The sequence below is a fragment of the Lissotriton helveticus genome, chromosome 2_1, assembly GCF_964261635.1.
Source record: "Lissotriton helveticus chromosome 2_1, aLisHel1.1, whole genome shotgun sequence".
In the NCBI taxonomy this organism is placed as follows: domain Eukaryota; kingdom Metazoa; phylum Chordata; class Amphibia; order Caudata; family Salamandridae; genus Lissotriton; species Lissotriton helveticus.
In genome coordinates, this window is record NC_136059.1 from 531,432,939 (window position 1) to 531,577,117 (window position 144,179).

General features: G+C 45.7%; 1 protein-coding gene across 5 annotated transcripts; it reads left to right on the forward strand.

Moving 5' to 3' along the window:
- Nucleotides 1–5,458: 5,458 nt before the first annotated feature.
- PIK3R1 (phosphoinositide-3-kinase regulatory subunit 1) lies at nt 5,459–117,636 on the forward strand. Of its 5 annotated transcripts, none has more exons than XM_078675187.1 (15): nt 5,459–6,022; nt 80,392–80,484; nt 84,225–84,299; nt 87,808–87,939; nt 88,642–88,843; nt 88,965–89,044; nt 104,891–104,993; nt 106,461–106,559; nt 106,665–106,845; nt 107,330–107,455; nt 109,393–109,535; nt 110,342–110,518; nt 110,623–110,691; nt 111,448–111,618; nt 112,960–117,636. In XM_078675187.1, exons 1-15 carry the CDS (start codon nt 5,677–5,679, stop codon nt 113,147–113,149), a joined length of 2,187 nt encoding a protein of 728 aa, XP_078531313.1. In that variant the 5' UTR covers nt 5,459–5,676; the 3' UTR covers nt 113,150–117,636. The 5 variants fall into 5 exon arrangements, with proteins under 5 accessions (XP_078531313.1, XP_078531314.1, XP_078531315.1 ...); XM_078675188.1 differs by lacking the exon at nt 5,459–6,022 and adding an exon at nt 76,880–77,041; XM_078675189.1 differs by lacking the exons at nt 5,459–6,022; nt 80,392–80,484; nt 84,225–84,299; nt 87,808–87,939 and adding an exon at nt 88,518–88,535.
- Nucleotides 117,637–144,179: the final 26,543 nt, after the last annotated feature.

A 144,179-nucleotide genomic window follows, 5' to 3' on the forward strand; every position in this document is an offset into this window, starting at 1 on the left:
CTAGCTCCACCCATTACTCCCTCTCTCCTCCCCTGACCCCCCTATACTCCAATTGGCTGCACTCTCAAGAATCACAGGTCGGCCCTCTTCCCTCCCCCTCCCCTGTGACCTCCTCTCCTATTCCTCCCCCCTCACAGTATGCCCCCTCCCACTTCACTTCAGCCTCACCGCTAGCCAATGCGATCCTCGTCCAATCTGCATCATCCCGGTACTCCAATCTCTTCTCCTCCCCCATTTTCCTTCCAGTCACCCCCCTTTTTAGACCACCTCTCCTCCAACCTTCTCCCCCAGTGAACTTTCCCTACGCTCCCCTTATCCCTTCTTCCATACCTCCTGTCCACCTCCCCCCCTCGTTATTCACCCTGATTTCTCCACAATCTCACTGCATCTCTCTCCTCCCTCCCACTCCTCCAGCAATGCTATGCTACTCCCTTTCCCCCCCTGGTAACGCTGTCCATTTCCCTCCCTCTGGTCCAACAGTACCACTTCCTTTCCCTAACTTCCCTTTCTCTCAACCCCCCCCACTCTGCCAGATGCCCGTTCCCTCACAGCCACCTCTCCTACCTGACTTGCCCTCCACAACCACCTCACCTCTGTTCCTCCCAAACCTCCTTCATTCCCATGACTCAACACAGTCCTCCCCTCTCCTTCTTCCCTACCGCTGTGTTCCGCACCCTTCTCCCCCTAAAGTTATCCCTAATTCCTCTCCTTCTTGCAACACCAACAAAGGCAACTCTCCCTTAACCTCCGATTCATTAACTCCCGCTCTCAACCTCCACCTTTCCCCACTTTTGAACCCGACACCCCAACTCACCTCCTGTCCCCCCACCTCTCCCTGCCTTCCACCACCAATTCTACCCCCCCCCCCTGTTTCCATCGATCCACCCAACCTTCCGTGCTCTGCATTACTCTTGCTGGAAAATAAGCTAGGTTCTCTTATCACCTCCATCTCCCAGCTTACAGCTGCAATTTCACTTCTAAGCTCTAAGATTTCCACCTTTCCTTGCACCCCCACTCCTTCCCAACTTCCCATGAGATGCACCTCGCTCCCTCACCTCAATTTAGCCAAGCTCAATCAGTCGTCTGCAAACTTTGTTAACTCGCACAAACCTTTGAACGCCGCCCTTCCTCAACCTGCATACCCTAGCAACCCTACTATCTACACTATTCCAACCATCTCCTCTGTCAGAACCAAGCATCCACCTAAACCCTCCCAAGCACCCCCACATAAGCACAACATCCTGATCACTCTTCATAGCCCAAGTGCCCCCGTCACCAAAACAGTCCTGACAGAGCTGCGCTGTCTGCTCCACAACTGCAGATCTGCAGTAAAACACAAACTTGAAATCTCAGATACCATCACCCACCACAATATTGACATGCTCTTCCTCACAGAGACCTGGTTCAAAGATACCTCGCATTCTATGTTTGATCTCCTATTACCTTCAGGCTATTCTATACTTAGGAATGACAGAACTGACAGCAAGGGGGGAGGTGTTGCAGTCATCTTTAGAAATTCCCTTCAACTTAAGGCCTCTCCTATCAGCTCCTCCCACACCTTTGAATGCCTTTCTCTTGAGTTACAATTGCACCACCGTTCACCCCTTAGATTCCATGTCATTTACCGCCCGCCTCGTAGTGGCCCTTCGTTTTTGGAGGAACTCACTGACTTCATCAGTGACCAATACTCGCAAAGTGACATCAAGACCTTTGTGCGTGACTTCAATCTCCACTGGGGCTCACCGCAAGACTCTTCCGCAAACTCCCTGGCCACCTTCCTCTCTGCAAACTATCTCATCCAACACTGCACAGAATCAACACACTCTAAGGGAACAATCTTGGACCTTGTTATTTCTAAAGCAGGCATGCTTTCCATCACTACCCCTATTCATGTAGACTGGTCTGACCACCTCCTCATCCCATTCTCTATTCAACTATCACACTCTATAACACTTGGCCAACCCAAGAGGGCTATCTCCTGGTTCCGTGATGTTAAAATTATTGATGTCGGTCCCCTCTGTGAATCAGCTTTGTTATCACTTCCAAGGCTAGACCCGAACCTTGATGTTGATGAACTCACCTCCCAATGCCTCACAGTTCTAGCAGATGAAATCAATAGCGTCGCTCCACTCAAAAGCAAAAGATTAAGGCCCACCCCCTCAGCACCCTGGTTCAATAAATCCCTCTATGAAGAAAGGAAGCAGCTAAGATTCCTGGAGAAACAATGGAGGCAAGTGCCCTCCACCGATAACTTGTCCACGCTTCGCTCCGCAAGATCTAAGTACCAGAAGCACATCTTCCTTGGGAAAGCGGCACACTTCAAAACCCTCCTTGACTCAGCCAAAAATAGACCCAAAAAACTATTCGATCTCATCAAGATTCCTGACTGCTCTCCCCCATCCTCCAAGTTGCAGGATTCTGCAAAGAGAGCAGCGGATTTCGCTATATTCTTCGACGAAAAAGTGAAATCACTTGTAGATCAGGTCGCTCATCCTACCCCTCCAGAGGAGTGCAAATCCTTAGCCAGTTAGCAAAACTTTGACCCCATATCTGAAGATGCCCTTCTCAAGTGCATCCGCGAAACAAAGCCCTCCAACCATCATCTGGACCCCATCCCCAGTGCCATTGCCATTGACTTTTATACCCTTTCCCTCTCCTACTGGACCACTCTGGTCAACCTCTCCCTCTATCAAGGCTCCCTTCCCGTCTCCTTCAAAACTGGGCAGGTCACCCCGCTTCTTAAAAAACCAACTGCTGATGCGTCTGACCTCAACAACTTCCGCCCCTTAACTAACTTACCCTTTCTTGCGAAGATTACAGAAAGATGTGTAGCGAAACAACTCACTCGTCATATCAAGGACAATGATCTTCTTGACAATTTCCAGTCTGGCTTCATTCAAAACTGCAGCACTGAAACAGCCCTACTGCAAGTGGTTGATGATGCACTGAGGATCCTCGACTCAGGGGGGTCCTGTCTTCTAATTCTCCTTGACCTTTCTGCAGCCTTTGACACTGTCAATCACAACACCCTCCTCAACATTCTTAAACAGAGAATGGGCATGGAGGGCACTGTGCTTAAATGGTTTGCCTCCTTCCTTTCTGATAGATCCCAAATGATCAAAATAGCGAACAGTCTTTCTTCTCCTGTGGCGGTAGGTCAAGGTGTTCCTCAAGGCTCTATACTCGCACCCACATTGTTCAATCTCTATTTAGAACCACTAGATAATCTCCTAAGTAAATCCGGGATCCACTATCATCTCTATGCTGACGACACTCAAATCTACCTCAAGGTTGCCTCCACTCACGATCTCTCTATCCTAAGCTCTACTCTCAACTCCATTCATAACTGGATGTTTACTCATCAACTGATTCTGAATCCCTACAAAACCGAATTCCTCCTCTTCTCCTCTTCAATCTCTCCTCCCCCGGTGCAATCATGGATGGATCAGTTGAATCTACTTAACACTAAACCCATCATTGCCGACAGCGCAAAATCCCTGGGTGTCATTCTGGACAAAAAACTCAATCTAATCCCCCACATCAATTCCATTGCAAAGTCTGCTCGATACCATCTGCGCCTTCTTTGGGGAATCCATTGCTTCTTCCCGGAGCAGGACCTTATAACCCTGGTGCAATCGCTGGTCCTCTCCAGACTTGACTACTGCAATTCTCTTCTTACTGGCCTCCCCAAATCCAACTTGTCCCCCCATAAATCGGTTTTCCATTCAGCAGCTCATTTCATTTATGGGGCCAAAAGAAGCGACCACATCACACCGATGCTATCCACCCTCCGCTGGCTTCCAATCGTGGCTAGAGCTATCTACAAGACTGCTTGTATCACCCACAAAGCCTTGCACTCCTCCTCTCCTCGCTACCTGGCGAATAAACTGAAACTCTCTGGAGGCTCTAGACCATCACGTAATGCGGAAAATCTTCTGCTTGAACCTCCCACTTTCAAGAAGGAAAGAACGATGGCACAATCCTTTTCAGGCAACGCGGTGAGAATCTGGAACTCCCTTCCGCCGCAGCTCCGGACCACCACCTCCTCCCAGGCCTTCAAAACTGACCTCTAAGTTCTCCTCCTTCAAAGACACTTCAAAATGTAATCCATGCCCTCTCTATTATCTGAAGGAAGCCCTTCCATTATAGAAAAATCTACTTTACATGACTATGGAAGTGTCTTCCCAGTGTGTTCTTGTGGTTTGAGAGTCTGCCATTTATTGCAGTATTATCTTTCTACCTGTTTGGTACTCGTGTGTAACACGCACCCGTCACTTTCTCTAGTAACACACTGTTTTCTACCTCTTACATTTGTTTCTTTTCGATACCTGCACAAGTGCCACCATTGCCTACGTAACGTTTGTTCTTGTGCTTGAGTGTCCTCCATATATTGCAGTATTATACCTCTATGTTTACTTTGTACGCTTTTGTAACCTTCACACGTCACTTTTTCCTCCTGTAATGCACCGTTTGCTACCTCTTCTATTTTGTTGGTTCACGATTGTCACTTTTGTAATTCACCGTTTGCTACCTCTTGTATTTTGTTGGTTCACGATTGTCACTTTTGTAATGCACCGTTTGCTACCTCTTGTATTTTGTTGGCTCACGATTGTCATTTTTGCTTCATTTAATGTAACGTTTGCTTTTGTATTTTGTGCACTTGTAATGTTCTCATGTATCAGTTCAGTTCCTATTGTGAAGCGCTCTGACACCTTCGGGTGAAGTCCGCGCTATATAAAAACGCATAAATAAATAAATAAATATACTCTCTGTAGTTCACGTTATTTCCTTCTCTTCCAGCAGCCCTCCTAGCTCCTACTTCTCCGTTGCTTGGTCTCAGGACTCTGCGTGCGCCCCTCCCCCAACCCTCAGCCGCCACTTAGGCGCCGAAGCTGGTCAGTGAACTTTGCGCGCAGTCGCAGAAGCGATCTCCGTGCTCGAACAAGGACAAGTTCGCCTTTGCCACCCTGGACGGAGCCTCTCGGGCATGGAAATAGAAGAAAGACACCCATGGCAAGTAATCTTCCGACCTCTGCCCCTACACGATTTCCATCGTGAACTTAACTCTTACCTAAACTATTAGGTACTAATTAAGAAGGACGTAGGTAGATCGTGACCTTAGTCGTGCCGAACGAAAAAAACGATTTTCATCATGTTGGTTTGTGCCATATAAACGAAAACAATCGATAAACTTTAATTACATTCTGTAAATAAGGGTTTGGTCTAACGAAACAGTACTAAAGAGATACAGCCATGAAAACCTAAAATGCCTATGCAAGTTGAAAACGAAAATAGTGATCAGTAGATTGGAGTGCAAGGCATGCAGTGCATTGAAGCAGTGCACGATATCCGCCCAATATACTTCGGGTAACGCACACACCCCGCGAGTTTCTTGCCGTAATATTTGATGAACATATACACTCCGCTTGCGTCACGCTCTGAGTGCTGGAGTAGACCGGTCTGAAATGCCAGCTGTGTTGCCACGGCGCCTGCGGTGACGAGGCGGGAGGCTGTCCAGTCCTCTCTCTATGTTCACGGTGGCTGCGTGCCTGGCTGCCGAGGGAGCGTGCAGCTCGGGCTCAGCGAGAGGCAGCGGGGCGGAGCCGGCGCACTTCCCTGCAGCAGTGGACTGAGCGGCGGCTGGAACCGAGCGGCGGCCACGGCACCACCACCACCATGAGCGCCGAAGGCTACCAGTACCGGGCGCTCTACGAGTACCGGAAGGAGCGCGAGGAGGACATGGACCTGCGAGCCGGCGACGTGCTGACGGTGACGCGGGGGGCGCTGCTGGCCCTGGGCTCCGAGGGCTGCGAGGCGCGGCCCGAGGACATCGGGTGGATCAGCGGCTACAACGAGACCACCGGCCAGCGGGGGGAGTTCCCGGGGACGTACGTGGAGTACATCGGCCGCAAAAGGATTGCACCGCCCACTCCTAAGCCTCGGCCACCCAGGCCCCCGCCCCAGGCCCCGACGGGAGCGGCTGCCGGCGGCAAGGGGGACGGGGAGGGCTGCGAGCCTCCAGGTGAGACCAGAGCCCGGGGCTGCAGACCGGACAGCAGTGCGTGGAGGGGAGGAGGGGAGGGTGGCGGGGAGCGTGCAGGCAGTGGGAAGTCGGACACTGGCGCAGCAACGGTGAGCTTTGGTGAAAGAAGGGGGGGAGGGGGGTATGTTGCCAAAACATTTTAAAAGTGCAGCGCAGCTTCCGTCGAGTTCAGTAGTAGTTTCATAATCTAGCATTGCACCGACGTGCGGTTGACGGTTATTGCAAACGGCACACAGGAAGATAACTTTAAGCCCCGTTCTTCCAAGGGCCTGCTGGCTGCAGTTGTGTCATATGACAGACACCCTTGTATCCCTGAGGTCAGCTGGACTCAGGTGGCATCTGCTTCCTGGACCCCCCTTACCCTCCGGGGTCACGCTGGGGCTGTCCAGTGCTGATCCCTGCAGGTGGCTGCGGTCCCCCCGGCCGCTGCTGTCAGATGGACACAAAGGAGCTCTGTCTGCTAGCAGCGTGCAGCACAGCGCCCCGAGCAGTGCTCAGGCGTGCATGCTTCAAGAAGAGCGCCTCAGCCATGTGAATTAGTGGCGAGCGTTGCGGGAACAGGTGTCCAGGGATCGTAAATGTATTCTAACTACATATGTTTGGTTGGTCTAGCCTGTGTTCGTTCTTAACGCCATCGGTTGGGTTTTGAGTGTTCCTGCCATCGGTTCCTGCATGGGGTGTCATTTTTTTTGCTTTACGACAGTAGCTCTCCCTGCTCAGGCAAGGCTTTCCAGTCACTGTAAATCTACATTAACGGGAAGCTGAGCTGTGCGAGAACGCATGTTTCTCATGGTGCCAGCCTGTTCTAGCAGAGCGTGCGATCTTGTTGGTGTATGTCACGAAGGGTAACCTCTCACCAACGGCAAGGCAGTTTCGAATTAAATTATGCATGGCACCAAGCATCAGGGGCCCCGCTACTCCGCAGCGTGACAGCTTCTGAACGTTCCCTGTAACGCAGCCTTAGGTTTGCAGACACGCATTTTAAGTTTTATGGACTCTTCCTTGGAGATGTCTGAAAATCAATAATTTCGTTGCAAATGATTGTTGTAAAATTCGCATTTTTAATGTGAATTTAACGGTTTATTATAACCCATGTGCTTCTTAATGTCATTATGTACGTTTCGTGACAGCCTTAGGAGGTTAGCACTAAACGTTTTTTTTTAAATTATACTGCAATGTTGTCTCGTACATAAGCAGTGTTCTCGAAATGTGGATATTTTTTTCGTTTTGCTGACTTTTAAATTCCGGCCAACATTATGAAACGAATTAATTAATCTTATGGAATTTTATGTGCATGGACATGTGGTTTGGATATGAATTCTAAGTGCCACCTAGTGGAGAATTATTGCACATCTTAATATCCCATAACGTGCCGTTAAAAAGCTCTCTTGCTGATCTTCGTTTTTCAAATACTACCTTCTTTTAAAACCAAAGTCCCATTTACCAAGATGTGCATTCAACCTGAAGGTTGGTATTACATCTTCCAAAGTATTACGAGACGGCTGACTAAATGACATGGCACTCCCCAAAATAATAATTCCCCTGATCTTCGCGTTTGGTGTTGCACCCTGTTTGAGAAAATTGAAGACCTGTCAGTTGAACTGAGCCAATATTTTATCATGTTTGGTAGTTAGTCGACACTGGTGCTTTTCTTTTTTTGTTAGTTAATGCTGTCATCCATGTTTGGCTCTTTTGTCTTGTACATTTATGTAACTTTCCACTTTTGCCCTTTACATCATCTGCTCCCTTTTATCAAAATCCAGCAAATAGTTAACTCCCTCAATATTTGCTAACTCTATTTTTTAATCGGAGAGTCGCTAAGAAGGAACATTCCAGACAGAGCTGACAGTACAGGTGGTTAGGGGCTTATATTTGTTTAAGAGTTATTCAAAATGGTCACCGGTTTGAGTCCCGACTGGTCAACTCATCATTTTTCCTAGGTTGATATTGAGTACCATAAACCTGTTTTATTCAGCTCCAGGATCCAGAAAGAGGTGAACATGCATTATCCCAAATGTACGTCAAGTATGCCAGTATTGCCTCATTTGGTTTTTGGTTGCATATCAGTGATGTGATGAATATATATATATATATATATATATATATATATATATATGTATGTATATATATATATATATATATATACATACATATATATATATACATTTTTTTCGGTGTAGTCAACGTAAACAGCCTGGTGTGGCCAGAAGATACCCTGTTCTTTTAAATTGTGACACAAGATAGAAACACCCAGTAAACCCATGAAGATTAAGCGTATGTCTTGCAATGTTGCAATCTCTGTTCGTATACATTTTTGTTTTCATTTCAATAGCAAAACTAAACAGATTCTATGTTCAGCAGTTTTTTTTCTTTACCCACAATGGTACCAGATAGTGAAATTGGTAACGGAGAGTATGTGAGCGAATCATAGCTTGATTTGGGATGATACGTGTTGGTACAGTGTACAGGATCTTGTGAGCATCCATAATACTTTAGATTGGGCTTGAGGCACAGCTGTGCACCATGTTTTCGAGCATATCCTTTTTTTGGATTAGTCTTCGTCCTGCTATAGCCCTTGCTACTTCATTATTTGTAAAACTGTATTGGGTGAGTTTTTATGGAGGCAAGGCAACGGGGGGAACGTAGATTTTACTGTTCTACGGAAACAAGGCAGTAAGTAAAATTGTTAAATATCATATGGTTACTACAATTACTTGTGTAAAAGATCTTAGAGATTTGTGTTGTCACACTATTAAACTTCTGCAGTTCATCAATACCTTATGGCCTACTATTGATTATTGTGCAAGCCTATGTGTGTAAACTGACTTTCTAGCTGGCTGGATAATGACAACTGGGGCCGATTCAAAAAGATTTTACTGTCACTTATTTTTAGAGGTACTCTGTTTTATTGTTGAGTAAGCCAAGTGTACTCTTTGCTTGCCCTTGCAATACAGGAGTAAGTTAAGAGAACTTGCTACAAGAGCATGTCACACCCACTAAGCAAAATATTTATGGATCAGGTTCATTTAGTAGCTGAACACTCAACTGAAAAAGAGGTCTGGCCTTGTGTGTTGTGTTCCTGTTCTGATATTGTCATTGAGTTATGTTGGCTCGTTCATAGTTGCCAGTCCTCAATACTTTCCAGTGTTTCATAGGTGCTGGGATTGTGTATGTTACAAATCAGTACCTAATTTAATGAAGTTGTATCTCCATTGCATAAAAGCAGTGACCAAGCTTGAAATGGAATCTTTCCAATTGAACATTGGGAAGATCAGTAACCGTTGGAATTCTGCACCGCCCTGCACTTTGGCCAAGCTCAGTCTTTTTATAGCTGATGTTCCCACTCTCATAACTTATTTATTAACGCTATGAAAATACTTTCCATAATGGTTGCAGATTTAATGTGTGCAGTTAGACGTACAAGACTGCTAACCAGGGACCGTTAAAAACATTTTGGATTTAGGAATGTAAGCAAAACTCTTTGAATGCTTTACACATGCTTGTCATTCAGGTGGTCGAGTATGAATCCTTGATATAGGAGATCAGTTAAAACATCATGAAGATAGGACTTTCTAAAACATAAGAGCTCGACCTGCTAAAACTGCTGATTGTGGTGCACAGGATCAACACCCAGGCAATTCTCAAGTGTTTTCTTCTAGCTAAGCCTCAAACTTAAAGGTTTCTCTAGTCAAGTCATTCTTTTGGATAAAAGCTGATCTGTGAATTTCTGGTATCGACTACCTCGACTGCCACATTAGTATTCAAAGAAAATCACATACAACCCTTTGACAAAATAACTTCACTTGAGTTTAGCTTGCATCCAGTTGCTAGCATATTTAACAAATGCTTAAGGTGCTTGATAGCTCCTCATTTGTTGTTCTATGGGAAATCAATTTTCAGTGGGAGATTGTATTGCCTTATAATTCAAGGGTGACTGTTTTGTTTGGCCTTGTATCCAACAGTAATGTGTCCATAGGTCGAAATTTTGATGCAGGCTTTTAGCACATATTCATTGTTTACGTGTCCCCTGTCAGTTCGTCCGGAGGTAGCCCAGCAGGGGCTTCCATTCCCGAGTCTTACACATTGTCAAGCTGTGGTGAGCACTTAACACCTTAACCGCGGCCGTTATTGTGCGGCGGTTCCGCGGAGTGGGCGGGGCCGTGTCGGCCGTTCGCAGCACCAGCGAGGTAGTGCTCGCGAGGGCCAACGGCAGCAGGGAAGGGGTTAAGTACCACTCAACAACATTTGTAGCACTTATTTAAGGTTATTTCTGTATGTAGTGTGAGAGGAGTGTCAAGCAGCCTGTTACTTCCTCCTACCTAAGCACACTGGCTGAGAGCCGTAAAGTAGATGGAAAATACTTTTAGGTCGATCCTACTAGACAACTTATGCACTAGCTGTTGCGAGGCATATTGTGGCTTACCAATAATATAGAAGGTCTTGGAGCCTACCCATTGCTTACCATTGGTTGGCTTTCCAGTCACTCATTTGCCTGCTTCTGATACGTGTTCCAGAGTGCCAGTCTCATGTTTGACCCCCCTGTTGTGCATTCCTGCTTTACCTTCTATTTTATTGCCTGTCATCCCTGCTTTCACTGCTTCTATTTCAACCACTATTTTTTTCTTCTTTTAAGTACCGTATTTTCTGGCGTATAAGACGACTTTTTAACCCTTGAAAATCTTTTCAAAAGTCTGGGGTCGTCTTATACGCCAGGGTCATTTTATGAACAAGCTAATATAGCCCAAACCCTATTTTTTAAAGGAAAAGTAGGGGGTCGTATTATACGCCCAGTCGCCTTATACGCCAGAAAATACGGTACTTTGAGTGTTTTTAACAGTTCCCATTGTGTAATTCTCTCCCAATGCACTCTGTGTTGCAAGAAAGCTTCTCATTGCCCCCTCTGTGTTTTCGCCCCACCTGCGTCCCCATTTTCTCCCCCCCCCTTCTTGTTTGACTTTTTCCACCCACACCCTCGTATTGCTGTTCCCCAATTCCTGTGTTGCTTTTGTACCTCTCGCCCTCCCCTGTTGCTTTAGTGTCACCCCGACCCCCTTTTGAGGTGTTTTGGCGTCCCACACTCCATCGTATTGCTTTGGCACTCACTTTTGTTGCTTCCACGTTTCCCTTCCTCCTCTGTGTTGCTTCTGCACCCCCATCTGTTTCTCTTAATCCCACCAATGCTTGCTTAAGAAAATGTTTTTGTTTATTTTACTTTAGTTACATATCTAACTCGGATCGGTAACAAAAAAGAAAGTGCCCATGTTTATATTTTCTTTTAACTTTAGTCACAATGCCTAGATACCATTGGCTTAGCCAATAAAAAAGTCACAGAGGCGAGACCTTTTGGTTTTGTCAATTTTTGCTTTAAGCACGACCTCCTGCTCTATTGCTCTTCAGCCCTATAGTTTGTGCAGTTTTCGGTTCACTCTGCAAATTCCATCACCCAAATGCAGAACTGGTCTTTCCTTGTACTTCCCTGATGCTGAGAAGGTCTCGAATCACGTATACTGCTTTGTCAGTTGGAAATATGGTATGGGTGGCTGTACAAGTACTACTTTTATTATTAAACCGAATGACTTTTGCAGCCATCTTGTTTTGTTGAATACGTATTGCAAGCTTTTCCCTGTCAACCGGGAAAATTTACATATCAATCAGTACACGGGTAACATCCCCAGAAATCTGGCCACACCTTGAGAAAATCTCATCGTGGCAGAATAAGTATAAACGTTTGGGCGATAAATCCCCGTAATGTACAAGCTAGATTATCTACATCTGTAGCAGTTTTTGCCGCGAAATAATCCGCCTATGCAGTGCTGATCTACCATGCCAACATGTCTTCCTTGTGAATATGCTTGGGTATGGTTAGGAGGGCGCTGACATGTTATTACATTTGCTTTGGGAAGGTGAATTTCGGGCGTGGCTTCAGTTATTTGTTCTCGTTGTGCATTTGCTAACAACTTTATTGGTGTGTGCAATATACATTTGTGCTACGGTATGAGGCACAGCGCAGCAAAATAGATCCTTTTTTCTGGAGGCATGGGGCAACTATGAGGTGGGCAAATTGATCATTGTTTGCTAAAGACCGCTGGAGTATAATAATTTGGTCTCCGTAAAATAGCTTTTACAAGTTAAAAAGGGATGTATGATCCCTGTTTTTCAAGTTTCTGAATATGGGTGCAGTCCCATATCTCTAGTTTCCAGTTTATTTGCGGAAGGGTTAATCGAGTGGGTATCTACCTATGCTGTAGTGGTGTCTATCCTTCATTACCTTTCCTCCCAAGTAGTCCGAGGACCTACCTTCTACCTTGCAATCTACAGCACTGACGACCCAGTCTCGACTCTAACCAGACCTGTACCGCTCCTAGATTGGAGAGTTGGTGGCAAACATAATAAATGCTTATTTTGCTGTCCTGTTTTCGGCTCACCTCTTATTTAGTCACGTAAGCTACCTTTTCATATAAAAGAACTATCTTGTCTTCGAGTAATTCTCGAATGTCCCATTCTACTTTCCTTATCTTAGGTTTTGCAGCTGGAGCATCTTCTTTTTATTTAGTTCTTCACAGTTGCTTCCATAAGAACTGTAAAGCTTCCCTTCGCCTATTTCATTGCAAAATACTGGGACCGGTCGAAATGCAAATATGCTGCTATGTGTGAAATGCATTTGATAACACAGCATTGTCCACTTGAATACATCATTTGTGTTTTACTTCAAAGTGTTTTTTTTTTTGGTGCAAAATTCTTAAAACTCTATTTGTATCTGCTGTTTAAATATATCTTGCCCAGTAACTGGATGTAGCATAAGCAGTTGTCCTGTTCTAAAGTCGTAGCATCACATATTTGCAGTCTCTAGGAGTCTACACATCAACAAGGTAGTTTGGCTATATTATTTGACCGTCTTCCAGGCTCAAGGCACGGGAAGCTGGCGCTTGTGCTGTTAACTTCTTTCACTGAAGAGTTGGACAGCGTTCTAGTTCTTTGTAGTTAAACAGATATTATTTATTAAAGTGATGGCGAGCTGAACAAAATAAGGTACAGACTGGTTGGCTTCCACATCCTGACCAATACAATGAGGTCTCAGAAAGCACAAGTTGCAGTAAGAATCCATGATACTTTGTGTGCTGGGTGTACTCCTTGTGGTAAGAGCAGTATGGCATTATTCACAGTAAAGTTATGCATTTGCTGAATTCGTCTGACTGCCACATCCTGTAGTGGGAGGCATTACGGTGTGGATAACACAATAACAGCACAAAAGTTGAAGAGGGCTAGCTGTAAGTCCCTAAAATTAATTTACATTACGCTATTGAGAAGGTCTTCGCTAATGCCAAACCCAAAAAAACATTGCCCCCCTCCTCCCCACACAAGCAAAAAAAATCCTTCTGTGACATCTACAGGCTTCAACATCTGTTTCAGTGAAGTTCCTGGTAGTACTCTTTATTTTCAACATATACTCGGTAAACACCATAGCTATTGATTTCCTTATTTAAAATCCTGTTCATTATTAAGGAAGTAAAACTATTTGATCACATATTAAGCACATGTAAAATAGGCATGTATGGTTTCTAAAAGCCATCTTTCAGCTACATTAGGGATCAAACAGCGGATACATTATTTGGAAAGGATAACTTTTATCTTCTATTTCATAAGAAATTTCACAATTGCATTGTGTTAGTAATAGGTACTTTTGTACAAAGTTCAGGATTATTTTGGGAATGGGGCAATGATTATGATGTTTAAGGAATGATCTCTACTTGGTTGATCGTTTTTTTTGTCTCAATCACAGAATTTGTTTCTGATGCACGCTGAAATCATGATGTTATTTCTTTCACCTTCATTGCGTTTGCTTATGCAATGTGGATCCTAATTATTGAACGGTTTTGTACTTTTAATTAACAGAAATTAACATTGCTAGCTGGCTTGTTGCTGCCCTCTAACGAGCCTTTGGTTTTGACAACACAAATTGCCTTTCTGTAGAAGAATTTGTGATATGTAGTGGTCCTGTTGATCCAGTTGGGTTTGAGCTGTTGGCCAAGCTTGTGCCTGTAGTTTAGACCTTTTTTTCTACCTTTTACAATACAATTTTTAATAGCAGTAATGTGTTTATTGTGTATGTTGTATTGTGCCCTGATTGTTTTCCATTTCCACCCTGCGCTTGATATTTCTATTCCGAGAAGGAGATTATAGAGTTCTATGCACGCGTCTTCTAGTAAGGTACAGGCGCTACATTGTCAGCAGTTATTGTGAGGGGCGAATCATTGGAGTTGTAATACATACTTCTCCTTTCTGTATAAGCCCTCTTTTCACATAGTTAATACATGTCAGCGTTTTGTCCTTTTACCATTTCAGATACATTGGCATCAGTCTGTGTGCCCCCAGGAGCGGACTTGGCATGGTTACCGCTTTTTACCTGCCTCTGAATGGGCGTTTTTTTTGTCCAAGTGTAGCTCACTTATATGGAAGTCATTACTATGTAAATCACCACCCAGTGTAATGCTGATCTTCTAAAAATCAAACTCTAACAAAAAGCGCCTCCAGTTCTGCAGATAAATTTAATTAATTGATCATTTATTTACACTAAAAATAGCGATTCTTCTCGGCAATTTTTTTTTAACCCTTCTCAGTTACTTAACACTTGTGTCCTTTCAGAACGGTAGTGTGGCGGATACCTCTAGCCAGAACAGTTTCACTGATGTTTTGTTTCAAATATATTGCCTTATATTAACTGTGCGGTTTATAAATAATTCATAAGCACAGTTTTCTCCATTTGAAAATGTTTAATTTAATTTTGCTTGGGCATTTCGTATAAGAATCCACTAATTTTACCACTAGCAAAGCATGTAATGTCTCACACATTGTATCAGTAACGTGAAATGCCTCCTCATCCAGGGAGACCCTCCTAAATTAGGAAAGACATCAATTGCAACAAGCCTGCAATATGCGGACGATATTGTGCTACTCTCCCAAACTCCACTTGGCTTGCAACGCCTGATTTCACAACTAACACTATACATCTCGAATGAACAACTGATAATTAATCTAAAAAAATCTAATGTCTTATATTTTTCCAGTACTCATAAAAAACGCCCCAAATTCATCTAGAGGATAAATTCAGGCATCTTATTGCAGGTGGATGTATATAAACACCTGGGGGGTGTTCTAGATCGCCATTTAAGTTACAAACATCATCTAGAACATGCTCAAACAAAAATCAAACCATTATTATTTGCTTTCTAAACTTTACAGAGAAGTCTAAGTGGCAGTTCAACAAACCACCTCCTACAGGTGATGGCTGTAAAATGTTTGCCAGCAATAACATATGGCTCAGAAATGCTGAACACCAAGGATTCTCAAACGCTAAATCTAGCCCAGTCCAGATTATTAAAAAAAAGTATTTAATCCCGCGTCATATCTCTCGGGTGCAGATACATCTGGAATATGGAGTAACTAACCAGATACAGGCCAGGCATGGAGTCCTGATCAAATATTACTGGCGAATGAGGGCAGCCGAAGACAACACACTAGCTCACCACTGTTGGGAGGAGGTTGGAAAACAATCCAGGCACAATAACACTATATGCCACATTTTAAAACAAGCACTTCTATTGCTAAATCTGGAGGATGCCTGGCAAACACCTATGTCATACCCTGTTTGGAAAAAAATCACAAATAAATCAACAAAAAAATTATTGTTACAACCTGATAAAGCCTTTCTGGCTGGTAAAAGTCATGCATGGTCGGTGATGCCAACTTACAAGCAAATGAAACCACAACCCTACTTGTAAGAATGCTTCAGAGACCACTACAAGCGGAAATTGTCTTTACTTAGATTGGGGTCTTTTGCGAGTAAGGATCTTACTCCAAAATGGCTACAGACGTGGCCATCCCTGTACTGCCGCCTCTGTGGTAACGGAGCAGAGTCACTATTACATCTATTATGCATCTGCCCAGTATTAATTAATTTAAGGACGTCACTCTTAAGGCAAATCTTAAGAGAAACTAAAATCAGGACCTGCAGAGCAGCCGTCATAAAATACCTCAGTGGTTCCTCAGTCCAACAGTCTTGTAAGACTATCAAATTCTTGTCACAAGCAGCACAAGAACTAAAAAAGAAAAACAGCACAAGAACATGAAAAGAAAGAAACAGCTTAATAGGAATTTGGAAAGAAGGGCACAAAGCAGCCGGCCCGAGTCCTTTTTAGATCTTTCCCTCCCCTTCTTGCAAAGCTCTCTTCTATGACAAGCCTTACTTTTTAAACAGGAGGCATAGACGGGCTCATACCAGTACACGTTCAGGGATAGAAAGCCTTAGTGACTTAAGAACCTGGAAAGAAGGTAATTCGCAGCCGGGCAAAACTCCCTCATATCGTTTTGCACTTTTCTCCTTTCCCCCTCTTCCGTTTGCATTAGCACTTTACTTGTAATAGAAGGCATGGACATGTTTACATCGCGGCTTATAATAAACTGTTGCACCTCGGTACCATACCACGTCAGGTCACGACTGCAAAAAAAAGTCTTGCAATTTTTATTCTGTATTTGAGTTATGATGTTTATATTATGGTTTATGATTTTAATAAATCAAGTAAAAGTGTTATTATTCCTCCAATAAGCAGATCGGATCCTCTCTCTGTGCAATCTCTCTCAGCTGTACTTCAAATAATATTGGTATAACCTCGCCATGCAATATTTATTAGAACGGTTGTTGACCGTTTATTAGGGCGGTCCAGGCAGGAGTTTATTCTGGAATATTCTGCACTAGTCTGAGAAACCAATATTCTTCGTTTATTCCGAACAGTAATAGTTTTTCCCCTTAATAGCAAGCCAGGCACTGTCTGTATTCCAGTTTTCTTCTAGTGTTGTACAGTTTGACAACATTCAGAGAATTGAATAAGATATCCACATTTTGACTCCAGTGCCCACTGCGCTTCCCCGAAGTACCATGTGTGCCCACCTTTTCCCTGTATAGTATTGCATAGTATCTAAGGCCTCTCTGGTCTGAAAGTTTGAAGGCCATTGAGTGGAAGATTTCCATATAATGATAGTGTAGCATCACAAACGCCACCCCAAGTGACCTCTGTTCACCAGCGCTGCGGATAACCTGTCCCTCGGGTTCCTAGCCCAACTCTCCCCGTTGGTAGTCCGCTCACACTATGCATCTGAGCTATGGGTCACCTGTGTGGTGGTTTGCCATGCTGAATGAAAGTGGACCTTACTAATGATGCTCTTTTGGTTTATTCTGGCCTGTTCTGGGATTGCTCTCCTTTTGCCCCTGCCATAATAAAATTATTTGCATAGGTTAGTAGTTTCCTCTGTGCTCTAAATGTACAGTTCTTATACAAATACTCTTGTCTTGGTTTTACTTTTTCATAGTGGGCAATGATCATCTCGTATATTGTCTTTGCAGGCCGTTTCGTCTTTTTTTATTGAACGCATGATTTTGCACTGCAGCTGTCAGCTGATTCTTTTACAGCTGCCTGCGCCTATTGTACACACTACGTGCAGAACAGTGTCGTTTGTGTTGCCTTTTGATTAGCTAGCCGTCAAGCCCCGAGGTTCATCATGGCTTATGCAACTCATAGTTGCATTGTGCCTGGGGTGAGCAAGCATTACTCCGTATTTTCTTTCTTTCTTTTGTGGACATATCATTCCTCACATAATTTTGTGTCAGACTTCTGGAGGTGAGGCCGCCTCCGTGATTGTATTCAGTAGTTTGAAACGTCAAACTCTCTCTTTTGGCTTAGGTCAGTATCTGGGTGAGAAACATCGACCTAAACACGTTTATTTAATGGTAGAAGATCGTTAGTGGTGTCTAATTCCAGTCTTTGCAATGATGTTTACATTCACCTCTATGTTTCGAAACGCGAGTTATGTCGCCAGGATTGATATGCATGCCCACTTCAGAGCAAGTTAACGAGATGCGTTAACTGAACTCAGGAGTGTAAAATCGCATTGAGCGAGAGATGTTATGGTTTTCCTTGGTTTGAAGGTTTGAGGTGCAAAGCGAAACTTACAAATCCGTTTTGGTTTTAAGGTTGATTTTTGGTACACGCAATCATGCACCAAGTGTTTCCATCTATGTTTGGGGAGATGGGACTCTGAGGTTAATTGTAATTGAATAAAAATGCAAAGAATCTGGTCTTATTCAGCAGCCATTTCATCTTTGACTTCTGCCTTTGCTATAGTCTGTTATGTTTGTTTTTTGCTGTTTCAATGTGAACTATGTTGGTAAATTTTGTAGCTTTTCTCTAATGATTTCCTGATTTGTGACATTGGGTCACAGTTTATTGCCTTTTTTTAAAGGTAACGTGTGCTTGTGTGAATAAGTATCTGATCATGTTGTCCAGCTTCCAAGAGGACGCCAGTTCTGGCTTTAAATTAAGTTCCAGTGCAACACTCTTAAAGTGCTGTGCTAATATATTGGCCTTCCAGTTGTGCAAGTCGTTTAATACTTTGAAAGTGAGGGTCTTTGCACAATTTACCTGCACAGTTGGTTCCAGTTGACCTCCAAAAATACTAAACTGAGGGAATCCACCTCAAAATGTACAGTAGAATATTCTCCTATAAAGTTGTCTAACATGTTGAGTAATTTACAAACGCTTTACAATGTTCTCATTAAGCTTCCCCATGGTCAGTTGACTTCTAACCAAAATATATTGAATACCTTCTTTTGGTAGAATGTAATCCTTGCCCTTGTGTGAGGTCCAATCCAAAGGAGCCAACCCCAAGATATGTTCTCTTCACGAGTCATCTGACTGTATGCCAGCTAAGCTATGCTGTCCTGCAGGACGAGGTTCACACAGCAGTATCGTGCACCACAGGCAGACAATAGAAAATTGTAACCTTTTACTGGCCTATGGTGGTCTTAGTTTGATATTCTGCTGCATGTTACCTTAATTGGTGCACTCGTACAGCTCTGCATTGTGCTGGTTTATCATGTAGTCTGTGCTTGTTTGAGGCGTTTATGAAGATGTTAGTAGTTGCAAACTCAATGGATCATGAGTTGGAGAAGCCTGATTCATCAGTGGTCACATGCAGCTAAGATTAAGTACAGATAAAATAACATGCCTACACAAGACTATTTTTTTTAAAGAACATTTTATTGAAATGAAGAAAGCAGAGTCCGCAATTCAATAGCATAGCGACACATAGCAGAATCAATACGAAAGGCATTGTACAATAAGAACATAGTATATCAGCGCCTACACAAGACTATTAATCACAAAACCACCTATAGCTGTCCATTCTCCTCAAAATCAAGAATACCTAGTACACCTTCTTGATTATCTGCTGGGATGGTCTTTCAAAAGTCATAAAATAGCTGTAACTTGCATACCACATCGCTATTCTGCCAGTAAACATTATTAAGAACAAAATTAAACTTATTTGAATACACACTGACCTATGAGTTCCTGGATTATCCAAGAAAGGTTCCCAAATTTGCTAAAATGGGCCAAATTAGATTACTGCTGAAAAAGCCAAACAATCATAAAAACCCACTACGCTCTTTAGACTGGTCTAGTACCTCAGTAAAGCAGCACCAATCTGCTAAAATCCTGTCATGACAAGGATATGGTCTTGGGCGACATTAAGTATGTCTCATCAGATAGGGCATTGAAACTTTCCCTCCCAAAATTCTGCATCACATTCATGGCTCCATGTCACTCTTGACATTACTATTGGTTTGCATTTGACAAAACCTATTAATCTTTTGGAAGTGATTTGACTGTTTTTTTCCCTTCATTCATCTCTCACCTATTTATTTATTTTGAAGCTTATAAAGCGCACGGCTACCCCCAACGGGGGTGTCCCGGCGCTACGGACAACAGTCAACCATAAGGGGCACAGCGAAATCTAGACATTAGAAAATAACCAGGTTTTAAGTTACTCCGGAATAGTGACTCTGATGTCATAAACCTCAGGTCCAAAGGAAGATGATTCCAGAGTTTTGCAGTGACCACAGCAAAAGCCCGACCTCCCGTTCTAGAAAGACGGAAACGGGGGGCATGTAGTAGGCGAAGATGATTAGATCTGAGAACATGCACCAACTGGACAGGTTTCAGCCTGTGTCTCAAATAGGCAGGGCCCAGACCATTAAGTTCCCTAAACGCAATGACCAGTGCTTTGAAATGGATACGATAGGACACAGGCAGCCAATGAAGTTTAGCCAAATATGGAGTAATGGAGTGGCAATACGGGATGTTACAGATCAGCCTGGCCGCGGCGTTCTGTACGGTCTGCAGTCGCTTAATCAGATAGGCCAGTGCTCCCACATACAGACTGTTCGCATAATCCAGATGGGACGTGATTAATGCATGGACCACAGTTCTCCGTGAGTCAAGCGGAAGAAAAGGAAAGATTTTTTTAATCATGCGCAGTTTACCAAAGCATGCTACTGAAACTTTATTAACTTGGGTCTTAGAGGACAAGACATTATCAAATTGAAAGCCCAAATTTCGTGCGGATAAGACAGGAACTGGAGCAGGGTCCAATTTGGCAGGCCACCATGCTCTAGCCGGTAGAGGCGATTTTTGATTAAAAAAATAAGACCTCAGTCTTATCCGCATTAAGTTTCAGATTGTTGGTAGTCATCCAGGAGGAGATGTTGACCAGGCATTGTCGAAAATTGGACAAGCTGCCTTCAGAGTGATCTCTAAATGAAAACACAAGCTGAGTGTCGTCAGCATAAGAGATCACTCTGACTCCCCAGGATTCAACCACATCCGCCAACGGTGAAAGGTAGACGTTAAAAAACAGGGGGCTAAGTGCCGAGCCCTGCGGAACGCCACATAACAGAGGTTTCGCTGCAGAAGCATAGGGCCGGAGGAAGACCTGCTGAGGTCCCCCCCCCCCACCCCCATGCCAATATCTCGGAGACTATCTAACAGGATGTCGTGTGAGACAGTATCGAAGGCCGCGGATAGGTCGAGGAGGACCAACATGGCCTCCTCGCCCACATCCACGCACTCTCGAATAGCCTCCGACACCTACAGAAGTGCAGACTCAGTGCTAAAGCCGGGCCTAAAGCCCGACTGGGAATCATGAAGAAGGTGATTTGATTCCAGATGATCCGCAAGCTGCTCCTGCACCACTTTTTCTAAGATTTTCGCAGGCTTGGGGAGGAGTGAGATAGGTCGATAATTACTAAAGAGAGTTGGGTCGGCATCAGCCTTTTTCAGAATCGGAATCAACATGGCCTGTTTCCAAAGGGAGGGGAATAGGCCGGAGGCTAATGAGAGATTCCAGATCTCAAGGAGTGGATTAAGCAGCAGGGGAGCCAAATTGCTTAGTACTTGTGCAGGGGCAGGGTCAAGAGGAGAACCTGATTTACATCGATGCAACAGAGTCTGTGCATATTCCGCTGTTAGGGGTTTAAAAGAAACAAAAGTGTCGTTATGAGTAATTTTGGGAACGGATGGTAAGGAAATCCCAGTCTGATAAAATGTGTCCGTAATCTTGATAATTTTATCATGGAAAAATTCTGAAAGACCAACACAAAGGGTCTGACTAGCAACAATCGGACAGGCCACGGCAGGGGGATTAGAGAATTCTTTAATGATGTTAAAAAGGGTCTTGGATGAATTCTCCGGTCCCCGGAAGCTTGTTTCCTTCCCAGTATAAGAATTGGCTTGGTAGTTTGGTTTGCCCTGTTCCCATCATGCACTGGGACAGGAACAGACTAATTTGCATATAGCCAAGTTCTGAGCTGGGATGGTGCAGTGAGCTAAAAAACGGTGATGGATCAAGCCCTGATCTTTGGACTGGATAAGAGTGGTCTGCTTAATTCAGGCACTCTGTTCATCACCACCCCCTTTTCTGAATCATTTTGTCCACCATATGCGTGGAAGGGTATACTCAGATGTGAGTCCCTTGCTCATTGCACCATCAGGGTTCAAGCAAGCCGGGCCGACGACGCCTGAAATGGCAGAAACCGGTCCCCGGAAGCTTGTTTCCTTCCCAGTATAAGAATTGGCTTGGTAGTTTGGTTTCCCTGTTCCCATCATGCACTGGGACAGGAACAGACTAATTTGCATATAGCCAAGTTCTGAGCTGGGATGGTGCAGTGAGCTAAAAAACGGTGATGGATCAAGCCCTGATCTTTGGACTGGGTAAGAGTGGTCTGCTTAATTCAGGCACTCTGTTCATCACCACCCCCTTTTCTGAATCATTGGATGAATTCTCAGCAGCCTTGATTTTCTCTACAAAATGGTCCTTCATGATAGAACGTTTGAGTCTATGAAAATGCTTAAGGGCAGTTCTATAAGTAGTTTTAGCGACCGGATCATATGACCGTCGCCAAATACGTTCCAATTTCTTGCACCTACTTCTTTCCTCTCGCAGTCCCGGTGAGAACCACTGGGCCGAAGGCTTAGATCTTAAAGAAGCAAGAGGTACCAACGGGCCAATAAGATCAATCGCTGATGAAAGACCAGAATTAAATTTGGATACCTTGATGTTTAGATCATTAGTGAGCTGCCCTATCCGAGTAGAAAAGATCGGCTCAAGTGCCTCACAAGTGATCTTGTTCCATTTTCTCCCAAGGCAGGGGTGGGGAATTCCTATCTCCCGACGCCCGAGACATCTAGATTTCTTAGGAGGGCAAGAGGTTTTAATTTGCATTTTGTCCAAAGGACAAGTAGACAGATTTATGGTAAAACGATACACAGCTGTTCAACCCTGTAGGTCACAGCCAGTAAATAAGTTGCTCTGAGCAGTTTATTGGCAGCGAAAGGGTCAATGTAAAAGCTGGGGCCTGCACTTTAATTTCCCCAGAGCAGAACAACAAAAGCTTGTTTGACTTCCAGGCCCTCCCCTGGTCCTTTTATTTTCATCAAGCACGAGACGCACATCAAGCTTTTGCAGCTCCAGTACACTCCAGCAATGGCATGTAAGAGGCTGCTTTTTTTCTGCCTCTTGGCCCCTTGCTCTGACTTGAACTGTATGACCCCTCCCTGTCTTGTATTCTCTGCTCCACTCCTGGGCCTCATAGGGCTCCAATATCCCTGCTCATCTTCAAATCACTTTGCTTTCCCTTCTCATGCACCCCTCCTTGGCACTTTGCATTTCCTTTACACCTTATGTTACACCTGGTGCCAAAACCTGCTAACCCCACCACCCTCCGCCGCCCTCTCTGACATCCCTGACCCACTCGCCTTGGCCTCTCATTTCTTACGTCATCGAGGGCTTACATTAAAGCTCATTAGTTTCCACATGGGCTTTCATGCAGGCCTAAGGCCACCCCTAATTCTGTCCTTGCACTAGGCCTCTCATCTCACTTTGTGCCTGCACCAGGGGCATTGTGAACACACCGCTGTAGCAACTGCAGCAGCTGTAGAGTTTTTGATGGGCCTCTTCAATCTGCAGGTCCGCAGACAAATGCCCATAATGGACTTGAAAGGGAGGGTGGGAGAGTGAGTGAAAGGGTGGATGAATAGATGCATGGATGAATAGTGAAAGAGTGGATGGATAGATGCATGTATGAATAAGTGAAAGGGTGGAAGTACAGATGCATGGAGGAATACGTGCAAGAGTGGATGGTAGATGCATGCATACATTAATGAGTGAAAGGGTGAATGGATAGATGCATGGATGAATGAGTGAAAGGCTGGATGTATAGTTAGATGAATGAGTGGAGTGAAAGGGTGGATGTTTAGATGCATAAATGAATGAGTGAAAGGGTGGATGGATAGGTGCATGTATGAATGAGTAGATGGATAGATGCATGTATGAATAAGTGAATGGGTGGATGTATAAATGCATGGATGAATACGTGCAAGAATGGATGATAGATGCATAAATTAATGAGTGAAAGGCTGGATGTATAGTTGGATGAATGAGAGGAGTGAAAGGGTTGATGTTTAGATGCATGCATGAATGAATAAGTGAAAGGGTGGTTCGATAGGTGCATGGATAAATGAGTGGATGGATAGATGCATGTATGAATAAGTGAAAGGGTGGATGTATAGAATGCATGGATGAATACGTGCAAGAGTGGATGATAGATGCATACATTAATGAGTGAAAGGGTGAATGGATAGATGCATGGATGAATGAGTGAAAGGCTGGATGGATAGATGGATGAATGAGTGGAGTGAAAGGGTAGATGCATGGATGAATGAGTGGATGGATGTAAGGATGGATGTGTGAAAGAATGGTAGGATAAGGGTGAATGAAGGGATGGGTGAGTGGATGGATAGGTTGAAAGTGGATTGATGAGTGAAAGGATGGATGGTGTATTGAACGGGTGGATTCATGGGCGAGAGAGTAGATGAATAGATGGCTGAGTGGGTGGGGATGTATGGATGGGTTGGTGGCTGGGTGGAAGGGTTGATGGATGGATGGGTGGACAGTTGAGTGTAAAGGTGGATGGAGGGATTATTGAAAGGGTGGATGGATATATGATGGAAACGGAAGCTGGACGGGTGAAAGGGTGGATGGACGAGCGAAAGCATAAATAGAGGAAGTGAAAGGGTAGGTGGATAGGTGAGTGAAAAGGAGGATGGATGGGGTGGGTAGATGGATGAGTGGAAGGATGAATGGAAGGATGAGTGAAAGGGTGGATGAATAGGAGTGAAAAGGAGGATGTGTGGAGTGAAAGGATGGATGAGTAAAAGGAAGGCGGGATGGATCAGTTAGATCGATAGGTTTGGAGATGGCAGGATAGGTTTGAACAGGGGCTTCCTGAACGCCCCCTTTAGTAGCTACAGTAGAGGTGGAGCTCTTGATGGGCCTCTTCTGTCTGCAGCTCGGCAGACAAAGATTTGTAATTAATGTGAAAAGATGAATGGATGTTTGGGTGAAAGGATGAGTGAGTGGAAGTGTGGCTGGCTAGACGGATGGATGGATGATTGAGTGACCGGGATGGTTGAGTGACGGGGTTGGTGGATGGACAAAGGATGTTATAATGAAGGAAAGGGTGAATGAGTGGATGGGTTACAGGGTGTAAGGATTAGAGAGCAAAAGGATGGATGAGTGTAAAGGATAAATGGATGGATGAGTGGAAGGATGGATTGATGGATGGGTCGAAGGGAGGGTGGAAGGATGAGTGAAAGGGAGGGTGGATAGATGAGTGAAAGGGAGGGTTTATGGATGAGCAAAAGGATGGCAGGATGGTTGAAATGGATAGGTTTGGAGATGGATGGGTAGGTTTGGATATGGATAAGCAGATGGACTGACAGATTAACAGATGGACGAACAGATTGGTGAAAGGATAATGGATACAAGAATGAATGGGTGCCACTGTAAAGGTGAAATGCTAGATATCAGTGGGTGAAAGGATGAATGGGATAGATGCTTAGATGGAAGAGACAAGAGAGCTATGTTGGCGAGGATTCCAATTACTTTTTTCGCTTGCTTGGTGTCATAAGAACTTTGGATCAACGTGGGGGGTATTTTAATTTTCTGGTTACTCACTTGGCCTACACTATTCTCCTTTCTCTACTGTGGGATTATCAGGTAGGCGTGGTGCTGTATGCCAGCGCGTTCATACTAGACTGCTAGTATTTGGTCTCATAAAGGCCACATTGCCATAGAAATTCCTGGCACTGAACAAAACTACTTTGTAAAAGAGCAGAATGCTGTTACACACAAGGAAGCCAGCTCACAGATAGGCAGAGATAGCATTTTAATAAAAACAAAAGGTCTTGGTTAACTCAGATTTAATTAGGGGCTCAATGTGAAAGTCACAAAAGTGCACCCATGATATATGTCCTTGTATTAATGCAGATTTACGTTTTTCATGTATTCACATGAATTTCCTCAAGTAGGCCAGGAACCCGTAGTCCTAGAAAATATTTGTGAATTGCATCTTAGCATGAGCAAATATGAATATGCCCCAGCGGAAATCTGTTGAGTGTTTATAAGTTCACTTTTTCTCCAACCACATTTTTCCCAGCCCTGGAAGAAACTTTACTTCTGCCATTGCAAGGGGTAAATTGCCAACCTTTCTCAGTATGGGAAAAGATTAGAGAAGAGCTGGTGAAAAACTCAAAAATTCAAATCCTTCTATAGTATTTGCCTGACATAACCAGAGAGGCTTTTATCAGAGCTCTTCTATAAATAGATTGCAGCCATTATTTGACGGCGCACTACATGGCACCAAAGGGACAAGTGGATTTTGTTACAGGACATGTAGATTTATGAAGCTACTTGTCCCATGGACAAGTACATATTTTATTAAATTCCACACCCCTGCAAGGTCTCTGATTTTAGAAGAGCCCATCGGAGGTCGTGGCACAGCCAACTCAAAAGGAATTAAATAATGATCAGACCAGGTTGAGGGGCAATGAAGGTAGGGTAGTAAGACCAGGGAGATTAGAGAAAACGAGATCAAGAGTATGGCCAGCAGAGTGTGTGGATCCGCTATCGTTGCCAGAAGAGTGGCGAGTGGAGATGTCACAGCCCCAGAAGGATTATAAACCAAAATACCTGAAGCGATGGCAGAAGTGGCATTCAAAATGGAAAAATACATCGCTTCAATAGGGTCTATATTGGCAATTTTCCTTGAGGTAATGTTAAAATGAGAACGTAAAATAACAGCGATTCCTCCACCCGTTTTTGAGCTTCACGGTTTATACCCACTAGGCGATAGCCAGGGGGGGATGGCCAAGTGGATATCAGGATTGGAGGAATCCTTGATCCAAGTCTCTGTGAGAAATAACAGATCCCATGTATTAGTGGATAGCAGTAGCCAAATATCACTTGAATGGCAAGGAAGGGAACGGCAATTGAGCAAACCTGCAGTAATGGTCCCAGCGTTACTAAGCATAGGAAGGGAATTAGCCTGTGCATAATTACGCTTTTTTGGAGCTGTTAGAGTAAATGCGCAGCACTTACATTTGTAGAAAGGCAGTTCTGGTTCCACAAGGTTACAGCGTTCCCGTGGTATACACGCTCCGGTGTTAGAGGTCAGCAATTGCGACCTGGACCAGTGGCGCTGGGGGTCGGATAGAAAACCGGCAGCATGGCTGGCACTAGGCGCGGGACTGGCACAGACGGGGTTGCCTTAGGCGCGCCCGCTGCGCGTCGTGAATTTCAGTTGTTCAGATCAGGATATTCATTTCAGCAAAAGTGTTGCCAGCATATGGTGTTTATGAGGCTTAATCACAGCATCTACTCTTGAATCTTAAGCCTTTGAGCACGTTTGTAGAAGTTTCTATTGCAGTGCAGCAATACAGACTTCCTTACAAATGGCTTGCTGAAACTTCGATTCAAATGGACAAACCTCCAAACGTGCAAGTCAAACAACCTCCAATCCCTACTTCCACTAGCAACTGAATTCTTACTCATTAAACAGAGGTACAGAATAACTTCGCTCATTGAAAGTTCTTGACTTCTCACCCATTATATGTTCCCTTCCCTTAACACTAGACTCCACCCTGGCTTTAATCACTATTATAATAATGTAACCAGGTCGGCTTGTTACTACCTATTCTGAAGAAGATTGAACCTCTTTGTTCCCTGAAGCTTGTGCCAATGAGGCTCGGAGCACGGAAGAAAACCATGAAATAAATAAAATGCACCAACTGAATTTGAATACAGTCAGCTGATAATCATGCAGACACCCAGGGTCACTTAAAGTAATTAGGCAAATGTGGTCGAATAGGCGGATTTTATATGGTTATCTAGAATTAAAGTGAGTGGTAAATGGCAATCTGCGGCTTCATGCAGGAAAACAAATGATTAAAGATGTGTTAGATTATCGTAGTTTAAATAAAATTAGAGTTTTCTGAAACACGAACGAATGGAAATGTGAACTATTGTGTTTCAGAACGTATATGGAAGGAACTTTGGTCAGGAAAGGTATTTTAGTTATTAAGCGGAGACCTTAATCGAAACCAACTGAAAAATGTGCTTGTACTACTACATTTTCTGACAAATGTGACCGGCAGAGAGTCCATATGCACAAATTAAGTTGAGAATAATTGAAGTCTGATAATATCTACGTCTTAGAGAGTCACCAGCTAGGAGACAATTATATAGATAAAAGACAGACCGCGTGCAGTAATATTTGTAGCCGGTTTAAATCCACACATTGAATCCTGTAGGAATGCTGTTCTGGCTCTCAGGTCTATACGCTGTGTGACCCTAATACAGTAGTTACAAAAGACCACTTGTGCTTGATTGTTACGTACCTGTGGGCGATTATGTGTTAACCCCTTGTGTTTCAGTGATAACTTTTACAATGATTAATGTGTGGGTTTTAACCACACGTAATCTTGTTCTTCTAGACTTTGGCAAACTACTCCAGGGTTACCCACGGGGCTAGGGTATAATTGTTCGAGCATCTGTTAAGTCATTGGGATAGTTCCATGCACAGTTGTCTTCTCCAGTGAATTGGTTTATCTATTGACAATTTGTATATAAAACTTTTTTTAAAAGGGGGTTGAAACACACAGACCCAAGATAAATCATTGGATGTGTAGATAGATTATTTATCAATATTGGCCAGGATGTACTTCATGTGCCCCTAAAGATAAATAGACTTTTGTGATGTAGCTCAGTGGTGTGCCATGTGATAATTTTTCAAGGAGTATTTTTAAGGACACAGTGACGCCACAAAACTGTGGATTGTCCTTAAATGTATGAGCGGGGCATACATGACATGTACATTTAATAACTTAGTGTTGCGTTTATTCCCTTTCATTTAGGTTTTTGGTTCAATACAGAGTAGAGCAGCTTTCTGAAGATGATGATGATTGTATTTATGTATTTCTTTTAATTCTTATGAATTAGCGTTAGGATCCACACATGTTCCCCCACAATATCAAGCATCAAAACCGACCCCTCTTTTCAAATGTCTGGCTAAAAAGGGTCTCCGTTGATTCTGCCCATTTTCTCGAGGGAGATGGAGCTGGCTGTTGAATTCTTTTTGCTTTGCCATGAGTTTAATTTATTGCCTTTGGTTGGCGGAGTAAGCGTTTTTTCTTCTGCTCTTGTACAGGTCTGATGCTTCATTTTGCTTGGGGCCTTAGTCGCTGACAAGCCCTTCAGTGTAGGGGTCTCTGGAACTAGCTACCTTTCCCTGAACCTGTACCCTGCCTGATGTATGTTTTTAAGATTACTCTTTTCATCAGTTGTTTAATGTGATCCATTTGCTAACTTGTGTGTTTAGAAGTGCCATATTTCTGTGCTCGTTCATTTAATCTTCAAACAGCTGACTGTGGGTTTCCGTTGAAGGGACCGTTCCCGCGCATTTTTAAAGCTGGGATTCGTTTCCTGAACTGCTGGCCTCGTTGGCTCATGGGGTCGGGACGGTACCTTCTGTTGTCTGGAGTTCAGCTAATTTCTTTACCATGAAAAGTAATTTCTTTTGTGCATGTGTGTGCATACACGTTTTCCTGTCGTGCATCGTTGCTGGTTTATACTGGTTGCATGTTAAGTTGTAGGCTTTTGTAACGGCGCACAGTGTGCCAGTAGTATGGCATTGTGGTGCTTTTGGTGCTACAGTAGTGATTTTTCAGTTCATTCTCTGCTACCATAGAATGAAACCCGATTTGGCTTGTGAAAATAAGCTTTATGGACTCTTTTAATCTATTTGTCGCTTTTGTCTACCTTGACAGCAGAGTTGTCAGATACCTATTGTTTGCCAAATCTTTTTAATATACGTGGAATGTGCTTTGGCTGCGCCCATAAGCGTATTTCTCTTGCTTCATGCTATTGGCAGTTTGGTCTATCATTCTGAATTATTGCACACACAATTCTTCAGCTTCTGTGCTTTGTATAAAGTAATAATAGTTTTATTAATTTAGTTTTTTCACTGCAAACATTTTTTTAAATATATTTTATTCAAGACTTTAAATGCAAGCCAGACCTATTGTGTTTGTCAGTTGTTGTTTCTCACAGATACTGGCATTCGGTTATTTGAAGTTTATTATTATTATTATTATTATTATACAAGACTAGGTTCACCGAGCTCTCGATTTATTGACCCACCTGCAGACTGATTCCTGCTTTCCGTTTTGCTCCTGTAGTTTCCTTACCCAAATGTTGCTTGGCACAGGTACATTTCACAAGTGCTCGCCTTTCTTCATATTTTCTCGCCAGTACTCGAATGCCTCATCACACGAGTAACTCGTGAGCATTTCGCTTAGGTGGCAACCTTAACATTTCCACCCAATTGAAGCAATACAAAATCAAAACAGTTGGTTTGCCATAAACCACTCTGTGATCACCGTATTTCTGCTAGAACGCCAGTGGTACTCGCAATGCATTGTACTTTAGTGTTCACTGTTTTATATTAGATTTATAGGTTTGCCCCACTGTCGCATGGCCTCCTTGTTAACGATGATACCATTTACTAAGTAGTAAATTTCGAAGAGAAAAGCAGGATTGGTAGTTCGGTCATCACCTCTCTAATCTCAATCGGGGCACATCATCTTTTTCACTCTCTGACAGCCTTGCTCCGTCGTTATTTTATGTATAATATGTATACGTTTTAAGACCAAACTTCCCGAACCCCCTGCCTTCTCCTATTAAATATCGATGTTGCCTTTCATTTAATGAGGTTTGTAATCTCGGTTTTTTGTTTTTTTTAGTCTTTTTTTCTGCTCTTTGCCACATTGCAGTACTTTTTTTTATACTTCTGAAATATATAAAAGGGAGGTAAAAGTAAATCTGCCCATCTCAAAAATCATCCCTGAAATCGCTTCTTTGCAGCATCTGGTAAGTTGGTGTTATCTTTGCTGAACTTTCACACGCCCAGCATCGTTTGATGAATTCCTAGGACATTATGTCCAGCTTGTCCATGGTCCACTCAAAGAAGTCTTTGTTAAACATTGGCTAGATGTCCAGCGCGCTCTTAGATGAATGTAACCCAAGAACCAAAGCTCTAGCGCGAAATGCAGCTGCAGTCTGAAACCCTGCCTGATAGTGGTGTCTGTTGATACAGGCCAGGCGGATGGATGGGTGGCGGGGGACAATTTAAACCAAAAATGCGATGACCATTGTACAGCTCTACTTGAGTTGAGATTGCTAGAAATGTGAGCATTGTATTTGTAGGAAAAAATTCAAAGAAGGCAGCAAGCCCTTGAAAGTTTTTTTTGTCCTGAAAAAGGTCCTCATGCAGTTGCTTCACCAGACTTTGGCCGTTCATTGTCATGTCAATACGTTTAGCCATTAAAAAGCCAGTAGGCTTTCGAGGTGTTACTTTTTTGATCTGTAACTTTTTTTGAAGTGCTTATTTTTTTTGTTATATTCTTTTAGATCATTTTCTTGCTAACAAATCTAGTGTGTTTTTGGACCATGGGTACATCTCGCTGGTAATGGTTTTAGGCCAAGCCCTTACTTAACCTTGACATCAGTTGGTACATTTTTGTTTCTTGGCTGAAAAACCCCCCACTTTGCTCCAAGTGTGGCGTTTTATTTATTTTTTAGCTTCTTTAAGTGTAGCCCGTAATTAACTCCCTCTTGATTTACGACCCCTAATAAATGTTTAGCCTTAATCCTCTGGTGCTCCATAATGTAGTGTCTAATCGAGGGCTGGAACTCTACACTGTCATCTTATATTAAGTTACCTTTTAATGTTGTTTTGAAGACCTATCTTTTTAAAGAACACTACATCAAACTAGTAACAGTCCATTAACTCACTGGCTGACTATATGCTTGCCTTTGACCCTGTATCGCACGCTATTGGGATTTTTACTAGGTTTTCATTATACAAGTACCACATACACACATTTCAATGCATTTCATGCTTTAATGTATTATTGTTTTCATTATGGACTGTAAAATAGCGCCTTGAAGCTGTATATTTGTTGACAGTGTTTGTGGGTAACATAAATACAAAAACACCTTTCTGGAGTCTCTGCGGATCTGTGACGTTTTTTGTTCCCAGAAAGCAGTTTGCCTGACTGGGATTTCAATAAGTAATAAGATTATGCCTGGAGTTTCCTTTAGTTTAACTGCCTGTCCAGCTATAAATCACTCTGTGGATAATTAGACCTACTTCCCAGGAATTTATAAGTGTTCACTTTATGGAAAGCGGTTTATTTCAAAACTAATTTCAGCAAAAATGTAAGTCATCAGATGGATTTATTTAAGAGTCTGATGGCATGCTTCTCACCAAATCGCCCTCATTTGCCTGACCTTTGTGGTGTTAACACTATTAGAGTGGCGATCAAGGGAATTTATTTACCTGCCACCTCCTACTGTGCTAGTAAGTTGGGGCACTTCTAGGCTTAGGGTTTAGACATAGCAGCCTGAAAGATTCTCTTGTCAATAACTTTGAATTCGGATTGTTTACCTTTCCAGCACTTACATTAATTAATTGGGTGTAAACGCACGTTTCTACTAGGTATTTACATAAACTGTCACTGGTATTTTCTAACCCTGGGTATTGCATAGACGTTTCACCTCCTCTTAAGCAGCCTACTTCATTTGGACCATACGAATCGCCCTGTAATCATTTTACCCTCCTCCCAATTCTAAAAGCTTTAGCTAGGCTTCCATGGGTTCTCTAGCCTTCACACCAAACTATTTATCCAACCATTGTTCCTTTCTATTGTCGCCAGATACAATCGTTGAGTGAGAAATATGCTCTCTTAGCGCAAAGTTCCTAAAACAGCAGCTTGGTGTTGAACCATAGAAAAACTTTGCTGCATAGAAGTTCTTTCCAGTGCACCGTTCTCCATCATCCGTGAAAATGCTAGCTTTTTTTTTTCTCATTGGTTGTGTGTCAATTGACTCACTTGCCGCTACTTGGTGCATCACTTTACAAATATTTCTTGTTAGAATATGTACTATATATAAAATTATAGATGGGTAACTGTGAATTACAGAGACGTTTTTCACTGAGGGTTCTGAGCAATTCGCTTTTTACCCATCTTAAATTTTATGTATGGCCCCCAAAATCATCTGCCCCAGCTTTCAACTGCTATGCAGTGGCAGAGTAGTAATGGGGGAGATATGCCCTCTGACTGTATCCTTGTCCCAAAGGTTAAAACAAATCTTACCTGCCATCTTTGATAAACCCCCACCCCCCTCCTTATGCCAAGCCCCTCTCCCCCCTACCCTTCAGCAGTTATGTTTTCTGCTTTCAGTCAAAGCAGACTAGCAGAGCTAGCAGACTAGCTCTCAGTGAGACCTGTCAGCCTGGCTCTGGACGGACTTTGACATCACAACAGTGGTTTACCCACTTTGTTATCAACTGTTGCTATGTTGTTTCGGTGGCTTATGATATTCACACCCTAAAATAATTAATAGAGGCTCTCTACGAGAACCATACATAACAAGAAGACTTATAACCTGTATCTTCATAAATACATTGTTAGTATCATGTTAAAACTGTTCAAGTCTGAACGATGCAGGCAGTACTGGAAAAATATGAATGCGGATGGGGCATGAATATAGTTTATGCCAACAGGAGGGAAACAGTAGGAATAGACCACGAGCAAGATTCTGTGCTTGGTAGTGTGTTGTGGGAGCATAGCAGCTGGACCCTAACCATGTTTTTGTGAACATCCTAGCACCAAGCCAATCTTTTGTAAACTCCTAATGTGCATATTAAGTGTCTTAGGTGTCTAATTCATCTAATTGGTATTAACACATGACAACAGTTCAAAAGAAATGTTGAAATTCCCATCAAGAAAGAAGTGCATCGTCTATCTCTCAAAGCAGCTACACTATACAGTCAAGTGCATCACATACAAGACAGTAGGCACAAATAAACCTGACTTGCTAGGCACAAGTGGTAACACGCTCTAGCGGCTTACGCCCCGATCTGAGGCAACCGAAAAGATCTGAAGGCTCACCTTCTCTTCTTCTTAGTTTGGAGCACAGAACCTATCCATTTCAAAATAGTCTTCAGCCACACATAACGAACAAGAATGGTCCACACTATGGAGCTCGGTCTCATGTAATAAGATCTCCCTGGTCCTCTCACAAACAAAATATTGGCTACTACACAAGGCGTTTTGGACCCCTGCCCGATTATTCTCATTAGGCCTACGGAATGACGCGTTACGTTGGAACTGTAACAAGGAAACGGGGGATTTAGCACATCTTATCTTTCAATGCCCACTACTCAGACCATTCTGGGAGAAAATCTTTGACTTTATAAATGGTTTGTTTGTACGCTAATAAAAGAATTTTGCACCCTGCCCATGGCATTTATGAGCACAGAAGTGAGAACTGAATCCAATAAAGATCTACTCGACCTGCTACTGACAGCAGCAGTGAAAATGGTCCTTGCCAACAAGAAAGACACAAATAAGACATCTTAGAAAGGCTGGATCAACTGGATCACCCATCTCAGAGGAGCGGACAACATGGCACTACAGAACTCCCTGGAAACCGGCATCCAGAATGCTGTGGAACTCTCTCGACACGTACCTAGACTCTTACGAACCTCCATGAAAATAAGATAAACAGGTGCTACACAACCTGGTACCCCCTACGGACGCACCACCGAGACAATTGTACTTAACTGATTTAACCACTGTTGCCTACTCTAGGCCTGCCGCAAGGGGAGGCCCACCAACACCGGTCTGCCTGTGTGCCAACATCTCCATAGAATGCCAGAAGTAATTGATAAGAATTGTAATTCTCTCTGCCCTTCCCTTACCTCCTCTTTCCCCCTTTCTCCCCCTCTCTCTACCTTTTTCTGTCTGACTTTCTTTTTCTCTTATTATCGATATGGGGGGTTAGCTACACAAATGTGACACACTGTCTTAGGACACCGATGTATAAACTTCACCTGGGACAACCTATGCTAACCCTGTAACAGAATTGCTACAGTGTTCTTGTATAAAATAAATAAAACATGTTGAAATTGAAAAGAAAATGTCTTGCCCGTAGCACATCCTCACTCATGTAGTTCATAGCCTTTCGCTTCTCCTCCTCGAGTACACACTCCAGTTTTTCTGCTATGCTTTTGTATTACTGCACACAACCTGCTGTATGCCACACGTTGCTACTTTCTTCCACAAAAAGTGCTGCTCCTGTTTATGCTGTGTGCCTCTGCTCGTGTACCCGAGTCCCTAGAACGCTCTGGAGCCGGGCCCATGCCGTATATATCACTGCTTTCTTAGTCGTAGTACTGTGTGGGAAATAGGTTTCACAAGTCGGAGGCTAGCTTATACAAGAAATTAATGGAGACTATGTCGGCTTATTTGTTTCTTGCCTTCACTACATTGTCCCTGAAGTGTTCAATTTATGCTTTTTGTAGCCGATAGCTGCCTCTATTGGTTTTTGGTTGCATAAGGTGTCTTTTGCCAGTCTACTGATGGCTATTAGGTTTTATATGTCTACCACACTTCAGAGCAACCATGTAGGTGTTGTTGCACATGCATAGTAAAGCAGCTGTTGTAACAGGGTAGGCGGAGTGAGTGTGCTGCAAAATTTTTACACTATTGGATAATTTGATATGTACAAGTTATAATCTAATGATTGAGTTCCTGTGCATTGAATTCTAATTATTGCATTCCTTGTTCATTTACAAGTCCCCATACTTTGATTGCTTCAGTGCACTCACTATTTCTTGCAGCACGTTGGTTGGTTCACGTAGTGAGGCAGTGCTCAACACCCAGAGCATCCCATTGGCATACTTGGACTCGGTGCCCCATGCTGCTAAAGATCTACAGAAGCTTTCACCCAATGGAAAAACTCTTGGACTGCGGAAGCTGTCCTTTCTCGTGCCTATGGAAAATCGTAGCCTTTATTTAAGTATACTGCTATGCCTTTAACTTAATATTTATAAATACTCACTTACTATTGTCCAAGTTTTGATTCTCTGTTGTTCACCCTTCCAAGGTTGGTAGTTTGAGTCTTCCTTGCCGGAATTCAAACTGATGACCTCCATGTCATCCCATGTGCCAGCTGTGAAAGTTCAGCTCACTGAGTCATCCTGTTTTTATTTGTATAAACTGTGTGAGACCTCACTGCTAAGTACTCCCACCTTACAGTTAGTTCCATTTAATAGGTTTAATGATATGTATTTTTTATTTAGCATAATTTAAAAAAGTCTTTATTACCAATATAGTTTATTTCCTAGCATTGCTATGGACTGTGGTACTTTTTATAATTGTGATAGGAATTAACTCCCATTCTCCAGTTAGAAGATGTGTCCTTCAGTTACATTTGGTGCCTTTTTCCCCTGGTGCCCGTATTGTTTGGTACCTCTGCCTCTTGTGCCCAGCACCCTGGTGAAATTAATCAGTTGAAACTGCCTGGGGGCCTACTAGGTATCAGTACCAGAGGAAAGCTGCTTTGGGTTCACGGGAGTTGGTGAACCTACTGACGCATGCTTTTCATCACGAGTCGTTTAGGGTGGGCCCACTGGCTATAGGGGAAATACCTCTTTCTTAAAGGAACTCCCTCTGAATGTTATCCAGTGAAATGCTTCATTATCAAGTTCTTCCTGACCCCTACTGCGACTTATTTACTTATAAGGTAGCACTTTTTAAGTATAAGGGGTGTTTCCATTTTGCCTCCCTTCTGATTTTTTTTTTTTTTACATGCTCTTGATTACATCAAGTATTAAAGTGTTTCCATATACTGTCTTACTTTGCTTACATCATCGGACAGTGGACTCCCTATTTGAATCCTCTTGCCCCCAGATTTGGTATATTTTTGCAGTGGTATTGCCAGTTCCCAACCATCTAGAATGCACTCAGCCCATGCTATCTGGGCACACATTATCTCCCCCCTGTTGTCACGACTGGGTCCACGGACTGTACGCGGTACCAGGCCTCGGAAAATCATGCTCTGGCCAAAATGATCTGCTCGTCAGTGCCAATAAGGTTGAGTTCACGTTCGAATTACAACGCCCTAATATAATTTCAAACCCAATGTAGTATGTTTGTAATGTTAAACTAGGATCTTGTCAATTTTTAAACGTACCCACTATTGTTATAAGGATTTCTAGACGTAATGGTAAAAAATATTTTTGGGGCCCTAGTTTGGAACAACTTGACACTTTAGTACCCTTTTTCTGCAAATTCGAGAGCCATGATGGCGGACTAAATAGAATCATATGTTGAAGTTTGAGATGAACAAAAGGATAAAAGTTAACGTTCCCAGGAGCTCCTTGGGCAGTTGCCCACGCCTTAGCACGTCTCTGAACGTCCGTATTTATCGCAAATTGTACACATGCACACAGAAGGTAGTGGGTTTATATCGTTTGCTGCATTTAGTGTTGACGTGTCCACGTTACCTTTATTTTCTGTTACCTCGTTAACAGCTTCCATAGAAGGGTTAACATGTCACAGGTTCTTTAACTGCCTCCTTCCCATTTATGCAATAAAGCGAATTGTTCCTACCGCCTATACTAATATATGTATCAGTGGAACTGGTCTTCCCCTCCCAGAGATTGAACTTGTTGCTTCTATAAATATCCGTAACCTTGTCGAGCATCCATCCATCCGTGTGTAGCACATTCTTCCTGTCGGCGCTTGGCTGTTGAAGGAAGTGACTCTGCAGTGTGGTAGGGGGCACGTTTTGATTGTAAAGCAGATGTGGAAATCCCCGCAAGCCAGCTTTGGGCACGGTAGTGACATTCTGCATGCCTGCAACCCGAGGCCGCAGCCGGGTGGGAGATTTCAGCCCGGTTGCTGTCTCAGTGTGTTTTACATTTTGTAAACCGTGCATAATCATGGGGGCGGGTCTGCCTGGTGATTTGAGCTGGCTGTTGCACCAGGATTCCTTCCGTCTCGCTCTCTGGTAATGTGTTTTTAGCTTTGGCGAGAAAGAAGTTTGTAGGGAAGCTGTTCTTTTTACATTTTGCCTAGTTTTTTCTTAATATTCAGGTTACTTTTTGGCATTTTGTGTTAGTTGTGTTCCTTGATCATCCATGGTACTCTTAATTTTTGGCCTGGGGTTTTGCTTTATGCGCGCAGTCTTTTTTTCAGCCTGTGCTTTGCAGTGGTACGTGCTGTTCCCAAAACCGAAATCAAAGATGAACTTGTGTTCCTCCAGGCCACTTTCTGCTGGTTGCGCAACCTTTATCCTTGTCGTTGAGGAAATCGTAGCTGCTACTTAATAGTTATCTGCTGCGATAAAACGTGTGCTTATTATAGTCATGCACTTCAGCGGCTCGGGTCTATTCGTTTTCTCTAGCTCCATTGAGAGAGCAAGAGCTCCACCTAGCGACAGAAGTGGCAAACGGTCTCATATCGACAGTAAGTAGACCAAGGAAGTACATACAAATGGGCATTTGCTGAGAATTGGAGGAACTGCCTTTTTTTTTTCATTTGACTCCCAGTGATACATCAACAGAACCTAATTCTGTATGTTCACGTTCTTTAGAAGCGCATCATATTTTAGATGGGAATTTTCGGTTTTGCGCCGCCTGCATGTTCTAAAGTTATTAAAATATCCTTTTTTGTTTGTTTATTGCTTTCAATCTGCCTGCTACCGCCTCCCTCCGCAATGGCTGAGGAATACGCTATACTATGTACCTGGACTGCTGTCCCAAATTCATACGTCAAGACGTATTTTGAAAAGAAATTAACAGGCATAATGTTGGGCAATTTATACCAACTTTTTCGCACTATCAAAAGGAACCTGTTTTACTGCACTTGTTTAACGATTTAATCTTTTGAGCAACATTTGCTCCTCTAGAAAAATTGTGCATATCTGTAATTTTTATGTTAATCGATGTGAAGAGGGCACTGTTAACTATATGGGTGTCCTAGCGCTAGGAAACTGCATTAAAAGACTGGCAAATACGCCAGATTATAGTGTAAAAAGCGAGGTTTTGAGAGCCTTTCTGAAAGCCAACAAATCGTGTGCAGCTCGGTGGGGGGCGGGGAAGTCTGAGAGGTGTCGTATTCCATACACTGACTGCCTTTACTGATAAGATTATGACCCCTAGGCTCATGCTCCTGTACTTCGGAATGATGACTAGGATCCCTCCCGAAGAGCTTAACAATCAGACAGTGGCATAGTGCAGGAACTTTTGTTGCAAGGAAAGAGGTCCCGTTTCTAAAAGGCTTTGTGCACAATACAGAGGGATTTAAACATGAACCTCCTCTACTGGCAACGAGTGCATAGCATCCAAAGTGGCAGAAAGAGGCGAGAGCCATTGTAATACCAGTCTGGCTACTGTATTTCGACTCTGTTGTAACATATTCAAAATTAATTCAGGCCTCGAAAAATCTACTCGCCCGTCAGGTCGAGGTACTCGCCTGTTCTGGCTAGTTGACAAAGTACACCTGTTCTGTTCAGTCAGAAAATGAGGGAGCAGTAAAGTTGCCTTTAAATCTTGTTTTTATCTTGTCACATTTGTTCTGTGCTCCGAGACAGGTCAGAAGACAGTTTACAGCTACTTTTTCTTCTCTGACTGCAGAGTTCCAGGATTTTGTAAAGTGAACTGTTTGACCTGCTGTCCAAAGTGTGACATGAAGGGCTGTAGGGTATCCGGTTTTTCCTAACACACATTTAAATAGCTAATAAGTCAACTATACAAACATTTCAAAATATATTTCAATAGTTGTGAAAGCCCATTTTCTGTACATTTGTCTAATGAAACCCCTATTTTAATAGGGCCCAAAACAAATCCGAACACTGTCCTTGGTGATGTGCAAATGATAAATGTTTTTCAGAAACCCACTAAAACCTAATTTTTACAATTTGTTGTTAATATACTATACAGTTTTATCAGTATAGCTGCATGGTGGTGGGAATATTTTTTGCCATTTCTTGGAAATGTCCTGTTTTAAATAACAGTGCGCCACCACATCATGCTTTAATAATTTATTCATTAAAAATTAGTGTTTAAATATGAACTGATAAATACTCCTGCCCTGAGAGCAATGCTGCACGTCTGGGATAATGTGTACCCTGTATGTGGGCTAGATTATTACACATGGACTAAAAGTTTAGTCTATTTATTCAAACAAGACTTTTGTTAATCAGAAATGCTGAGCTCAAATATTTGAAGGTGCACTTGTATGTATGTGAGAATAAAGAAAAAGGTGACTCTATAAAATATTTGCTAATGATTACACAATGTAATACCAGTTTACTGGTCAAGGACATTAGTTAGGTCGAGTAGATTATTCAAGTTACTCGCCCTGCAGTTCATTTTTACGATTTCCCGAGGCCTAAAAATATATTCAGGGCCCTAAGAATAGAGAGTTGCAATAATCCATTCAACTTAGAACGGTCGGCTCAACAACTACTGTCAACGCAAGTCAGGCAGGAAAGGCAAGATCTTCCACAAGACATGCAGCAAGGCAAAACAGATAGCTTATTAGCATGCCTGATAGACTGTTTCTCTTCCAAGTGGAAGCCTAGATTTTGAACTGACTCACTTGGCAGAAGTCCAAGGATAAAGCTCGTGCAATGCCCTTGTCCATGCCTCACAGTGCTTCCGTTTGGCCTGCATTAAATTTCAAAGAATAAAGCATGAGGCAACTGGGAACATTTCTCATGCATTGGTGGAACACGCCAAAAAGGGTGAGGTACAGAGTATTCAGTTGAAATAATCATTTGCCCATCATCTGCATCGTTCATAAAATTCACTCCATGTGATCTTACGAACTGAAACAAATTGACAAATTAAAGAGGGTGCGATGTAAGACAGAACCTTGTTTTACGCCCCCGTTTCAATGCCTTAAACTATAATATGGAGTGTACACCACCTGATGTATGTCCTCCAAATAAGATCTACACTCTTGCAAGACAGACCCTCCAATGTCTGCCATAGCCATTCGAGAGAGTATGATGGTGTGGGCCACCGAATGGAATGCGGCAGAAATGTTGAGTAATAAAGGAGCAACAAAGTGACTCTTGTCAGCCAGCATTCTCAAATTGAGTAGTATAGAAATTAGTTTGGTCTGTCTCATGGACTGGGAGAAATCCAGACTGGAATGGATCCATAAGGGAGTGACATTCTATAAAGTAAGTAAGCTGCCTGTTGACATGTTTGTCAAAGATTTTCATAGGAAATACCCAAACCTGAGAGATTGTAGTCACATTAATCTTCCCCCCCTCCTCTACCCCCTCCCCCCTCCCTCCTGCCCGATTGGTTACCAAAGTCCAGCATGTGCCCGTCTTTAAGTGCAGTCCCAGCAACCTCCTACGTAAGATTCAGTGCTTGAAGAGTGCTGGTCAAGTGTGTTTTTATCCACGTTTGCCCAGATGTTAGTCACCCAATAGCAAGAAGACTGCATGTGATAGTAAAAAAGGCTTAATGGAATCAGCCGATGAGTTCATGAAATCGGGGGAGGAGCCTGGAAGACTTGCACAGAAATTGTAACAGCAGCTGTGAACATGTCAACAGAATACAACTGTCATTATTTTTATGTATTCTGTATTGTCTTAGAGGCAATCGGGAACATTTACAATGCTTTTGGAGTTATCGTCATCAGTTGTCTGCCCTTTTGGGGTAACGCTATCTTCAACCCCTTGCTATTTCTCTGCGATACCAGCCTTTTGGCAGGAGGCGTTCTATTGGCTTTCATGGCTGCTTTCTTATCTAATTTACAGAGGACGACGTTACTCCATGTTGGTTTTAATTTCTTCAAGCTTTGTACCCAGAACAATTCTATTTTGAGATGTTGTTGCTAATTTAGGCTTCAGATTTGCTTGCACACTCCAGAGCGTCTTTTTATACAATTTTAATATAACGTGCTGCTGTCTAAGACAGTTTTGGATATATAAGGGTAAGAACGTGAGGTAATCCTGAGGAATTTCACCACAGCCACGGTCTCTTTATTTCCTTCTCTCTGTCGATCTTTCTCCCTCATCGCAAACCTGGTTGTTTCACATTCTGTTGTGTTGACTGTGACTCGACCTTTGGAACAGATAGTCCTATCTCACATTTTGCCGAATGTTTGCAGGTGGGAGCACACATTACTGTTTGTACAACGCTAGACCTGCATGTGGATTCTGGATGATATCATAAGACCATTTATTGGAGCATATTTTTATGTGCATTGAGTTTTTAAGTGCAGTGACCCCTTAATTCCTCCTTGTGCACAGTTTACAGGTAGTCGTTTGGATTGAAACCTGGGGAATTTGGTATTTTATACTGTAACTGTGTTTTTGCTGTTAATCATTTGTTATTGTTATTGTGAACTTGCTGTATATCGTTAGCTGCTTGCTGTTTTATGTACTTTAGCTGCTTTTTTAAAAACGCCCCTACACCCATTGGATATGGTTCGCAACATAGAAAAGCCCTAATAAATAAACAGTGCTTGCGACCTGAAGCGCGGCAATACCGTTGGTTTCTCCTACAATGTAGTGACCAATCTCTTTGAAAAAGTGTAATTGCAAAATTGTATGGCCAGATACATGCCCCGCAAAATCTTTCACCAAATGAGAAATATACACTAACTACGGCCTGCAATATAAATATTTCCAACTTTATTTTACTGCAAGGAAACATGAGGTTTTTCACATTTTTGTAGTTTAAGAGAAACTCGCAGCCGAAGTGTTATGAAAAAAAGAATTTCTAGCAGCATTCTCTCGATGTTTTTTAACTTTCCCGCGACTGACTTCTGTGCATTCAGACAGGTTTTGCACACTGGACACCTTTTCCTCCGACGGACAAAATGGCAGATAGTTCCCGGAGTTTAATCTAGTTGTGTGGGTGTTGTGCAATGCATTACATAGAAATGTAGACGTGCTGGTACTCTCTAGATGGAGAACCTGTTTGCTCGCAACAAGTGCCAGTACTCTCCCATTAAATGTATTGAAACAGTGCTGCGATTTACAGGTACTCAGTACTGGACAGTACCTGCCCACTTAAAGCACTTTTTCGTGACAGTTAAGTTACTTCCCTCCAAATGATGTTTTGTAATTATATACGCAGTATCAACAGGGTATATCCCAAGTGTGTATCGTGGTGCAGTCAGATGGAGTTCTACATTTCCATAGATTCTTATAAAGCGTTGTGGAAAAGACCACAAGTTTAACCAAACTGGTCAAATTTCCTACCTTTTGCAGGACCTCAAAGTCCCATTTAGTCTAGAGCTTCAATCTGATCTTAAAACATATGTTGCCCTTTGGGAATGATAGACTGCATCAGTGGTTCCCAAATGTTTAAGAACTGCAATGCACTTTTTAGAACGATAAACTTTCACAACCCGCCTACCTTTAATGGACAGGAGGAGGGGTGATTTATTTTAATGTAAAGCATCGTGTAGTAGCGCACTGTCATTTGCAGGCAGCAGATTTTCTATTGAAATGTCCACTAACTTTGCAAAGACATAGATTTTTATTGATAACATACAACACTCAAATGATAATGCATGGAAATGGGGTTTCTGTGAATATTTATAACTTGCTCATCACCAATTAAGTGGCTTTATTTTTTTTTATCCTAATAAAATCTGTTTCCTGGACTTTTAAGAATTACAATAAAAGTGTACTTCATTTTTGCTTTCTTAACTGCTAAATACATGCATTTAATATACAGGTAATTAATTTAGTTGTTACAAAAAATGCATCCTAAGATAATCACACAATTCACTTTAAAAACTCCTCATAAGAAAGAAAAGTAAATGCTAACCTCATGTCAAAAGAATAAGCGACTTCTTTTTTGAAGCATAGCACGTGACAAGACAAACACAGAATTTAAAGGCTTTTTTTCTGTTATGCTTGGACATTCATGGCCCACCAAAAATAGTCTTGCGACCCAAAGTTTGGGAAACGCTGGTCTATGTGTTTTTTTTTTTTTTTTGCTACCACCACTTTTCTGTTTACATACTTTAAATGTAAGATCATGCTTTAGTCCATCAGTTTTTAGCAAGGTAATTCACACGTGGCTCTCATTGTGTCTCCTAAATTTCAATTACAGACCAGCCCTTGCCAGAATTGTGCTCTGTCCCCTATTTCTGGGTAGGTGTCTTAACTAAGGGGGTATTTTTTTAGGTTTGTTGAAGTCTTCTTGGTAAATAATGTTAGACATCATCTCTTGCCTCTCCTTGCACATCTTCCCCAAAAGGCCCTTTTTTATGCTGTAGAAGGGTTCTGTTTCTGGACAGGATAAAACGAAAACTTCTTTGTGTTTTCTAGGTGGTTGTATTTCTCACTTTTCAATGTTCCGAAGCAATAGCTCCCAGCTATGTTCAAATTAAGGGTTGTTTCTTTACCAGGCAAACTATGGTGGCATTTGTTCTCTTTTACAGTGCCTTGCCACTAACCAAGTCGCTTCCTCTAGTTCACTCATCTCTCCCCCAAACTCTCTTCAGTCTCCTACCCTCACTATGCAGTTCACTTAACAGGAAATGGTCTTATCGCTTTAATCCATTCTTTTATCTGCCCCACAATACTAGCACTGCAGTACCTCGTTCTAAAGGTGTTACCAGGCAGGTTTTTTTTTGTTTCTCTAGGCTGAATCTTTCTTGCATTCCTGTTTGCTTTCTATATTGTCTGCACAGGGTAGAGTTTGTACTGAAAGAAGAGCTGCACTTGTATCTTGCCCACTTTTAATACAAGTCTCACTGCTGCTGAAGCTTCGGTGGCTCGCAATGGGCTGAAATGCTAGGTATTGCCAAGACGGGAGAGAACACTAGAATTCAGCGTTGGGGTGTAAAATGACCAGCCTTACCAAGTAAGCGCTCTAATGGTGGTTTCTAGTATGCTTTTAGTGTGGGATGTGAATATCGGCATTTACCAAGGAGGGACAGCAGTTTTGGGTCTATGCTGGTAGACTTCTGATGCGACCCGTAGTTTTGAACTGAAGGGCTCCCAAGAAGGAATATTACAACTTAATTGCACTTTCTCACCTTCTGATTTGATCCCACTGTGTAGACGTCTAACTGAATTGCGTGCCATCACACACAATCTGTCCTGTAATTTTAATAACCATTCTCTGAGGTGAGCCTGTGTGTGTATCTCAAGATGCCGACTAACTGCTTCTGTTTGGGTTCAAATTTGATCATTGCCCTCAACATTTAAACTTGTATTGCTATGACCAGAAATGATCAGAATTGAACTAGTATTTATCAAGAAATGATACTTTTTTTGTGTATGCACACTCTTGGGGGTGGGGAAAAAACACACATAAGGTTTCATTGCTGCCCCATAGGAGGCGTGCCAAAGAAGCAGCAATGCCTGAGTGGTTAGGGCTAGAGAGGCCCGGACCCAAAGAGCGAGAGGTCCAGACCATATTCAAAGCTTTCAGTCTGGATATTTCATTGGGAGCATGGCGCCAATTGGACTTTTGTAGACCTTCATCCTATTCTGCCAAGTGGAAGACACACACTCATTTTTTCAGCACCATTTGGTTTTCTAATCAACTTTTCCAAAATTCTTGTTTTGATGGATTAAAAAAATATTAAAACCTGGAGTGTCTGCTCCTATTATATTTTGTCAGTTCCACATTCTTTTATGTATTTTGTCCTGTTTACTGAATAATGTGGTACCTCTAGTTATAGGTTTAAAAAGTCTTGGATCTGATAATGTGTTGAACTGTAAGGACTGTCTGTACAAAAACTTCAATTTCGCAGAAGCATATCTGGGTTATAAGTACATATTTTAACTTTCTTTTTGGCTCTTTGCCTTGTTCTCATGATGATGTGCTGTCATATGCTTAATTGTGCAAGAGCAACATGGTTATTTATTCTTTCATATTAAAATATATTTGAAGTTGGTTGTTTTTGGGTCATATGGAGAGATTTCATTCAACCTCACCTGTAAACTGAAACCGTTTTCTATTTTCTATGTCATGTATCCATGAAGATGCAGAAATGTGCCCAGTTGCAGAAAGCTTTGCTGGACCTCAATGTGCTTTTATTAGGTCGTTGTGCTAACGTTTACTTTTCCTGTTGTTTTTTCCATAGCTTCGTTATAATAAATGTACGGCCCTACAGCAGCTGAACCCCCAGTACCCTTTTTAGAAAAGACGTGCACCAGAACTTGTTTGTCCTTGATTTTACATTGATCAACATTGCACAGCCTCGGACATGATTTTTTACATTCAAAGAAGGAAAATCTTAGAAATAGTAGTTTCTCTCCTTCTCTTTAGATGTCTTGAATACAGTGCGAGTCTCATCTTGCTTATGGAGCAATAGATTACCCCATTTCATGATAAAAAAAAACAACTTTTTACCTGGGTGTATTGTGACCGACAAACTCAAGCCCACCACCAAATATAGGAGCTGATCTATAAACCTGTCGATGAATGAACTACGGTTTGACATGTCACATAGGTTGAGGTGCAGAACTGAGGGGGGATAGGCATGCAACCTGGATATAAAAGGTGTACACCCATTCTTTGCAGGGATTGGCCAAAGACCTCCTTTACCAGCCTTTGTTCTTGAAGTCTGCTGTGTTTTCTCTCATTTAACCCGGTTTTTGTTAATTGGTACATTTTTAGGTCTCGCGTGGCGTACTGCGCACATGCGCAGTCGACCTCGCGAGATAACTTCACTAGCGAGGGTTAAGCCCCGCCCCTCTTCTCCACTGGCTGGCCTCCTAAACGGTGGTCAGCCATTGGAGAAGAGGTCCTTGTGATGTTCTCCTTTCCCGCTAAGCCCCGTCCTTTTCAGGTTGACTTCCCCGACTTCCTGCTGGCGTAAAAGCTTTCTTCTCTTCTTTATGGGGCCAACAGATGGCCCCATAAAGAAGATAAGAAAGCTTTTACGCCAGCAGGAAGTCGGGCGCTTTTTTTTTTTTCTTGCGGAGGGAGGCCTTCTCTCCGATGAGACGGCACATCTTTTCGTGCGCCATATTTCTGTCTGCCGAGGATCACACCGAGTGCCCCACTTTGCACAGATCCTCTAGCCCCCGTTGTCTGTCTGTCTGCCGAGGATCACACCGAGTGCCCCACTCCGCACAGATCCTTCAACCCCCCTTTTCCGTCTGTCTGCCGAGGCTCCCCTCGCCCTCCGGCAGCCGCACTCAGGTTAGCCGGGGTCGCTCGCAGGCGCAGTGATCTCCCCAGGGCTTCTGCCGTCCTTCAGTGCTGCCAGGGCCAAGCTTCCCGTTCCCGCCCCGGCGCCCCCCTTCAGCAGCAGGCACCAGCAGTCACCCCGGGAGGGTTCCAGGCTGAGGCCTCACTCCTCATCAGTCCCCTCGGGAGGGGCCGTGCCATCACTCACTTGTCGTCCTGCAGACCCAAGCCTCCAGGTCAGTTGTATTGTTCTTGTCTTCTACACCCCAGCCCTTCCACCGATCATTACTCGAGTAGTTGGGGCTCCGGGGGAGGGAGGGGGAGGGGAGTTGGCTCGGGACCGGGGTGGAGGTGGCTAGGGTGGGGCGCTACATTTTCTTAAATAGACCGCACTGCCGTCATTTTTAAAAAACATTTTCTATTCCCTTTTCATGTTTGCCAATACAGAGGGAGAGAGAGGAGGTCTCTTATGTTAGCCCAGAGGAACTGTGACTCATGACTGCCTAGGGGCCCCTGTCATGTCTGCCAAGGGGCCCCTGTCATGTCTGCCGAGGGGCCCCTGTCATGTCTGCCGAGGGGCCCCTGTCATGTCTGCTGAGGGGCCCCTGTCACGTCTGCTGAGGGGCCCCTGTCACGTCTGCCGAGGGGCCCCTGTCACGTCTGCCGAGGGGCTCCCTGTCACGTCTGCCGAGGGGCTCCCTGTCACGTCTGCCGAGGGGCTCCCTGTCACGTCTGCCGAGGGCTCCCTGTCACGTCTGCCGAGGGGGCCCCTGTCACGTCTGCCGAGGGGGCCCCTGTCACGTCTGCCGAGGGGGCCCCTGTCACGTCTGCCGAGGGGCCCCTGTCACGTCTGCCGAGGGGCCCCTGTCACGTCTGCCGAGGGGCCCCTGTCACGTCTGCCGAGGGGCCCCTGTCACGTCTGCCGAGGGGCCCCTGTCACGTCTGCCGAGGGGCCCCTGTCACGTCTGCCGAGGGGCCCCTGTCACGTCTGCCGAGGGGCCCCTGTCACGTCTGCCGAGGGGCCCCTGTCACGTCTGCCGAGGGGCCCCTGTCACGTCTGCCGAGGGGCCCCTGTCACGTCTGCCGAGGGGCCCCTGTCACGTCTGCCGAGGGGCCCCTGTCACGTCTGCCGAGGGGCCCCTGTCACGTCTGCCGAGGGGCCCCTGTCACGTCTGCCGAGGGGCCCCTGTCACGTCTGCCGAGGGGCCCCTGTCACGTCTGCCGAGGGGCCCCTGTCACGTCTGCCGAGGGGCCCCTGTCACGTCTGCCGAGGGGCCCCTGTCACGTCTGCCGAGGGGCCCCTGTCACGTCTGCCGAGGGGCCCCTGTCACGTCTGCCGAGGGCTCCCCTGTCACGTCTGCCGAGGGGCCCCTGTCACGTCTGCCGAGGGCTCCCCGCCTGTCACGTCTGCCGAGGGCTCCCCGCCTGTCACGTCTGCCGAGGGCTCCCCGCCTGTCACGTCTGCCGAGGGCTCCCCGCCTGTCACGTCTGCCGAGGGCTCCCCGCCTGTCACGTCTGCCGAGGGGGCCCCTGTCACGTCTGCCGAGGGGGCCCCTGTCACGTCTGCCGAGGGGGCCCCTGTCACGTCTGCCGAGGGGGCCCCTGTCACGTCTGCCGAGGGGGCCCCTGTCACGTCTGCCGAGGGGCCCCTGTCACGTCTGCCGAGGGGCCCCTGTCACGCCTGCCGAGGGCCCCCCGCCTGTCACGTCTGCCGAGGGCCCCCCGCCTGTCACGTCTGCCGAGGGCCCCCCGCCTGTCATGTCTGCCGAGTGCCCCCCGCCTGTCACGTCTGCCGAGTGCCCCCCGCCTGTCACGTCGGCCGAGGGGGCCCCTGTCACGTCGGCCGAGGGCTCCCCGCCTGTCACGTCTGCCGAGGGCTCCCCGCCTGTCACGTCTGCCGAGGGCTCCCCGCCTGTCACGTCTGCCGAGGGCTCCCCGCCTGTCACGTCTGCCGAGGGCTCCCCGCCTGTCACGTCTGCCGAGGGGGCCCCTGTCACGTCTGCCGAGGGGGCCCCTGTCACGTCTGCCGAGGGGGCCCCTGTCACGTCTGCCGAGGGGGCCCCTGTCACGTCTGCCGAGGGCCCCCCGCCTGTCACGTCTGCCGAGGGCCCCCCGCCTGTCACGTCTGCCGAGGGCCCCCCGCCGGTCACGTCTGCCGAGTGCCCCCCGCCTGTCACGTCTGCCGAGTGCCCCCCGCCTGTCACGTCTGCCGAGTGCCCCCCGCCTGTCACGTCTGCCGAGTGCCCCCCGCCTGTCACGTCTGCCGAGTGCCCCCCGCCTGTCACGTCGGCCGAGGGCTCCCCGCCTGTCACGTCGGCCGAGGGCTCCCCGCCTGTCACGTCTGCCGAGGGCTCCCCGCCTGTCACGTCTGCCGAGGGCTCCCCGCCTGTCACGTCTGCCGAGGGCTCCCCGCCTGTCACGTCTGCCGAGGGCTCCCCGCCTGTCACGTCTGCCGAGGGCTCCCCGCCTGTCACGTCTGCCGAGGGCTCCCCGCCTGTCACGTCTGCCGAGGGCTCCCCGCCTGTCGAGTCTGCCGAGGGCTCCCCGCCTGTCGAGTCTGCCGAGGGCTCCCCGCCTGTCACGTCTGCCGAGGGCTCCCCGCCTGTCACGTCTGCCGAGGGCTCCCCGCCTGTCACGTCTGCCGAGGGCTCCCCGCCTGTCACGTCTGCCGAGGGCTCCCCGCCTGTCACGTCTGCCGAGGGCTCCCCGCCTGTCACGTCTGCCGAGGGCTCCCCGCCTGTCACGTCTGCCGAGGGCTCCCCGCCTGTCACGTCTGCCGAGGGCTCCCCGCCTGTCACGTCTGCCGAGGGCTCCCCGCCTGTCACGTCTGCCGAGGGCTCCCCGCCTGTCACGTCTGCCGAGGGCTCCCCGCCTGTCACGTCTGCCGAGGGCTCCCCGCCTGTCACGTCTGCCGAGGGCTCCCCGCCTGTCACGTCTGCCGAGGGCTCCCCGCCTGTCACGTCTGCCGAGGGCTCCCCGCCTGTCACGTCTGCCGAGGGCTCCCCGCCTGTCACGTCTGCCGAGGGCTCCCCGCCTGTCACGTCTGCCGAGGGCTCCCCGCCTGTCACGTCTGCCGAGGGCTCCCCGCCTGTCACGTCTGCCGAGGGCTCCCCGCCTGTCACGTCTGCCGAGGGGGCCCCTCGCCTGTCACGTCTGCCGAGGGCCCCCCGCCTGTCACGCCTGCCGAGGGCCCCTGTCACGTCTGCCGAGGGGGCCCCTGTCACGTCTGCCGAGGGGGCCCCTGTCACGTCTGCCGAGGGGGCCCCTGTCACGTCTGCCGAGGGGGCCCCTGTCACGTCTGCCGAGGGGCCCCTGTCACGTCTGCCGAGGGCCCCCCGCCTGTCACGCCTGCCGAGGGCCCCCCGCCTGTCACGCCTGCCGAGTGCCCCCCGCCTGTCACGTCTGCCGAGGGCTCCCCGCCTGTCACGTCTGCCGAGGGGGCCCCTGTCACGTCTGCCGAGGGGGCCCCTGTCACGTCTGCCGAGGGGGCCCCTGTCACGTCTGCCGAGGGGGCCCCTCGCCTGTCACGTCTGCCGAGGGCCCCCCGCCTGTCACGCCTGCCGAGGGCCCCCCGCCTGTCACGTCTGCCGAGGGCCCCCCGCCTGTCACGTCTGCCGAGGGGGCCCCTGTCACGTCTGCCGAGGGGGCCCCTGTCACGTCTGCCGAGGGGGCCCCTGTCACGTCTGCCGAGGGGGCCCCTGTCACGTCTGCCGAGGGGGCCCCTGTCACGTCTGCCGAGGGGGCCCCTGTCACGTCTGCCGAGGGGCCCCTCGCCTGTCACGTCTGCCGAGGGCCCCCCGCCTGTCACGCCTGCCGAGTGCCCCCCGCCTGTCACGTCTGCCGAGGGCTCCCCGCCTGTCACGTCTGCCGAGGGCTCCCCGCCTGTCACGTCTGCCGAGGGCTCCCCGCCTGTCACGTCTGCCGAGGGCTCCCCGCCTGTCACGTCTGCCGAGGGCTCCCCGCCTGTCACGTCTGCCGAGGGCTCCCCGCCTGTCACGTCTGCCGAGGGCTCCCCGCCTGTCACGTCTGCCGAGGGCTCCCCGCCTGTCACGTCTGCCGAGGGCTCCCCGCCTGTCACGTCTGCCGAGGGCTCCCCGCCTGTCACGTCTGCCGAGGGCTCCCCGCCTGTCACGTCTGCCGAGGGCTCCCCGCCTGTCACGTCTGCCGAGGGCTCCCCGCCTGTCACGTCTGCCGAGGGCTCCCCGCCTGTCACGTCTGCCGAGGGCTCCCCGCCTGTCACGTCTGCCGAGGGCTCCCTCGCCTGTCACGTCTGCCGAGGGCTCCCTCGCCTGTCACGTCTGCCGAGGGCTCCCTCGCCTGTCACGTCTGCCGAGGGCTCCCTCGCCTGTCACGTCTGCCGAGGGCTCCCTCGCCTGTCACGTCTGCCGAGGGCTCCCTCGCCTGTCACGTCTGCCGAGGGCCCCCCGCCTGTCACGTCTGCCGAGGGCTCCCCGCCTGTCACGTCTGCCGAGGGCTCCCCGCCTGTCACGTCTGCCGAGGGCTCCCCGCCTGTCACGTCTGCCGAGGGCTCCCCGCCTGTCACGTCTGCCGAGGGCTCCCCGCCTGTCACGTCTGCCGAGGGCTCCCCGCCTGTCACGTCTGCCGAGGGCTCCCCGCCTGTCACGTCTGCCGAGGGCTCCCCGCCTGTCACGTCTGCCGAGGGCTCCCCGCCTGTCACGTCTGCCGAGGGCTCCCCGCCTGTCACGTCTGCCGAGGGCTCCCCGCCTGTCACGTCTGCCGAGGGCTCCCCGCCTGTCACGTCTGCCGAGGGCTCCCCGCCTGTCACGTCTGCCGAGGGCTCCCCGCCTGTCACGTCTGCCGAGGGCTCCCCGCCTGTCACGTCTGCCGAGGGCTCCCCGCCTGTCACGTCTGCCGAGGGCTCCCCCCCTGTCACGTCTGCCGAGGGGGCCCCTGTCACGTCTGCCGAGGGGGCCCCTGTCACGTCTGCCGAGGGGGCCCCTGTCACGTCTGCCGAGGGGGCCCCTGTCACGTCTGCCGAGGGGGCCCCTGTCACGTCTGCCGAGGGCCCCCCGCCTGTCACGCCTGCCGAGTGCCCCCCGCCTGTCACGCCTGCCGAGTGCCCCCCGCCTGTCATGCCTATCAAGTGGTGTGGCCCCTGTCATGACTGCCCGCTAGGCCAGTCCTGCTGCTTGAGACAATACTTGTGATGTTAAAAGCAAAACTACAAGCCCCAAAATGCACTTTTCCGGTGGCTTAAAAGCCTGGTCTCGATGAAAGTGGCAGACATGACACTTGAAGGGTCTGCTCACCCCAAGAGTTTTAAATGGGGAGGGGGTGGCCATTCCGCAACCTCAACGGACCAGGAGGTCTGCCAGCGGGGAGAGGGCGGGGCAGGAGGGGTCTGCTAACACGTTACTTTTGTGCAGTTGACCTTGTGGGGTTTGCTTTGCATTCTGGTACTTTTAGTTTTACCTTCCACCAGCAGTGGCGCTCTACAGTTGTAAGATGTGCAGCCCCCAAGTGGCTACTAACGGAGTGCACGAGGGCGGAAAGCGTTAGAGAGGGATGTTGTGAGAGAGAGAGGCTGCCAGTCACAAGGCCCCGAGGGAGGTGACGTCAACTTAAGCCCCAGCGACAGCACTCCCTGAGGGGGCAAAAGCACCGCTTTAATCCATCCGCAAGGTTGGTTTTCAATAAAGCGGCAAAAACTTTGCTACTAAGGAGCTTGAAAAATAAAAGTAAACAAAACCCTACACCCTTCAACTGGGGTCTTTAAGGGAAGCCTTTTTCTTGGATATTGGAGCAGTCATAGGTTTACTGGGCTTTTTCTCCAGGATAAGGTGACCTGCCCCTTCTGTCCCAGGGACACACACACCGGTGCACTCCCTCTGAAATGGCGAGGCGCTCTCTCGTAGCACTTGCCCCACTCAGGGCAGCGGTACAAAAGGGGGTGGTGATGGAAGGAGCATCTGAACGAATCAAACACTCACACCCAGTCAACAGATCTGGGTTTAATCCATCACCGTTCTTTAGCCCACTCTGCCACCCCAGTTCAGACATGGCCATATGCAAATCAGTCTAACCCTGTGCCTCATGGGAACAGTCCAGCCCGAACTGCCAAGCCATGCCTTCCCTGGACCGGAAGACCACAGGGCAGCAGCACGGGGTCTGCGCTCCCCCCAGGAGATGTGGGAAACTCTCGATAAGTCATTGAACGAGAAAAGAGAAACTGCCTGTACCGCAGCCAATTATAGTTACATACTTCACCGTATGCGTTTTACACCCCCTCCCCGCCGCCCATGTTTATCAGGAATAGTACGGGTTTTTGTCAAACATTTTGGCCATCGTAAGAAGTTGTAAACACCTTCATCTTCCCCCCGCCACCCAATGCGATTTTCAGTCCCAGCATTTTCAGTTTTGTTACTTGGATTTTTATAGGTGTTAAGATACATTAAAATAGTAGTCACAAACAATATAGGTAGTTAGAATGTGTGTGTGGCTCTGTGTGTGTGTGTGGCTCTGTGTGTGTGTGTGGCTCTCTGTGTGTGTGTGGCTCTCTGTGTGTGTGTGGCTCTGTGTGTGTGTGTGGCTCTGTGTGTGTGTGTGGCTCTCTGTGTGTGTGTGGCTCTCTGTGTGTGTGGCTCTGTGTGTGTGTGGCTCTGTGTGTGTGTGTGTGGCTCTGTGTGTGTGTGTGTGTGGCTCTGTGTGTGTGTGTGGCTCTGTGTGTGTGTGTGTGGCTCTGTGTGTGTGTGTGTGTGGCTCTGTGTGTGTGTGTGTGTGGCTCTGTGTGTGTGGCTCTGTGTGTGTGGCTCTGTGTGTGTGTGTGGCTCTGTGTGGCTATGTGTGTGTGTGGCTGTGTGTGGCTCTGTGTGTGTGTGTGTGTGTGTGTGGCTCTGTGTGTGTGTGTGTGTGGCTCTGTGTGTGTGTGTGTGTGGCTCTGTGTGTGTGTGTGTGTGGCTCTGTGTGTGTGTGGCTCTGTGTGTGTGTGGCTCTGTGTGTGTGTGGCTCTGTGTGTGTGTGGCTCTGTGTGTGTGTGGCTCTGTGTGTGTGTGGCTCTGTGTGTGTGTGGCTCTGTGTGTGTGTGGCTCTGTGTGTGTGTGTGGCTCTGTGTGTGTGTGTGGCTCTGTGTGTGTGTGTGTGGCTCTGTGTGTGTGTGTGGCTCTGTGTGTGGCTCTGTGTGTGTGTGTGTGGCTCTGTGTGTGGCTCTGTGTGTGTGTGTGGCTCTGTGTGTGTGTGGCTCTGTGTGTGTGTGGCTCTGTGTGTGTGTGGCTCTGTGTGTGTGTGGCTCTGTGTGTGTGTGGCTCTGTGTGTGTGTGGCTCTGTGTGTGTGTGGCTCTGTGTGTGTGTGGCTCTGTGTGTGTGTGTGGCTCTGTGTGTGTGTGTGGCTCTGTGTGTGTGTGTGGCTCTGTGTGTGTGTGTGGCTCTGTGTGTGTGTGTGGCTCTGTGTGTGTGTGTGGCTCTGTGTGTGTGTGTGTGGCTCTGTGTGTGTGGCTCTGTGTGTGTGTGTGTGGCTCTGTGTGTGTGGCTGTGTGTGTGTGTGGCTCTGTGTGTGTGTGTGTGGCTCTGTGTGTGTGGCTCTGTGTGTGTGTGTGTGTGGCTCTGTGTGTGGCTCTGTGTGTGTGTGTGTGTGTGTGTGGCTCTGTGTGTGGCTCTGTGTGTGTGTGGCTCTGTGTGTGTGTGTGTGTGGCTCTGTGTGTGGCTCTGTGTGTGGCTCTGTGTGTGTGTGTGTGTGTGGCTCTGTGTGTGTGTGTGTGTGGCTCTGTGTGTGTGTGGCTCTGTGTGTGTGCAAATGCAATAGGTCTCGCATTTGCGAGAGATTAAGCTATTGGCATTGTAAATGACAATGCCATTTATTTATCTGTTTTCAAAACCAACACATAAATAAAAATGTTGTCATTTACAATGCCAATAGCTCTAACTTTTGCAAAGGCGAGACCGTTGCATTGTAAATGCTTGTTTCTTTGTCTGAACTGGTTGCTTGATCAGGAAATGTCTAGAGGACTTTGTCAGCTGAGTAAGGTTACTGGTTGGATGAATGATGAAGCTGGTTAATATGACCTAAGAGTGTCGCCAGTATATAGCAGTTGTTCAGGAGACCGGATTTAACGAATTTTTTTGTTGTTGTATATTGTACTATTGATTTTTTTTCCCAGCAGGAAACTTTGTGCCTATTCTCCAGTACTCCGGCAAAGCTCTTTCAGCAAGTGCCACCAGACAGCAGGGCTGCTTAATTGTGTACTGGTAGCGTAGGAGAACCTGCTCCAGCACCTTCTGATTGTGTTAATTGGACGCCTTAGAGTTAGGTTTGTTAGGACGCCTGGTCCCAGTTCACAGAGTTTCCTTTCATTTTCTCCCAGAGGATCGTCCTAAAAGTATTCCATTGAGACTAAAGATTTTGTGAGGTTTGCTCTAAGACTAATGGGTCTGTAGAAAGCTCACCACTGTCCTCTTGTAAGGAAGGGCAAGGGAACCTAGAGCAAAAACATCACATTGTTGAAACGTTTTTTGTCCTCCGCTGTGGGAATTGCATGTCCTACGCTTGTTCCTCATTAGGAGTCCATGCACTTGATAACAAGATGTTCTTGTTCATCTTCCCCTCGTTGGTTCATTATGTGCAGTGTGGTCCAGATCGCTCTCATGAAAGGGCTTTTGATTCTAGGACATCATTCTTTTTCCTTTGAGGGCGCTCTCCTGATCCAAGGTAGTGATCTCTTTGATACTTCATCACACTTGGGGGGCTTGGCAAGAGAAAAGGGACATCAGTGTAGTTAGCAGTACCAGGTGTCTATACCAATGTGCTGTTTATTTTTCATTTAGTGTAAGGATATACTGGTGCAGTCTTCCCCTGATAATTTTAAGGGGTATTTTATGTTTCCTTCCTCAAATGAATCAATCACATTTTCTTACCTCTCATGTTCCTTTTCAATCGTGAAACCGGCCCTTTGTTCAAGTAGACTGTTGAGGCAAGTGATCTAATAAAAAGCTGAAGCTGCCCATGCTCGCACATAGACCTTTACAGTCAGATTCATTTCCAGTGGCGAGTTATGTTGGAGTGGACAAGCCAGTTTTTGTCTGCGCACCTGAAATGATGCATGTGCCAGATTCCATCAGTGAAGTCAGGCTATTTATTGCTTTAATCAGGCATGGCTTTGCTAGTTATCGAAGTATTTGTGGTGCCACATCAGTTGATGCGGTCATGCCTACTAGTGCATTGGTGACCTGGTGGCTTGGTCACTCCTTAAGCCTTGCTGTTTTTGGCATTTTCAAAGTGCTCGCCTGGCACGAATTATCATCTAGTTGAATGACGTAGACACTTGAATTGCCTTTTGAGAATTGCACTTTGAATGGTGGAGGGGGAAAGCAGTAGTGCCCTTTTTGATGGCTCCCTCATACCGCAAGTTACCCTTTTGTGAAAGCTAGAAGCAAATAGAATCCTGTCCTTAACGCACAGTTTTACGGTTGTGACTGTTTGAGATTTCCAGACACCGGAAGACGAAAGTGCAGCCTAATGTTGATCATCAGTATCCGAGCGGAGATAAGGAGCATGTGAAATATGAACAAAGGCCAGTTGTTTCCCTCGGTCTTGTGACTGGTGTCAAATGAGAGAAGTTTGGCTTTTGCAGGAAACCTTATCTTGCTCATAACCTGCTTACTTCAATGTTGGGTAACATACGCCCTTATGATCTGTGGCGCAAGTATCTAATAGAATTATTAAATACTACTGTGTATACACATTTTAGATACGTTGGGCAATGATGCAGATTCTTAACAGAGAAGTGTGTCAGTTCATTGCATGTGGTATGCGCAAGGTTTCTATTGCACAGAGCATTTCCCCTCCGTATGGTACTATACTCTTTAGTGAACAGTACCTGCTATTTGGAATACATTAAGCATATTATTAGTCCTAGGCAGAAAAATGGTGGGATATTGTCAATGGGGCTTTGTACTTCTCCACACACTTACCTGTGGCATGTATTGCATAACACACGCTTTCTGATTCTGACTGCACCCCAGTAACAAGGTGATCTTGAACACTGTCCTAGAGCCAGAGTGTTGCCGCCAGCAATAGTTGTTGCACCGTTCTCACATGGTCATATTGTGGCAGGTGACTAACAAAACGTTTCGATCCTGTATATAGCAGATTGTCTCCCCACAGACACTTTAAGGGAAAGCAGCATTAGATAAAACCATCTTTTATTACCCATCCATAATGTTTTTTCTAAAATTTATGATTTTAAATATTGCTTATTCATGTATATTTAAAAACTTATTTTTGGTGATCGTGTTTTGAATAGTAGCTATACCATGAGCGTGATGAAGTAAACTCTTATAAGCGATGACCCAGCACGGTTTTATTTGGTCTTCTGTGAAGCCAAACTTGGTTTGCAAGCTACAGCTTCAGGTCTCTCGAGCCAGTCTGTCCAGGAGAGCCAAATTATTCCAGTTGTTTTCAGGAAATCCTCTCCACGTAAATAAGCGCTGTTTTTATATTCTTTTAATGTAAACTTATTTAGAGTTGGAAATAAGTAATCATCGCTCCAGACCCTCTGGAAATGTAGTGGATACCCAGCACTTTCAATTAATAAATATTTGCTGAGGTGGATGAATGCTTTATAACTCCATATACATGCTCACAAAAGTAGAATGGATTAGGTCTTTTGTCACCCGTATTGGTGCGGAACCACGGAGTCCTGTTCAGACACTTAATATAAAGTGATGTTTGTGTATTATAGCTGTGACGTAGTTCCGAAGGCTTGTTTGACCAAATCTCGCGCCAGCTCTGCAGTCATCAGCCTGCACTTCTGTCAGAGCAAGCACAGTTGTGAAGCGTGCAAGCAAGGTGTGCGCAAGAGATGACATTACTGTATCTAGACAAGAAAATAACAATCCTGCTCCTTCTGAAACCTGCAGAGGTGGTCTGCAACCTTCTCTATTTATTGAACGAGCATTGAATACTTGCTAAATGAATAGTCCTGCTTTTAATGTAGGTCTTTGAATGTTTTTACAGTTTACGTTTCCTGTTCAGGTCGAGGCATATAATACTGTCTTGTATTGAGATAAATTCAGTGGCTGCTGGGCATTTACTACTTTTCTTTTCTTTTTTTTTCACAACTGCGTTTATTGACCGTTTAGGCATAGCATAGGCACAGTTCTCCACAATCAGGAGGACACTGTCAAATGGCAAACATATAGCAGGATGTATACATAGCCTAAACGCTTAAATCGCCCCCCTCCCACACCCCTTCACCCCTCCAGCCACCCAACGCCCCTGCTACCCACCCCTTATCCCACCCTAACCCAATGCACGTGATCACCTTCAACCGCCGCACAAGAATGGAGTACAGTAGGTATCGAGCGCCCCCCTAGGCCCCGAGGTCCCCATCTGCAGGCAGTCCATCATCTAAGTCGATTGGGGGCTCCAAGGTTAACCCTCTATAATCCACCCACCGCTTCCAGATCTTGTAATTTTTCCCGGGGCATCCCCTGGCTTCAAACACTGGCAATTCTAACCCCATGAGATAATCCAGGCCCGCTTTCCAGGCGCTTAGTGGAGGAGCACAGTCACTCTTCCATGCCCTCGCCAGATCCCGCTTGGCCACTACTAGGCCCAACATCAGGAGGTGACGCTTGTAGATGTTCCCACCAACATTCTCCAGAACATGCAGAAGACCCAGCCTGGGCGTACGGGGAAGGTCCCACCCCAGCACCTCCGACAAACAATTCCACACCCCAGTCCAGAATCGGGTCAGACCCACACAGGACCACACAGTATGTAGCAGTGTGCCTCTCTCAGTCCCACAGCGCAGACACTCCGGAGTCGCAATGAGGCCAGCCTTCCACAGTCTCTCTCTGGTGTAATAGGCCCTATGTAGGTATTTGAACTGTATGAACCGGAGTCGCACGGCTATGGCAGCCCCACGGGGGGACTCCAGGGCCTCCCTCCAGTCATCTTCATCTAAAGGACCAATGTCTGTCTCCCAGGAGTCTTTCAGCAGCAGTAGGGAAGAGGAGCAATGGGTGACCAGTGTTTGGTATATTTTGGAGACTTTCTTATCCCCAGATCTCCCATGAAGAGCTTGGCTTCCACTGGGCTAAATTCGGGAAGCTGGTCCAACCCAACCAGACTAGGTGCAAGCGCATGGCGGAGTTGTAGGTATTTAAAGAATTGGGTCCTGGGCATACTAACATTTACTACTTTTCTATCTTAAAAACCAAAATAGTTCACGACATGCAAAGAAAAATGTGAAACTGTCAGTATTTTGTTCAAAGAAATGCATCTGCAAGTTTCCGTGCAAGTATTAACATGTGTTTCATTATTTGATCGCCTTGGGGGGGAGACTCCTTTTTAAGTTGGCAAATCTTCTTATTAAAAGCAAAGCTGGTCTGCTGGCAGGATTACAGCATGCCAGAAAAAATGGGCCTGTGCTGAAGGAGGAACACTATACTGCGTGTGCCTACATGTGCAGGAAAAGGGAATCAAATGTGGTTTCAATTTGATGTACTGGGCCGAGGGTGATAACATTTCTAAAGTGAAGTGTCTTCAGTATTACGGGTGACTAATGGAAAAATATAGCTTTTGCAGTTCGTTCTGCGTAGTTCATTAGTAGCTGGAACGTATTTCGTTTTGGGATTTCGTGAAATGTTATCCGTTTCAGTATTTTTGAGCATAGCACTCAATTTGGATTAGCATTTTTCAGTTGTATAAACAGTCTGTATATCTGCGTCTTGCCTGCAAGCACATTAATTTCTTGATATAGATTTGAATAGAGGTGTGTGATCCACTGTAAGCTAGAGCCAGATCCCTGGCTCAACTCGAGGTCCTCTTGGAACCTCAAGCCCAAAATGAGCCGAACTTTCACAGGAGATTAAGTGACCTAGTGGATAGAGGGGTCGTCCGTGTAACATGGGGAGCCAGGCCTGAATACTGGCCTCGCCCCAACATCCTGCGAATCCCAGCAAATGCCCCTTTGCCGAAAAGACGTGTAACTTAGTCTCTGTTTAGTTCGAAGCACTCTTATGTCCGTGGGCAGGTTAAATGCTGTGTCAAACTGCCAACAATAAAATGTGGACTCCGCTTGCCACCCACGCTCTAACCTCATCCTAAAAAAATTAAAAGACAAAGCATTATGCTTTTGTCATGAATAGAAAACCCATCTAGTGGCTGAATTGCATATTGTGAAACTAGAAAATCTGGGATCAATCCTGGCTTGAATCAAATTGTGTGATATAAGGCTAATAATTAATTTCTCCTGGCTCTTTTTGTTCATTACCACATAAGAAAACCACTTCTAATATGTGAGTTCAAATGCGCTGCCCAAAACCCCAGTTTGTTTTAATAGCCATCTATAATAAGAATCAAGGTAACATATAGGGTACATGTGACAGTTGACTTGCCTCTTAGTTAACTAATAGCACTGTCATAAGAGCAGGGGCAATAGACTTGCTCAGTGAATGTTTAAAATCTCACATTTAATAAATACTTTTCAGTGCAGAGAATGTGATATACTAAGATGAATACTTCCATGTGTTAAAAGTAATAACACTTTTTGGAATTTTGAAGACACCATATCATTCTCCAACATGTATGTTGCATGATTTAAATACCAAGTGTATTCGGGGCTCGGCTCATGGAGCCAGAGCTGATCCTTTGCTAGGCCCTTCCTGTTCTTTGTCTTCTCACCCACCTCTAGATTTGATGAGCACATGCACGTGCACACTCTTGTCTGCTGGTTGGGTTGCCACACTAATTGTCCTGGGCCCTCCCACCAGATTAGCCGCACCTATTTAACTTGTTTGTCTTATCGCATCCAGTCCGGGCGTCAAGGTTAATGTCAAATCTGTGGCTATCTCTTCTGTTTGGGTTGGGAAATGGCCGAGGCCCAGAAACCACGTCCTCTCGCCTTCATTTTATAGCGCTACATAATGTAGTGCTCTGCTTGTCACAGACCAGTGTATGCCCTGTGCTACACTATCAGCTGCCTCACTTTCATGAAACGTAACTTCCTAAAATGTCACATTATGTAAAGCAATCAACTATCTGACTTCAGCATTTTACCGGAGTCACCTTTGTAATACTATGTCTTTTTAACCTGGAAAGCTAATGCTTTCCAGCTCCACGCGAGTATGCTTTTCTTGTTATTGTAATTCTAATAGTTGTTTTACTACTGTGTATGATTTCACACTTTGATGTTTGAACTTTGATCGGATTGCGATGCACCTTGCAGCTATTCGGTTTGCTATTTATATGTGTAACTTGTTGAACTGCTATTTGAAACCAGAGATGGCATTTGATTGATCAGCACTTAGCAAACTGTGGCAGTTTTGTCCTCGGGTGCACTATCCAAAAAGAACGTTTTCTGTCCGTTCTTAAAACGGAATGTTAGCATGTCCATTGGTTGTGGTGGGTCGCAGCAGCTACGTTTTGTAGTTGAACATTTCACGGATAATTTCAGTGACCTGGTGATGCCCGTTGACTTTACAATGCATGTTATCCGACTGGAGGGCCTGGCCTGACCTGTAGGAGTTTCGTCTAGCCAGCAGACTATATTTAGGTTCTGTACCCTGACCGTCTGGACACCTTTACCGCTCCTCCTCCCGCTGCTCGGCCTTGGTTCCTTCGCATGTGGGTTTCTTGTTGCAGCCTTGGCATCTTGGAAGGCAGCCCCTCCTGTCAGTAACCGAGGAGGCGCTGCCTGTGAACACACAAGGCCCCTAGAGATCGTCCCAAACCCTTTAGTACCTGGCGAACTGAAGAATGAACATTGTGTCAACGAATGAGCCCACGGAAGTTTCAGAATGTATGAACCATTAAATGGGGTTATTGCCTCTTGCTGCTTCAAATAAAATTAAATGGATTTCTCAATTTCCCTTTGCATTTTGTGGTTTCTTCTATTTCATTGAAGTAATTTGCAAAATAAGACGTTCAACATAGTAAGCCAGGCAGAAAGGAGCTTCGACGCTAAAGTGACAATTTCCGGGTCCGCACGGGCCTTTGCCACCAGGGACAGACTGTGGGACATTGGGGTAGAATATTGTGTGTAGAAGGTTGGTGAGGGATACTTTTGTATGTGGAGGATTGAAGGTTGTGAAGTGACAGTTGCAACAATTAGGAGTGCTGGCTGGCATCGCTCTCTATGTAGAAGTATTTTGTTTTCGCATTTTTCGAATAAACCCCGTTTGTTACAATTGATTTGACCAGCCCTTATCAGACTCCACTGGATCCTTAGTATAGGCATTGCACAGCTTTTATAACACATGAGGACATGCTCTGTTTCGTGTGGCAAGTGCATCTGCTTTGCTCCAATTGGAGATGTCGAGGGTTACTATTGGACATAGGTGCAAAGGTGTATCAGGACGACATCTTGATATTTGGGAAGGCTCAAGATAAGGGAGGTTTTACATCCTGTAATGAAGAACGGTCTAACAGTCAAAGGAGAAAAGTGTGATTTTGGAAAAAAGCACGTGGAATACCTGGGGCATGTTATATCCAGGGAAGACATACGTCCTAAAATCAGTCATGTGGACGCCATTGTGAATGCTCCAGAGCCCAAGAGTAAAGATCAACTCATGCCTTTTTTGGGGCTGACTAAGTTTTATTATCGTTTTGTGAAGAATTAGGCATCAAAGGTGGGGAACTTACGGGCCTTGCTTAAAAAAAAAAAGTTCCATTTTGTTGGGGCTGGTGCACATGAGGAGTTTGCAGTGATCAAGAAACATGTTGTCAATGCACAATGTTTAAAATTATTTGTAATGAGAGTGGATCGTATACTATCTGTGGATAGCAGTGGTTACGGGCTTGGAGCGCTATTATCTAAGAAGGCTGGTAATGAGTGGTAATAGCATATGCGTCTTGTACTCTGACACAAGCGGACAGGGATTATTCTGTAAGAGGAGGAATTACTTGCTGGGACATGGGCTCTGGTACAGTTCAGATTGCATATTTAGGGAAGAAAATCTGAAGTCTGTACCTATCATAAACCTTGGGTAAATATTTTAAAACCAGGAGGTGGGAACAATCTTACACCACAGTTATCACGTTTAGCTTCAAAGTAGCACATGTATCATCATGATATTGTACATATTCCTGGCATGAATAATTGTGTTGCTGTTGGCTTACCACAGTTACCACTGGACTTGTGTAACACACATGAAAAGTATGAGAGTGGGTGTGAGGTGGAGTACACGTTTTAGGATGTGACATGCGGTAGGCGAAGTGATGTGGAGAATAGGTTGCAGTTGTCGGAGGTGAAATGGGAAATGATGTAGTTCTTTTGGGTGTTAAGGCAATTTATTGTAAATGGATGGCCATCGGAACGGCAATTACAAGGGGAGTACAGCACATTTTGGGAAGGTATGCCGTAGTATTGCCCTGAGCAGACATAGGATTGTACCTCCCATCGGAATGCGTGGATGTAGTGTTAAGCTGGGTAATGAAGGCCATGGGGGGGTTAGGGGGGGGGGGGGGGTTTGCAGTTCCAGGAGGAACATTAAAGAACATTTTTGGTAGCCAGGGCTGGATGATATGGTGGATTGTTGGGTGAGGGAGTGTAATGCAGGTCAAATGAGTGACGGGGTGATTAAACCTGTGGTGGTTCCTTTACGAACTATAGATTTACCTGAGGCTGATTAATGCAATTGATTTTATGGGGCCATTCATACATTGGTCTGATCACTATGCGATACACTTTATGCTACCACCTGGTCTTTTTTCGGCCAGTGTTCATGTGGAGGAAACTAAATCGTCCTACCGATGGGACAGGCTCGACATGGTTGCTTTTAATCAGCGTTTGACTGAGTCAATTCCGGCTTCTATCAAGACAGAGCAGGACCTGAACATTCCCATTTCGTGTTGGCTGACAGACGCAGTGACTGCTCTTACCCCTCGCTCTAGTAGCAAATATAGATCCCTGCGCCCCCCTGCACCTTGGTTCTCTGACGAGTTGAAAATCCAACGTGCTAAATGCAAAGCCCTGGAGAGGAAGTGGAGGATTTCATATTCCGCTCCTTGCAAGGTGACTTACAAAGACGAGCTGAAAGTCTACCATGCAAATTGCAAACGTGCCAAGGCCACATACATTGCTTCTACCATTATCCAAGCGCAAAATTGTCCTCGGACTCTTTTCGCCACTGTAAAGAAACTCACAGGAGCAGATACCATCCCCTCCTTGCCGGCTTTGAATGGCACACAATGTAATGCCATTGCGGACTTCTTTATATCCAAGGTTGAGGGTATCTATCAATCTTTGGCCTCCCTTTCACTGCCAATTGATTCCCCTCAACCTGGCTCCTCTTGCAGTGTTTTTTTCTCTCCCACTGTATTCATCCATAACTGGTTACCATTTGATGACTCCTTCCTGTCTTGTCTAAATAGTATCAGGTCAGGTTCCCCTCGGGACCCAGTTCCTATGAAGATACTAAAACAACTAGACCTTGAACCACGGAGATTCTTAATGAGGCTACTAAACATCTCTCTTATCGAATCTCTGGTGGCACAGGATTGGAAACATGCCATGGTTGTCCCTTTGCTCAAAAAATCTGGTGCGGACATTACAAACCTTGCCAACTTTAGGCCTATATCCCTGCTGCCAGCCTGCTCCAAAATACTGGAACGCCATGTTAACACCCAGCTCAATGAGTTTGTTGAAAACGTGGGATATCTCCATCCATCCCAATCAGGCTTTCGCGCTAATTACTCCACCGAATCCGCACTCCTTGGGGTGACTGAGCGACTCCGACACGGTATCGATAGCGGTGAGACCTTTGCGCTTATTCTTCTTGATTTAAGCGCTGCATTCAATACCGTGTCTCATTCCACTCTTTTGGAGTCCCTCCGCTCCCTTGGTGTTGATGGATCTGCGCTTGCCTGGGTGGCCTCATTTCTTAATGAGCGCACCTTTCAGGTTTTCTCAAACAAGGCTGAATCTGCGATTCATTCTTCAGCTTACGGCGTCCCTCAAGGATCTATATTAAGCCCATTGTTGTTTAATATTTACATCAGACCTCTTGCCTCCATCGTAGAGGACGCCGGTCTGTCTATATATTCATATGCAGACGACACGCAGATTGTTTTCTCTCTCTAGCAGCAGGGTTCAGGAAGTCTCTGCCCTTAAAGTTGGCCTATCTCGCGTTGCAGCTTGGATGCAAGATCATCTGCTGAAGCTCAACGGAGAGAAGACGGAGGTTATTATATTAGGCAAGCATAAAGATCTGTGGGGCTCTAGACACTGGCCATGTGACATGGGTCCTCTGCCTACCCCTGTGCCTGTTGTTCGTAACCTCGGATTCCTGATCGACGACACACTTTCGATGAGGCAGCAGGTGACCAAGGTTGCTGCAGTCTGTTTTAACACCTTACGATGGCTACAGAAGATCTTATGGATGCTGCCTGAGTCCACCCGAAGAACTGTCGTCCAGGCCCTTATGATGTCTCGCATTGACTATGGCAATGTGCTTTATCTGGGAGCGGAAAAAGCAACAATTAATAAACTCCAAGTGGTACAGAATTCAGCTGCTCGCCTCTTGCGTAATGTTCCACGGAGAACGTCCGCAATGCAAGCCTTGCGTGATCTGCACTGGCTGAGAATTTCAGATCGTGTGACTTTCAAAACACTGTGTTTTCTGTTTAAGATCCGTCAGGGTTCTGCCCCTACCTACCTGCATAACCTTGCCCAGCCTTATCTACCCGGCCGTTCTTTAAGGTCATCTAATAATGGCAATTTTTTGACTCCAAGAATCCGACTGGCAAAAATGGGAGGCCGTTCATTCGCATATCTTGGACCAAAGATGTGGAATGCTCTCCCGCTGGCGTTAAAAACTGAAACTAATCTTCTGGCTTTTCGTAAAAAGTTGAAGACTTTTCTGTTTTGATTTCCTCCTTTTTGTGATCTCTTTCTGCACCTGCTTGATCTCCTTCTTCAGTCTGTCCTTGGCGCCGGGAAACCCATTGCGGGTAGCTGTGCGCAATACAAATTCAATAAAATAAATAAATAAATTTGCCATGTTACCATCTGAGGAGCTATTGTTCTCATTATTATTCGAAGTGTCCGGAAGTACATATGGTTAGTAGTGTGACCACCTAGGTGGTTATTGATTTTATGGAGGCTGTTTATTCAAGGGAACAGTACCAGAAACATTAGTATCTGATAACGGTGTGCAGCTCACATCTGATAAAATGAAATAGTTTCTAGAACGGTGTGGGATCAAGCATGTGAGGGCGTCATTGTATCATCCCAAAAGTAATGGCCAGGTTGAGCAGGTCAAAGAGGCAATACAATTGGCACCTACGCATGGGTTGTCATGGAAGAAAGCTCTACAAAGTATGTTGTTATCATACAGGAATATAGGCAAATAGATAGAGTATTTTGGTAGGTCAGTATGTGTGAGTGAGGAAACCAGGCCTGGTGTAAAAGGGAGCATCTCGTTGCCGGATCCGTTGGGATTGTAAGTGTGTTGGAAGGCGCAGTAAGACTTGTGGATGGAAGTGTGCAGAATTGGAGTCTGGGCCAGGGAAGGTGAAGCCGGCCCGACCCGATGGGGGCCCGGGACAAACATCACCCAGAGGTGGAAAGCTGCCCTCCCCCCCCCCCCCCCTCCCCTCCGGTGGCGCAAGCCCGTGAACATGGGGCGACCACGATTGGTCGCTATAGGGCAGGCTCGGCCCCCCACTCAGGGGGCGAGCTTCCAAGCCGCGATGGAGGTCAAGAAGGGGGCGACTGGTCCCACAAGGCACATACTCCCCCCCCCCCATCGCTCAAGGAGAGTAGCAGTCGGTAGCAAGTTGAAGCCTATCACTGTGGAAGCAGTAGCACAGGTATTTTGGGCCCCTCCCCAGATATTGGTCTGCATGAGAGCAGATAGTAAACAAGAACGGACTAAGGAGCTATAATTGCAAGGACAATAAATGTTTAAGCGGATTGTTCTGCATGACCATGAAGATTGCAATATGTATAACCTATGTTTTTAATAAACTGTGACCTTTTAAGGCACCAAACAGGTTGTCACTGGTGTGTTTGAAGGCTACGAGGGACATATTTGGTAATGCCTATGGGAGGGGGAGGGGACTCGCTTCTTGGGAGGGGTTTACGCCATGTGAGTTTGTGTAAGGGGGCTAGAGCCCATGGTGGTTAGGAGTGGAATTTTCAGGCGGATGTGAGTGAATACTTGATCGGCCAGGGAATTAACCCAATGTGAGGGTGAATGGGAGGTGTGGGAGTCATGTGATGGCAGGTGGTGGAACTTCAGTGTTCCTGAAGTGTTGGTACATCGGAGTGTGAGGGAGGGGAAATTGCCAGGGCTCCTTAAGAGTTCATGACTGAACAGAGAAAATTGAAATGGCTAGTGATTCTATTAACTTGTGTTAATGATATACAGGGGCTTTGTTCAACCATTGTAATGAACCTATGTGTGTGTGATTGTATATTTATGTATCTATATTTCTATATCTGTATCTATATATTTATCTGTATATATCTATACCTACATCTATATCCCTTTTCTTTCCATTTTAATTGTTATGTGTTGGGGGAAAGGTGTGTGGGACATTGGGGTAGATTGTTGGGGGTACGAGGTTGGTGAGGGATACGTTTGTATGTGGGAGGCGAACGTTGGGAGGTGACAGTTGCCAGAAGCAGCAGTTGGGAGTGCTGGCTGACATCGCAACTAGAGACACATTTCGGGGGGAGGGATGGGGGGCAAGGGGGGTGCTGCTATCTAAATGTCGGGGTGGGATGCTAATTCTTTCAGTGATAGTCAGAGTGGAGATGCAGGGGCTTCTAAGAAGGGGTGAAAAAAAAACAAAGCCAAGTTAGTAAGTAAATGGTCTTTTAAAGACCTGTGAAGTACGGAAGCTGTCTCAGCCCGGGCTGCCACACACGACGCCTGTACAGTAGAAGTAGTTTGTTTTCGTATTTCATGAATAAACCTTGGAAGGACGTTCCTGCCTCCGTCTTGCTGGGGTCCTTCTTAACACAGGCCCTTCGTTAGTAGCAGCAGAAGTCCCCGAGCGCCTTGGTGGAGGTGAGAGCGAGCTTTCTGTCACATGGCTTTCGTGTGCCTTACTGTTTGGCAGTGTTGTCGCAGCCGCTTTAGCAGGAAAGACTCGCTCTTTTTTCATCCACTAACAGATGAACTCAATCAGTTATCCCAGATCTTTTCCCCAGCTCTGCCAATACTGCACTCTGAGACTGCCGGAATGTGCCCTCTGCTTTTCTGAACGCTCAGTTAACGAGCAGCGTTGCTTACTTTTAATCAAGTCTGAAGTAAAAGTAGGAAACGTTAAAAAAAGAAAATGAATTCTGTTAATTGTTAGGTTTCCTTGAAACGCAGCATTCTTTCTGCTTTTACTTACGGGTCTTCAGCTAGAAGCTGTTAAAAGTCGGCTCTTTTAGAAACAGAGCTATGTTGTATCCTGCCTGGTCAGGATGCACAGATCACCATCAGTACAGTGTTTAAATGGCACTGCTCCAGCCATACATCCCTGGCAGAGGTTGCTCAGTCCTTGAGGGCTTATTTTTGGCCCAGGTCCTGCCTGTTCCCAGGAACTGCCCATGGCCTGTAGGGGGAGGCATACCATAATCTCGCTGCTGTCTACCGCAGATTGCTTTTTAAAGATTATATGGGCTCTGATTGGAGCCAGCGGAAGCCATCTGTTGCCTTATTTATAGCTCCTGTTTCTAAGAAGTATATTCCTTGGCAGAGCGAAAAGTGTGTCTGACAGCTCATAATTCATAAAGTTACTGTGCACAAAACTCAGCTCCGCTATGATTCTTGAAGGGCTGCGCTGAAGACCGAATGGTCTTTCCAGGCACCTGAAATCAGTGCAGTAAGGTACAGTGAGTGCTCTTCTTGGCAATGGTGCGTGTGCAGGGCAGTATCACGATGGTGGCTTATCACTGTTCGGAATGTCCATTTTGCTAAATCCTAGTTCTCAGGTTTTAGGTTTGACTTCCCTTTTATTGCCTGATTGCTCATACGCGCCTTAAACCACAGCCCAGTAGGCGCTTCCGGCATAAGTTGCTTCCTTGCTTTTGAATAGAAGAAGGCAAAACAGACAACTGATTAAAATGCTTTTTGATAGTATTCATTACTTTCAAAGTTAATAGACAAACGCCTTGTTTACATCTGTATTATCAATTTGTGATCACAGAGAAGGACAAAATAGATTTTTAAATTTTTTTTGGGCAACCGTAGCATTTTTGGCTTGTATAGTTCAATCTTCCTAGCTTTCTTCTACGGAAAGATTTCAGTATGCATGTCATAGTGTGGCCTTCAACATGAACGGAAAAAAATTAACATACACATGTGGAAGTGTTCCAGTTGGGGATATACTAAAATATGATAGTGTGGAAAATTTTAGTCTCTGTAAGTCTTTTAATGCTGTTGTAATGAAAAATATAATAAAAATGTAAGCCTCCTCTCCGTAGCATCTTCGCCCAAGATCTTCTAATGTCTGTGAAACATACACACGCATAATGACGAACTGGCAACGGTGAAGTGTGCCTGTAAAAGTGAGACTGGATTTTATTCAATGTGACCAGCAACCTCACATGGCTATAACCTTGGTGGCTGAACTGTCTGTAGTAGACTTGTATAAAGATGTACATTGTGGGTTAGAGCTAACCCCGTGTTCTGAAAAGTAGGATCAGCGTTGAAAGGAGTGCTTTGTACCGGAGTAGAATCCAGCACAGACCATTCTGCATGGGAGAGAGACTTGTGCCTTATTGTATGTAATCTGGTGAGACATTTTAACTCTCATGGTTTCAGGTTGGCTGAGACATTTGGCTAAACTGCTTTGGAAAAGGCCAGGAACATCACGTGGTAAAAATATACATTGTATATAAGCAGTAAGCAAACTCCGGTTGCTGCTAGTCAGCTGTGATATCCAGAATAGTCATACGCGAGGTTCACTTCTGTATTTCGTCTGATATTAGCAGAAAATACATGGTCCTGTGCAGCAGGCCCTTCCAGGGGTACAGAAAACCTTTAAGTTTCCTTATCCAGGATCCCAGAGGTAATTCTTTTGGGACTTCCAGCATGGAAAGTCTTCCCGCAATGTTCAGGGAGAAGTAAGGCTAATGGTGCCAGCTTGTTTCCCGCAGCTGTACTCAGAAGTTGGACTCTGAAACATTCAAGCTTCTCTGGCCTGTTGTCTGTCTACTAGTATATAGTCTGTGAAGATTAGATCTAGCTGAATCGCTTCAGTGCAGTTATTGACCGGTGGGCATAACCCCTACTGTGGAAAAAAATGTGTGGTATTCTTAGTTCAACCCTTTCGAATTTTTGTACTGGTGTGTTTGTGCAGATAAAACCTTTGACATTACTCTGTAATCCACTGGTCTAGTTTTGCCTTTTCTAACTTTATCCGATGCCAGCCTTCATGTGCTACAGGCGAAATACTTGTTAAGTTCTGCACTGCAAGTACTGATATCTATATTTTAAAGAACCTTTGCACAGCTCTATTAAACCCAGTCAACTGAAAAGGTTTTGAATTCTTTACCTGTGTCAACTTTGTACCTCTGAAATCATCGGAATCTTTCCCTGTGGGTTGCTGCTAGGAAGTATTATTTTGGACATTACACAGAAGACTAATAGAACTGTTCATTTAATGAGGTTTACAGCTTTCTGCTTCTATTTTGAGTTTTCCTCCTAAGGTCCTCGCCTCTGATCTTTGATATTATACAAGCGAAAGAAAATGGCTGTCAAAAATACAGTTTGCATTTAACGAAAACTCGATTTAGTGATACATTTTGGAAAGGTGGCGCGCCACGTTTCCCGCAAGGTGACAATGGGACAGCCTCTTGGCTTTTTTCCATCAGCCAGTGAAAGCAAAGTTTGTCTTTTGGGGCCACCACAGAGCAAATGCTTCCCCTCGGAAGAAGCACAAGTCACACCTGGATGCTTCCACGGGATTTGCAGTCTGGGCTGTTTGAGAGGGCTCATAGCTGCAGCGCAAACTCTTTCCTCCCGCTTGGCCACCCATATACCGTCCCAACTTTGAGAGCAAGAAGTTATTACTTAATAATTCAGTTTTTCAGTGTCGCAAGTAGAGATCCAGGGCTTACCTAACGTAAGAACTATAGTATGCTACAAAAAATGGAGTATTACCTAACGTAAGAAGTACAGTATGCTGCAAAAAATGGAGCAGGGGCCGCAAACTTGATAGCCTTGGGCCATAGAGGACCCTGAGAGGAAAGGTAGGCAGCCCATTTATCCTTTTAAGGACAGTTGGTACCCTGACTAATGGGGGTCAGCTTTTAATCTCTCCTGGTCTCAGGGCCGCACAAAAGAAGATTTGCAAGGGGGCTGCAGCCCCTCTTAAGAACAACGAGCACCGGATGTCGGTGTACTACGGAAAGTATTGCATAGGCTCTCTGGCTTGGTATTCGATGCAGTGTCAGCGGTTAGATTTTGACACGGCTCTGAATACTTAAAAGGCGGGTAAACGAATCGTAACTGAGTTGCCAGTAAGTTTAATAACCATGCGACTCTTTCGCTTAACCAAGAACTGTGTGATTTATTTTTATGTTGCATGTAGAATCATCAATGATTGGGTTGTAATAACCAAGGCTTGGTTTAGAAATACAAGGAGTTGATAGCAGAGGTGGCAGGATGACATTTTTGAGGTCTCGGCCTGACGTTAGCAGCGCATGCGCTGCTCTCGTCATACGAGCCTTCTTGAAATCGATACAGTTCCAGAAGCCTTGTCCCAGGTCTGTCTTCAGCTTTCATTCGTGCTCGACGTTTGGCGTCACACATTATGCCAAAGGCAGTGCAATGATTGCACTGAAGGCATGCCAATCATTCCTTGTTGACACCCTATCTCCTTTTAGGCATGCCCACCGGGATTGAATCTTTTACCCGCAGCGTTACACTATTGCCTTTAATTACTGGGGAAGCACTATTTGTTTCCCCTTCCTTCTGTCTATCTTAGAGACACGTTGCTTAAATGTTGCCGTCTACCAGAATACCAATCTCTTGCCCCGTTTCGACGTTCTTGCGATTTCGCCTCTTTTCCTTTCAGTTCCTGTCATTGTAATGACGTATATCCCCCTTCCCTCCACATCAGTCCCACAAAGTTATTTTATTAGCGTGTGGTATGCATTTTTTTTATTTAACGTTCCGTGCAGTCTTTAGGCATTTCCTGTTGCTGACCAGACCGATGGTTGGTTGCTGTCTCAATGATGTGGCTACAACTGTACGTGGCGCTAGTGCACATAAAGGTACCGTTGTGGGGTTTGTTTGTGTGTACTCCTGAGCGGCGTCATTCAACGTAAACCCCAGCCAAGGCACAGTTGTGCTCAGTGAAAGAATAGCCCCCCACAAATCTCCTCCCCGATCCATTAAGCAACCCTGCCCCTCCCTTTGTTGGCCTCGCTGTGCCTACACTTCCGCTCTTTTCTTTTAGAGCTGCTGCCCTGGGGCAGTGACACAGATGTCCCTCTGAGACAGAGGTGTGGTTTTATCTTCAGAGCCTGTCTCTCTCTATCTCCCTCTCTACTACTCACTCTCTACTATTCTCTTCTCTATTACTCTCTACTACTCACTCTACACTATTCTCTACTCTACTACTCACTCTCTACTACTCTCTCTCTACTACTCACTCTACTCTTTCTACTACTAACTCTCTACCACTCTCTCTACTACTCTCTGCTGCTCTCTACTACACTCTACTACTCACTCTACTGCTCTCTGCTACTCTCTGCTACGCTCTACTTACTACTCACTCTCTACTACTCACTCTCTACTACTCACTACTACTCTCTGCTACTCACTCTCTATCTACTACTCACTCTCTATCTACTACTCACACTGTTACTCTCTATTACTCTGCTACACTCTCCATTACACGCTCTACTACACTCTACTATTCACTCTACTGCTCTCTACTACTCACTGCTACTCACTACTCTACTCCCTCTACTACTCGCTCTACAACACTACTACTCTCTACTGCTCTCTACTACTCTCTATCTACTACTCACTCGCTCTATTACTCACTCTCTGCTACTCTCTACTTCTCACTCTACTACTCTCTCTGCTACTCTACTCCCTCTACTACTCACTCTACTATCTACTACTCACTCTCTATTACTCTCTACTACTCACTCTGCTACACTCTCCATTATACGCTCTACTACACTCTACTGCTCTCTACTAACTCTGCTACTCTCTACTTACTACTCTCTACTACTCACTCTACTACTCACTCTACTACTCACTCTACTACTCACTCTACTACTCACTCTACTACTCTACTCACTCACTTCTACTCACTCTCTGCTACTCACTCTCTGCTACTCACTCTCTGCTACTCACTCTCTGCTACTCACTCTCTGCTACTCTAATACTCTCACTACTCTCCAACCCCAGCGCCGGAAACAACGACTTCACTCCCTCTCAAGACCTCTGCGACTCACTCGCCTCATTCTTCCACAGCAAGATCGCCGACATACACAACAGCTTCGGCGCACAGACCACGCACCCAACCACCGAACCGACGCCCCCCACCATCACCCTCCGCGTCAGCACCGAAGACACCATCCACACGATGAACACCATCCACTCCGGATCTCCAACCGACCCATGCCCCCACCAAGTCTTCAACAAGGCAGACTCCGTTACGCACCCCAACTCCGGGACATCATCAACATCTCCTTCAACATCGCCACCTTCCCGGAGAGCTGGAAGCAGCCCGAACTCGGCGCCCTCCTGAAGAAACCATCAGCAGAGCCCACCGACCTCAAGAACTACCGCCCCATCTCGCTCCTCCCTTTTCCTGCCAAAGTAATCGAGAAGACAGTCAACAGACAGCTGGCCGCCTTCCTCGAGACGAACGGATGCCTCGACCACTTGCAGTCTGGCTTCCGGGCCAACCACAGCACCGAGACTGCCCTCATCGCAGCCACTGACGACATCCAAGCCCTGCTCGACAACGGGGAAACAGCGGCCCTCATCCTCCTGGACCTCTCCGCAGCATTCGATACAGTCTGCCACCGCACCCTAGTGCAGCGCCTCAGCAACATCGGTATCCAAGAGAAGGCACTAGAGTGGATCATCTCGTTCCTCGCCGGAAGAACCCAGAGAGTCCGCCTCCCCCGTTCAGATCCGAGGCCACCGAAGTCATCTGCGGAGCACCACAAGGATCATCACTCGGTCCCTTCAACGTCTACATGAGCCCCCTCGCAGCCAACGGTATGCGACGTTTACGACGCAACCATTACAACGCCGTTCCATTACGACGCGGTCATAACAACGAAAGTTGTTACAACGAATTGCGCTGGGGGCGCTCAAGGATAGTAAATCATTTAATTTACTATGCCAACACCTTCCCTACTATCCACGGGGACTGGTGTTGGAATAGTAAATTTAAAAAATTTCATTTGCGCCCCCCCCAACGCAAGTCGTTGTAACGACTTGCGTTGTTACAACCGTGTTGTAATGGAACCCGTTGTAAAAGTGTGCGTTGTAATGACGTACATCCCACGCCAACACAACCTCAACATCATCTCCTATGCCGACGACACCCAGCAGATTCTCTCCCTCACCAACGACCCAGCCACTGCCAGAACCAACCTACACGAAGGGATGAAAGAAGTAGCCAAGTGGATGATGAACAGCCGCCTGAAACTGAACTCAGACAAGACGGAGGTCCTCATCCTTGGATCATCACCCTCTGCCTGGGAAGACTCCTGGTGGCCCCCTGCCCTGGGCAGCGCACCCAAACAAACGGACCACGCACGCAACCTGGGCTTCATCCTGGACTCCTCCCTCTCGATGACCAGACAAGTCAACGCCGTCTCATCATCCTGTTTCAACATCCTACGTATGCTCCAAAAGATCTTCAGATGGATCCCCATCGAAACCAGGAAGACGGTCACCCAGGCACTCGTCATCACTCGACTGGACTACGGAAACGCCCTCTACACCGGAACCACAGCCAAACTATAGAAAAGACTCCAGCGCATCCAGAACGCCTCTGCACGACTCATCCTGGACGTCCCCCGACACAGCCACATCTCCGGACACCTGAGAGACCTGCACTGGCTCCCCGTCAGCAAGAGAATCACGTTCCGACTCCTCACCCACGCACACAAGGCCCTCCAGGACCTGGGCCCCAGGTACCTCAACAACCACCTGACCTTCTACACTCCCACCCGCCAGCTTCGATCGACCAGCCACGCCCTCGCCGCCGTTCCACGCATCCGAAGAGCCACCATGGGAGGAAGATCCTTCTACCTGGCAGCCAAGACTTGGAACTCCCTCCCCATCCACCTCCGTCAGACCCAAGACCACCTCTCCTTCAGGAAGCATCTCAAGACCTGGCTGTTCGAGCAGTTGCGAACCCCCCTCCCCCAAGCGCCCTGAGACCCTCCGGGTGAGTAGCGCGCTATACAAATATATTGATTGATTGATTGACTACTCTACTCACTCTCTACTACTCTCTACTACTACTCTCTACTACTCTGCTACTCTCTACTACTCTCTCTGCTACCCTCTACTCACTCTCTACTCACTCTCTACTCACTCTCTACTCTCCACTCTCCACTCACTTTCTACTACTCACCACTACTCACTACTACTCTACTCACTCTCTGCTACTCACTCTCTAATACTCTCACTACTCTACTCACTACTCTACTCACTACTCTACTCACTACTCTACTACTCTCTACTACTCTCTACTACTCTACTACTCTACTACTCTCTACTACTCTCTACTGCTCTCTACTACTCTACTACTCTCTACTACTCTCTACTACTCTCTACTACTCTCTACTACTCTCTACTACTCTCTACTACTCTCTACTACTCTCTACTACTCTCTACTACTCTCTACTACTCACTCTACTACTCACTCTACTACTCACTCTACTACTCTACTAGTCTACTCTCTAGTACTCGCTCTACTACTCACTCTACTACTCACTCTACCTCTCTACACCTCTTTCTACCTCTCTACGCACACACATGCACATATATATGTATATGTATGCATATAAATATGCATTTATATATATGTATGTGTATATATACATACATATGTATATATACATCTGCATATCTACATAAATACGAATATAAATGCATGCATACATATGCATGTTATGTACATGAAAGTTTTTGGAAAACACTAATAAAAGCAAAGCTAAAAAAAAAGCCACCTAATTACAAACAGAATTGCTTTAACTTAAACGAGGGCGAGGCCTATTGCATTTTCAATGCTTGTTTTAGAAAGTTCTAGGATTCCAAGCCCAGACCATGGTTTCCTAGAGTGCAGGGAAATTCCCCTCGTACTAAGCTGATCTCCTTGGAAGGCTTCTTGAAGAGGCATTCTGCAGACCGGTGTTTGCTCGTTGGTGGACGTTTCAGGCCGTCCTGCCGCGCTGCTCACCAGACCCAGGCTTTATTTGTGCCTGTCCTGGCATCGGGCTTTACTCTTGGGGATTACTCGGACACCAGTACCCGCCGCCGCCTCCTTGGTTTGTTTTCACTTTGTAGGGCCGGCCCCAGTGGTGGGACATACACGGCCGCAATGCTCGTGCAGTCATTGAGTATCCCCCACACAGTACCGCATACTTCGAACTAGGGTCCCGCCCCTACCCCACAGAGCCCATCTCTCAGCATCGGGGGTGAGGGAGCCTTAAAAGCATCACCCATGCGCCCCGTGGCGACGACGGCCGGCTTCACATACCCGCCCGCTCCCAACTGGCCGATCTGATAGGCCGGCCGCTATTTTTTCTCACACCTTTCATCCATCAGTGATAAGGAGCCGGCTCGGGTGTCTTGGAAACAAATATCCAAGCTTTAAATTTCCACATGATGCTGCCAGGTACTTCCTCTAAAATATCTCTTTCTACCGAGAAGCGGCTCCTCGGAAAGGTGCAGCTGTGCGCGGGTCTCATCTTGCACTTGTGAGCCCTGCTGGCAGCACTTCAATGCCAGGTATGCTGTGGCCTCCACACGCCGCCGTTGCCGTGGAGCCGCGCGGCCTGCCCATTGGCCGCCTCTGCCGGGTAAAAATAGAGCGGCGGGGAGGCTGCCTGCCTCCTGCCTGCTGCCGGACGAGCCGCCATTCGCGCCTCTCGCTTGCAGCTCACAGACCCTGCCTGGCCCGTGCGAGACCATGATCACTCTAGCCGAGAAGCTGATCCTAGATTGTGGCAAAGGAATCTGCAAAATGTCCAAGCTCCTCAAAGGTGGACTCTCTGCTCCCAAACTCTGCACCGCCCTGCAGCATTCACCGAAGCCGAAAGGCCCTTCCAAAGCAGGTACCCAGGCCGCTTGGCGCTCCGAAGTTTGCTTGGGGACCGCGTGAACGTGCTTCGTTTCATTGTGTCGGTGACTGCTGCTTCCTGCAGGAAGCTAAAGGCGCAGAGGGACTCCATTTGTCATGGCTTTAGTTGGGGGTGTAGAAGTTCATTCACTTCCACGTTTGCCAACGGAAGGCTTGTTTTCCTGCTGAGCTGCCGTCGTTTCCTGGCTGGTTTGTTGGCCGGTTTGTTTGTGCGTGTGTATGTGTATGTGTATGGGGTATGGGTTACATTCACAGATCCACTTTTGATGCTGTAAATCAGCATTTTTGGTCTCCAACTCGTTGATTTTATGGAGTGCCACCCTGCTTGCCAAAGGGGTAAACTGTAAGGTGCACTGCATCTGGATATAAGAAGTTCCTGCTTCAAAGGCATTGAATTGAAGGATGCAGATGGATTGGATTTAAGTGAAGTAACGAGGAAACCCTACTGTTGTTAATATGCTCATTGTTTTACTGTTGTAACCTATGTTAGCACGGTGCTTTCAGCACCCGCCCGCCCCCAATAACCCAAGCCGATTACATGTCCTGGAACTTTATCATAAGTTTGAATAATAGTCTCATCTGTGTCGTAAGTTCTGCAGTATATTTGTAATTATCAGAGCAAATAACCATTTTGGATTCAACCCGGTCAACAGAATGCCTTGAATGCTGCTCTGACTGTGTATGTAATATGATCATATTCTTATGTGACTCTACTTGTGCTGGAATCCCAACCGCCTCAGTACAGAACATGTTATGTTAAATCTTAGTGTGATCACAGAATTTGTAATTGGTTGGAGGGACGTTTGTAGGGGTTTGGTTTTGTATGGGCCATTCCTGCAGTCCTGTGGAATTGAAAGTATTACTGTTCCTGATATGGCCCCTGACATGATGGTGGCCATTGTTGCCCGTTACTGCATGAGCCGCTGATGATAATTTTGCACATACTGAGTGTAGCAGGGTTCTGCATTGCTGTTCTAGTTTGCTAGTTGCTAGGGGGCCCTGTTTGTGTGGAGACCGTTTTTTTTCTCTATACCTGCAGGATTGGTCGCACTGGATTTGTCGACATTTGTCGAGTTTATTGGGTTTGTCTGTAGGTTTCTGCAGTGAACTGAGGTTTGGGGGCCAAGTGAGTCTCGGTTTGCTGCTTGATTACAAGTTATGTGACCAATGGGATGTTCCAGTTTCAGGCACCTTGGAATCCTAAGGTACCTCTGCTTGTGCAGGCATTCTTTTATTATTAAATGGGGCGAGGCTCTTTTGGGGGTTCCTTTTCCCACTAGTAGGGGCCATTGCTACTTCAGTTGGTTTACATCCTGTTCCTCACTCAGTTTGAAGCTGCAGCAATTGACCCTTTAGACAGATCTTCTTTAAACCATAGTCTAACTTCTTGGGTATCAGTGGGTGATGGAGTGCTAATCACTGCACTGTTCGTATTGAATGTGAATTCTTATGGACTGTTGAGTTTATCTTTCCTTTTCTATTCCTACAATGCTATACTCTCCCAGTTCCCGGCTTATAACATTTCTTCTCATTTCCTCTCACAAGCCTGAGTACATGTTCCCAGTCCACCCACTGATGTGCACTATATTATTTCTTAAGCTTCCGTCCATTTACTTCATCATTAAATTTCCTTGCCATCTCTCTGCATATTTTCCCTGTCTTGGATGACATGGTGACCTCTTTCCTGTGTTCAATTGCATTTTACTCGCGTGTTGGGCTAAAGGCATATTGGTATCACAGTGGTGGGTTCATACACTGGTAGGTAGCCTTCTAGCAAGAAGTCCAGAGTCCATCAATGTGATTGGCTCGGCAGGATGTATACGTTTTTCAATTTCTGATCATTCTCGGTTTTTACCATACTCCTTGACACAATATTGAAATCGGTAAGCATTTCTTGCAATTGAACTGTTAATACCCGTTATGATTTATATTGCCTGTGAACATAATTTTGTCCTAGCATAAAGGGAGGCTACCACACAATTTATTTAATTTCCCCAGCTTTATCCTGGGTCATGTATGAGACATTCATTTCGTTAAATGCTGCATCCAGTTCGTCGACTTGACTGTTTTATTGAAGCACTTCATTGCTGCAGGAAATATAGCTTTTAGCAGGTCCCCGCAAGGTATACAGCAGTGCTATACGTATCACTGTTTGAATCGCAATTGTTCTTACTTCTAAAGATTCAGACGCAGTTAACAGCATTGCACATGCAATACGTCCCCATGAACTCAAGATATACGGTTCCCCCCCCCCCCTATAAGACCAAAGCAGAGGTTTTACACTATGGAGCACGGTGGAGGTGGGTACGTAGTAGGCAAGCAGGATGCAAAGGTGCTTTAGGGCGAATCGCAAACCAACGAATACGGCATTTTTGTTAAACTTTGTAGAAATGAATCTCCTTCCTGCTAGCCTGTGTTGACGGTGTATTCCCGTGGATAGGCCTAGCCTCTTCTAGACTGGCACATCGTCTTTGCACTCTGTGCGTCCAGTTAGACCGGCCACAGCAGAGACATGATTTTAGCGTAGCTCAGCCCCAAGTGTCCTCCTTGGCCAATGGCAGCATCTTGCAAAGGTGTCGAGATTTACAGCACTCCAGTGCTTCTTCGTGTAACGTTCTATGCTGCACCTAAATAAATAAAAACGCACAAATAGGTGAAAAGTGTGCCAGTCTGTACCATTTACCTAGAAACCTCAGTATTAGAAATACTGCTCACGTCTATAAACCGCCAGCCCGAAGTGCTGCTGTTTCTTTGCGTGGACCTTTCTGATAATCCGCAGACCGCCTTTTCCCAAAGCCACAATTCCACAAAGTCCTTGCTGGCCATGGTCGGTGACTCTCCGAAAGCTGCCCTTTCATTGGCTCACGCAGCTCAGGCGTGGGCCCAGCACCAAGGGCCGCATCAGTGCATTCATTGTTCGTAGTGCTGCTGCTGTGTGAGTGTACGGAATGTGTGAAGAGCAGAGACCCCAGCAATCTTATATTTAAATTGAACCCTCATCAGGACAACATACAGTGATGTTTCGCACCACACGGGTCCTTTTTTTGTTGTGATTAAATGAAACGTTTGTACGGGTGAACAGGAAGCTAAAATGACAAGTTGCCATGCTGTGTGGCTTGTGTGCGTGTTTGGCTCCCTCCAGCGGCCTAATAGGGAAACTGCTTTTTTGCAAATAGATATATCAAAAACTGTTTTCAGTTTTCACATTTGCTTAGACTTCACACGAACGAAAGATTACACAGTTTGTAAATATGAGGTTTCAAGTTGTTTGTAAATGCACTTGAACATTATGTGATTTAACTTGTTTTCTTTTTTATTCTACAGCCTTTTCGTTGCTAGATATTACGGAACAGTTTTCGCCCCCTGAGTGTGCACCTGCATTCCTCATCAAACTGTTGGATGCCATTGAAAAGAAAGGTAAATGCACTTTGAATTATGTTTTTAAAGTTATTTGCCTTGAAAAATTAGCTCACTTGATGCTGGTATTTTTTCTAGCATTTGACCAGAACTATTCTACTGTCTAATTGTAATCTGCTGTTCTTTGGCATATATCAGAGCAGAAGGAAAAAGCTTTTTCCTGGTGCATATTTTGAGAAGTTGCTAGGTGTTCTTGTTACCAATAGATTATTTGGTACCTGTCTTCCATCCTAACCTGTTACATACAAATTGTCGAGAGCTCATTCCTTACTCGGGAGCCTATTGGTTTAAAGCACTCTGGCTTTTACCACTTCCAGCTGCTTTGGCTTATATTTGCTGCTTTGGCTTATATTTTGTATGCAAGGGACGAGCAGCCTGACAGCATGGGTGGCCTCCCATCTGGGAGTAGTAATTGACAAGGACCTGCCTTTTTTGCAGAACACGTTAAACCCAGCTGTACAGCAGAATTCACCCTTCCACATAGTTGGGAAAGCCCCCCACCCCTTTCATAAGATCTCCTGCTAGAAAAGGCATAATGCAAACGCTGGTTCTATCCAGGATAGTTTATTATAATGCCTTATTAATTGGCCTACCTAAATATCTGACCCTCTGTTTGCTGCAAATGTTTCAATAGCAGGCCGGGATGGAAGTGACAAAAAACTCTGCGAACTTCCGCAAGTGGTGGAGTGCAGCGCGAGCGAACTGCCGCTCGCTGGTCTTCCTGCCGCCCACGTAGATATTCTACCAGAGCAGCAGCTCGTGCTCACCAACTTACAGTTGACGAGGCGGAAAAAACTCTGCTGCACTACGCGCATCTCAGTTTTCTGCACTCCGCGATCTGCGCAGACTGCAGAAAGCTCTGCGAATGGAATCCAGTTCACCTCCCAGGCCTATTCAGAAGGCAGCTGCTAGTTTGATTAGGGGATTAAGGAGAAGCTCACATATCTCTCTACAACATCGATCTCCCGATTGGTTGCCGGTGCATAAGAAATACGGCATTTGTTTCCATGGTGTAAACCTTTCCGTGATTTACGATCAACGTGTCCATCACTAGTCCAGACCCAGAGATTTGTGAAATCTAGACAAGGGAGCCAGTCCTTAGTTTAGCCATGGTGACACTGGAGGCTTGGAGCCGTTTACCTTTACGTTTCCATCCAAATCTGGTGATTAATAGAAGGCAAGCCAAGGCCTTCCGGTTTTCACATAATCTTTAATCGCTGGATCGAGTGATGTACAATTTATTCTTTGTCCATGTTTTCTGTCTCTGCTGTGTACGAACGCGAGGACATCACTGCTTTCCCCTCAGAGGCACCTGGACCCTTCTTTCTTAAGTAGCTGTTTTCGCTCTTTGTATGGTTCCAATCAATCTTTCTCCTTGGACAACCATGAAAGTATGGTGTTGAAATTGTAATTACTTTCCAATTTTCCGTGGCCCAAATGGAGTGACCACTTAATATTTAAAAAAAAATTGCACATAAAAAAATGTAGTGTGTGCAGCTATTATTTGTTACTGTCATTAGACTAGTTTTCAGTCTTGGAAAGGCACCCAACCTCCTAAAACCAAAAGACATCCGAAAGGGAAGCAGCCATTCTTTCCTAAATGCTGTCATTTATACCCATTCTGCCCTTGTCAGTCATTGTACCCGTTCCTTATGGGATACCAGGCATGCGCATGGGATACCAGGCATGCGCATTTTTCCCTCTGCAACGAGCCTCTTTAGCATATGTGAGATGTGTAGGAGTAGTTCTGTGTATAGTTTCAAATGTATTTTGTGGCATGTGTGTGTGTGTGTGGGGGGTGTTGGCAAATGGAAGCATCGTGACGCTATGTTCTTGGTTGGGTGTATGCTCAGTTTAATTTCTACTTGGTTATTTGGATGTTTGTTCATTGCCTAAGTTATGGTTAGTGACGCGTCATCTACTTATAAAGCAAGTGTATGTTGTGACACATATAAGCCAGAACTGGTCTTGTTGCCCCTTTTCTGTCGGACAATGCAAACTTCTGTTAGGCTGATGCTTTAAGAGATGCCTCTCAGTACTGCCTTCAAAGGCACTAGTTTGTTGATCGAAAACCGGTTACTATAGTCCTAACACATCTGCATAGACAGGCTACATGTCTGAACAATACATGCATGCATGGTCGGTTATCTGTGGAAACCGTACCCATTGCATTATTCGGGTGATCCAACTTCGGTTGTATTTTACAGTTGCTTGCTTCATCAATTAAAAATGCCAGATAATACGGTACCGTTCCTTTCACATCAATACAAAGGAGAGGGGTGAAGTATTGGGAGCATCATCAAGTCTTGCTTGCAGCTGTGGTGTCAGAGAATCCAGCATGTGTCTGGCTTGTGGTGGTGCAAAGAGTGACGCGTACATTGGTGCAGTGTGTGGGGTGGAGTCAGGGGTGACGAGACTAATAGAAGCCCTACAACATGTGATGAATGGTGAGAGAGAGAGATCCGAGAAGAAGGCGTCCGATCACCAATCTCTTTGGTTATGGTAAGAGGTCCAGCATCAGGAGTCATTAGAAACCTGTAAACCTGGGATGGGGCTGAGCCATGGGCTGTGGCAGGAAGAGAGGTGTGCCATCCAGGGTGATGGGAGACGGAGGCTTGCTAAGGGCTGCGAAGAAAGGTACCGGTGGATGATGGACAAACACTGATCTGGGGCTCACTGTAACCCACTGTTACAGGCCTGATTTTTGAACTTGGTACAAAGACAGGCGTGTTAAAAATAAAATGTATATAAAACATATGGCTGCTTTCCACTGTTCTTGAGATGGCTCTGGTGCTTGTGAGTGGGGCAGCAGAATGATGATAAACAAAGTTGCAAGGTTTGTCGTCTATAGGTCTACCATTATGACAGGATGGTTGGTGTACACTTACTTTCCCTGCGGTGTACCACTTCAATTCTGACGCATTCTTAAAGCGTGTACCACTTCAAAGTATACAATAATATACTAAAGCCTATTTCGATCCTTCGAAGATGACCTCTCTTTTTCTTAGATTTAAAAGCACACAAAAAATGAAAATGCAAAAGTGTAGTGGATGTTGATGGGCTAAACACTGTCCACTACTTTCTACCTTTAGTCGCAGTCGTCAATGGCCCTTGATGTTGCAGTGGTGCAACTCTATCAGAATAAGGCAGCGTGCTCACCAGTTTGACCAGGGGTGTAAGGAAGCAAAAACTCACCTTGCACAAACCTTCGGAGCCCCCGAGGTTAGAACAGTCTGGTCAATGGATGTGTGGACATTTCTACGCCTCCCTCCACTTGCGAAGCTTACTGTGCCTCAGTGGACCCCGGGGGTCCCAGCTTTACCTTGCTGATAGGACTGCCAGAGGGCTCTAGAGAGATGTCGAGCATTCCTGCAAATGTAAACATTGTACCAGCAGCAGCTGCCCAAGTGGGTGCGGGTGTAGAATCGAATAGAGGTGGCTTTGCGCGACATACTCTGAGTGGGTGTGAAATTGTGAGGGATTTTTTAAAGGTAGAAAGTAGGCATAAACAGTGGTTCGTGTTGCACGTGGGACTGCACTCTTTCCCTACAAAACCCAGCGACAGCAATCTAGGAAGAAAGGGGCCTAGGCCGCCGTGTGTTTCCAGCTACTGCAGCATTGCTCTGATCTAAGGGCGGCTTACATGGCCGTGTCCCTGGTTTAAACTGAATAATTCGACGCTTGCATTGTTTTAGATCCCGAAAGGTCTCTGAAACCACGTGTTCTCTTTTATTCTATAGGATGGGACTCGCCAGCACTTTACAGGACGCAGGGGACGACCAGTGTGGCAGACCTGAGACAAGTTCTTGAATGTGGTGAGTACCTCTGCTTCTCTTGAACTTCAAGGCGCTCCCAGCAGGCTGTAGTGCTTACAGTGTTGCATGTTAAAGTGCTGATTTGTGATTTATTTATGGCCGGCTTATCTGTCCTTGCCTTGATTTGAAAAGTGATTTTATATGCTGTGCAGTCTGGATTATTTTCGGTAGGTGGCAGCGTTGTGCAGGGATGAGATAGCGGTAGCAGCAAGCGACCGCATGTCACGGCTCTAAAGGCCAGCATGCTTTTCGCAAGAGAGCTTCAAAGGAACATAAAATGTCCGATGGCGTGAAATGAAAGAAGCCATGTATTTGTTGAAGAAGCGTCACACCACGGTGGTATGCAAGCCGTGATTCAGTGAGCCCGTCATTCATCCCGGGTGTGCCCTTCGAACCGCCCCGAGCCCCATAGCTTCCGGTGGAGTCCTGGCTTCCGGCGTGATTGCATAGGGTGTCCGCTGGGCGCCGCTCTTGCACTGGGTGCACGCCTCTCCTGGAGCTCGTGCCGTGGGTGACGGGCCTGTCAGCCAGGAGTGCTACATTCGCACCCAGGGTGCCGGCTGCTTCTAGTATCTGTGTCGGTTCATAATATTGACACCCTCAACAGCGAGCTGTCAAAGGTCGCGCCGCTGCTGCCCGAAAGTGTGGGCCTGCACTCGATTGTCAGCACTGCAGCAAGTGTTTGTTGTGTCCACAGTCTAATGACAGATGTGTGCAAGGAAGCCTGGCAGCCACGCTGCATCGCTGTTTCATCTCACGTGGCGCTGCGTTTTCACCTTGGTCGGGGCAAGTGGAATTTGCCTAGAAAGATTTTAAAGTTGGCAGTGAATTAATCTCGAAATTGACACTTTCTAAATTAAGTTGAATTTTTGTTTTTAGTGTTGGAATGAATCCGGGGTTGTGCTAGTTAACTGGAAGCCAGTATGCCTTAATCTAGTTTGTTAAAGTAGTTAATAAAGTACACTTTGAAAATGCGCATTTTTTTTCCTGAAGTGCATGAATAAAGATTACATATTTTTAATTTTCCCAAAACAAAAGATGAATTCGAGTCTCTATCACTGCATGGTGGAAGTAACATGCTTGCGATGGTGCTCTGCAGAACGAGCATGTCTCGGGTCGGGTTCTGTGTGTTACTGCCTTATGTATACATGTGTTAAAACAGAGCCAGGCAGAAGGTTCTCCAGTAAATCGCTCTTAGCAGCCCCTCTGTTAAGGTACAGAATCCCACACTGCCTCGATAATACTCGAGCAGGGCCACAGCAGGAATTGAAGAGGTTAGCTCCACCATTAACCTCCAGCGCTGCCCATTGGCAGCACTTTGTCTGCTCAATCCAGGGTACGCCTATGAAACCAAAGGTGTGGACGTCCACATTTCTAAACGAATGCAAATGGTATAAAGCAGTGGGTGGTTCTTGGCCTGTTGACTTCTGTGGAGACCCCACTTAATCATTACTGGAAACCGGGGACCCCCTCGGAATCTTTATGGGACTCCGGTACACCCCACCGAGTCATTAGTGGAAACGGTATCCCCGGCCTAAGCAATTGCAATGATTTGACCCGCAAAACAGTACACAATACAGGAACAGGCATTCCTCAAAAATACATGATGGAATGCATTGTTTAATTCAAAGATCTACTTTTTAATTTTAATGGGATGGTTGGAACTTTCCTAAATTAAATTGAGCCAATCCGTCGTCCATACGGTTTTATTTGATGCAATTGCACCGCTGCTCCCACGATTCAATCTGAGGGTTCAACTTTTGTTTTAGCCCTCAATATCAAATTCATTCATATTTACTGGACTTTTAAAAAAACTTTTTGACATTTTGCTTCTTTATTTATATATCCTTTTTTGATCTATTAATATGTAATCAAAGCAGTAGCAGAGCCTGTAAGTAGGCATCATGGGTCACAGGTTAGGAACTGCTGGCATAAAGCATTTGTTAAAGTATCTTTGGGATCGGACTTTGTGTTCCCAATTACAGTAGAAACCTAATGGGTTTTGCGAACTTCAGCCGCCTTAGGAAACTCGATAGGCCTAAAATAGTCAATCTTGCTGGGATGGCTGTCCGTTTCTAAATGGCTATCCAACTCGTCTTAAGTGAGGAGTTAGCGTTTATTAGACTATGTTCTCGAGTTAATGTGCTTAATTAATAATTTGGACGCAAGTTATGCAAATACCATCCAAGTACAAAATTCACAGATGTTCGTTGGTGGTCCCGATACTGTAGCCTTTTAGTTTCTACAGCTGATGTATTGTTAATCATTTCTTGTTGTAATGTATTTACACTCAACACATTCAGCCTGAAGGGTCTCTTGACACTGTTGACATATATATCGCTGTTTTTCTTATCCAACTTTCACTTATTTCATTAGCCTTGAAAGAATAATCGGCTGAGTGTCCCTGCTAGGATCAGTGCTTCGCTATCAGTAGTGAAGCCGGTGCAGCCGCACTGGAGTCAGGAGTGTGAGTGGCTGACCGTTGTTGGCATTAGGGCTCATGGCACACTTATTACACCCCTGGTTGGATTTTGAATTTGACCTTGGGGGTGAAGGAGATCTTCATGTTGAATGTTTTGGTCCATTGAGGCACCTCACCTGCCTCAGAAAGTTAAGTTTATTGTGATTCACAAGGTGTGTGTCCAGGCCTTGCATGGGTTTTGGAAGCGCGCATGGTAGCTATTTTGAAGCCTGCAGTGCACCCTGTTCTGCTGAACACAGCAAGTACACTTACAAGGTACAGTTGAGCTAAAATTGAGATGAAAGGAGCATCTCTCCAGGCTTCCCAAGATTCAGTTGTTTCAGCCCATCTGTATAATGTCTTCAAGCACTTGTAGTCATTGCAGCAATAAATCCTAAAATTGGTGACAGTGGTCAAGAACGGATCTTGGCGTCACTTGGATACCACACTTCAGTACACCTGGCCTCTGTATTTAGGGAAGGGTGTACAAGAGCTTCCTCTGTCCGACTGGTCCAAAGCCTAGGGGATCCTGTTGTGTTTCGATAACCAGTACACCTCTTCCACCTGGGCCACTGCAGTAGGCCAAGAGCAAACACCAGGAATCAAGGTTGGCATCTCAGTGGCACAGACTGTTCAGATTGGGGCCCTAAGGTAATTACAAATGCCCATGTGCACTGTAACTGTGTACAGATGCTCCCTCCTTAACACCTGCTCACGAAATATGGCTTTAATATGGCTCTTTTTAAGTGTTTACTACTTCCCATTTTGTTTGTGGTCTGATTAAACCTCTTGTGTGGTATGAACTATGGGGTACTCCACTCTAAGAACATCATGTGTTGTCACTGCATGTACCTAAAGGACAGTAAGTAGCTGAGTAAGGTGATAGAAAGTTGCTGTGACTTGCATTGCAGTTTTTCTGTTGAACGGCGTAGTCTCATTGATGAGGTAATCACAGATCTCTCTTCTTATGTGACCGTTTGGACAGACGTAATCTCACTGAAGCTTTTTTTTTGTGCCTATCTTGACGTCTTTGCTCCTTAATTCCAGATTCTTCTTCGATAGAGTTTGACCAGCTTGACCTGCCAACTTTGTCCGACGTTTTAAAGCGGTACCTCCAGGACCTGCCGAACCCCATCATTCCAGCCCCAGTGTACGCTGAAGTCCTCTCCACAGCCCAAGGTACCTGTGAGGGAACAACCTTGTTCCTTCCCACACTCACGGTTTTAGCCAGGGCCTCCAATATGGTTTGTGCTTCTCGTCTAGCTGCGGCTGCTGGCTTTGCCATGGGCAGTGCTCTCCTTGGCTTTGAGCTGCCAATGGTTAAAGCTCTCAAGGATTTGTATGCAGAGAAAGCTAATTGGTAACGTTTTTATCAGCGCTGGCAAGGGCGATGCCTCTGATGGGAACACTCTGTTCTCGGGCTCTGCAGCCGGCCTGGGGACTGGTCCGGGGGCCTGGCCTGCCTGGCCTGCTGCAGTAACCCGATGGAGGCTTCCTTTGAGAATCGAGGCCGCGAGCGCGCATTGTGTCACATGTTCAAGGAACAGGTTATAGTGGTTAATAACCTTCAGTGAGAGAATGCATCCTGTCTCCTCTGTCGGCTGCATCTCCGAGCTGACCAATCCCACGCGACATGAACCAGAAGGCAGGCGTCTCTCTGAATATTTTGTGGTTTACACCAAACGCCTCTTCTGTTTCCATCTGACCCATTATCTTTGGTGTCTCTTATGCTGAGAGGGCGCTCTGTTCTGGGGAGTGGCTCTACGAAGATTAGGGTATTTTCGCTTTCCAGATTTAATAGCCTATAAAAGAACAGTGATTAGTTTCTGCAGATCGCTGGATATTGTGTCAAAAACTGACCTCGTGCCTGTTTGTTCGCAGAACTGCAGAACTCGGAGGAGTGCGCGCAGCTGCTGAGGAAATGCATGCGGTCTGCTAGCGTCCCTCCGCAGTACTGGCTCACCCTGCACCACCTGCTCAAGCATTTCTTCAAGCTGTGCCACAGCGCCAGCAAAAACCTCCTAACGGCAAAGGCGCTGGCGGACGTCTTCAGTCCTCTGCTGTTCCGACCTCAGACGCCAAGGTACGTGCAAAGCCCTGCTGTGTGTCTGTCATGCGTCAGGAATGCTTGGGAGTGAATCTTGTCTTATCATTTGATTTAAAAGGATCGATTTTAATAGGGGCTGTTTGTTCATGTTTTGCAGTCCTGAAAATGTTGAACACCACACCAAAATTCTAGAAGTTCTTATTACTAGTGAATTGAGTGAGGCGCAGTCTGCACCAGGTAATTTAAGCTTTCCATATAATTGCACAATTATTTTTTTTCTAAAATATTAATGCATTTCAAGAAAGTTGAACGTTTGAAGCTGCCAGGGAGGTTCGAGCCAATGCAGCAGTTATCATTGATATGTCATAGAAGAACGCTTATGTGATATATATGTTCAGAGTAGGTTTGGGGTGCAGGAGAAATAGTTCAGTTACCTCTGTATGTTAACAAAGAGGACATAGATTTATACATTTTACCGGCATTGCTATCAGAACATTGATTTTATGTTCAGCATTGCAGACTTAATCCAGTTTTGTTCTTAGCTTGCATCGACAGGCTTTGCTTGTTAGCAGTGCTGTCGTTTTAATTACTAAATAAAGTTTAGAGAAAACCACATGTCTATGCAGTTATGATCTTCCAAATGAGATAATGGGGTTTGAAAGGGGCAAACATGCAGGATACAGACACTTACATAAAATGGCACAGAAAGGATGTTTCCGCTGACCAAAGGGTTTAATTTTTGTTTATAAGAAAGTCCCCCAGTGACCTCTGAGCTTGTGTGTTATGTTTTTTCAGTGCTTGCTGCACATTTTTCAAAACGTATTTCTTTCTGGTTTGGGAAGTTCAAGCGCAACTGCAAAGTCCATAGTTCATCTGTATTAATATTAAATGTCTTTGTTTTGGTAACTTGTGTTGTGTACAAAACTAAAGCGTCTACTCTGTGCTCGTAGCCAGAATTGGTTAATGTAACTATCCACACATGGAAACTAGAGCTTGCCTGTTTGCAGGCTTGGGGCAGGAAGTAGCATGATACGTGGTTGGTTGTAACTTAGTTTTCAGATAATTGGAGTATTTTCTTTAAATGCGAACATGTTGAATGTATAATTCTGGTTGTGCTAGAAATAATCTGCATGGAGATGTGTTTTGTGCCTATAACACCAGCCTTCGTATATTAGTTGATTTAGAAAGACACGTTGCTGGCATATCCAAGCCTTCGCACCGCAATAAGTTAGGAAGCAACCAGGACAACACAGTTAGTAACTTGTTTTAAACGTACTGAGATGAGGCAACCTATGGGTTGTGAGAAGACGTTACACTTGAGTGTATTCTTTTCACTTCCACGGAGAAGGCCTCTAAAGGACTGTTTGCCTCTGAGATATCCTGATTTGAATAGGAGGTGTAGAAGGAGAGCGGTAAAGTAAACTTGGCATCCAACAGTGCTAGTGTGACAACCTATCCCGAGTGCTGGCTGCATGGCATAGAGCATAGCGAGATCTTGGCGTACGTTTCTGTTATTCTTCTTCCTCCATTTCGAAATGCTATTATAAAACAAGGGATAGAGGCCTGGGGAAATTGCCATGCATAGGAGAATTGTAACCTGCAAACAAAGGAAACCGATGAAAAATTGAGTTACAGCATATTTATTAGGTAGATTATCTGATTTACCCCAAGCAGCTATGTCTTGTCGGCCTTTTTAGAAGATGACCGAGAGGGCATGAGCCTTATGTATAAAGACGGGGCCTTGCCTTCCAGTAAAAGGCAAATCTTGTGTCGTTCAGGGGTCCGGTGGATGCCTGCCTAAATGGTGTCAAATCAAGAGATGAGCTATACTGAACCACATTGAAAAGATGAGAACAGGTACAGCATTCGTGTCAACACTTTACACTGCTCCAACATTAAGGTTGAAGCCAACTTTGAATTCGTCCCAGTGAGCAGCGATCCAAGTACTTTTAGTATTGCTAAAAATACATGCCTAAGTCCTCGTCAAGTGGAAAAAATGATCATTATTCCCACTGTCCTGCATCGGTTGACCCACAGACCTACATAGAAGAGTGCTGTGCACAGGGACTCTACGATACGAAGGCTGTTGCATGAACGCAGGCATGTAGAATTAGTGCCCTGGCCTCATGCTTAGCACTGCTGTTTCTGCTGTACCGCCCAGTGGCAGATATCCCAAACAAATGCTAACGGAAAATTGCCTGTAGACTAGCATTACCATAGCTGTTCAGCTGAGTAAGCTTTTTGAGACTAATTTGGTGCTGCTTATGTTGCATATTAGAGTGCTTTGAAAAACAGAAGATCTATTGGGAAGTGGGCCGCTTCAGCCAGTCAATGACCGTACTGCTGAAATATTGATTACTTTACTACTGCTAAGATTACGTAATGTCTAGTTTCCTGCCGTCTTCATATTCTATAGCTTTTCTCCTGTCTCTGCATCTGCCTATATATTTGTTTGAAACCACTGCACTGCCTTGTGTGAAGTACCCCATTTGCTGATACATATAACCTCAGACTAATAGAATAGTCCGTTCCACACACAGACTCCAATATCATTGCAGCACGTCTTAAGATTCATTAGTTGTAGCCCCCTAGCAATCTGGTTTGCATAGAGTATATATATATTTCGATATAGTGATCACTTGTTAAATCGTTTGTTCAGCCCATAAGGCTTTTTTCCTAGCTTTCTTTTTTTGCAGTAGGAATTCCTTACCTGATCATTCTCACCACTTTACTTAAAGTAGCACACCTGCCAACCTTTGTTTTATTTGTATATCATACCGCAAGCCACTCAAAATGCATCTTTATTGCTTACCTTTATCCATAGTGTCTTTCTCATTGCTGAAGATCTTTTCCCTTTCCACCCCTTCCATAAACAAGAATTGCAAAGCCTACAGGTCTGGTGTTGGCTCCAGACTTTTGCCTTTGTCAGTGCTTATGTTTTTTCATAGTTTTTGCAAAACTTCATTGATGGGGAAGCTGAGGGCCTCCTCAGTCTTTGTATAAAACATTTGAAGCCTAAAAGCAAAAATACATGTATTTCAAAAAGTACACATTGCCCTAGTAGTCTCTAGCACTAAAGGGAACTACTTGGTGTGTGGATGTGCTCCTTATGAAAGAGAATAATACTGTCACTCATGGTGTAGTTAGCCAATGGCTGAAGTGGGCTGACCCCACCGCCCATGCTGTAATGTAGGGAAGAAGAATATGAATAACTACAGACTAGTGGATGAAGGTGGGTGGCCAAAAGCACATATAAATGATTATATTATTTTAGTAACACCATACCTAAAAGCACACTGCTTTAGCATCCATGTCTGTTTTGGTCTGTGCACATACTAGGCTCTTTTTCACAATCCCATCACTATATAGAAGTCATGGTAGAACGTAATTTATGTATTCAATATCGCCTCCTGTGCAGAATGCATTTTACACGCATGCTTATCTGCATCACACAGGTAAGCTGTCTTTCAGCACTGCACAGTGACAGGGAGCTGAAGGTGATGGCCCTTAAAGCCCACGTGGAAGGTGCTGAGGTCACTTTAGCATTAAGATGGGTTGATATTTTTGCAATTCATTTTCCACAGACGCGTTTTGCTAATTCACTGGAAGTTTAGTATGGCTGGTGCAATGCTTTGTGCATTTCAAATCGAAATAGTCTGTTTTATGTCCGTGATATATTCACTATTACTCTGATTCAAATAGCTGCCCCGTCACACCCAACTTCTCTTTTTTCCTCAAAAGCAGCGACCAGAGTGGCTGACCTAGTCACTAGGAGAAATTGTATTGCCCTCTCACCCTTATGACATCAAGCAACGGAGATCATAGAGTGACGGGTCGGTCTGTACACTAATGCCACTTATAATCAGACCCCAGTATTGTAGCTGACTGTATGTTGCATGAAGGTTGTTTTTAGGGCATCATGCACTAAGTGGTCAAATCCAAACTGAGGTGTAAGAAGTATGTGGACCACTGGGATGGATCCCAAAACTTAACAGAGGTTTGATTTATAAACGTGCAGCACAACTAAGGCTACTTGGGAAATGCTGTTTTTAAATGGTGCTCAAAGCACCTTGTGGTTCAGGCTATTATTGTGGAAGAGCATTGTTCAAGGCCTCATCCCTTTAATGTGGTTTGTGAGAAGGCAATGTTTTCAACTCGGACCTTGGATTCTTGATAGGCGTGCAGTCCAGATTGTGACCTGTCAGTGTTGTCAGCGCTTGTTTGCTTCATGATAGGTGTGTAGACCTTTACAGGATTCGAACTCTTATTTGACCTGCAAAACTAGCACATCATGTATTGGTACCATACCGTTGGCACGAGCGATTAAACTAAAGAAGTTGCAGAGAGCCTTGTAAATGCACTAGAGGCAAAGGAGACATTCATTAGATTCTCCAAACTCCATGTTGTCTTGACAGAATAAGTCCATTATGGTCTCAAAAGATGTCTTCCAAAACGATTTTTGGATTAGTTTGAGAAACGCCTCCGATGCACATGTAGTGCCTAGATATCGGGGTCTGAAGAGCGGTCCACAGTAAAATGCCCAGTGCAAGAGTGGCAAGCAGCGGAGCCGGGTACGGCTCATGGAAGTCATGCAATGTGTTGAAGTGCTGCTCTTCAGTGGACCACTTTCCAGACCCCAATATCTCAACGCTGCATGTGCACCTGAAGCATTTCTCAAACTATTTCACGAGTGGGTCCAGCCAGTTGTTGTTCCTGCGGTTGGCGGGAAGGTGCTGTGGGCTACCACAGGCGCTAATTTTGTATCAAGGACAATATTTAGCTATGTATTAAGGCCTGATTCCAGTTACTGTTTGTAGTCTGGTGCTGACTATTTCTTAAGGAATTCATGTATAATGATTTCTAGGCATTCTCTCCGGCATAACTTGTTGTGTCCTGATAATGATCCCCATGTGCTGTTAGGGATCGAAACGTCGTTGACTCTAGTACCTTGACTTAAATGGTTTACTCGTTATTTTAATATGTGCATAGGTACTATGTTGTTGTGGCTCACCCACTGTGTGTACTTCAGCCACATACTGTTCAATGTCTGAGTTCTGATAGTCTAAATGACTTATGTTGTCATATATTTCCCACTTCTATATTTCTTATTAATTTTCTCGATTCTAACAAATAAACTATTCGATTGTGAATATAGAACATAGAGACCATTGTATTTCTTTGTAGTATTGCTTTATATGCCTTCTTGTTATGGACCACTGTTCCTATAGAAATTAGATGTTTTTAAACCGCAAAACTGAAACTTCGGCTTGAGTTTTTAAACAGACGTCAGTTTTACCGTTTAGCCTACAGCATCATGTAAAAAGATTAGGATTTGAAAACTGGGGGAGAGGTCTTGGATGTACTCTTCTTAGAAGAATCAATCTCGAGTGGGGCGCAAGTAAGGGTATGCTCATAGTTTGGGGTAATACATTTGTGCATTGGACCTTGCCTTTAGGCTAGGAGATGTCAAGGGTATGGCCTGTACCTGTTGTTGTAATAAAGGGGTGAAGATTACTTATTGCACATTGAAGCAATCAGTTTGCCCCTTGTGTTTTTTTTTTGTTTCATCTATCTTTTTCTCCTAAGCAGGCCCCAACTTCATGAGTTACAATGCATAATTAAATTGGAGATAGAATGTTTGCTCCAGAAGGCCTTGCTGTAGTTGATGGACTACAGAACAGAGTTATTAGGTGAATACTCTTCTGAAATCATGAGTCATTGCAATATTACACTCCCTGATATTAACTTATTTTAGAAATCTCAGCTACTGTTGCCAGATCTTTCCCAGTCCCATTTTTGCATTCAGTCATGTCAAAGTTCTGTTTCTGAAAACATCCCATTTTTGTCACTTTTGTGACATTTCATATGGAAGTATTGTATTAATCTTTAATCTGGGCCAGGAGATTTCTGTTTTGAACAAAGTGGCATTTGGAACCCACCATGGGTTTTAAACACTGTATAATTGGAGGGTGTTGGGGAGAAACGAAAGCATGTAACCACCAATTGTATGCTGTCTTTATTTATTTTTTTAAATACTTTTTATTGAACAGTGGTCAGAATTCACAAACATGTTCATAATAATAAATTGCGTTACATGCGTTTGCAATGGCATACATATTCTGCTATACAAAGACGATGTAAAAACAAGTCACTTTTGGAGTCCACCTATCCCAACCTCCTGTCCCGGCAACCTCCCCACCTAACTAGTTAATGCCTACCCCGAACACCCTATAACCCCCCCCCATCACTGCCAGATTTTCTCCCATTTCTTGGGACATCCCCGGCTTTCATAGATTGTCCTTCCTGCCGCACAGCACCAATCCATGTCCATTTTTACTGAGATTTTTGGCGGCTGAGTTGCCCCCCATGCTCCTGCAATATTCCTCTTAGTGACCATTGCAGCCACCAGTAACCAGATTCTCTGATAATTAGGTCAATTCTGCGCCCTGACACACACAATATATGCAACTGGCATCTATGGGGACTTCTTGCTCTAACACTTCGGACATAAACCGAACCACCTTCTTCCAATAATTCTGTATGATCCCATAGGATGAGAAAAAAAAATCCTGTCCGAGTACACCCCTCGGTTAAAATATGCCCAAATTTAAACATTAGTGTGCTGGTGTAGTAGGACCTATGCAGTATCCGCAATTGGGCTAGTCTGAATCGTGCCTGGATTGCCACCTCTCTTGGACTTTGCACTGCCTCCACCCAATCATCATCCTCTAATAATCCCACCTCGGATTCCCACGCCTCTTGCAGCTTGAGTAGTAAGTCCAGTGAGTTGTTGACAATTTTTATATATGTACAGGACAATGCCTTCTCCGGAATTGGGTCCAACAATAACCTGTCTGCTAGTGGGCTATACTCTGGGATCTGATCCCCATCCTTAAGGTGGCTGCCCAGCGCATGCGTCAATTGCAGATATTTATAGTGCTCCGTAGGTGCCAACTGGAAATCTTTCTGCAGCTCTGCAAACGACAACACTGCCTGTCGCCGCCTCACATCCCCTAAGCGGGCCATATCGATACGTTTCCATTTTGAGAAGCCCTGTAGTCGACCCACCATCCAAAGCACTCTACTGACCCACAGGGGAGTCTGTTGCGTTAGCTGGCCCTCCCAGCCCAAGAAGTATACTGTGTCTTTTGGGGGAAAAAATTGTGCTTGAATACATGAGACAGCGTTCTCCAGTCTCTCATCCCGTTTCTCTCCCAGAACTCCTAAACCGCAATAATATCCCTGTCACTGGTAAAGAATGAAATCATACCGGCCTTGGGATATACTTCTTGCAGGTTATGTAATTAACAGCCATATAATAGTTTCGTACACAATGGACATCAAGACAGGTACATTGGTCATTTCTGGCAGTATCGGCTATCATTGGCATTATCTGCTTTTGAAGCTGGGTTATGTCTGATGTCTCGTAGATAGGGCTGCGGGTGTTGGAGCTCTGCATACTCCTCAACTCGCTCCCTAGAGAGGGCCGCATTTTTCATCCAGTGACTATCCAGTTGTTTCTTTCCTATCAAAAGTAATATTCCCACCAGGCTTTTAGTCCATTTCAGCATAGTTTAGTGTATCTCATGAGGACTATCAGTCGGGTGCATTCGATCATGGCTTCTGCTATCTCAGTTATAATAATGAAGACATCCTTCCAGTAGTGGCAGATTGGCGGGCATTCCCATATGAAGTGAAAAAAGACCACAGGTTAGCATGGGCATTATGGGCACTGCGTCGAGCTCTCTCCGTCAATTCTATCCAGGTGTTGCGGTGCGCAGTACAACCTGTTGAGGAACTTAAAGTGGAGGAGTTTGTCTATAATTGATCGATATGAGTTTAGTTTGAGAGCAACAGTATCGTTGTACATCTGCGCCTATGTCTTGCTAAATATACATTGTCCACTTCTCTGGAGCTCTGTTCTCTATGCTTGTGCATATTCACAAGTAATTTGACCTTTATCACTTTTAAAGTTCCTACTGTCTGGTATTCAGCCATTAAGATTATTTACAGCTCTATCAAGGTACATTTGTGGATGTCCAATTCAGTTTTATTTTTATACCATTGTGTTTAGGCTTCCACCCCACTCACTCTGGCGGGGAACAGAATGCCAGCATGGGGCAGGCAGGTTCTAGTTACAGCAAAGACTGATCCCATGAGGAGCAAGAGTCAAGGCTGATTTGCATATGGTGGGTCCAACCTGGGGTGGCATGGTGAGCAAAAGAACAATGGATTAAACCCAGATCTCCTGGCTGGTTTGATTTGGTAAGCTGACACGGGGGCCACTTTTACCTGCTTTCATTTTGCATCGGCGTAGCAGCAGGGCTGCTGCTCTTCATCCTGTCTCCCTCCTGCCGCCGCTGCAGAGGCCAACGCGGCCGCTGAGCGGAGGGAGACTCCATATCCCAGCTGCCCCAGAACCGGAAGTGACAGCGGAGCGCCAGGAGGGCAGGAGGCGTCCATAAAACCACAGACGGCCCCAGCATCGCGGAAGCGCCCGGGGCTAAGCCCGGGCAAAGGGCGGGCCCTCTACGGCCCTCTACGGCCCTCTACGGCCCTCTACGGCCCTCATCGGACATAGAAGGACGGGACGGGCCACCTCCCCTGTTTGTTTGGCACCAATATTGGAGGTAAATTCCTCACTTGTAAATTCCCTAACTATGCCTAAGCCCCAAACTGGGGACATGTTCGACAAAACCCCCCTTATTACAACTAGCCAACTGTTCCCCCTGTTCAGAGACGTGGGTAAAAACGCACCTTGTCAATCCACGGTTGGGGTCTCCCAGGGATGATTTAATTGCACTCCCACCATCTAGCCTTTCCTGGTTGGATGACTTAAATAGTCTGTGTAAGGCAAAGTACGTTTCTGCAGAACCTTCCCCCATGTTAAAATGCAGCAGCTTATCACTATGTCCAATGGAGCTGAAATCCTTCCCTGAAACCCATAAAACCAACATCTATAGCGCAATATCTCCCAGGGTTACATCTGCCAAAAGGAAGCATGATGGGGACGAAGAAAATGGGACTTTTTCTAATACACAAAAACTAGATAAACCATCTTTAAGTCCTATACCACCTGTAATTATTTCGGCCTTCATCCCGCCACCTGTTGATAACTTGGACGACTTATCATCATCCTCCCATCAGGCTCTTTTGCCTATGAGCGAACATCTGGTCAAATCCTTAATACACCCTCTGATTGACAAAATCACTATGTTGGGGGAGAGGCTGACGGGGTTGGAGAACTCAATTAAATCTCACCTGAAATCCTCAAATCATGTTGCAACACCTCACTGCCCGCCGACAACCGCTTCTTCAAACCTGCCCAAAATGACTACATCTCATGAAGCGGTGCTTACTCAATTACCAACCCCCTCCTCCTTGATGCCAATTGTTCCGAAACCCCCCCGAAACCGACAACAGCGCGTCACATTCCCCCCAAACATGTGCGCACCACCCATATACACTTACCTCCAGAAGCAGCGCCTTTTGTAACTGTTCTCTCGGGAGTCCCTGAACTAACACAAGGTAAAGCTGAGAGACATAATGACCTTATGAATAAAGTCAAGTTCTGGCTATCCAAAAACAGACCTCTGCCCTACCACCTTGATGGTCGAATAATAAGCGTTCGGAGGGTGGGCTGGCTTGGACCCCTCAAAAAAGACATCATGGGCGATCTGATCCTGATACAATTTAGGAGCAGACACATTGTGCCATATATGCAGACATGGTTATCTCAAAAAGGCGATGGACTTATTTCTACCTGGAACCTGCATGACTTCTACCCTAATACGTCTTACATGCTTTCCCCCAGACCTCTGGGCATTGACAACAACCCAGTGGGTAGAGGAACCCATTTAAGTAATGGCAGTAGTTTTCCGGTGGCTTTTAATTGTCTCAAACCGTCGTATAACAGTTTTATGTATTGCAATTACTAAATCTTTTAGAACACTGTTACTTCTAATGTTCCCTAAAGGCTGTGTAAAGCATGTTATTACAAAATTTTGTTATGCTTAAAGGGAGGGCTAAAGTTTGCTTTTTTTTCTTGTTTTTTTCCTTTAACTGCGTAATTTAAAGCCAATATGTGGTTTACTTCAAAATGAAATGAATCTTTTGTCTGTATGCTTTTATGATTTTTAAAGTTAAAATCGAATAAAGCCTTTTTTTTTTTTTTTTTTTTGATTTGTTAAGCATTCTGTCCATTTGTTGGTGCAGCATTTCTAGTTACAAGAGTATCACTGAGGAGGTAAAGACTCTGTAGGGCCGATAACCTATTTGTTCCAGCCAAAGTGGGCTCTGACCTCTGTAGCCATTTGCAGTCCATGGGAAGTCTTGAACAGTGCATCCAAGGGTAGTTATCTTTTTGTTGTTACCATAGCTTGCAGGTGTCCGTTTTGTTTAGATGTTGTATTGTTATAACCATAATGTCCATTCAACTACGGTTTTAGGGTAATAGCTACTATATCAAACAATGGCTTTTGGACATGTTACATTAGTACTTGCTGCAAAGCCCCGCCTACTGTTAAATACACTTCTGTTGAAAAGTTACAGTTCATAGCAGGCGTTTGCATGCAGTCATCCATATTCAGTGGCTGACAACCTTGCGTAACTATTCCTGTGGTTGAAAAATGTTCACCCTGATCTCTTCAACTGTGCTGGCGACCTTCTATGTGGAACACTTGACCATTGACTTGAGGACTTTTGGGCGAGTCTGGGAATAAATAAGGGTGATAAGTGTTTTTTAATCCTGATGGATCAGCTATTCGTTCATCATGCAAGTCTTGTGCAGAAAAACCAGCTAACCAGTGAGGTACACTTTTACTGACCCCACCCCCTTTCAAAGTTGCTGGAGGAGGAAAGTTGATGGTCCAGTGGGTTCTGGTTTCTGGTTACGGATTTTAGCTTCAATTCTGCTGAACTACAAAGTTAACACCATAGCATTTGTGACTCTGCAGTTATGATACAAGCGCACATTCTGTTGAAATAGCACCTTTTTTTATGAGTCTGAATTTTGACCCCGTAAATGGATTTGCTGCAAAATTGGCAGCTGCTTGCCATAGTCAGCTAAAGTCCTGCATGCCAATGTTTGTGAAGATCCGTGGATAGGAGAAAAATTTTATGGGGTGGGTTCAGAAAGTGGTGTGTTCCCATTTTAGCTCCATGATGGAAATTCTGCTCTTGCCTACAGCAAACAGTAATTTAAAAAAATTACACCAAACTTGGCCTGCAAGAAGAACTATTCTCAACGTGTGCTTTCTTTGGTTCTGTGTAAAACCTTTCAGTGGCTTTGGAGAAACAAGCGCAATAAAAAAAATGCCCAGTAACCTATAAAGGGTTAATGCTTTTCTGTATCACTGCCGTTCAAAATCGCAACTCTGAAAATTGCGGTTTCTATCAAACACATTTGAATTTTATTCTCAAATGTCATTAGCAGAAGACTGGAATTTGTAATTTTTTCCCCCGCCATCATAAAAAAATCATAATTTTTATGCTTTAGAAAAAAAAAATCCACAGCAATAGGATAAACATCATGCAAGGGCCAAATCCCAGGGTGGTGCTGATGGGCACCCAGAGGAATGGGAATATGGGCCAAAAAAAACTGTTTGCTGCAATAAAATAAATGTTAATGAAAATCACGTCGCATGACCGCCATTTGTGGGCAACAAAAGTCACCATTTTGTATTGAAAACTGCAATTTTTCACTAATACTAAAGAAAATGAATAATTCCCGTTTAAAATAAAAACAATTGGGTACGAAAAATAACCAAAGGGTGTGCTTAGCAGGGGTTGGCTGCCCGTGTTGGCCAGGCCCTGTGATCAACCCCTGCTGCCCATTGTCAAAGGCATGTACAGTGTAGGTTGGGCTGTGTGGCGAGTGGGCCATGCATAGGGGGGTACAATGGTGTCTCTGTGCTTAGAGTTGAGCCCTTTGGCTAGTCATCCCTGCATAGTGAGGAATAACAAATTGAATTATAAAAAAAACTAAAATTTCACTAATTTAAAATGTAAAAAAGGAAAAACCGTTTGCATTGTTACGGCCCTTGCATAAACCGTCCAAAGTACTGAAATGCGCCTCTTGTGATTAGCGATTAACACAACCCACACCATAACTCATCACCTAAAAATGCTGAACAACCCACTTTTGCCAATTACATAGGAACAAAAGACAGACTAGAGAAAAACACTGAGTAGGGTAAGATATGGCTTGCGTTTACGTTGCTAGAAGGCGAATTTCAGTGGTTTCGTGTATTGGAGTTAGAACTGTAATGTTTGTGTTCTGTTCTTGAAGGAGTCCTGTTGTAACATCTCCGCTGTTTCTCCAAGGTTTTCAAGGACCCTTCGGTTTGGTAACAATTAAAAACACGCCTATATTTAGCAGATAGCTGGAACAAAACTGTCCCTGTTGGTGGTTTTGAATCCTCCATTTGACTTTAAAATATAAACAGTTCCACTTGGACAACAGTTGCACTGGAAATTAATAACTCCTTTTATATTACCTTAAAACTCTAGACCAGATGAGGTGGTGGACTACCCATGCGTTTTTAACAGCTTCCGCATGCTGCTCGTGTTGGCCCTTCTGAAACTGCCTTTAGGAAAAGTCTCAAGACTTTTTAGTGCCTAGGCTTGTTGTCCGAGGTTGGGATGCTTATTTGTCTGTGGTCCTTTATGCGTCAAATTCCTATTGTATCTTTCAAATTGGCGGTTTTACGTGTCTTGTTAGAAAGCTTGTTCTTTGTGGTTGGTTTTATCTCTGTGTGGGGCGTTCTTAAGGCCGCTAAACTCCCCCGGGAGCAGAGGGACCTGTAGCTCGTTTTCGATATTGTTCTGAAAGGGGCAGACTTGCGGCTGGCAAGCGGTCTATTTTTTGCAGTTTGAGGTCACGCGTTTCCTGCCCTCGGTGCCTTGCGCGGCCGCTGGTTGCTTGAATATTGCGCTGGGAGGCTATTTCTGGTGCGCGCACAATGGCCTTCTCACGGAGCGGCCTAAAAAGAGCCGGCCCTGCATTGGCCACTTGTGAGCTGATGACAGCTCTTACTTAGGCGGGCTCTGCCTCTGTCGCGAAACCTCCCCCACCTGAAATCCCTGGCTCAGCAAATATTTGAACCTGCCGAAGTTAATCATGAAACGGAGATCTTATCTGCGTCGGACGTGCAGGCTGCCGACTCATTTTTTCTCCGTACAGTACTTGAATTGCCTTCACCTTTCAATGATTAACCTGGTCGGAGAAGTCTGCTTCCCGTGCGCCGCCCGCAGCTCCAGCCTTTAACAGTCGGGAGAACTGGCAGTGCTGCCTCTGTGACCGGCATTAGCCAGCAGATTCCCTCGGGAGGGCTGCTGGCCACAGTTGGAAAGAAGAACCGAGCAGTGTCGGAGTTGGACTGAGCCCTCTATTGTTCATTGTTCCACGTATACGCATTGGTGCCTGGATAAATAAGTTCTGAAGAAAGAAGCATTATCCATGCATAATTTACTGAGTAAGTTTATTTCGGTTTCTGCAGCTGGGGTGGTGCAAGGCTGCAAGGGAATGCAGTGGTTGCTTGCTGGGCCTGAAAGTTGGGGCTTGTACTGTCGTTTGATCTGCTGAGTTGAACTTGACTTCCTGTCAGACGGGGAGCAGTGGAAAATCCCTTGTGCCGGTGCAGTGCTTGTTGCCGCAGCCAGCTCGACTGGTTTGGTTGAGCATTAACCTGCTCCCACAAGCGCGGCCCTTCAGACTCTGCTTTTATTGGGAGCCACTGCCGGAGATTTAACACTTGATTGACCCAGTTTTCTTCACAGCACCGACTTGTGTTGCACTTTTCCAGCAGGTTATTTTAAGATTGGTGCACATGCAAATTCGTCTGTCATTTGTCAAATGTGTAGTACTTGCCAGTGAACATAGTTGATGTTATTTCTGTGGTCACGCGCCGATGGCTTCTCTTGCGGGGTTAATGGTAGCTAAAAAATTATATATTTTTGTGCTCGAGATTTATTGCATATCTGCACCAAGACCATGGACTAGGGCAAATGTAAAAAGCGAGACCACGTTTGTTGCATGGAGGGGTGGAGGTACTGGTTTGTAGAAGACCCATATTGTCTGGTTTTGTTAAGAGGCTTTCTGGTGAAAATTAGATTTCCCTAATATATGAGCAAATAAATATATGTAGAGTAAATATGCTATCGACTCTTGCTGCTTTAAAAACGAGTGGGCTTGGTTGTGTTGCAGTGTGTTTTTAACCGTGCCACCCTAGTTTTACGACGAAGTTTAACTGCATTCCGAATGAGGCATGTAACTTTAATAGTGATTACAATTCGCGTTTGCTTGTAAGCATTGTGATGTTGAGTGTGCTGTCACTGAGTGCAGAGGTGGCCTGCATGTGCCGTGAATACTGCCGGAAGCCCCTGTCCTCGTCCACCTTGCACCGGAGGATCCGCTGCAGACCACGAGCTGGCGGGGACTAGTGCGGAGCCTCCCTTTGTTATGCTGCCAGCAGTGGAATGTACCATTGTGCTCGAGAAGGGTGCAAGTGTTGTGGGAGGCCGGGAGCCGGACCGCACGCCTCGCGGAGGGAGTGCACGCGCTCTTGTGAAGGAGGCAGCTCTGGGCGCTGAGATTCCGTCAGGCAGAGGAAGTGAGCGGGAGGGGTCGGCTGCCTCCTGCCGGCTCCATTGGTCGGAGCGCATGATGTAATAGGTTACAGTGCAGCCAGCCCCTGGCAGCTTTTAAAATGCATTTCAAGCGAGCATCACAAAGGGAGCCGTGTGCTTTACTAATACCGGAGCTTAGCCGGTGACCCGGCATCACCATGTACACCACGGTGTTGGAGATGGGCGACCTGGAGCGGGATTACCACAAGGTGGAAGCGCATTGTGGCTCCGAGCTGATGTTTTACATAGAGATGGACGCCCCAGGTAAATGCGGCGCGGTCCCCGACTGCCTCCGCGCATGCTGCACCGTCTCTCCGAGCTTCAGATAGATCCGCATTGTTCTTTTGTCGGGAAATAGGTGTGCTTTGTTGCACATTTGAGTGTAGAGAAATTGACTGTTTTGCGGGGAATGGTGAAGCATTTGCCTGTATAGATTTTATGGCTTAAGTCGGGATGACTTTCCTTCGTATATTTTCTAGTTCTTTGCTGCCCGTGTGGGAGCACATTGATTGTGAACTATTTGCTCTTTGCTAAAAAAAAAATGCATGCATTTCAGAAGCGATTGCTCGTTTCGCGGTGCAGTGATTTCTGCACCTATGAAGAGTTTTTTTTCCACACCTAAAAAGTTTTTTTTCACGATCTTCATGTCCCATAGAATGATTGCTCGTCATACTTTTAAAATGTGTAAATTGAAAAATTCGATCTTTTCTTGGATGGCATCTCTAAACAGCCATAAGGTGCCATTTGTAATCCTTTGTAACCTAAGAACATGAATATTTATAGGCAGTGCTGCTGAATATCTAGCGCATGAGGGGCAGGTTCTTTAAACAGATCACTGGAGCGAACATTAGATGTGCTCCCCTGCACAGGCTACTGGATGGCTGCCCATTTAGTGGGCCTGCAGTCTTTTGCTAACACCTTACCTCCCGGATTCTATCCACACTTATGAACTTTGATAGGGACTTCTCTGTTGGACAAAATATAATATTTACATTAACCCGAACACTGGTAAGTTACAGTGACTGTCTGGGTCTCCCATGGGAAACTTGGGTGCTTGGCTGTGCAGGATAGCAGAACTATTCCTCTATGAATACATTTGCCGAGGTAAATCTCGCCTTGATACGTTGTAATTTGTGTGGATGGGGGTGGAAAGAAACGCCAGCATGTTCAACGATAGTACTTTTTTTGGCACCTTTTATTTGATAAAATGAAATGTTTGAATCATCTCTGTTCACTTAACCCTACTTTACTGGTTGAGACCAAAGTTGTGAATTGAAGACCTTGTCAAATGGAGCTGACTTGGAGATACTTGAACCTCGATTTATGTTCGAGAGGGAATGTATGTGTACTCCGGAGTGATACACACATCTGTTGTGGCACCATGAAATAAACCTTTTATGCAATAGTCCTGCTCCACTAGACACATGCATTGAGTTTCCCTTTTCTTCTTTGCAGCCTTGCCTCCAAAGCCACCAAAGCCCACTGCCCTACCCAATAGCGGTATGAATCACACCATGAGTTTGCAAGATGCTGAATGGTACTGGGGAGATATCTCACGGTAAGTAACAGTTAACTTGACCGACTTTTGCCTTTCCTCCAATTGTAGACTGGAATAAAACGTTGATATCATTTTAGAATTTCTGACAGCATTATATACAATCCGCTAGGGGTGTGGGAGGAGGTTGCTGCATTGTGGATTACCATGCATTTTTATCTTGGCAGCAAGTATCTGCCTCAGTCTAATGGAGCCGCCATGCTGCAACCAAACAATTCCAAGTTTGTGGCTTAGTCTTATCCTATTTTAAATCTGAGGCAGTCTCCAACAGCAACAATACTCTACCTCCAGAAGGAGTTATAACTGTATTACGGGCAGTATTCATAAATAGAGTCTGGGGTATAGAACTTGGAAGTGCCTCTAAAGTATGCCTGCATGAAATATATAAGTTCCATTGGAGAAATGTTACGTTGCGTGTGAATTTGAGGTATTTTCACCTGTGGGAAACGGCTAATCAAGAATATTTCTTGATAAGATGTTTTTGCTCCAGCCACTCTCCTGGGATGTTGCATGACATTTTTACATGAACTAAAAACTACATTTCGTGCTACTAGTCACTTTACATAATTTTGTGCGGTATCCTTGTGATTTATCTTTAAAATTATGCAATTTCACACACACTTATTCGAGACAATACATTTAAATATAATTCTTATTCACTGCTTTTATGCCATCTCTGATTCGGATATTGATACTGAGAGTAGTGGTTTGCCCAGGATTTGAGCAAGGTAGAGCATATACGAACACCCCAACGCGAGTTGCATTGTCCTCCATAGGAGTTATAGGCATGTTACTGGCAAGTGAGACTTAATTGAGCTGTTAGTACTTTTTCAGTTGTATACTTTTTCAGTTGTGGCCCAAGGCTTTATGGGAGTAGGACTCTGAATAATACTTTTTTTGGAGGGACATTATTGTTGCTGAATTGTACAAATAGACTGTGGGCTATTTTCAACCTCTAGCTTCAGCTTTTGGCATAAGTGAGAGAAAATGCCATAGCACTGTGCTGAGCAGTGCTTCTTAGCCCTCTGCTTCACTCGTATAACCATGGCAGGATGCTGTCTCTTAATAGTGAGGCCTTGCCGGCTCTCCCTCTTAAAGCCACAGGGGGGCAGATGCTTGCCTGTGCAGTCCACACTCTGAAATGCATTCCTGGCTGCTGCTACATGTGCTATATTGTATCTGACCAACTCAAACCCATGGAAGCCATTCGACGCTGGCTTTTTTTCCCCCCTTAAAAATAAGTCATAACGTGGTAATTATATCAGAACATTCCTGTAGGGTCGCTGTGTCATTTCAAGAACATTAACTTGAACTCGATCAGAGAAATAGAAAGTGACTAATAAAATATTTGGCAGGTATTGTTTTTTAGTTTTGTAAATCGAGTAAGTAGATAGCAGTAGCTGCTATTGTAATTAATTAATTTTATTTCCATCTAGTAAAACTCATTAGGCATTTGTTTGTTTTCTTCAGGGAAGAGGTAAATGAAAAGCTGCGTGATACAACTGATGGTACGTTTCTGGTACGAGATGCTTCAACGAAAATGCACGGGGACTACACACTCACACTCAGGTACGGTCTTACAAGCTTGTAGAGGCATTGTTTTTATAAGAAAGGTAAACTTTAACCTAAGAGGTGTTGAATTGCTGCTTATGTTCTGTGTGAATTGTTTTACAGGAAAGGAGGAAATAACAAATTAATCAAAATATTTCATCGAGATGGAAAATATGGCTTTTCTGATCCGTTAACCTTCAACTCTGTTGTCGAGCTAATAATCCACTACCGAAATGAATCTCTCGCTCAGTACAACCCTAAGCTTGATGTGAAGTTGCTGTATCCTGTGTCCAAACACCAACAGGTACAGTGAAGTTTTTTCCCACTCCATTGCCTTTTTTAAATAGGTCAGTGTTACCATGCTTATGGAGCACAGGCTCACAATTGATACATGGCACTTTCCAAACCGGTTTATATTCAAAGTAAATTATAACCTTTAAAAATAATAACAAAAGCCAGAAAGTTGACTTATTGGAGTAATCACTCTCCATTGACATCTAATGATACGTAGATAACCAGTTTAAGTCCTGGCAAGGCCATTTCAGCCTTCTATACACCCTTTTGAGGTCGTAAATGGTGAACATGTATACTGATCTATAGTAATACCAGTTTTTTAAAGTGCTTAAAAATGCCTTGATTTTCTCTATAAAAACCCATTAGATTCTATCAGCTTCTAAGGAGTCCCTCGTTATATGCCTCACAAAAAGTTCACTAAATAGTTGTGCTTGATAACGTTATTCTTAAGATAGGTTGCATCTCTAACTTCATTGTTGCTTTGGGATTTTCAGGACCAGGTGGTGAAGGAAGACAGTATTGAAGCAGTTGGAAAGAAACTGCATGAATATAATCTTCAGTTCCAAGAAAAGTCTCGAGAATATGACCGACTGTATGAAGACTATACAAGAACTTCTCAAGTAAGCCTTTATCTCTGTTTATTGGTACAGTTTCATGGGTACAGGATCTTCGCTCTAGTTCTTATGACTAAAGATGGAGCCTGGGGACAGCAAACTTACTGTGTCTTCTTGTGAGTGGGGCTGGGGGATAGCAGTGGTGGAGATGCTACTATGGTTGGAGTGTCATAAGAAGCTGTGTATTTTTGCGTGTGTGTTTGTGTATATCTAGGTAGGTCGCTAAACATACACACAATCCCGAAATTTTTGAGCCACAGTGGGAGCGATACGCAACAGGCGTAATTTGCCTGTAATTATAACAAAACGCCTTGCTCACTCTTGCAAGAAACTGCATACACTTGTGTTGCTGTCAAAAAAGGTATTTTACTCCAAAACTTACTGGCTGCATCACCTGACTCGTTTCGGCACTAACCTTAGGACTGGTTTCTCCCTCATAATTGCTCATCAGCCAGATGTGGATGGCCCTGTGCTAATCCTTTGCTTAGAAACCGACATGTGAGGTCAGCAGATTTAGATTGTTTGTGGTGTTGTAGGGTGCTCCATATAAAGGAGCTGCTCTCCACCTAAACACGGGAACTCCCCAGAGTTCATTGCATCCTTTTTTGCATAATTTATGCAACACTCAGCCTGAAAGTGTATTGTCTTCACTTATAGAAGCGCTCCCTTCTGTCACAAAGTTTTCACTCTCTGATGTGCTAAGTAGAGCGAAACATATGTAAATGTATGTATACTTGTAAAGCGCACTGTTACCCCATCTCTGGGCGTCCTGTCGCTGTATACCGCTGGGGAACCCGTCCTTGCTTTCCCTGTGAGATGGTCCCTCCTGGGCACCCCCAAGGTGAAGCTAGGCATCCCCGGCGCTGATAGGGCCGTTTTGGAGATTAAGCAAGCTATTGCCCAGAGTTGCAGAGTGGGACCCATGGTTAGCGTAGGCACCTAGGCGAGAATTATCGCGTCCGCGGACATTGACCCAAGACCCTGCCGAGTCGGGAATTGAACCCTGGTCCCGGGCCGACCTCTGCTTCAGGGTCTGCCGCTTCTAACCAGTGAGCCACACTTCTCCACATATGACCGGTGATTTTATCAATTCCGGGTTGGCTTAGGTGATATTCTGCCAATCCAAAGCTATAATACTGTGCCTGGAGTGATAAAAGGTTTTGTAATTTTTCAGCTCGGCATGGACGGCATTTTCTAGTCATATGCTTAATAATTTTGCTATAAAAATAGCATAATGCTTTTGGCACTCTACCTCCGCACGGATGACACTGCCTGCTAATCCTCCCCTTTAAAAAACTATGGCAGTGAAAGCAACATTTGAGTTGAGCAGATTGAGTGTTGGTGGCGTTGAAGGGGGGGGGGGGGGCTCCACAGAAAGGAGCTACTCTGTAGCCAAAAACACACTTCTTCCATGCGGGGGCATATTTAGAAAGAATGCTAATTTATTGTGCATGATATCCCCATGTCTCCTGTTCAGTTGTTCCACGGGATCAGTTTGTGTGGTATTCTCTTTGTGATGGTATAGTCGGCATAAGCTTGAGGACGATTTGTTACTGTAGGGAGATTTCTGCAGTTCGAAGTAACATTGACAACTAAGATGCTTGTTGTCCCTGCCTTAGATTTCTTTGGTACAGCACTGTTTAATTCTGTATGTTCTTTAGTACAAGCAATTGGGGCATGACTTTCAGGCTTCTCTTGATAAATGAGGAAGCCTCTGTAACTCCCATGCCTGTGCTTTCCACATTGAGATGTTCTTGTTTCTAAGAATGAGGGTTCTCTTGGGATTCTCTGAATGTATTGCCTGTTTGACGTTCTTACACCAGCCTCTAATACTGTTGTCAAGAATAATAGTCAATTGAAGTCCCAAATGTTCCAAAAGATGATTGTTCTTCTCACGTCTCTGGTATTCAGACGCACGTTAATGTACTTGCTTCTCTTTCCAGGAAATTCAGATGAAAAGAACTGCCATTGAAGCATTCAATGAAACAATTAAAATATTTGAAGAACAGTGCCAAACCCAGGAAAAGTATAGCAAGGAATATATCGAGAAGTTTAAACGTGAAGGAAACGATAAAGAAATACAAAGGTAACCATATCAGTCGTAACAGAAATGTATAATCACTGTTCCATAATGCTAGTAAAATAATATGCAGGTGTACGTTGCAAGACCACATAATAGAAAGGAATGGACACGTTGTTATACGTTTAATGTGATATGTTTGTCTGCATATAAGATGTAGAATTTGACTTAATTTGTTCGTATTAGTGGATTTGAATATATCTATAAATACGCACCACGATTTCAGTTGTCAATGAATTTTGGCCTACTGAATGGGTTCTATTTTCTCAATTCTGCATTGAACGAATCCCAAGTGCCCCCCCTCTGTCAATTTCCTCCCACCTGTAAAATTGTCTTTCAACATACATGTCTATTGTGTGTTGCCAGTTTTTGCGACTCTCCGATCGCCTCAGATCCAAACACAGGTGGTTATTTAAATAACTAGTGTTAGCATTTTGACTAGCTTGAGTGACCAGTGATGGAGATCTGTGGTAGCACAGAATTCCATGAATAGGCGTACAAGGAATGATCTTTTGAAAGAACCAGGCCTAATGGAATCCTGGAGTCGGGTCATTTTAGGTCTGCAGACGCACAAGACACAATATGACTCAACTTAGATTACAAGTAAGAAAGTAAATTCAGCAGTGTCTTTCCGTTCAAACCACACTTAAGACCAAGGTTGAAAATGTACCCAGGTTTTGTTGGCGCTGCAACCGCAAACAAAAGAATGTGTTTTATACAAGGGACTCTAACTTTGCATGCTTGTGCAATTTAATCGCAGTTATTGGATGCTTATGACATAATACAATAAATGACTTGATTATTTTTTTCAGGATCATGCACAACTACGAAAAGCTGAAGTCCAGAATTAGTGAAATTGTGGATAGCAAACGAAGGCTCGAAGATGACCTCAAGAAGCAAGCGGCTGATTATCGCGAGATTGACAAGCGCATGAACAGCATTAAGCCAGACCTCATCCAGCTGAGAAAGCTTAGAGATCAATACTTGATGTAAGGGGGTTTTCACGTGCCCATATGATTATGAAAATGTGTACATACCTTTGCCTGTATTTACCATGCCACCTCACTTCCTCACGGGTTTGTTTCACTTTTAGGTGGCTAACTCAGAAAGGTGTTCGGCAGAAGCTGTTGAATGAGTGGCTGGGCAATGAAGTCACAGAAGAGTAAGTGCCTGTAGTCTTCTTACAGTAGTTTGTTCACTCCTGCCTAGCAGTGGGTCAGAGGAAGGATGTTCCTTTTTGCTTATAAGTAGTGTCTGTCCTAGATAGTATAGCAAGTGGATGTGATGGGTAGTGACACGGGTGAATCCGAGACCAGGAGCATACAATGAGCTTGAACATGTTTGCAAAACGCAATAAAAATGAAATGATTGCATATAGTCGGCACACCTAAGAACTTAGTTTTTCATGAGCCATGACTTGAAGAGGAGTTAGCGTACTTGAAATACATAATGATTGCAATAATGTTGATTCAATGAATTTAGTAGAGGTTTATCCCTCATTAAAACTAACATGCATCATGCAAAAAGTTGGTAAAAAAAATGATCATCACCAAAGTGGATGCAAGCTAAAGGATGCCTATGCAGGAGGGAGTACTGATTATCAGTCTCTTCAAAGGCCAAAAGAAGGGGCCTAAATACGAGGCCGTTACCCACTGCGAGTAAGGAATGCAATGGGGCAACGAATGCTCACGAAGTGTTGAGCTTATCCTCAGTGGCTTGCAAATGTTATTTGTCTTGTGTATTGAAGCGTCCTAGTTGGATTAAGTCAGGACTCTAAAGTTACTGGAAAGTAGAACAAAGCACTGCATAAAACTACTAAATACATAACAAAATAAAGAGCTACCTAGTCTTAGGGAAGACTGGAATGTTTTACTGCCATAAGTTTCAAGTCATCACAAAAATGTCTTTGTTTCTTTAGCCAATACTCGGTAGTGGAGGATGACGAAGACCTGCCTCACCATGATGAGCGCACATGGAATGTGGGGAATATCAACCGAGTTCAAGCCGACAGCCTGCTGCGCGGGAAGCGAGACGGAACATTCCTGGTGCGCGAGAGTAGCAAACCCGGATGCTACGCCTGTTCTGTGGTGTAAGTATCCTGGATGTATTCCTCAGTTGTGTGTAGTTTAACAGAATTTTCAAAACCTAGCGATAGGCACAGTTTAGGTTTTGGGTGTTAAGCATGTGCGAGGGGATGACCTATGAACGGATACAGAATCTGGAAACCTTCAATCTTTGGGATCATGTTGTGGACTCTGGATGTCCGTTTCCTGGTTTTGAGACATTTTGGGCCTTTAGAAATCATTGGTTAAAGTTAAAAAAAAAAAAAAAAAGGGTGAGGACTGGACAATTTAAAATGGAGTTCTAGACCATAATGGGAAGGAAGGCATTCTACTGTCTGCATAGAGCAGTAACTTTGATTCCGTCACCTGGTAAGAAGTGAATAAGATAGACTTTAAAGAACTGGAGCCGAAGAAGCTACAGTTGAGAGTAGTATGAACAGAAGAATGCAGATAAAGATACTCGAATTAAGATGGACGCAATTGTGTGGGTGCGGGATTCCCGTCACAGGGTTCTCCTAGCCCAAGTCAAGTGATACCAAGGTCCATAGTGCCATACATAAGCCTAACTATAGGTCAGAATATACATTTAAAGGTGTGTTGTCTTGAATAGCGCTGACTCCACCCCGTCGGGATTCAGTGTTTTGTACGATCAGAAATCTTTACCAGGCCACCTGGAATCAGAGATGGACAGGCTGCAGGATATAGTTCAAACCAGGCATGTGGAGTAACGACTGGCAATTGACCATGAGAGGCAGCGTGGTGTTGAAGAGTCCACGAGTCTAGTTGAGCTTACAGTAAGGTTGATAAAGCAAGCAACTGTACCTCGGTAGGCAACGGATAATATAATATGAAGACAAATTGCTAAATATAGGTTGAGTAAACTAAGAAAGTGGGCGGGGTGTGTCTGGAGGCAGGGTCCAAAGAGGAGTTAAAACACAAAGGAGGTTGAGTTTTGATTTGAGAGATCTGTTCACTTCTGATCTGCCAATCTTTCAATTGCTGTGCTGTTATTGTAGCTTTAAATGGCCTCACAAATCTTGTCAAAGACAAATTAGCCAGACTCCCAGGTCATTAGCTGAAACAGCAGTTCTCTTCAATATTTGTGCTTCCAAACCACAATCCTGTATGCTTAGCCTGTGCTGCGGATGCCTAGTTGCCCCCATGCACTCACACAGGGAAGGTGGCCATTAGTGCTAGTCTGTTTCTTAGCCTGTAAGTTCTCTCTAGAGCGTGATGAGCTGCCGATTACTTTTATAATGTTCTTCTACGAGTTTCAGTATATTAGTAACTTTGTTTAGCATCATTTATGCTGCAGCAGCTCAGCTCTTACACTGACCTGTGCTTTTCTTTTCATGTTTTCTCTTTAGCGCGGAGGGCGAAGTCAAGCACTGTGTGATAAACAAGACTCCCAGTGGGTTTGGATTTGCAGAGCCTTACAATTTGTATGGCTCGCTGAAAGAACTGGTGTTACACTACCAGCACACGTCGCTCTTACAGCACAATGACTCGTTAAACGTCACACTAGCGCACCCAGTATATGCACAGCAGAGGCGATGAAAGACTTGAAGCGCTTTGTTGAGTTCTAATTCAAACTTTGGGGCCTCCACGAGGAAGAAACCCGTCCACCCATTGAGCACGACTCCTGGATCGGAGCTGCAGGATCAAAGCAGATGGGATTGGAGATTTCATCCTGGCTTTGGGAGATGGACCAGTGTTAAGCTGTGAATGTAAGTGTCTGCTCTAACGTGCTTGTTTCCTGGAAACAAAAGGAGGAAACGCACAGCGAGAGAAGAAGATGCTGAAATGTATCTTCCTTGAGGAGACTTTGGAGGCCTTTCACAATGGTGCTTGTTTACTCACTTTTGGAAGCTTTACAGGCCCAGGCCAGGACTTGTTTCTGTGAGCTCCGTCAGAGGATTCCTCCTGTGTGCACCTCCTCCGGACCCGTGCTTGTTCCAGATACACAGCAGCATCGTGGATTGGTTCATTGTCTATTAACATATGTAGCAGAATGGCACTTTTCGTTTGTAAGGGACACTTTAAAGGAACTGCAAGGCTACAGTCGGCTGGAAACAATTGCTTTGGTAGCAAAAGTGCCACGAAGTGTTTTATTTAGACTTCAAGACAAAAGCCTGTTTTTAGAGCCTATTTAAGACTGAAGAAAAACAGGAATGGCATACAGTATATAAAATATGTACATAGTACTGGGTGGCTAGCTATCGAATAGATGGAACTTATCAACACCATACCGTGTCTATTTTCTTTCTGTTTTGCTAAAGGCTGAATCCCTAGACAGTGCTATGCAATGCCTACTATACTTTAACCTGTACCTCGTTTCAGTGTATCAATAAGATAAGCTTTCTTCTCTTTTTCTGTTGCCTAAATGTCTTTCGTATAGTTTTGTTAATGTTCTTTTTGTATTTTTACCTACATGTACATGCCAGTATGAAATTGGCTTTAAAATGAAACGTTAAATCTTTACAGTCTTGTCATGTAGACAACCTGGTTAACACAGCTGAAGCATTAGTTAAAAAGCTCACAAGACCTATTTCTTTCATTAAAAATATAATAAGGCAGAGCCTGGAAATCTGCAATGCTCCCCAAACTGAGCATTTTGTTAGTAGAAGTCCAATTATATTGGGGTGAGAGTATTTCAGATAATGGTACTTCAGTGTTTCCCCTCAGAGTATTGGTAGAATATTTTCTAGTTTATCTACTCTTGGAAAAACATGACATCCACTGTTTTTTTTTTTTTTAAATATGGCTTTCAGAGCTCTTAGCCATCCGGAGACATGTGGCAAATTGTATTAGTGTACATGAATAATAATAAAAAAAGGTTAAAAAGAGCTCTTTATGTTCAAGAGAAATTGCTTACTTCCCTTAATCACTTAATGAGTGTCTCTCAACTAGCCTCTGGCCAGAACTACTTTAGGTGATGGGGCTTCTATGGCTAAGCAGCGACCATATCGGCATCATGAACAGATGTAGAGCGTAACCTATGTGGTTGAAACTTTAAATACAATGTTAAGAGAATTCCAGCTTCAGGGCAAATTTGTTTGGGGTTTGGCCGTTACTCCAAGTTAAATCTTCAACATTACCCATCGTTTTTTCTGCTCCTGTGGAGCAAGATTACTGTGTAAATGGCAGATTTAGAGATTTGTTACAAACTCTAGTGGATGCTCTGTTATTCTTAGAATTCGATTTTTAATCAGCTTAGCAAGGATTATTGAATCAACAGGGGTTTCAGTGAAATAGAAAAGCAAACTTATTTCAAGCATTAACTCAGTTTTGCGTGCTTTCTACTGAATTAATCAAAGTTTTTTAATAGTAATACTACCAGACGAAGACCGATCATATACATTTCCCTTCAAGTGGGATTTTTGCCATAAAAGTCTCTCTTGAATCTGGGAAAAAGTACTTTCGTAAACGCTTCCACATTATTGACCATATGCATTAAGGAATCCTTAATAGCATGGGTAATTCAGTAAAGAGGAGTTCAAAGGATTAACTGTTTTCTCTTCAGTTTGAAGCTTTTATTTACTGCAGAAACTTTGTTTCTGAAGAAAGGATCTACTTGTACTTGAACTTTTTTCACATGTGGACTATTTTCAAAAAAACCTTTTCTGTTCACTTACCAGAAGTCATTGTTAAAAGAATGTAGGGCAACAAGATAGGTGTTTGTTTTACAGGCTTATGTTTGAGGGACACCTGCTACATGGGGATGCAGCTTGGATTGCACCAGTCAGTGATGTTGACATTTTGGCTCAAATGATGAACTTTTTTCACAATTAAGTTTGTGGACTTAATGTTGCTCTCTTGGAAATAAACTTTTAGAAAATGAATGCTCTGCTCTCGTGCTCATGCGTAAGAAGAAAGAGCTCAGTTGATAATTCATTCATGGAGACTTCCAATATTCTACTAATTATTTTTCTAATATGCCGATTTCCATAGCATTACAATGAATCAAAACACCCCTCCACTTTATCAGTGTCCCACCTATCTTTGTTTCATACTTCTTTGATTCTTTAAACAGTGATCTGTTCGGTATGTATTAGCATGTCTTAATAAGGTAACACGTGGGTAAATTGGTTGTATTAATTTGACACCTGTTTTTGTACACTGCCAAAAGAAATTTTCACGCAATTTGCATTTGTCATAAACAAATATTACGTGCATTTTGGGGTACACTGGGTTCTTATGAACTTGGTAGGGAACTGAATTGTAAAGAATTTTGACTAGTTGTGTGACACATCCATGTGCATAATGTTATTTTTTTCTGCAGTTGTTAAAATGGTTCCATTCGGGTGGTATTTGCTATTAAAATTATGATGTGAATTAACTGTATATCTGGAACAAGCTGGTACATTGGTTCAAGGAGGACTTTGCCCTTGCACAATCTTTAAGGAAAGATGGTATGGTCTCCTTAGCTTCGAAGACTGTACAGAATATGGGTTTTCATTTTTTTGGTTCCACTTAAAATTTGGATCTACATTAAGACCTGCGTGACATCATGCTGGACACTGGTCATAATTGTCTCTGCCCGGTTGTTAGAAAAGACCCTTTGGACTGCTGTCACGGATGTCTTTATTTTTTGTCACCCGTTAGGTTTATTTTTAAATATCAACTTAACCTGCTAACATCTTCACTTGTAAAGCCTAGCGTTTAATTGCAATGTGTGAAACCACAACCTATATTTTAGAAAACGCATCTATTAGAAAGTTGCCCCGATTGCATGTGACCACGTGCAGCAGCACACTTCTTACTCGTCTGTGTATCTCCCAGAGGGACTAGCTGTAGGCCAAATGGCATCGCTGCCAGAAGGACAAGTTAGACTGTAACAGTGATCTACACTACACAAACCAAAATCAAGTTTTCCAGCTATACATATGAAAGAGGGAAAAAGGCTAGGTCGTGTAAGCTCCCTGCATGTAGTCTTACCATACAGGTTCCAATAGAGACTGCAACCCAATTAACGAAAGAATTGGAAATCTGGTGAATAGTACGCCAACACCACCTCTGTTGGTTTTTTTTGTATTACAAGCTACTCTAACTCCCACAGTTAAAGCAGTGCAACTGGATAAGGCTGCTAAACGTACTACTGGTCTTCATGCTGCTTCAGCTGGCATATCTTTTTTTGCTAAATGTGCTCAACTGCTTCTAACCTAAACCAGTGCATTTGTTACACGTGCTTATGCAGCTGTAACCATCAATTGTAAAGGTACCTACTGTTTAGGTTGGTCAGCATACAAACGGTCATATCATTTATGATAGCTTCTTTAATAAGAGGTTTGACAGAGGCAGGAACTGTGTGTGATTAGTGCTACTCATTCAATATCAAATCACCTGACTGAACATGCTTAATGCTTACCCAGATAAGCTGTGCACCAAAGTGAATATGCCCCACTGTTGGAAAATCAAAACTTCTGTGCAAATAAGCTGTAGTGGCCATGTGCTTGGAAGGATATTCTACAGATTTTCCTTTTTTGAGGAAAATGTCTGCTGTTTGTAACATAGTGCTTTTGCTATGCATGGTATTCTGTTGGGAAGGCAGTCCTGAAACCGTTCAGGCCCGCATTGCTCATTCTTGAAATGGGCAACTCAAAGCACAATGCCTCACATGGGACAAAATTCAGAATGTTGCCAAATTTTGTAAACGGAGATAATCACGAGTCTAAAGCATTGCTAGTGAACTTTAACTTGACGTGTGTTGGTTTATAAACTTGCATTACATTTGTCACCATGCGACTGCATTAGCTGCCCAAGATGCTGCTATTTTTTTTTTTTAAATCATGTTCCAAATAAAAAACTGTTTTGTTTGTTAAATGTTTTTACAACATTAAAACCTACTTTGTTTAAAAAATAATAAATTTGTCTTGTTGGGGAGGATAGGACGGTAAGCTGTAATTTGCCTTTACAAGGTATTGAAATTGTGCCTCCTTGAAATTTTGTTTGAGCTATAGCTTTGATAAAGCTCTGTCTTGTTTAAGTTGCTTTCGAACATTGTATTAGGCCTTCAAACAGAATAAAGGTTGTTTTGAAAACAAGCTTTGTTTGCTTTAATCAAACCTTTTCTTGTGGAGTTTTAATAGCTATAAACTTTTATCTGGGGGGTATAATATCATTTGTATTTTTACACGAGTCACATTTGACCAACCCTTTAGACTACATTCCTATCGGGTTCCTGCCCATTATTGCATCTTGAACAAATCAAATTCTGGTTAAGCATATACTTGAAATATGTGCATATTGAGTAGAGGGCTATATGCATGAACGCATTTTCCCATAGACACAGAATGGGCAAAACCCTTTGATGCATCTAGCCCATAGTTCGAGTGATACACTTAATAGAACCTATTGTTCTGAAGTCTACTTCTAACCACAGATTACTCATCTTTTGAATTCCATCAGGTGCTAAACTGGATCTGGAAAATTTTTTGGCAGTTACTCCCTCATGGTAATAGGTTGTGCTTTTGGACGCTGCTGCAGCATAGTTCTAACTCCAAAAGCAATGCACAGACATTTTTTTCCATGCTCTTTTGGGCAGATCTGTGGCTCTGCTCCAGAACTTGTTCATTTTTCACATACTTCCAAAAGGCTTATGCAGCTATGGTGTGCTATGGATGTCCCTTCCCAAAAGAGTACAGGCTTCAAGCCACGCCGCATCTGACCGAAGCAAATGTCAGTCATGGACCCACATTTCTGTCCGTTTTTGGTATGTCTGTTCCAAGCATGATTCAAAGTCCTGCTACTTGCTCCCTGAAGCATCCGAAGGTCACCAGGGGGCAGTAGGCAACTTTTGTATGTTGTTGAGTACAAGAAAGGATGCTGGTCAATATAAATCCAAGGCCTGTTCCAGCTCTGAGTCCCAGTCAAGGCATTTGTCCTTTGTTAAGTCCAGGATGAAGTCCAAGTGCAGTTTTTGGTGAAATCCCAAGAAGTCCAGATGGGAGTCCTCTCCCCATTGCTCCCACTCCAGAAAAAGATCAAACAGCACAGTGAAGGTCATACTCAGACTCCATTTCACAGCTGGAGCAGACATTTCCTGGGACATTTTGCACTCTGCAACAGGTAAGGTCCTTCTAAAAGGCAATCTTGCCGCTTTTCCAAATGATTCATTATCCTCTAGAGCAGCATCAGGCTCTGCGGATCCGTCAAACATGAAGTCCAGGGCTTTCCCTGACATCAACTGACCACATTAGTGATCTGAGCACCCTCCCTACCTCGCCTCCCCTCCATTACTGAAAGCCACACTGGTTCCGTATGGTCTGGCTCTGGCACCAAAGGCTCTGGTTCCGAATTCGAAACCAACCTCAATTTCGGAGCATTTTTCAGCTGGATCTTGACAGTTTTAGTTATGAGATTGCTAAAGTACAGTCTGTGGTGTAGGATGACTTTGTGGAAGTACCTTTGCCTCAGTGCCAGTATTTTGTGGCCCTATTTGGTTCAGATTCATATGCAATAGAAGACCTTCAGAACGTTACACATGATGAGAATGATGATGCAGACAATTTGTTATTCCCTCATTATACTGATGGTGACCTGTATGGAGACTTTCAGAGTGCTAGTGGTTTTGATACCTCACCAGAGACTGAATTGGACTTTCCACTGTTGCCTTCCCACTGAGGAAAGCGCTTCCTTTCCAGTAGTCTGTAAGGACTCGGAGGTAAGTTGATCTACTAACAGACATTTTTCAACTTAAGAACCTTTCCTACTTTTTAATATAAGCCTGACATGCCCTCTGACTGCAGTGTGGTTGAAGCTATGTTCGGCACATCATAGGCCTGCTCTGGGTGATCGGTTCTGCCTGACACAGCACTCAACACCAGAAAGTCTTGTTGTGCAGGCTTGGACAAGGAAGGCAAGCCCAAATGCCTTCCCTATTGCTCTGAGAATTAAAGCATATTGATGTACTTAGATTCTTCACCATTAAATAATCTCCAGGTGCCAGACTGGATCCGTGTGTTTTAAAGCAGTGTTCCCTAGTGCCGCTAGGTGGTGTCCGTCAGCTCTTTGTCACCTCTTTCCACCCCAGAAGTGACAGAACAGAGCTGCACATAGTTGCCACCCCCGCTATGTTATGTTTTCTTATGGTTGCTTTTTTTTTTTATAGAGTGCAACATGCAACCTCCCTAGGGTACCAGTATGGACTACTGCTTCAATCACTGAAAAATCATTGTTAAACACCCGGATAGAAGATTGGTCCTCAGGAGTCTCTGATCTTAGGTTTCACCTTGGCTTGAGAGAAAACAGAAGCAGGTTTCACCTCTGAGCAGCTGTAATGAAAAACGCAAACCTTCTGATGGTTTTTCACAAAACTTAAGAACCATTACGCAACCGTGAGATGCTGACCGGAAGGTGTGCACTAACATTGGTTCCTTCTTTTCCACACCTTTTGAACTTGGATCCAGAGCGCTATTCCCTTTTTGTCAGTAGATACATTTATTCCAAAACATTTTTTCCAGTGTGCAATGGACCGATGACCCCACCAAAGAATACAGGGTTCTAACTGTGCCATGACTGCCGGAAACATGTTCATGACAATGCCACACATCATGTGCCTATGAAGAATGAGCACTCGGGCACCCAAAGGCGGTGTGGAACCGTGAAGGGAAGCTGGATGTTTCCAAACACCAAAAGAAGTCCTCCTGCAAGTCCAGACTTTTTCCCATTCTTGAGGCCATTTCTGACATAGTTCCTTTTCACAGGCGAGGTCTGATGTCAAAATCAAAGAAGCAGTAAAAAAGTTGAAGGTGCATTCAACCCTATGTTTATGTTTGGGGAATTTGTTAAGCGCACATATACCAAAAGGTCTTTTGGTGCTGAAAGGTAGGGAGATACTTCCTGAGGGCTGCTAACAATAAGCTAGAGTGAACAACCATGTTTTCAGTTTTTTTCTTAAATGAGTGTACTCGGGTATAAGTCTAATATCTATTGGTAGGGAATTCCAGAGAGTGGGACCAAGGACAGAGAAACTGGAGCCACCCGTTCTCTTGCGGTTGAATCTTGGAATCCTTAGTATAGCCATCGTGGCTGATCTGAGATTCCGTTTGGGTACATATCTTGAGATCTTAGTAGAGATGAATTTGGAGCCCTTCTCAAGGAGGGCATTAACCGCATTGGTGCTAAGGCAATTCACGCTGGGTGCTGACCAATCAGATTTACCATTGTTCATGACAAGGTCAGCTCGTCATCAGCACAGGAGCAGTGCACTGCATGACGAGCTGACCTTGTCATGAGCATGGAAGGGGTTAAAGACCATGCAACATGTCTTGAACATGGACAGCCGAGTCAACGGGAGCCAATGCAATTGCTTCAGAAGCGGTTTAATATGACAATGTGTTGGTTGCTGAAGGTAAGAAAAAGGGGGGAGATACCCTAATGTTTGGAGAAGGGAACAGGGTGAATAAACACCAAAAAACCAGGGTCCCTAATCAACAAACTAAATCTATTTGGATCATGGGCTTCGCGTAATGCTGTTATATCAGTAAAAAAACAAAGATACAATCAGACAGTCTCCATTAACAAGAGTCAGTACCACATGGAAAGCTAATGACAAAATATATGGCACATATAAACTATATTGCAAAAATTACACAAACAAGGTAAAAAACTTATCATATTAAAAATAAAATTTACGATCATATACATCACAAGAAAACGAAAAAGTCTATGCTGGACAGTTTTCTAGAGTAAGAAGTCGCTAGGCTTCGATTGCACTAGATGTTTGCAGAAACATTAAGTGTAGTGTTACAAATGTCTCTTCGTGTTTTAATTTTTTTATTTATCTTTATATAAAAAACTATTATTCTCTTCCAGGGGATCCTCATCAATAGTCATAAGCATTAGAATATTCCCGCCCATGCGCGGGACCCCGGAAACAATATATTATATGTGCCCCACATATATATAGACATATATATATATATATATATATATATATATATATATATATATATATATAAGCAATTGCAGCCAAATAAACAATAGAGCTGGAATATGCAGTGAAGAATTTCCACAATACAGTGTATTTTGCATTAGAAACATGAGAAACAACACCAATGCTTGTTTAGAAACTGTTTTAATGCTTAGAAAACAGTAGAAATTCTCATAACACACTGTAAGCATATACAGCTCCCAGGCTGCATTGCAAAATCCCAGTCTAAAAAGACTGAAAAGCTAACCTGTAGCTGAATGTACTAAAACTGACGCTGTGCCTTTAAGGCACCTCAGCCCCTAGCTTCCCATCATGCCTCAGGGGTTACAGTTAGGTCAGTTGTTCTTTCCGGCTCCTTCAGGAAGGACCCTGGATACTCAGCTCCACATTTTTCTGCCTTTTTCAGTCAGAAAATCTTCAAAAGAACAATTTTTTGATTTACTTTGACTTTTCACATCATAGTCAAGTAAATAACTGCTTAGCAGTCAATTTTCTGTGAGGTTTTCCTTTCAGGATGCCCTCATTATTTGATGATTGCCCTTCTTGTGGCCACAAGAAGGCAAAAACGGACTCTCATGAGGTCTGTATTTTATGCTTGCCAGAGGATCATGATCCTAAAGACTGTTCTCATTGTAAAAAGCTGTCTGACAGAACACTTAAAGACAGAGAGAGGAACAGGCTCTATGGTCTGGCCCAGAGATCCATGAGAGGAAGATCTGCAGAGAGGAAGAGTTCAAAGAGACCCAGAACTCCCTCCAAAGGCAAGTCAGAGCGTCCATCAACCTCAGCACCGGGCTCGGCGCTGAAAAAACGACATCTGATGGACAGTTCGAGAGAAAAAGCTCCGTCGACGTCGAGATCGGCGTCGATGAGGAAATCGTCGCCGAAAAGAGGTTCGCCGTCGTCGAAGAAAGCTCCGCCGTCGTCAACTAGGCGACGATCGGCGTCGAGAGAAGCCACGAGATCGCCGTCGACGAGAGGTTCGGCGTCAAGACATAAGTCGACTCCGCCGCCGTCAACCAGGCGACGGTCGGCGTCGAGAGACAGATCACACTCGCCGTCGTCTCGACGTCGACAGGCTTCGAAGAGTGTAACACCTCCGTCGACGTCTCCACGGAGGCGCTCGGCGTCGAGGTGCAAGAGCCCCCTCGGACGATCGTCGTCGAGGAAGGGATCATCTAAGGCACGTCGGCGCTCGTCGTCGAGGATGTCCGATCCTCCGCCGTCGCCACATGCCAGGTCGATGACATCTCCGTCGCCGACAGATCAACGTCGGCCGACGTCGAGAGCTCCGTCGACGGCAGGACTAGGCCGTTCGACGTCGAGACCTCCGTCGACGGCAGGACAACGCCGTTCGACGTCGAGACCTCAGTCGACGGCAGGACAACGCCGTTCGACGTCGAGGGAGATGACTCCGTCGTCGGCGCATCATCACCGATCGACGTCGAGGGACCACAGATCATCGTCAAAGCATTCAACGCCGAAGGTTATCGCCCCGTCGACGCCACAGAGGCGTTCGACGTCGAGGGAAAGGCTTTTGAGACGTCCTCCAACACCGGTGAGACGGAGATCGCCTTCGGTGCCTTCGACAGTTCTAGTGACACAATCTGCTTCACTCCATTCCTCCTCAAGTGCCTCGGCTTCAACGGGGTCATCCTCTAGGAGTAGGAGTCCGGTTCAGAAGAATCCCCAGCGGGGTTACACTTCACATATAAGACTCTCGCCAAGATGGTATGCTCCTTTGAGTAATTGGAAGGATTCTAAGGCACCAGAGAGACTTCAAAGGTACTTGAGTCCAGTCCACGGGTCTCCTCTTCAGCAAGCAGAAGAGGCAGAGGGACAGAGTCCTGCCATTCACCGATCACGCTCACGAGAGAGAAGAGCGGACAGGTCGCATGCCCCTAGGGTCTCCCGATCGCCAAGGAGGGAGCAACCCAAATCTCGAACACCGAGAAAGGAGGTACGGACTGAGAGATCGAGATCTCCAGTACATCAGAGGGTATCACGTTCTCCTCGAAGGGAGGAACGACCTAGGAGATCACCAGTGAGGAAGGAGCATTTTCACCACAGGAGAAGAAGAACTCCATCATCCTCCCCTCCATCTTCGCCTAGATCTTCTAAAGGGGACTACTCTCCGACGCTGGCAGACAGCCCTCTCTCAAGAGCTTCCCCTCTGGACGACGTCAACACGTATCTGGACGTTTTGCAAAGGGGTGCTCACAAGCTGAATATAGAAATGACCACTCCAGAGGTGTCCACTACTGTGATTTTTGAGACTCTTCATCACAAATCATATACACGGCCGTTGCTCCCATTAGTCCCAGGAATAATGGACCCAATCAAAGAGGTTTTCCTCACGCCAGCAACGATCAGAGCAGTACCGGCACGTATCCAGAAAAAATATAGGCCGGCTGACTCAGATCCTGTCTTTGTTAAAGGTGAACCTGCAGCGGACTCAGTTATTGTAGCCTCAGCTAGGAAGAATCACTCAGTCGCTCCTTCTTCGTCAGTTCCTCCTGACAAAGACAGCAAGACGCAAGATTCTTGGGGACGCAAGGTATGCAGCACAGCAGCTTCATCCCTAAAAGTCTCTAGTGCATCAGCCCTTCTGGGAAGGTACGATAGAGCCCTATGGGACTCCATGGAACGATTCAAAGGGAAATTGCCCAAGGAGGACCAGAAGGACTTTGAGGAGACCGTGACGGAGGGCTGTTTGGTGGCAAACCAAATGATTAGTTCATCAGCAGATAACGCCCTTCTAGCTGGACATAACTACTCACATGGGATATGTGCGAGGAGATCCTCTTGGCTGCGTTTAACTGGGCTCAAACCAGATGCCCAGCCGCGCATCCTCAATCTGCCTTTTTCCGGATCTTCACTCTTCGGGGAGCATGCCGATCAGGAAATGGCCCGTATGAAGACTGAGTTAGACACAGTAAAGGCAGTAGGTCTGGAGAAACAGAAAGCACCGTTCAAACGACGCTTCAAGACCAACAAGAACCGGGGAGGCCAACAGAGGGTTCAAACCCCTCAATGGTCTCAAAACAAGCCGCAAGGAAAGCCACAATACAGAGGAGGAAGGTCAAGCAGAGGTAGAGGCGGACATAATCAGTCCTCTACCACACCTAGAGGAGGCAAGGCCTGAGCAGTGGCTTCCTCTGTCGCCGTTACCCACTCCAGTGGGAGGAAGTGCTGCACAACATCTGGCAGAGTGGGTCAGCATCACGAAAGATCGGTGGGTGCTGAATATACTGTGCAATGGATATGCGCTACGTTTCAGGAAGAAACCACAACCGGCTCCTCCAAAAAAGTCTCGCTCGTACCAACTAGAGCTCCTCAAAAAGGAAGTGAGCGTCCTCTTAAAGAAAAACGCAATCGAAGTGGTACCCCTATCCCAAAGGGGGAAAGGAGTGTACTCAAGATATTTCCTTGTCCCCAAAAAAGACCAAGAAGGCAAATTCAGACCAATTTTGGATCTTCGACTCCTCAACAAGGTGGTGGTCAAAGAGAAGTTTCGCATGTTGGCACTCCACCAAATATGTCCTCATCTACAGATCGGAGATTGGATGTGTTCGGTGGATTTACAAGACGCGTACTTCCACATTCCTATTACACCAGGTCATCGAAAGTACTTGAGGTTCCTGGTAGGGTCCAAGCATTACCAGTTCAAAGTGCTTCCTTTCGGACTCAAATCCGCACCAAGGGTCTTCACCAAGTGCATGGCAGTGGTAGCGGCGTGTCTACACAAAAAAGGTCTCTTTGTGTACCCATATCTAGACGACTGGCTCCTGAAGAGTCCGTCGCCTCGACAAGCCACCAAAGACTGTCACCTGTGTCTCCAACAGCTACACAGGCTCGGCCTCCATGTAAACTCAGAAAAATCGATCCTGCAGCCCACACAAACTATCCACTATCTGGGAGCAGTTCTAGACACAAAGTTAGGAAGAGCGTTTCCTTCGCAAGAGAGACTTTCTTCCATGGGACAAAAATGCAAAAAGTTACTTCAGGTTCCTCGTCCAAAGGTGCGAGACGTAGCGTCTCTGTTGGGCTCCATGGCGTCCTGCATCTTCCTAATACCGAACGCCAGGTTGAGGATGCGGCCTCTACAAGAGTCGGTGGAGGATCAATGGGACCAAGCGACTGGAGATTGGGAGGATCGAATCATCCTGTCTCAAGCAGCACTGACCTCAATACAGTGGTGGACTCGCCCTCGGAATGTCCTGCAGGGAGTCCCTTTTCAGCAACCTCTTCCTTCGCTGTCTGTGGTAACGGACGCATCTCTAGAAGGCTGGGGTGCTCACATGGGTCATCTTCAGATTCAGGGTCGCTGGTCGACCAACCTTCAGACATACCACATCAACATGCTGGAACTTCGAGCAGTTCATCTGGCGCTCAAAGCGTTCTTTCCAGCAATAACAACGGACAAAGTCCTGGTTCAGACGGACAACACTACAACTATGTTCTATCTGAACAAGCAGGGAGGAACTCGATCCCGCCCTCTGTCTCTGGAGGCCCAGACAATCTGGCACTGGCTTCTGGCTCGGGGACTGTCGGTGGTGGCAGTGCACCTTCCAGGCGAGCTAAACACAAAAGCAGACGCACTCAGCAGGCACTTCGAAGATCAGCCAGACTGGGTGCTAAACGACGAAGTGGTCGAAGAACTCTTCCGTTGCTGGGGTCGTCCAGACATAGACTTATTTGCGGACGACGAAAACGCCAAATGCCACGCCTTCGCGTCCAGGTTCCACCGGCAAGGGAACGCTCTCCTGCTGGAGTGGACAGGAATGTTCGCTTATGCTTTTCCCCCTCTGGCACTGATTCCGAAGGTGGTGGCCAAGCTCATCAGATCGAGCATGGACATGATCCTAATTGCTCCGGATTGGCCGCGACAATGGTGGTACCCAGATCTGTTACATCTGTCGCTGTGTCCACCGTGCAGGCCAGACCTGCTGAGCAAGATGGACGGGAGGATCCTACATCCCAACCTCCCGTCGCTGAACCTGACTGCATGGCTCCTGAGGTCTTGCAATATGGACACTTAAATCTGCCTCCGGAATGTATGAATATTTTAAGAGAGGCAAAGAGACCTTCCACAAGGACGTCTTATGCGTTCAAGTGGAAAAGATTTTTCATTTGGTGTAAGGACAATGGCTTTGATCCCACCAAAGGGCAAGAAGAGGTAGTCCTGCCATACCTCCTATACTTAGCGACATCAGGGTTGAAATACGCTTCTATTAGGGTTCATTTATCCGCCATAGTAGCGTACAGGAAATCACCTACACAAACATCGTTTTTTCAGGTCCCGGTGGTGAAGGATTTCCTTCAGGGATTAAAGAAGGTCTATCCCCCTGTGAGAAATCCTTCTCCTCCCTGGGAGTTGAACCTGGTTCTCTCCAGACTGATGTCTACACCGTTTGAGCCTATACACAAGGCCTCCTTGCAGCATCTCACTTGGAAGGCGGCCTTCTTGGTGGCAATAACCTCTGCGCGCAGGGTTAGCGAGATACAAGCACTCTGCACCAAGGAACCTTACACTGTGTTTCACCACAACAGAGTGGTAATGAGGGCTCACCCATCTTTCCTTCCAAAGGTGGTATCGGATTTTCATATAAATCAAACGATTACCCTTCCTTCGTTCTTTCCTAACCCATCGACCCCAGCTGAGAGGTCGTTGCACTCGTTAGATCTTAAACGGGTGCTAAAGTTTTACCTAGAAAGAACGAAGGACACCAGAAAGACAGACCAACTCTTTGTCAATTATGGTGCAATGAGGACCGGGTTTGCAGCAGCCAAAAGATCCATCTCCAGATGGATTGTCTCCTGTATCAAACTAGCATACCAGCTGGCTGGCAAACCTTTGTTACAATCACCCAAAGCTCATTCCACTAGAGGGAAAGCAGCCACAATAGCTTTTTTGCATGACATTCCTATGTCAGAAATATGCAAGGCTGCGACATGGAAATCAGTCCATACCTTTACAAGGCATTATTGCCTAGAGTCTGATTCCAGAGCGGATTCTCAAGTAGGGCAAGCCTCCTTGAGAAACCTTTTTGGGTAGTATAAGGCCTGTTCTTGGGCCTACGGATATGAATGTTATCTGTTGATTCCTTTGCCCGCAGGGATGAGGTGAGGCTCGCTACTCTATTCTAATGCTTATGACTATTGATGAGGATCCCCTGGAAGAGAAGGATTAGTTACTTACCTGTAATCCTAGTTCTCTTCCAGGGGTATCCTCATCAAAGTCATAAGCAACCCTCCCGCCTCCCCGGGCAAAGGACTTTGTTTATTACATAGGAGATGTTTTTTAACCTGTTATTACCATGGTTTGGTTTTCAGTCTCCGAAAAGAACAACTGACCTAACTGTAACCCCTGAGGCATGATGGGAAGCTAGGGGCTGAGGTGCCTTAAAGGCACAGCGTCAGTTTTAGTACATTCAGCTACAGGTTAGCTTTTCAGTCTTTTTAGACTGGGATTTTGCAATGCAGCCTGGGAGCTGTATATGCTTACAGTGTGTTATGAGAATTTCTACTATTTTCTAAGCATTAAAACAGTTTCTAAACAAGCATTGGTGTTGTTTCTCATGTTTCTAATGCAAAATACACTGTATTGTGGAAATTCTTCACTGCATATTCCAGCTCTATTGTTTATTTGGCTGCAATTGCTTATTTTTATATATATATATATATATATATATATATATATATATATATATGTCTATATATATGTGGGGCACATATAATATATTGTTTCCGGGGTCCCGCGCATGGGCGGGAATATTCTAATGCTTATGACTTTGATGAGGATACCCCTGGAAGAGAACTAGGATTACAGGTAAGTAACTAATCCATATTGAGTAGGTTCATTGGTGCCACCGATATATTATTGCTCTGGTTTTAGGCATAAAAAAACTAGGTCTGAAAAGAACTGGTACATTCACAATGCCAGCTGATGTGCCGTGATTGGAGATACACAATTAAGAAACATCCCAACCGATTTTAGATTAAAGCGGCAAAAGAGCTGATCGCGGTGCTGTGATAGTTATGCAACCAATTTTTTTTAAGAAAGCCTGTTTGAAACAATCCGGCCTCCCTGCAACCAACAAACAACTTCTGGGTCAGTACACAGGTTACTGAAGGACCAGCCTGGCTGCTTGATTTTGTATTAGCTGCAGTCTATGGGTCTGATTTTCAGGGAGTCCTAAGTAGATGGTGTTAGCGTAATCCAGCCTGGACACGATCAAGGCAAGCATAACTGTTGTGCTTGCTTCCCTGGAAAAAAAAATCCAAATTTTCTTGAATGTCCTCAGATAGTACACGCAAGAGGAGGTGACCAGGTTGATCTGTTTGTGGATGGATAGGTTGGCGTTGATTGTGATCCCTAAACTTTTAGCCACATTTTTAGGGATTGGTGGGGAGCTCAGTGCAGCAGGCCAGTGAGCTGGCGACCACTGATCAAGTCTATTGTTAGAAAAAACTATCTCAGTTTTATCAGAGTTTAGTTTGAGATAGTTTAGACACATCCAGTCTGATGAAGAGCATAGTGCGTTGGAAGAATTTCTTTGATTCCCCCGTCTTGTCCATTGGAAAGATCAGCTGCATGTCGTCAGCATAATTGTATACCTTCACTTCCCTGGATTGCAGAGCATGGATCAGGGGGCTAATATAGATGTTAAATAGGTGAGGTGAAAGAGATGAGCCTTGTGGGACCCCACATGTGCTGTTGACTCGAGCCGAGGCGAAAGGAGGCAACCTAAGGGATTGGGTGCGTTCCCCTAAAAATGAGAGCATCCATTCCAGTTTCTTATCCCTCAAGCCTGCCCCATCCATTCTATCTGATAATATGGTGTGATCCACGGTATCAAATTCAGCGTATAGGTCTAATAAGACCAGGGCTTGTGTGCACCTCCTATCTGCACCCTCTTTCAGATCATCCACCACACTCCCAATGACTGCTTCGGTGAAGTGTGCTGGTCTGAAGCCTGCCTGATGGGGGTCTAAGAAATTGGTGCCTTCAATGAAGGTACAAAGAAAGTTTGCAACATGTGCCTCCTGTATCTTTGCTGGATAGAGAAGGAACGATATTGCTCTATAATTGCTCATCCTGCTTTCTTTTGCAGTGGGACAAGTACTGCCTCTTTGAAAGCGTGTGGGACCACCCCTTGCTCTAGAGAAGTGTTGAGGAGTGTAAGATAGGTATCTGGGAATGGAGTGAGAAGATCTTTTTGTACCCTGACAGGACAAGGGTCATATGGAGAACCAGATTGTATCTTGTTTCTGAATTCTAGCAGGCAGTCCAGGGTGACCATTTGAAAATGGGACAAGGTTATAGGGTTCGTAAATCGCTCATGTGATTTCCAATCATGAGAGTTGGAGGCAGTAGAATTTTGGATATTCTTAATTTTATCGGCGAAGTAGGTGCTCAAGCTGTCACACAGGACCTGAGACGGAGTGATGGTCAGGGTGACAGTCTGCACTGGATAGTTCTCTGAATATTTAAAAAATGAACTTTGATTTTTCAGAGCTCAGTACCCTGTTAGTGTAAAAGGCCTTTTTTGCCTCCACAATGGCTGCCTTGTACTCAATGAGTGCTTTATCATAACTTTTCCTTTCTGTAGGGGAGTAACGTCTCCATTTTCTTTCCACCTGGCGGGTTTTAAGTTTACTAGTTTTAACTCTGCGGCGAACCAATAAGAAGTTTCATGCCGCCTGGCGCTCTGCTCTTTCCATTTTAGTGGGGCATGCATCTTGCATGCACGTAGTTGCCAGTTGGAGATAGCTCTTTCCAGCTCATTAACATTGTCCATTATTGGCGGGATTGTAGAATTCAAGGAGTTTAAGAACTCTGGTAGGCAAACACGATTTCAATTCCTCGTGAGTTGTTTCGTGTTGCACAACATTTGTGGTATAGATAGGCCATTTATATTAAAGTGTATTAGGTAGTGATCTGACCATACACACGGCCTGACCATTTTGCTACGAACCTTGAGGTTAGAGGTCCATAGGTGGTCTAGAGCGTGCCTTTTAATGTGGGTGGGTACCATTATGTGTCTTTCAAAGTTTAAATTAAGTAATAAGTCTATGAGCTCCTTGGAGCCCCGGCTCGCCCTTCTTCTGTCGACCAACAATTTAGGTCTCCAATTACAATATTGTTTGCATAATCTATAGTAAGAGGGGACAGGAAGTTTGCTAATTCAGTGACGAAATCTCCAGTTGCAGTAGGGGGTGTATAGATCAATGTGCACACTAGTGTCGATTTAGGGAATATTAGTTTGAGTGTGAGGCTGTCTACTGAGGTAAGTTCCAATGGGGCGATGGCGGTGGCCGAGAATTCTTTTTTGATGATTGCTGCTACCCTATCCCACCACTCTCTCAAATGAGAAGTCAGGAGAACTTTGTGGTGACAACTGATTGTGCTCCTAATCACCATGGTGATACCTCGACTAGTGTTGCTGTATCACAAATTTCCTTGGCCATCCGTGAAGCCGCAGCACTTATAGCCCTTTAATGAGGCTATGCTATGCATTTTAGCACTCTTCTCTCTCCCTCTGGCTCGCCTAAGGGCTGTAAGGATCTGCAAGGGCCTTCATTAAGGTTAACATTGGTGGATCCGTCCTCTGCACCATCTGTGCCCCCAGGACCCACCTCTGATTTTACACCGACTCCTGTGCAGACTGCTATTCTGGCTCTTAAATCTGCTTCGGTTCCTCCTCCACTTGTGTTGATCCTAGCATTGCTGGCACTGGAGGTTGAGCCTTGTCAGACTTTGTTGCCTGACCTCAAGCTGTCTTCTCTTCAACCCTGACAGGAACATACATTGATTCCACTCCACTCCTGCACACCTGGTTCCCTCATGCTCTGACTCTGAAAAAACACTTTCTCTCCCATGAAGCCTTTCTCAAAATTTCTCAAAGGCCTTTTTAGGTTTTGCCTGGCGTTCACTGCGCAGCAGTGTCGTGCAGGCGAAATTTAATGTTGTCTCAGTATTGGGGACTTGAACCCGCCCCTTCTTCCATTGGCTAGCTCCATAAATGGAGGCTAGCCATTGGAAGAGATGGTTGTCAATCACTCTTTCCCCCGTCACGACGCGATTCGTGGGCGTTGCTGGGTCTTTTTTAAGTCCCGCTCCTTTTGTCATCATGCCTTTCTGGGTGTTTTTTGTTGCCGGGACTTCATACGACTGGTAAGCATTTCTCCTTTCCCCAAGAAAGCCTACAGCCACCCAAGGACGTCACTTCCTGCAAGCCTCATCCCAGCATATCCTTCTCCTGCCAAGGGAATAGTGAAAAACATCTGTGTATCGTGCAGCGGGACATCTGGTACAATAACGAAGCTACTGTAGTGATTGACAAGTTCTTGAGAGTACGCCAGTAACTAAGTGAACAAATGCATTTGCTGAAGATGTCTGTGTACAGTCAACCCCAAAACATTTAAAATCCGGAGGGGTGAACTCAGTATTTAATCTTTGTGAAGATGATAAAAGGAGGAGCAGGTCGCGTTGCATGCCAAAGTACCTGTCCTCTACGAGTCGGTCTAACATTTAGAAATCAGGAACGCAATTTGAAGGCAATGCTGACATTCGTTGTGTGGAAAGAGTAACTCGTTAAAGAGCAGGTCTCCGTGTACAAAGGTCAGAGACCTCCGTGGCAGGATGTGAACGAGTGACTTCTGCTGAGATCTAGGTTTCCAGGGACCAACCTCCTCCATGGCGTGACTGCCAGCGGTCTGTGGGTGCTGCGAGAACACGTCAGAGGCAGGGACAGACACAAAATTGAGCGCGAGGTGGGCATTCCTACTCGTGGATTCAGCCACAGGCCCAAGTGTCCCGTCGGCGCTCGGCCCTGCGCGGTGCTTGGCTGGACAGTTGCCCACAGCCACCGCTCGAGTCCTGGGCGTAGTGACGCGCCCCTCGGCAGCTCAGAGCATTTCAGACGCAAGGGTGGAGGTCATTATAACCAGCCCGCACTTCACAGTCGGGGGCTGTTACATTCGCACTCCAGGCATTGGCGTAGTTGTGATTGTTACAGTACTGCGCATAAGTGTAGCAACATCGAAGCACTGGGAATCAATGGAGTGGGATGACACAAGGCATCACCGGGAATGCAGGATCGCTACTCCCAGTACTTAGAGCAGGCGGGGTAGAGGGTTGTCAGCCCAGACCTCAAGCCATGGGGTGGACTAGGGTTCGTTGCTGTCGATCACTACAGATCTGGTCTTTGCCACTGGCGGGACCCGCCTAGAGCTGCCAATGCACCAGTACTATGACATCGCACTTGTTACCACAGTACGAGAGCAGTTACTACAGCCCCACATGGCATGGGATGACCGCTGCCTACCATGGCACCACAGCCGTCTGCTTCTCACTGGCGAATTACCCTATAATCAGCACCCTACATTTATTTATGTATGTGTTTTTATATAGCGCGGACTTTACCCGAAGGTGTCAGAGCGCTCAATGATTCCAACATTCTTTTCTGTCCCCCTTAAACAGATGCCTCCTCACCCATGAAACTCTCAACACCCCTCCCCCCCCCCAGATATAACCCACCCTTCCAAGCTTCACCAATCATGACAATTGGATTTGGTCAGTTTGCGACAGATAGCGAGCAGTTTACTATATGTGATTGCATTCTGTTTTGTACTCTAGGTTGATGTGCGTAATGCCCCGTGGCTGTAAGCTGAGTGCTCAGTATGACTGGCTCAGAAAAGTATTGTGGTTGGCAGCTAGGTTTCTGTTTTCCAGCTGGTGGAGCTGATTTTGCACTGTATATCGTGGGTGACTGGCCTGGGCATGCAGTGTGTTTTGGTATAAAGCTTCATGTGTAGGGTATGGTAGTTGAACTGCACATCATAGGCTACATAGGTGGGTGCTTGCTGTGTATTTTGGTGACATAGGTCTGCTCAGTATAGGTGACATAGCAGAGTGCTTACAATATGTGAACGAGCTAGGTTGAATATATATGTACAAAATAAGCATGCATTCTTTACAGTGTGCAGCTGCCAGAATGTGTACTCATTACAGAGCGTTGGTGCACAGTCCTCAACTTATTTTCTGTTCTGTGTGTGTTGGGGCTCTGTGTGTGTTGGAGCTCTGTGTGTGTTGGGGCTCTGTGTGTGTTGGGGCTCTGTCTGTGTGGCTAGCTTTTTTTGTAGGTGGCTCTGTGTGTGGCTCTGTGTGTGTGTGGGTGGCTCTCTGTGTGTGTGTGTGTGTGTGTGTGTGTGTGTGTGTGCGCGTGTGGGTGCAAATGTATTAGGTCTCGCATTTGCGAGAGATTAAGCTATTGGCATTGTAAATGACAATGCCATTTATTTATCGGTTTTGAAAACCAACACATAAATAAAAAATTTGTCGTTTACAATGCCAATAGCTCTAACTTTTACAAAGGCGAAACCGTTGCATTGTAAATGCTTGTTCTCCTTTTTGGCTCAGATTCTTGTTTACCTGATAATATCTATACAGACTTTCAGGAGGCCAGTGGATTTGATATCTTCCCTGACTTGGGGTCAGTTTCATCCCTTTTTACCCCTATAGAGGAGAGTGCATCATTTGCAGTTGTGATTAGACGTACAGCAGTGGTCCTGGACCATCGCATGCTTTCAGGTGTCAAAATAAACAAGCTACCAGAGTCTCAGCTGCAATCTCAGCGCTTGAACGCCTCAGGGCAACTATGTGCGCTCTACAAAAAACATTTTCATTTCATTTCACAGGGAATCGACAAGGATTAAGACATTCAAGAAGTGGATGTTCTCCGTCGCGCACCCCGTGAAGATGCCCCCGCGGGGTGCCAGGAGCCCACCCTGGCGCCTCGCTGAAACCTGCGCTGGGGAGCGCCGTCGCGCTCCCCCTGAAGCGGTGCAGGAGTGGAGGGGCCCGGGAGCCCTACTCGTCGTCACCCCGCAAAGAAGATGGGAGGGTCCCGGGACCCCATCCCCGGGCCCTCAGGTGCCTGGGTGAGAGGGAGCGCCGTCGCGCCCCTCGAACGAGTCAGGGGGTCCGGGACCCCATCCCCTGGGCCCGAAGTCAGGAGGAAGGTGGGGGGAGTGCCGCTGCACTCCCCCGAGGCCAGCGGGAGCCGCGCTGGTCTCCGTGTCTTCCCGCCGGAGCGGGCAGACGAGAACTGAAGGGCCAGCTCCCGCGGTCGCACACAAGGGTGCGGGCTGAGCGAGGAACCGGCGGGGGCAGCCTGGGGTGGGCTCCATGGACTGCCCTCCAGCATGGAAGACCGCGGGGGTCCCGGTTGGGACCGGGGCCCCAAAGAAGACGCAAAGGAGGTGTCAGGGGCCCGGGTGGGACTGGGCCCCAGAAATTCGGCAGATCGGCCGGGGGTGAATGACTTACCTGGGGGTCCCCCCCGAGGGCCCAGAAAGCGGCGAAGCGCCAGCGCGGCTCTCCCCGGAGCCGCAGGAGAGCCGCTCATCTAATATGCGGCGCAGTCCATAATGCCTTGCAGGCCAGGACCGGCCTGCAAGGGCAATACAGCGTTTTCTTGGCTCGTGGTGGCCCCAGAAGAACGGGGTCACCACTATACAGGTGCTGGGGGAGCTGCAGGAGAAGCGTAGTCTCCCCCCAGCACGAGCAAAGTACCACCCCAAGTGTCTTCGGGATTCCAAGGAATCAACCCCTCCAGGGCTCGTCTGGCAGTTAACACCTTCTGTGCTGGAACTTTTGTTCTTCAGCTGAGGGTGTTAGTGAAGGGCTGAGGTGGGGGATGTCTAGAAGGGCATCCCCTGGAGGTAAAAAGGTGTAATTGCACTGAACTGTGATTATTAATGGTTTTTTCTTGTAGAGGGACTGAATTTCACCTGGTTAATGTGAAGTGCTGGTGCAAGGTGATGTCATAAGAAAAATGGATTTAGGTGGCTAGACATTCCTGCTAGGGTGTCTGACTGTAGATACTCAAACCTGTGATTTTATCTGTGATGCCTTTAGGGGCTGTAATTGCAATGTATTCTAATGATATCCAAATGTGCTGAGTACTGTCATTCTAAAGTGTGCATAAACATGTGTTATTGCTGCTGCGTTAGGGGTGAAGGCCCCAGACTGCTAGCCCTTAAGATGAAGAGGTGAATACTGTATGGTCAGTAGAAGATGCTCAGTCAGGGTCATGTGTCACCAAGGCAGGTGTTGCCTGTTTAATGCTTGTTGAGGTAATGGGGGGGGGGGGGGGGGTCGCTACTGGGATGGTGCCAGTGCGGAGGGCCCTCGCTCCAGGTTAAGACCAATTCACTGCATTGGGGGCAAGATGATGTGCATACATGGGAGTGGTGGTACTAGACCCCACCCCCCCTGCGGGAGGGGTGGAGATGTTATGCAATGTCACAAAGTAATTCCATCAGCTAATGTATATTTGTAAATTGGTGCATAGTATTGAGTGGTGTGTGTGTTTAATAAATGTACTCTTACTTTTATAAAGCAAAGTACAGACTGGACAATCAATTATTGAGTATTATTTTTGCGCACCTGCAAATGGCGATTACTAGCCCACACCACCGCCCTTGAGTAAGCCTCCGACTGCTCTGCAACGCTACCCTCTGAGAGTCAGGCGCTGCCCTAGGGTGTTTGGTTCCCAGTGAAGGACAAATGGGTCATGTTATTTGTGCAGGCCTCACAGATGCTGCCTCGTTTTCCAACAGTTAGTGATCTGATTGGTGTATAGATTTAGGGGTTTGGATTGGTTCCTGGGGCTAAGTTTTCTATTGGACTTGGGGTATAGGGTTTCCTGTATGATTGGCTGCTGAGACCAGGTTGGGACTAGGGCTTGGCTTTCTGTTGGGCTTAGGGCTTGATGCCTGATTGGTTGCTGGATCTATGGTTGTGTTTGGCTATAAAATGCTTCTGTCCTAGGGTGTGTGTTATTGGTTAGGGCTAGAGTTCCCATTGGCCGAAGGGCTCACCTGATTACTAGGGCTATTTATGGCCAGTGTTCAGGGCGTCTCAGCCAGGTCATTGAGGCTAAAGGTGTAGGGAGGTGGATACCTGACTATGGTTACCCCAGATTTTTTGCCTAGTGTTTAGCTGGTTTTTTACTTAGTTGGCCTGGGATCCTGCTAATCAGGGCCCCATGCTATCTGCTCTCACTGTAAAATGGACTCCATGTACTTTAGGTACATCTCCAATTGGACATTGGGTCACCTTATGAGCCTCTGTATAGCGTACCTTAGGTACCCAGGGCATAGGTGCACCCAAGGCCTAGCAGGGGCTGCAGCATATCTTTTGCCACCCCTGGCTGGCCATCCAAACTGATACAACTGGCTGATCACTCAGCTGGGGCAAGGTTGTGTAATCACCCCTTGCTTAGGTATAGTATCCCTATATCTAACCTTATATCTAGACACATATACACCTATAAGTCACTCCTATGGCAGGCCTTTACAACCCTGAAGGCAGAGTGCTTGGTTTTATGTGAGATGAGGCTCTAGCATGAGCTGAGCCTGTCTGCAGCTTTCGGAACCATGTCCTTATAGCTGTTCTAGGATATAGCCATACCATATACTCTTAAGTGCATTGTAATCCTCGCGGTTGAATGCTAACTTTGGTTTGGCTTTATCAAAACATGTTGTGTAAGGTGTCATACGCTTTGGAATACTACCCCCTCGCCAGTTCTGGTGACGGGGGTAGCATTCCACCCTTCTAGAGGGAGAAGACATGTTGTTCCTACTAATCCCTGTTAAAGTTAACCAGAGCCTCAGCATTACAAAATGGATGCTGCTGCCACAGACACAAGTCTGACCTCCTGCTGCTGGGAGTCCTTCCAGCGAGGAAGGCTTGGACAATAGGTTTCCTGTCTTGGGAGGAGCTAGCACCACCCCAGACAGGCCATAGTGCAGGGAGGGTTTAATGAAATGACACTGCCTGGGGCACACAAGGTGTCCGATGCATATTCAGTTTCAAACCGGTGCTGGGGCACTCCAGCCCCAGCTCTGGCACGAAACTGGACAAAGGGGACGGGGTGTAACCACCCCTTCTCTGGTCCCACCCATAGGAGGTACCTAGCAGGTAATCCAGCCCCTAAATTTGGTATATAGGTAGGAGCTGAGTCCCAAGATTTTAGATTTATCCTGACTGAAACTTGAAACGAAACTCTGGACCTTCGACGTTCTACACCCTTAAACCCAGGAATTCAAGAGATTTTACTACTTCCAAACCTCTTACTCCATTCCCATCCAGGGTGTAATATTGATTCGGAACAGACTATCCATAGTCCTGTTGTGATGTGTCTTCTTCTCTGACAAAAGGGCACAACAAATTCATATTAAAATCCCTTGATCCCGGGGGTGACCCACTTGTGGGACACCCCCGCGTCGCACGGCCACCAGCTGCTGCGTACGCCCCTCTGCTGTGCCTTGCCTCGCTGCCGGCTGACCCTGCTGCTTTTTCCAGTCATTTGTGCTTGTTTCTGCTGTTTTTGGCTCTGCCCGCGTTCAGCATTGTTTTACTGTAATTTGTGCTTGTTTCTGCTGTTTTTGTCTCTGCCCGCGTTCAGCATTGTTTTACTGTAATTTGTGCTTGTTTTTGCTGTTTTTGGCTCTGCCCGCGTTCAGCATTGTTTTACTGTAATTTGTGCTTGTTTCTGCTGTTTCGGCTGTTTTTGTCTCTGCCCGCGTTCAGCGTTGTTTTTACTGTAATTTGTGCTTGTTCTCAGCTCTGGTCGTCCCCCGTCCTGTTTCCCGCCTCCCTCGCCGCCCCCGCTTCCCGCCACCACCGCCGACCCCGCCCCTTCTTTCCTTCTGTTCCCTCCCCGCTCCCGCCTCCCAGCTGCCCCGCCCACCCGCGCACTTGGCCTTAAATGGCGACCGTGCGACACAGGTGAGTGTGACCCACTTGTGGGACACCCCCGCGTCGCACGGCCACCAGCTGCTGCGTACGCCCCTCTGCTGTGCCTTGCCTCGCTGCCGGCTGACCCTGCTGCTTTTTCCAGTCATTTGTGCTTGTTTCTGCTGTTTTTGGCTCTGCCCGCGTTCAGCATTGTTTTACTGTAATTTGTGCTTGTTTCTGCTGTTTTTGTCTCTGCCCGCGTTCAGCATTGTTTTACTGTAATTTGTGCTTGTTTCTGCTGTTTCGGCTGTTTTTGTCTCTGCCCGCGTTCAGCGTTGTTTTTACTGTAATTTGTGCTTGTTCTCAGCTCTGGTCGTCCCCCGTCCTGTTTCCCGCCTCCCTCGCCGCCCCCGCTTCCCGCCACCACCGCCGACCCCGCCCCTTCTTTCCTTCTGTTCCCTCCCCGCTCCCGCCTCCCAGCAGCAACCACCTCAAGTGCATCCTGCTCAACACCCGCTCCGTCCACAGACACGCCGTCGAACTCTGGAACCTCCTCGACACCTCCGCCCCTGACGTTGCCTTCCTCACCGAGACCTGGATGAACGCCTCCTCAGCCCCAGACATCGCCATTGCCATCCCGGAGGGCTACAAGATCATCCGGAGGGACCGCACCGCCAACAAGACTGGAGGAGGCATCGCCATCATCCACAGAGACACCATCCGCATCACGACCAACACCGACGACACCCTAACCACCGCTGAACACCTGCACTTCCAGATCCACACCAACCCGAACACCACCCTCAGAGGCACCCTGATCTACCGACCCCCGGGACCACGCACACGATTCAGCGAGGACATCGCCGACTTCGTCAGCCCGCATGCCCTCCCCTCCGCCGACTACGTCCTCCTGGGGGACCTCAACTTCCACCTGGAGAACAACAGCGACCGCAACACCATCAGCCTGCTCGACAACCTCGCCAACCTCGGACTCAAGCAGCTGGTGTCCACCCCCACCCACCTCGCCGGACACACACTCGACGCCGTCTTCTCATCCAGCAAAGACGTCACCTTCAGCCACGCAACAGGACTCCACTGGACGGACCACAGCTGCGTCCACTTCACCTTCCGAAAAACGACGATCCACCAGCAACAGGTCGCCCGAAGAAGCTGGAACAAGATCTCAGCCGACCAGCTCACCGCTTCCCTGAGCCAGCACCCTCCCGCCAGCTCAGCGAACCCCAGCCAAGCTGCCGACAACCTCACGAAGTGGATCAACAACTGCGCGGACGAACTCGCCCCTCTGAGAACACCACCCAGCAGACCCTGCAGCAGAAAAACACCATGGTTCACTGACGAACTCAAGAGCTCCAAGAAGAACTGTCGAGTCCTCGAGAAAGTCTGGAGAAGGGAACCAACCACGGACAACATGACCACCCTCAAGCTCGCCACCCGGAAACACCACCAACTGATCCGCGCCACCAAGAAAAATACATACAAGGATCGACTGGACAACAACGCACACAACTGCAAGGAACTTTTCAACATCGTGAAAGAGCTCTCCAACCCCAACGCCGGAAACAACGACATCACCCCGTCGCAAGACCTCTGCAACTCCCTCGCGGCCTACTTCCACAACAAGATCACGGACATTCACAACAGCTTCAACAACCAACCAACGCAAGCCACAACCGCAACAACGCCACCCACCACGACCCTCCGCACCTGGACCCCGATCAGCACCGAAGACACCATCCGCACCATGAACTCCATCCACTCCGGATCTCCGACTGACCCCTGCCCTCACCACGTCTTCAACAAGGCCGACGCGGTCATCGCACCCCACCTGCGGGACATCATCAACACCTCCTTCGACACCGCCACCTTCCCTGAGAGCTGGAAACACGCCGAACTCAGCGCTCTTCTCAAGAAACCCACAGCAGACCCCACCGACCTCAAGAACTACCGTCCCATCTCGCTCCTCCCGTTCCCGGCCAAAGTCATCGAGAAGACCGTCAACAAACAGCTGGCCGCCTTCCTCGAGACGAATGGATCCCTCGACCCCTCACAGTCGGGCTTCCGTGCGAACCACAGCACCGAGACCGCCCTCATCGCTGCCACCGATGACCTCCGAACTCTGATGGACAACGGAGAAACAGCGGCCCTCATCCTCCTGGACCTCTCCGCGGCTTTCGACACTGTCTGCCACCGCACCCTAGTACAGCGCCTCGGCAACATCGGAATCCAGGACAAGGCACTGGAATGGATCACCTCTTTCCTCGACGGAAGAACCCAAAGAGTCCGCCTACCACCGTACAAGTCAGAGGCCACCAAAGTCATCTGCGGCGTCCCTCAAGGATCCTCACTGAGCCCCACCCTCTTCAACGTCTACATGAGCCCCCTCGCGGCCATCGCACGCCAACACAACCTCAACATAATCTCCTACGCCGACGACACCCAGCTGATCCTCTCCCTGACCAACGACCCCGCCGCCGCCAGAACCAACCTGCACGAAGGGATGAGAGATGTAGCCGAATGGATGACGACCAGCCGCCTGAAACTGAACTCGGACAAGACGGAGGTCCTCATCCTGGGCTCCTCGCCCTCCGCCTGGGACGACTCCTGGTGGCCCCCCGCCCTGGGCACCGCACCCAAACCGACGGACCACGCACGCAACCTGGGCTTCATCCTGGACTCCTCCCTCTCCATGACCAGACAAGTCAACGCAGTCTCCTCATCTTGCTTCAACATCCTGCGCATGCTACGCAAGATCTTCCGATGGATCCCCACCGAGACGCGGCAGACGGTCACCCAGGCCCTCGTCACCAGCCGACTGGACTACGGCAACGCCCTCTACGCCGGAACCACCGCCAAGCTCCAGAAGAGACTCCAGCGGATCCAGAACGCCTCGGCCAGACTCATCCTCGACATCCCCCGACACAGCCACATCTCCGGACACCTGAGAGACCTGCACTGGCTCCCGGTCAACAAGAGAATCACCTTCCGTCTCCTCACCCACGCGCACAAAGCCCTAACGACCAAGGCCCGTGCTACCTCAACAACCGGATCAACTTCTACACTCCCAAGCGCCTCCTCAGATCAACCAACCACGCCCTCGCCGCCGTCCCCCGCATCCGAAGAGCGACAACAGGAGGAAGGTCCTTCTCCTACCTGGCCGCCAAGACCTGGAACGCACTCCCGACCAACCTGCGCCTGACCCAGGACCACCTCTCCTTCAGGAAGAAGCTCAAGACCTGGCTGTTCGAGCAGTAGCGGCACCCCCCCTCCCAGCGCCTTGAGACCCTACGGGTGAGTAGTGCGCTCTATAAATGACCTGATTGATTGATTGATTGATTGATTGATATCATGATATCCCATACCAATTCATTGTGTATTAGTTCTGACAGTATGCATATTAATTTATGGGACATCGATTTCCTTGCCTTTGTTTCCGGGTGTATATAGATATTAATCACCTCCAGTATGCTCTTGGTGTACTTATTCCAATTCCTTAATTTTAATATTTGGATATCGTTATCGTCTATTACCACCTGCTCACTTTTAATCTTTAAGCCAATAGATATTAATATCGCCAGGCCCCCCATTAGTCTACCGTATCTTCTAACTCTGGTGGCTGGGTTAAAATAGCCAGAAAACCTTCCATTACAAATGGCTCAGTTTCCCAAGTTTCTTGGAATAATATGATATGACAATTTCTGAATAATATATTCAGTTTTGTATCATATTTCTTATTGTTCATCCCGATAATGTTCCATGAACATTATTTTATGGTTTCCTTTAGATGCTTTACTTCTTTTTCCTGTTTATCCTATACTTTTGTTTGTCATTGAGAGGAACTACCATGCAAGACTGTTGTTAACCAGCTTAGATTAAGTGGAGTTGTACACTTGGTTCCTAACTGTAAATTTACCACAGAGTTTATTGTTTTTCCAATTTAATTTTTCAGCACTGAGTGTACTTGCGTATTACCATTATCGCTACAATGCTCTTTTGGAGAAACAAAAGGACTTGGATAAAAAATTGGTGGTGGCTTGCTAATGTTTATTTCCCGCTTTAGAAAGGAATCCTTTTCTTGTAGCACTTTTTGCCTCTAACTGACTTGAGACCCATGTCACCAGGGTAGGCTCTTCACCGTCCAATTGGGATAAAAACTTGATTGATTCTATTTCATTTGTCAAAACTTTTTCAAGAGATGGAATCGCCCTAAGAAGTTTTATGATATTTCCACGATTGAGGATATCATGATTCCCTCTGGATTGATATTCAGGGGAAAAAATATTTGGTTGTTTTCATCCACTGATGCACAGTCGATATTGCCAGATTGAGACACTATCCTTAGCCTTTTACAATCCACAACCAAATTATGGTTATCATTTTTCATAGCTCTTACTTCCCTCTTTTCTGGTGCACACGCGGTAAACGCATTCACCGATTGATTTATTAAACTTGGCCTTTTACAATTCACCACTAGATTATGTTTTTCTTTCGTTATAGCTCTTTCTTCCCTTTTTCTGGTTTATTTGAATACATTGTTGGTGTAGTTCTGGGAGTATGCTGAGCTAATACAGAGTTTGGTGATGGGCTATTTGCTTTGTTGTCCCCCGTGTTTTCAGAAACCCACCTACTTCCCATTTGTACAGCATTTTGCTTTTGTAAATAAAAACTCCCCACTGGACCACATGTCGTTATGACCATCGCACATATTGGCGGGTTAATCTCTTTAGTGTAGACCTTTTTTTGTACATTCTTCCATTGTTTTGATCAAATAAAGAATAGGATACTTTCTTTTCTGATGTATCTTTATATGTTTCCATTTGAGCGTTCCCAATCTCGCTGGTTCCTTTATTTATTTCCTCCCTCGATATCCGATTTGACATCATATCTTGCTCATTTACCACACTAGGTTTAATTTTATTTCTAGCTTTACGTTGTTTTTTCTTCGGCTTTATTTTGTCAAAATGTGCGTGGTAGAGGGTGAATAGAGATTTTGGGTTATGTCTTCACGCTTTCCCTCCTTGTCAGGCTTTTCACTTTTACCTATCTATTGACTATTGGTTGCTAAATCTGTGTGTTTGTTTGTACTGCCCTCTCTTTGATCCATTTTTGTAATAATTTGCTGAGACATAGTAGGTATTTTATTTATTACAACTAACAGTAGTCACTTTTATTTTTAGATCCTCAATTAAGGTGGTCAGAACTTCCGGAATTGTCGCTAATTTATCAATTGTTGGGCAGCAACCACCTGTGGCATCCTGCTGTTGCTAGGTGCCCTAGAATGTACTTGCTCAGAATGTTATCTTATGAGTAGGAGGTTAGGCAGTTGAAGCCTGTATTTGCTGTTGTTCACATCTACTTTATGGATGGGATCCTTATACTAAGAATAAACCTACTTTATGCTTGTCATTGAGTGGACCCTCTTTTCTACATTTGGCGACAGGAGATGGGATTAAGGATCTCAACATTACTCTTTTAAAGAAGATACCATATTTTTTTTTCTCCTTCACCTCTTCAAAGAAGTAAAGAAACAGAAGAATCATTTCCATGAAAAGGTACTGTGGAATTTCTGAAATTATTCTATAAAGAAGGAGGACTCCGACCGACAAACCTACTTTAAAATTATTTAAGGGGTTTATTTTCTTTTAAAGACTTTGCATTGCTCATAACTTCAATCCTTGTGCCTTGTAACACTGTGATTAATCCTGTCGGATATGGAGTTATATTTACTCTCCATAGGCAAGATTTTCACTCATTTGGCCTAGGACTGACTTCTAATCCCTTTGTGTCGGGTGCTATTGCTCATTCAGAAGCCTTATTCTTATTTTGGATATTAATTTTTGCCGCACACTCGCCCCTTTTGACTGTTGCTGAGAGGGGTTGGG

What these genes read in the sequence shown, in the direction of transcription:
- PIK3R1 (XM_078675187.1), top strand. Translation starts at nt 5,677, where the DNA reads ATGAGCGCCGAAGGCTACCAGTACCGGGCGCTCTACGAGTACCGGAAG. An exon ending in TGAGGCGCAGTCTGCACCAG is followed by an intron (nt 89,045 to 104,890) that starts GTAATTTAAGCT and finishes TCTTCTTTGCAG; the next exon opens with CCTTGCCTCCAAAGCCACCA. An exon ending in AACGATAAAGAAATACAAAG is followed by an intron (nt 109,536 to 110,341) that starts GTAACCATATCA and finishes TATTTTTTTCAG; the next exon opens with GATCATGCACAACTACGAAA.